The 112,133-nt window shown below is 41.0% G+C and overlaps 3 protein-coding genes across 4 annotated transcripts; 1 reads left to right on the forward strand and 2 right to left on the reverse strand.

Moving 5' to 3' along the window:
* Nucleotides 1-5,193: 5,193 nt before the first annotated feature.
* On the forward strand, nt 5,194-43,082 carry SLC44A3 (solute carrier family 44 member 3; the record flags this gene model as incomplete). Its single annotated transcript, XM_079535829.1, has 16 exons — nt 5,194-5,220; nt 5,409-5,516; nt 7,760-7,902; nt 8,502-8,638; nt 9,979-10,072; nt 11,576-11,745; nt 12,154-12,243; nt 12,877-13,001; nt 14,510-14,696; nt 21,738-21,903; nt 27,828-27,984; nt 30,250-30,333; nt 39,692-39,829; nt 40,303-40,539; nt 42,084-42,198; nt 43,051-43,082. The coding sequence occupies 16 exons, from the start codon at nt 5,194-5,196 to the stop codon at nt 43,080-43,082; spliced, it is 2,010 nt and encodes a 669-aa protein (XP_079391955.1).
* A 3,816-nt stretch (nt 43,083-46,898) lies between these two features.
* On the reverse strand, nt 46,899-67,341 carry CNN3 (calponin 3; the record flags this gene model as incomplete). Of its 2 annotated transcripts, XM_079535773.1 has the most annotated exons (7): nt 46,899-47,246; nt 47,742-47,888; nt 48,556-48,672; nt 49,114-49,251; nt 50,557-50,623; nt 51,078-51,199; nt 67,285-67,341. In XM_079535773.1, the coding sequence occupies 7 exons, from the start codon at nt 67,339-67,341 to the stop codon at nt 46,899-46,901; spliced, it is 996 nt and encodes a 331-aa protein (XP_079391899.1). The 2 variants fall into 2 exon arrangements, with proteins under 2 accessions (XP_079391899.1, XP_079391900.1); XM_079535774.1 differs by lacking the exon at nt 49,114-49,251.
* Nucleotides 67,342-80,598: 13,257 nt separating this feature from the next.
* ALG14 (ALG14 UDP-N-acetylglucosaminyltransferase subunit) lies at nt 80,599-101,259 on the reverse strand (the record flags this gene model as incomplete). Its single annotated transcript, XM_079535775.1, has 4 exons — nt 80,599-80,829; nt 95,354-95,476; nt 99,600-99,751; nt 101,112-101,259. The coding sequence occupies 4 exons, from the start codon at nt 101,257-101,259 to the stop codon at nt 80,599-80,601; spliced, it is 654 nt and encodes a 217-aa protein (XP_079391901.1).
* Between the last annotated feature and the right edge of the window lie 10,874 nt (nt 101,260-112,133).

Raw genomic sequence — 112,133 nt, forward strand, 5'->3', positions numbered from 1 at the left:
TCCACAGAGCTGCAGCTCTAGTGCCTTTTCTTGTCTGGGCTTGTATATGAAGTACCACCTAGTCCCGAAACAGTTCTCTTGCCCTTGAAATGACTTGGCTCTGAGGTTTATCAGCTCCAGCTCAGCAAACACGCTCAAAACTTTACTAGGGTCAGACTGTACCCTAGCTTGTGTATTGACAATACTGAAAGGGCTCTTTGTGCAGATCTCTGCTTGCTTATGCGGAAACTGGAATGACTTAACTTTGTGGTGTTATGTTCCTTTCTTGAATGATTCATGTGGTTAGTCAATCACAGGAGGGGTGATCATTAATGGCAGCAAGCTAAAGCTATGTAGCTGGGCTATAAGAGAGCCACAATCTGTTCCTCTGAATCCCTGAGTAATCTACTTAATAATCAACATCCTGAACTAGAAATAGAGCACTTGAGATATCCATGAGAAGCTGCAATGGATGTTCATTGGAAACTGGAAATAATAGAGCATATGCCTTATTGATTAATTATTAGCTTGTTAAATTCATGTGATTATTAAGACTGAGATATGAAACATCTCCAGAGACAGACATTAAATGACAGGAGAAAAAAAAAAAAGTTTGACATTATTTATTTTATCTTTTGTGCATTTTCATTCATGATTATCTGGGTAACATAGAGTAGCTTATTTTCCATCTGTAAACATATTCTTTTATAGATTTGCCACGGGAGATTTCACTGATGAGGAAACAAAAGCTGACATGGAGCACCATAACAGCACTACAGGAAATCCTCATAAAGGGTTGGATTCTCAAATACATACACAGTGCTCTGCCATCCAGTGGAGAAACTAACAGCACTAGCAAGTTGACCTGGTAGGATGATTGGAGTTGTTAGCTGGGCCGAAGTGCAACAGGACACTTTCATGTGAGCACTGTGGAAGTTTGCTGAGAGCAGTGGAAAGGTGATACTCTGGCTGTGAAAGGCAGTGGTATTAGCAGACCCAGATTCTTTTACTCTTTTCTCACAATCTTAATCTTTATGCACATTCAGGACTTCTGTTATTGCTTGCTTAATCCCCACATAGTTTTCACACATCTCAGATCTACTCTCATCTTTCCTGGCCAGCTGTACACTTCCCTAACCTACAGCTGACCTCTCTTAGCTTTCAGGGTCTCTTTTTGTCCTAACCTCACCTCTCTTTTCCAGCTATCTCCTCCTGGCTTTCACATTTCTGCCTTTTATCCTGCATGCTGTCCTCTCTCTGGCTGTCATTTCCCTGCCATCACTGTCTCCTATTTTGCTATAAGCCTTCTAGAGTCTTTGCTGAGCCAGTCCTGGCTTTCAGGCAGTCACAGCCACTGGCTGTGGCTCGACAGAGGCATAATGATCCACTGTGTAGTTAGATGGTTTAATGAGCTTTCCTGATGCTGGCCTTTATGAATCTTATGATCCTTCTCAGAGAACCCCCAGGCCCTGATTTCCTTACTCACCAAGGTATTCCTTATCTACTGCAAGAGACCATTTACCACCACCAACTCCTCCTTTTGTTTTCTTTGCATTCATCTCAGAATCTTTCTTGTCTGCTGTGACTGAATGCCATCAAGTCTCTGAGACAAAAAAACAGTGAAAGCATGTGGCAGATCAGAAGCAGGTTTCAGGGTAGTCCAATTGTATCAAGCAGAGTAAGGTATATGCAGTCCAGACAGTCTTCAGACTGCTTAGCTTCTTTATGGAATTCAGCAAGTTGACTGAGGCTGCAGTGTGATATTTCAGTCATTTGGGCAAATGTGGATGAAGTTTCTCAGACGTGAGAAGAAGCAGAAAGCACTTCTTGTCCATTTGAAATCTCTGGTCCAAATAATTTATAAGAATTTGTTTACATTACTCAGAAAGGACACTGCATTTATTTAATACAGATACAAATAAAATGTCTGCCTTTCTGCTTTCATTCTTAGAGATGACTGAATAGTTTGGGATGAAACTGGCCAAAAATCTTTAGCATTCACCATGAGAAATTTCAGACAGAATGATTGAAGTGAAGAATGGTCGTAAATAACATGTTTTAGAGTAGAAATTATCAGAAAACCTCACAAACAGCTTAAACGCAGTAGGTAGCATTACATTCAGTCTTTGGGTGTTTTAGTTCTGGAATTCCATAGCTGTGCAAGAAGAACAGTGTCTGCTTGTTAAACTACTGTACATAAGCACCTTCTCTAATTAGACAGAAGATGTTTGCTTTTTGGGTTTGCTTTCTCAGTTGCTGTGTCCTGATGCATTAGAGAGATGGGTCTCTGTGTCCTGTCTGACCCAGAAGGGGATACTGACAGGGGGAGTCATCTCACTTAACCAGTTTAGCCAGGCACTGTCATGCTCTCATTTAAAACCTTCCTCTCCCAGTCCACATTCCTGCCTCAGTTTTAACCAGGTAGGTTTCTTGGTAAGGAAGAGGAGCTTTAAATGCAGACGTCATCAGGACTCATTCTCTGTGAATAAACATTGCCCTCATAAGGAATAACAACAAGAACCTTGTGATTAAAGCAGAGGCTTGGAGTTAGGAAGCTGGAGTTTGTCTGTTTTTCTTCTATATATATACTAAGTGACTTTGTGACAAACCCTTGAATTAAAATCAGATAGAGTTTTCAGTATTTCTCTTGCTGATGTTGATGAAATTGTCTGAAGCTCTTAAAAACTGAGTAATTTTGAAAATGTAAATGTTAATCTCCTTTCCCATCACAGCATACCAAGCAGTTTGAGTATTTATTGTCGTAATTCACAAGTAGATCACTGTGAGTTCCTGGATACATTACCATGTGTGAATTAAGATCCTAAGTATTTTATGTCTTTACAGGAGGCATTGTATACACCAGAGAGCCGTGAAGGCAAACACACATCATACAAATCTCCCAGCAAAGTGTCTGAGGTAGGATACAGGACTTAAATGTAGTGTGTTACAAAGGTCAGTGTCATGTGTGTGTAGACCAGGAGAAGAAGACCAAAGGCTCCAACTTACGCTTCTCACCAGAGGACAAGCCAGTCTAGCCAAGTCGTTAGTGCTCTCATAAAGGGAACAATTCTGCTCTCATGAAGGGAGTGTTTTCCCCAAACTCTATTATCTTATCTTCTTTCTATTTAGGTTAAACTGTGAATGTCTCACACAATGTCAGTTCTAAAACTCCTTACTCCCAAATGAGTGCTCAAACTACTGAGCTGCAGAACCAGCCTCTGCCTGGGCCATTTGGCCTTCTGCAGGATTGGATAAATAGCAGTTTTCAGTATTAGACTTTGTACGTGGACTTTTAAACCTCCCTTCATATCTGAGCCCTGCTTCCCGGGATTCTCCTGGACTGTAACGTAAAAACCTTCCTTTGCCAGGATTTGCTGCTGGCAGCGCCAGGGCCTGGGCAGCGCCGCGCAGACTGCGGAGCGGGGGCACAGCGCCACCTAGCGGCACGCGCTGACATTACCCGCCTGCACTCCGCCAAGGAATGGTTCCTTTGAACGCCATCGAAATTCAGACACAAAAACAAACAAACAAAAACAGTTAAAATATTTTATTTGTGTATTTATTTTTAATCTTGTTCCAATCCAGATGTATTTTTTATCATGTATAAGTTTTCCTTGACTGGTTGAAAGAAAACACAAATCTTGGATCTGCTCGGTAAAAGCAGGCCTTGCTCCCCATTCTGGTGCTCTCCCATGAACTTCAGCTGCTTGGCATCTGCGTGTCATTAAAATCTTTGTTCCTCTTGCTGTTTTCCTTTATGCACACTAAGAATGTAACGCACAGCTCAAGGAGAATCGTTCAGAAAGGCACAGGCCAACAGTGGCAGCCAGTAGCAGCAGCTGGTGACAGTGGGCCATCAACTCCAGCATCAGCCTTAGCATGGCGTTCTTTCAGAGGGATCTTTCTTAATCGTAGGAGGGGGTTATTCCTTGTGTCTGAGCTACAAGTTAGTAACACTTCTGCTGTTTTTCTGTTTGTCCCTTCCAGAAAAAATAAGAGCTTCACATAACTTTCACATTTGCATTTTGAGGGAAAATGCCTTCTTTTTTTCATTTCTTTTTAAAGTGCAACAGTGCAAAGCGAAGGAAAAGTTATTTGTCCACTGAGAATCTACAGCCAGAAAATTACTTTTGCAATGCAGTATCATTACATGTTAATATTTTATTCAAAGTTTCACACAAATTATGAAAACTGTACAAAGTGATGAACAATGAACATTAAAAGGTACAATGCAGATAAAGACAAGGGCCATGAGCTGGCTGGAAATTGAGAGGTTTGGAAATCCTTTGCAGAACAGGGTTTTAAGAAACCTTTACATGATGTTTTAAAATATAAATCTGGATTGTACTGAGCTCTGTTAAATCAGTAAAAGTGAATTTAAGAGACACTGCACAGGTTAACTTATTTTATGGAATTGTATTTATTTCCAGTTAGCTTAGAAGGAGCCTGCAATGCTCTGCGGCACAGGTCTATTCTTTAAACAATCAATCGCTACCTGTTCCTGGTATCGGCACTTCCATCAGCGCCACTTTGCCACCACCATTTCATTCTGCATTTTCACCCAAGCAGTGCAGTTAAGTCTTCTTTTTTTCTGGGCAAAGCCAGCCCTGCGTTCTGCCTTCTGTACCAGACACATCGCTTCTTCGACAGCTCTTCAGGACTGCTCCAATTTAATTCCATTTTCTTGCAATTGCTGATTTTCTGTTCGTGGGAGAACACGTTTTTCAGCTGACCAACGCGGTGGGGAAGCAACGACGTACCTTCACCGTCTTCTCAACGTGCAATATCGGCTTTGTCTATTTTACACCGATCGCAAACTTTCATCTCTTTCAGGGTGCGGACGCAGCTCACGCGCACACGCAGCGGACGGCTCCCCGAGCCCCGCTCAGCACGGCCGCTCCCGCCGCCCGCAGCAGCTCAGCCCCATCCCGCAGCTCCGAGCTCCGCCCGCGCTTCCGCCGCGCGCCCTTCGGACCGAGCCGCACTCGTGCCGCGGCGAGAGAAGATGCCGCCCGCGCGGCTGCGGCGGGACGGGGCGGCGGCGCCCATCCGCGGCGGCGGGAGGAGCTACCCGAGGTGCCGCTGCCCGGCCGGGGCGCTCCTCCCGGCGGGCCCGGCCCCGCGGCCCGTCGAGCCGTCCCCTAGCGAGCGCCCGTCGCCACCGCGCCGGCTGCCCACCGGGACCCGGCGCCACGCAGCCGGGCGGTAGGGAACATGGCGCTGCGAGCGGAGCGGCGGCAGGTGAGTCGCGGCTGGTGAGGGGGAGTGGGCCTCGGGGTCGGGGGCAAAGAGCTGCCGAGCGGCCCCGCTCCTGGGGCCGGGGAGCTAGCGGGCGTCTGGCAGTGACTGCAGGACTGCGCTTGCAGAAAATCTGTGATGTTCGAAACTTCGCTTTCACAGGTGTTTCGTTTGTTTTTCTTTCATTTTAGGAATCTGGAGATCGTGTTTCTGAACTGAGGGAATGGAGGCCGGTCATTTCTAGAAAGTGCACAGACCCTCTCTGGCTGCTCCTCTTCTTCCTTTTCTGGGCCGGTTTGGTAAGCGTGCGTTTCCCTGGGAGACGCAGTTCGCGGACGGCGCGGGGCGCGGTGTGGGGCCGGGCTGCGCCGTAACGAGCCGCTCAGGTGCGGGCAGGGCTGATGAGTGGGAGCTTCCTTGTGAGAACGAGTTCGGGCTCTGTTTGGATTCTGATTACTTCTTATCTAACTCTGTGCAGTCTTTCTCTTGCGCCGTGTCTCTCTTCTGGTGAATCAGTTCGCTATCTGTCCTGTGCTTAGGACAGCGTGCAGGTTTTTAGGAGCAGGTTTTGTGTTTGTATGCATGAAAGATTTTCATGACATCTCTGAGCCTGCTGAGGAATGAATATGCTATTGATCAGTTTTGGATTGAATTCCTAAGAGCTCTTTTGATGGAAGCTAATGCAGAAGGATATATGTGCATCCTGAGCTCTGTGTAAGCTGAATTTTGCAACTGGGGCAAGGATTCTGGATTTGTGTTTTCTTTGAATGTTCTTATTGCTCAGTTTCTGTGAAATAGATTTAGTGCATAGATAGCTTTGTTTTCTTTTGTTTGTTGGGAGTTTTTAAAGATTACATGAAAAAGGTGACACTGATTTCTTCCCACAGTGGAAAAGAAATGAAACCATGTGAGTGGTTCTGTGTAAGTGTATATTGCTGGTGCATGGAGATGGACACGCCTCCCAGCAGTCACTCAGCCATCTCTTGCTTGGAATATTTATGGTTGCTATCCAGCTTTCTGCACTTAAAAATAATACATGCACACAGTGTTTGCCATACTAATGGCAGTAGACATGCAACTTCCCTCTTTAGAAGGTTTGTCAGATTTTTTTTTTTTTGAAAGTCCATTTAAGTGGAGTTACAGTGTCAGCTCTTTTTTTCCTTTGAAAACTATTTGATTTTCAACATTTTTTCTATGTATATAAATAGGATCTGGAAATAATTTATTATAACTAGCATCACATACACAAGTAGTACGTCAGCTTTAACGATGGCATCTCTGTAAAAATCATCGTGTTAAGATAGTGTCAATGTGCAAACATAATTATAAATAGCATTATTTAAATAATTACACTGTAAACACAGGCACAGATGAGAATACGTTGAGGACCAGGAAGTACATACTTACTCATGTATGAGACTCAGTTTTTGCCTAGATACTATCTTTAGACACAAGTTAAAAGTAGAATAACAAAGTTACAGACCTTAATTAGTAAAGCTATTGTGCTGGATCTGATACGTAAAACCTCTCTCCAGAACAGCTAGTATTCAACTGCTCTGTGCAGGGTGGTGGTGGTTAATGTGGGCTGAGAAGACTTGCAGCTGCCAGCAATTTGCATGTAGCCACTGAGCCAAGAGCTTTGTCCTTGGTATACGTGAAATGTGGTTTGCTCTCCGTGGGACAGGGGGATGATTAAATCACCAAGTTCTCCAATGGGTGGAGTGCTATAAATAAGCTGTGGGGAAAAGTGCTCAAGACTTTACTGGCTTCACAGAAGAATTACTGCTTCTTGGCTTTAAAAGGGTGTTTTGGCCCTGATTACTTGGGCAGATTTTATGCTGCGTTCCTAGGCAGAGTGTCTTGTGCTGACCAAGTAAGTGTTGCTGCAGCTCAGCCAGCAGGGATGCTGCCTCTTAGGTTTACTTGGAGCTCACCTTTGGTGCTGGGGCTTTGGTAGAACAGAGTATCTAAAAGCTCAGTGCAGTAACAGCCAGGTCCACAATGTGGCTCTCTTGAGGTTTTTCAAATGCAGTCAAGAATACATATTCCTGAAATTTCAGCTAATCTGCATTTTAACTATACTTGTTTTTTAAGTATACCTTTGGTTAAATTCAGTATTTCAGCAGATGTGTTGTGCAGGTGTGGTTTGAGGGGCACCCTGAAAATTGAGAAGCAGTGGCTGCATAGGAGAAGTTGCTTCCTGAGTGACCTTGCCCAATAACACACAGAAGCTTTGGCAGAAGTGGGGTTTAGTACTTTACAGCTGCTTTCTAAATATATGAATCTGATCCTGTCTTTTTTCTTCTGTGATATACTGCTAAATTATTTAGGGTGCTTTGTGGAAGACAAGAAGGAAGTCTAAGGAGACAATAGGGCTGAACTTGTGCTTGTGACTTGCTCTGGCCTTGTGCAGAGGGGTGAATTTTAGATTTAATGATTTGTGTTCACAAGACAAAAATAGTCAAGTTGAAAGGAATATTTATTCATTGGGAGAGAAAAGCTGTCATAGCATGATTTCACATGGAAAAACCTGTTTTTATAGATGTTTGTAACTGGCTACGCTGTGATGGCTGGTGCTGCAGAAAGACTTGTGCTTGGATATGACAGCTTTGGGAACGTATGTGGTAGGAAGAATGTTCCTGTAAAAGGGGTGCCTCTTTCTGGAAAGGACATGACTAATAAAAAGTAAGTACCTCAGATAATGTCTAATTAAAGGTACCGTTCTTTAACTGCACCTACCTTCAGGAATATACATCATCTAGCTGTCAATCACATGCATATGTATGTGCATACTTCAACTAAAAGGCAAATAAAATGGTGTGGGAATGGTGCAAAACAGTGAGCAAAGTGAAAATTTAAGGCGGAATTTGAAAATGCGTGCATGACATTGTTCTGCTTTGTGATGATTTCTTCTTAAGTAGGATGTTAGGACTTCTGCCAAACCAGCAATTGTTGGACAGTGTGGACAAATCTTTGTATTTATGGAAGTTAAATGTTGAGGCTATCTGTCATTCTGGAAAATTCCATGCAAGAGAACTAATGCTTGTAGAGGGGCACCCACCTTGGTAGCTTCTGATCCTATTAAAGAAATGAAGTTCAAAAATAGAGCATGTTCTCAAAATGCTTCTTAACTTTTGGCTTCAAAATCCATTTGTTTCATTGTAAGTGGAAAAAGTTTCATTTGCTTTATAGCACTTTAAAAAGATGGAGAGAAGGCTCACAATTTAAACCTATGAAAACCAGGAGGCTTGTTTTTTGAAACGAGGATCTTTCTGTCTTTCCAGGTATGTGTTCTTTCTGAATTCATGCAGCCCGGAAATGCAAAGCCTCAAAATCAGTTCAGTTTCCTTGTGCGTGTCTAGTTGTCCACAAGAGCAGCTCAACTCTTTGGAAGACCTCCAGAGTTTTGCAAGGAACAATGGTGTGCAACAGGGAATATGAGTATCTAATGTATCTGTAGAACAGTTGAGAAACTTTCACTTTATTATTCTTATGTTTGCTACACTAGGGAGTCATTTCTGACCGTCAGTTTCCTGAACAGTCCATAGCAACCAAAAATAAACCCCCATCTCTGCTTTATTTCAAAGCCATTACAATTTACAATCGTTTCTAGAAATGGCACAGCTCTCTTATGCAGATTCAAAAATTGTTGATTCATTCCTGGACAAGTCTGAGGTTATCCAGCAGAAAGCTGGCTGCTCACGGTGGCAGTGGATGAACAGAGCTCACGTGCTATTTGAGAAACTTGTCTAACTGGTTCTTTTCAATTTGATTAAAGCTGTAGTAGAATTACTAATTCCGGAGATGTACTGGCAGTGTTATCCTTTTTGACATCAGAGTCCAAAGTTTAGTATTCTGCTTAGGAGTTTTTTTTATTCTGCCATTGAAGATAAATACAATGTTAGGAGTAGCTGTTGTGCGAAGGAGACAGCTCCAGTTTGTTCATTTACAGCAGATAAATGAAGTAACCTATGGCCTAGCCCTTATTCCATAGCATACCTGTAAACTGCAGTCCATGCAGATAGCTGTGGCTCTTTTTACTGGATGTCCATTATTTTTCATTTTGTTGAATGTTTTGACAAGAGTTTCTATTTAAACTGGCAACATTTGTTTTAATTTCATTTTAGGATACTTTGTCATTATTTAGTTATGTACAGAAAGCCCTAAACCCCTGTGATATATAAGTAGTTTCAGTGCAACTGAATAAAATTGCATGAAGTTCCATCCATGTGCTAAAACTGCTTGCATGTTTATGTCAAGGGAGAGGGCAGTATTGCATTTTGAATGGCTTGAACGCATACAGCATTTCTTTCCTAGCAGCATGACGTAATGGAGCAGAGTACTGTTAGCACAGTACCTGGCACTGTTCAGTCCAGAGAGTAGGAAGTGTTAAGCTTCTGGATAGATACATACTCTGCTCTAAATTATGAGGGCCTTATTCCACTGTGCCATGTGTCAGTTTAGGTTTTTGTGTTGTCTTAAGGAATAAAGGTTCAGAGAAGTGTTGTACCATGGAACAAACAATGTGCTCATCCTTCATGAAGGTCAGTGAATGGTAGTTACAGTTAAGTCTAGAAGACAGAAGATCCCATAGATGTTGCTATAGATTTACCTGGTAGCTAATTTATTTTATGTTCCTACTGGAATATCAGTGATGAATGTGGCCTGCTAAGGGATCAAAGCATAAGTGTAAACAAAACTTAGAGTGTTTTTCTCCAGAACTGTAACTAATATTAATTTCCCATTTCTTTTATTTCTTAGGTTCTTGTCTTTGTATTTACAACCTGAGCATTTCCAGTTACACGTTACATCCAAAGGCAGCTGAGCTATGTCCCACGCTGCCCGTTCCACCAAGGTAAGAAGAGCTGGATGCTTTACAACACCCTGATGTCTGCATAGCTTATTAAGGATTCATAGTTCCTCACATTTTGTAGATGACGCCATGTAAAATCAGAATGGTTGTGCATTGTTTTTTTTTGTACCTGTATCGTTATGGGTTTCTGTGTGTGCCTGAGAACACGCCTGTGTCCTGTCCTGAAATGAGCAAAGACTGCATTCTCTCTGTTCCTCTACCCTTTAGAGATGTTTTCTCTCCAAATCAGGGGCAGAGCACTCCACATCAGAAGTGACTTATTTTCTGCACAAAATTTTTGCTCTCTCCCTTAGTGCTAAGAAAAGGAGCTGTGCTCTCAGACCTCTGTTATTATCCTGATCCCAGAAATTACTTGTAAGAGTTATTTCATGGCCAGCTGGCTTGAAGCACAGAGGTCTGTGGACAGCAAGGTCTAATATTTTCCAGCATGTTAAGTGTGGGCATATTGACTTAGTTGTATATTTTTATTTATTATGAGTTAGTGAGTCAAAATCCTTAAAACCACTATTTAAAATTCCACTTTATGAAAATACAAGAATTGGAATCTCCATGTTTGCAGAGCTAAGTCATCTACTGCTCCAATGAGAAAATAGAAGGTGAAACACCAGGAGGGAGCAGGGGACACATGAAGCTGTTACCATCACAGTGGGTCAAAGGAAGACATGCAAACTGATGAAAAAATGTGGCATATTTGACTTTTTAGGCCTTTTCTTATTCGGCAAGGAACTCAGCACATTCATGTTGCACAGTAGTATTTAATCGTAGAAGCAAAGCTAGTCAGAGAAGTTCTAATGTGTTGATGAACAAACCTCTCCACTTAGGTATGAATGTGTCTTTGATGCAGTGCAGCCTTGCCGGAGTGGAACAATGAATATATTCAATAAGCTAGCTGGAAGAAGCAAACAGTTTTATATGTAGATATCTGGTGGTGTTACATGTACCTTACAAGCACTGTTTTGGAGCAGGTTTTAGAATATTTAAATATCCTCAAAATGATATGAAATGTTCAGTTTAGAATTACAACGAAGTTTACAGCCATGCTCTCATGAGTTAAGATTTTATGTAAAGATATGGGATCAGAATGAGTGAAGCCAAGCTAGAATAGAATAGGAACTATGTGCTGATGGTGAGTGAGATAGTAATCCACTTTTTTCCCCTTGTTGGTCTTGAATTGATGTTCTCACCCAGCATTGCAGGCATGGTGCCACCAAGAGTTTATTTTGCAGATGAAAAATGACACCACTGCCTGAGCATTTGTAAGAGACTGCTCCTGTGCCCAGAGCCCTGTCCTGCTGGGTCAGACTCCCTGTGTATGTTGGAGGCAGGGAGGGGGACTGGTGGGCTGCAGATGGTGGCTATCAGCTGCTGCAGCACTGTGCTATGGGTGCTGCTGGGGTGCTGCAGAGGTCTCAAGTCTCTGTGGGTTTGAAAATGTTTGTCCAGTAATGAAATCATTTTTCTCTATCTTTGTTTTTAACCTTCCAGTAAATCTTTTCCATTATTTAATCGGTGTGTTCCACAACATGTTGAATGCTATTCCAAATATGCATCTGTCTTAATAAATATGGTTAATGAAATGGATGTTTTTCACCGAATTCTGAGTGGAATATTGGCAGGAAGAGATACTGTGATAGGACTGAGTGTTCTTGCACTAGGTAAGGTTGCAAATAAAAAATGAGGTTGTAAATAGAAAGTGAATAGTAATATTCAGTTAAAATGTGAAGTTCAAAATGCTTTTGTTAGTTTTTTATTATTTAATTTAATATATTGATCTTCAGATTTTTCTGGACAGATTCATTCTCAAGAAAGAATTGGGTTTTTTGTTATGATTAATGTAATAGACTAAAATACACATGTGGTATGTCTTTTCAAGGGACTGAGAAGCCATTGATAAAAAGAATAATGCCATTAACATTAATGTTTTGATTTTTAACTTTCATATCCCTCTTAAAAGTAAAAGCTTGAAATTCTAATAGAACGTTAAGCTTACCTGTAAAGTAAGTAAAGAGTTAAGTTAAATGGGTGGTGACACTCATAATAAACTTACTTTGTGTATTTTTCAGCTTTCTCTTTTATAGTGGTTTTGACCTTCAGATTCATTCGGATGCTTCTGGTCCATACTTTGATTGCACTGGTTGTGTTTGGGTTGTTATGTAAGTACACCTTTTATGTAAGCTATACCTTACATAAGTTTACCTTTTAGCATCCACTAAATGGGGCCATCTCACTGAACTGATGGAGAGGCAGCTGAACAAACAGCTGTCCCTTTCTTGGAGGCCATGCTTCGTAACCACAGCCATTTCCAAGCAGAGTGCTGCCTGCTTTGGGGTGCCAGCATCTGGCATACTGTTCTAGCTGCTGAGTGTTGGGATGGTTATCAGTTTTAATCATTTATAGATGTCTGGAAATGACATTTCTTTTGGCTGTTGCATGCAGCTGTGGAAATACTGCTGTTTCACAAGAAAGTGTAGTGAAGTTTTACATTGTCTGCTTTGGAAAGGGAGAACTGTGGGAGTGTGTCCAGTTAAAGCTTGCCGTTCTGTAGCAGCTTCTTATTTCCTCAACAAAATTACATGGCTGAGTTTTAGAATAGCTGCAAGTAAACCGAATCTCTGTTGGGCTTGTACTACAGTCTAAGAGACCATGATGTGAATTTTCTCTGTGATCACTGACATTGTGCCTTTCCTACATGATAGCTCCTGATCAGAGCTGGGGGTGGGCAGAGGGGCTGTGGGGAGGCAGCCTGGGGAGGTGCTGCCTGCCTTCATGCTGCTTGTTTGTTGCAGTTGTCTCGGGTGTCCTCTGGTGGCTCTACTACGACTACAGGAATGATCCCAGCACTGAACTGGAAACAGAAAAGGAGAATGTAAAATTTCTGTTTGGATATGCCATCTTCTCTACAGCAGTTACAGTAAGTAGTATTTTACAGCAAGCAGTGATTGGGCTGTGGATTGAAAACTTGAACTGCCATGGTTTTGCGACAATAAGAATAATCCCGTATTTCTTTTAGATTTGAAAAGCAGAATCAATGTTTGCTTATAGTCTTTTATGTAGTTTTGTATCTTCATTATGAAGCTCATTAATCAGCTCTGGGCTCTGCACACTTCAGCTCTATATAAACGGTATTGTCATCAGTTTTGTAGAAATGCGGTTGTGCTCCATCCCTGTTGCCCTGTGCATCAGCTAGCTAGGAGAATCATGGGTGAGCAGAGAGGCACTGGCTCCTCGTGAGCACAACCTGTACATTCAGCCCACCCTGACAGTTGAAGAGAGGAGTGGCTTTGTTACACAATGGGAGGGGCAGGCAGAGCACAGGCAGCAGTGCCTCTGCCTCACACCACAGGGTGAAATTCTGCTTTTCTGTCATTTCCCTTGTTTTTCAGCAGAAAACCTGAATCTGTCTTGCAACTTTTGAAGAGAGTTTCTCATTGTGATGCAGTGTAAAAGGAGTCATTGCTCAGTCTGAGTGTACAATCTGTAGTTTGTGACATGTTTGTCAAAAAGATGGCATCTCTGTTTTCTTAAAGCAGATTAGGATCCGTAGGTTGGGATTCACTGGATGTGAACAGTCTGACGCTTTATGGGTGAAAATAAAAATGTTATAGATCAGATTTTTTCATATTCTCTGTAAGTTATCAACAATGACCTTCTAACTGTTGTTAATAAAAGAGTAGGAAGGGTTTCATTTGGGTTGTAGGACTTGAGGAACATCTACTGCTGAGGCTGCTCTTTGCAGAGCAGGCGAGAAAACTGGTGGTAAACCAACCAGCTGTCACTGGTTGCATTTGTTATTTTATAAATTCCAGCCTTTTTTTTTTTTTTTTTTTTTAAATGCTGTTCATAGCTGTCAAATACAAAAAAAAATCGTGAGGTTGTGAATTTTTTGCATCTTGGTGGTGGTGGTTGGGTGGTTTTTGCTTTGGGAAGAAAGATTTTTTTAAAAGAGGTTTCATTTTACATCTGCTTTGCCTCCATGTATACCCAGCCAATTTGGTTTGGCTACTCCTACCACTGTGAGCAGCAGTAAGCTGACTGGAGTAGAAGGAAGTTTACATGTTCATGACGTACAGGATATATGAAAGCAGTATGCTGTGCCTAACATAGCTCTGTGTTTGTTGCTGTAAAGAAAAATAGATTGTTTCCACTGCGTGAGTTACAGATTTATGAGTTCCATTTTATTTTAAGTAGTAATGCTTTTATAAAGTTAATTTTGTGAAATCAAAGATTTTAATTCACAGGCTCCTTGAGAATATAGGCAGTGTCTTAGGAAGCATTTCCAGCACACAGTGTTTGTGAAAAATGCTTTGCTGTCATGTCTTTGTGGAAGCCGTATCCCCTGGACCTGCACTTGACAACTTTTCATTATGTTTTTGAGGGGGAAAAAAAAAACAACTAATAATTATTTATTTTCTCTAACAGGTTGTTCTGCTTTGCATTATACTTGTGCTAAGAAAAAGGCTTCAGTGCACCGTACAGCTCTTTCAGATTGTTGGTAAAATAATCGGCAGAATCCCTTTCCTTCTGTTCCAGCCGCTTTGGACCTTTCTGATTTTGATCATCTTCTGGGTATTTTGGGTTGCTGTGCTGCTTAGCTTAGGAACTGCAGGTAAGTGTATGCTTTGCTTTTTTCTTATGAATGCTGTTTCCTGAGTTCAATTCTTAAGTATGGGACCCTCTGGTCTTATGTGGGCTAGCCTTGTTATACAGCTGTTACCCTTCCCTTCCCTCTTTCTCTTGCTGAAGTCATTGCTAAAGTTCTGTGAGTCACAGCACTACAGAAGAGAGGATTTTTGCTCTTAGACGTGGGCTTTAGTTGTTTTCTTTCTCAGTTATTTAGCTTCTGATCAAATCATGATGGATATGTGTATATGTTTGACGTATTTAATGAAGAAAGCCATATTCTCATTTTGTAACTGCACTGAATGTTGTGTCCTCCTTCCTGTTCATCCCCTCTGACTATAAACAATGTTCAGTTGTCATGGAGGCAGTGCTCTGTGAGCAGTACTTTATTGACAACTGCTGTAATTATTTAGACTGGTACAATAGTATCTGGATCGATCTAGACACTCTTGAGATTGTAGAGGAGGTGCTCTATAGAGAAAGTCAATTCTTTATGAAGGATCTGTAAGAAGAGCAGATTATGAGCATAATATAACTAACAGACGAACTGCTATCAGATCTGTCACTGATTGGACAATGGGCAACTTGTTTGCTGTCCCTTGGCCAAGCATCACTGTGAGGGAGGGGAAGGTTGTCCTTTTGAACGTCATCTGAAGGAAGAAAGCTAGGCTGGTTGTGTGCAACCCTGGGGATAATTCTTCATGCAGATGTCAGCTTTTGTCCATAGGAAGCATTGTGATTTGGGTGTTAGTTTTGTTTTCATTTTGAATTTCTGTACCTACTGCTAAGAGTCAGTTGTCCTCTGGATTAGAATTTGTGGAGAACTGATGCAGGTAGAGACAGCTGTTTGTCTAGAGGCTTTACTTATTCATGAGTTTGTTTTCCTCTGAATCTTCGTGGCAATTCTTGCGTGGAGAAACAAATGCAGCCAAACATTCTGATGCTGAAGTCTGATTATTTTGTCTTGTGATTCTACCACTCCTTGAGCCTGTGGTCCTGGCCAGAAAAGCCTCCAGCTTTTCTGTAGTTGAAGACCTTTTGCAAAACTGGTAATATTCCTGTCACTATGGGGCAGAGACCTCACTCCTGTCCCATGGCACTTTCCCTCACACCCACTTCACATGCAGCCAGAGACATCATCTCTCTGCACTGTGTGTCAGTCACCTGCTGCTTAGGCTAGAGCAGAATTCATTTTCCTTCAGTTTTCTGGTGAGCTATGCAGGTAAAAACAAAATGAATTCTAACAAGCGGATTTGCTAAATATATAATTAACAAGTACTATTAGAGAACATACTACATGTTAGACTTCAAGCTGAACTGACACCTTTCCTATAAGAATATTCACACTTATTCTAAATAAGCGCATATAAGGATGTGAAGCTTGCCTCTGTTGAACATAAATTTAGACTGTACCAACTGAATCTGTCATATTGAGATGTGGCAATCATGAAAAGAATAGAAATGTTTTAGCTCGTGGTGATAAGTGCTGAATGGGGAACAAGTCAGATGCTTCCTTAGATGCTTTTACAGATTTGCAGGAAAGCAGTGAGTTGCAGATTCCATGTCTTTGCAGGGAAATAAATCCCAGTGAAAATTACCTTTTGGAGGCTTTTTACGATTTTTCCGTGTTGTGCCATTTTCCCTTATTGAGTGTATACTTTGTGCTAGACAGTTCTACTCAACTCTTTTTTTCTGCTGGCTTGGGGAGTAGGATCCAAAGTTTGAGACTGGCTGTATTATGCAGAGTGCAGCAGAGCTCTCCAGGCTCAGAGGCGTTTCACTTTTTTTTCTTTCCCAATCACAGCAGGGATGCTGAGGTTTCCAAAGAGTGATACACATAAGGTAGTACAGAAGGCTGCATCATAATGTTGTTGCACTGTAGAGCGGTGGTGAATTGCTAGCATGCTCTGAGTTTTCGGAGAATCTATTTGTTGCAGGTTCAGCATGAAAGAGAAGGTTGTTTCCAGGCTTAATTATCTTAATTATCAGTATGTATTTCTCACATGGGGAATCTTGTAAAACGTGTGTTTTGACTGAGGTTTTCCCTCAGGAAGTTCTTAGTGGGGGTGTTGATTCTTTAAGAATTTTCTATTAACAAATAGGGTGTTGATATTTAGAAGGAAATGTGCATTTGATAAATAACCCACATCAGTTCAAAGTTACAACCTAAGGATGAATGTGGGTAGAAAAATGCAACTTCACATGTTCAACTGATATTTCTGATTAAAGCTTGATGCCATTCGTTTTATCATTCCTGTTTGTAATTGAGCTTTTTATTTTGCTTTCTGTGTGAAATGGTGGCTGTTGTTACCCAACAGGTGTAAGCTGAGTTCTTGGCGAAGTCGGAGTGCTGAGATCTCTGTATAAATGGCGTGTAAATGCCCTGCAGCAGCCCTGGTGCCCGCTAGGTGCCGATAAAGTTGTGTGAGAAAGGTTTGTTCTCAATCTCTTCGGTTGTTTACAGCAGCTCTGATTACAGAGTAACTCTTGAAGGGAGCTTGAAGACAACGAAGGCAATTTTAGCCTTTTAATGATCTGGGGGGGATGATGAAAGATTGTTTTATCTGTCCCACAGATTTGAGGGGTTTTGAAGAAAGTAGGTGACAGAAATATGACAGTTGTTCTGTCCCACGCTCTATCCAATAAACCACAGCTTAGATTTTGTTTGTAGCTCAAGATGAGGATAAGTGAACATATATAGTGCTGTTTGATTAATAACATGGTGATGGCTGAGCTTTGTATTTTATACTGGTTTTCTCTAATCACCCTGGAGGTGGAAGATATTTCCTTTATTGTTTGGGTTTGGGGTTTTTTTTTTTTTTTTTTTTTTTTTTTTTTTTTTTTGAGTTTTGTGGGCTTCTTACATCAGCTGAGAATACTTCTCTGAAGTTCTCCCAAGATCTGCTCTCTTGTAACAATTGTTTTCTGTTGACAGATAGCTGCTTAGCAAGCATTACTTTGTAAAATATAGCTGTTTTTGTCTCGTTTCTGACACTTCAGCTTTTCATTAATGTGTTTTCTGAGGCTCTGTTTGAAATGCAGATATATTAAGAAAGCTGAGAAACTGAAATGTTTATGAAGACATTTAGTCTAATAGTCTTTAGTCTAATACAATGAAATGGGCAAATGAATTCGGCTTGCTGCTGTGCTGCACCTGTTCTTAACACTTTCCTTGAACCTTTGCTAGTTATGTAATATGTAAAGCATCTCTGCATCTTACAGCTCTGGAGCACCTGCTCTTTGCTTCAGCTGTGATGCACCTGATCTTTATACCACCACACAGGCCCTTATTTATATCTTCTCCAACAGTTAGTGTAACTGTGAGCAGAAACAGCCTTCTTGGGAACTATAATAGACGTTTCTTAGAAAGGTACTTGTGCACATGACTTACTTGAAACACATGGATAAGCCTATTAAAATCAGTGGGACTACTTATGCATTTTAAAGTAGGCACTTGTTTAAGTACCTCAGTAATTCAGAATCTGTAAGAGCAGCAGAGAGCAAGTGAATTCCAGACCTGGAAATCTAGGAGAAATGCCAGACTCCATGAGACTGGAGACAGTGCAAACAGTGGCACCAGTTGGAACCATTAGCAGGGTAGGAATGGAATTCATCTGTGCTTTAGAAAAGCTGATAGATCTTAGGGTTATTAAGGCTTATTGTTTGTGAGTTTGTGGTGTATTTCACTGCAGATCTGACTGTCTGGCACAGCAATACATGTCTTTCAGCTTCCTGGTGTGCAGGAGCTGTGGAGTCCACAAGGCATAAATGCTGTGCACATAATGTAGGATGAGAAGGCAGCATAAGGTTTTCCTGTTGTGAAGGTGCATGCTATATGCAATGGAGCAAAGAACTGTTGTATCAAGTTTTTCAGTAGCTAAACCAACAATGAGGACCTGTTTCCTGCAGGATCCTTGACTTTCCAATTACAGTTGACTAGCTTAGCTATAAATAACACTACATGGGAAAAAACTAAATAGAAGAACACAATAAACTTTGTTGGAGGACATATGAAGATGTGGTGTATGCTGCCAGAATCTTTCCTCGCTTAGCAGTGGGAAGTTCATGTTGTATTTTCATGTTAACAGGAACTGATAAACAAGCTCTCAGTATCTTCTGGGCAGTGGTTCTTTATTTCTGATAAGGAAACTGGACTTCCCAGGAATTTTCATCCCTGGAAGCAGCTTGCTGCTCCAGGCATCAGCAAAAACTTGCAGCAGCTGTTGCCAAATAAGAGCATCTAACATAAGTCTTAAAGGACCAGAGTGCAGCTGGTGGTGCTGTGCATGCGCTGACTTTATTGTGGCATTGCTGTGCTGACTGACATGGTGGCACAGCACTGGGCTGCTGAGTCAGGGGGGGAAACTGTTCTGAATGCTGCTGCAAATACTTACAGCTGTTTGCGTTGTTAACAGCACTGCTTTGAAGTATTTGCAGCAGATCAACACTTGTACTGATCAGAGGTTTCAGATTTGGTGTTTCATCTGGAAGGTCCTCAGTTCTTTACATTCTTTACTGACTTAGCATCACCACTAAGAGTGCGTGGTACATCAGAAAGATTGTTTTTTGGCACACTTTGCTATGATTATTTTCCTCTTATTGGAGGATTATTTTCCTCTTATTGGAGGAAAAATATTCTGCTGACAAATGAAAACTGTCTTTCATGGCTTTGTTGGGAAGGTTTAGCTTGCACAAACAGATCACAGTGAAGTGATGAGAAAGATGCTTTTGTCAGCAGGGTATCTATTCTATCTTTTGAAGTTTATCCATGCTACTAGGAGTGACATATGACAAATAACATTGTGTTTTACAATATGTTACAATAGCGTTGTAATTCTCTTGCCAGCACTGTTATGTATTGGGCCACATCAGAACAGTACATCAGAAGGGGTATCAAACAGATGTTTACACTGATAAATTTTGTGAGGTTACAAAACTAGTTCACCTTAGCTAAACAGCAGTGGTAATGTTGAATTCACAGGTGGATGTGCCTGATTTCTGTGCAGTGCAGTACAGTGCTGTATGTGCTCTCGTCTCAGGCTGGTCATAAAGGGCAAAACCATTGCTGCTCGTACTTCAGTTGCTTATTTTAGAAAGCTGTTAAAAAACAAAAGGAAGTAGTTTACAATACAGATTATTGTCAATCCTCATGACAAAGCTAGAGATGCAAAACCTGAAATGTGCCTCCTTGGTGAAAGAAATACTCAGGTGAATTGCATGGTGGAAAGCATGGTTAATTCTGTTACCAAATGGCATAATGTCTCTGCTCAGAAACAGAAAGGTGGGAGATCTTCTTGTGCAGTGCCGACCTAGCATTTGCCCAAGTTCCTAAGGAAGGACTATAGGCTGTGGTTAATGAGCATGTTGAGGGCAGGCTCTGGCTGCAGGAAAACAGCAGTCTAGAATCCCCGGAGGAAGAAGTGGAGATGAAAGCCCCCTTGAATTCAGAACAAGAAATGATATAACACATAGCTATTTTATTGTACTGAAGTAGATGAATCTGTCCTCAAAAATTCGTGTGTAAAAAGGAAAAACAACTTTTGGATCCAAACTTAAAAACGAGGTGGCAAGGGATGTGGAGGAGTGGCTGGAAGTGTGTGATAGGAGATCTTACTAAGAGAATTAGCTTCTTCACAGCAAGTATCTTGCATTTCAGAGTCTTAAAATACATTTGAGTATAATAGAAGCAGTGCTATATCTGTGAGTGACCAACTTTACATCACTGTGAAGGATTTACTAAGCAAGTTAAAACTGGTAACTTTTCAGAAAATAAAAAATGTCTGTTTGCCCTTCAGCAAAGATTGCCTTGATGACCAAGTCTGGTATAGTACCTACAAGCTCCTCCTGGAGGCCCACTATAGCATGTTGATGGATGCAAGTCTTGATTTCCAGAGTGCTGAGAATAAGATTGGCTTAGCTCTGGGAAGAATGCTTAGCTTCTAGGCTATAAATCCATTCATAGATTTATTCTTTTTTTTTTTAATTATTTTTGTCCTTCAATAGCAAATATTTCTTCTCAGAAAATCTAGGATAGATGGGTTTATTTTGCTAATGTTGTTGAAGCTAAGTAATATAAGGTTTTTTTTTTAAGCAGACCATATAATAACAATTATATAGCCAGGTAGCGTTTTTTGATCCTTTTGAAGCACTTGAAGATAATTTTGCAAAGCAACTATGGGGTGGATTCATATTTTTGTAATTTACAGGCAAATGGACTTAGATTCTGAAGGCTTGTAAAGCTTGTCTGAACCTGATGATGAAAACCAAACCCTTATTGTTTCTACTTCTAGATATTATTGAGTATGCACTCTTTTATTGTACAAAAAGGTGGAATTAACCACTTTTTAGATAGTTTGATGTCTGTGGTATTCTTGAAGATGGTGCACTTCAATACTGATGTTAGAATGCTGTTGCAGCAGTAAAAGACAATTCTGTGTCTCCCTTTCTTTATGTTGTACAGTTAGAATAGGAAACTCCTCACCTCCAGAGCTCATTTTATTCTGTGATCTTGAAGGGTAATGAATTAAAGGCCTGGTAAACTTAACAAACAAGCAGACAAACCCAAAAACGGAGTGGTGGGACTAGTGACCTTTCACTAGGAATGAATGTTCCAATGCCATTATCCCCTGACTGGACTTCAAAGTGAAGCGGCATAAATTGGATTGCATGGGGAAAGGTCTGATTGCTCAGTTGTCTGAGTTATGCCTACCTTTTGTGAAAAGCTGTCTTTTCAGCGTGGAATGAATTCTATGTTATTAATAGAGGTAGAAACAATTTTATTTAGCTTGAATGAATGCATTTGTCAGTGTTCCTCAATACTGTAGTAACATTGGACAATGTTAAATGGTAAAATTTTATTTTTCAAAATTCTATTTCAATTAAAATTTTGGCTCTCTGGTTTTGTCCGAGAAAATAGATAAGAAGCACGTATAATTTCGTTAAAGAAAGCTTAAGAAAAAGGGTGAAGTTCATTTTTTGTTTGTATCTGGTGATTTATATTAATATGATGGCATAATCTCAATCCCAGGTACTGCACAGACTACTTCCGAAGGACAAGTGGAATATAGAGCTTTTCCTGGAATTTGCTACATGGCATGGTATCATTTTGTTGGCCTCATTTGGACTAGTGAATTCATTCTTGCCTGTCAGCAAATGACAATTGCTGGAGCAGTGGTTACTTGTTACTTCAACAGGTAAGTGCTGCATTGCCCCCTTGGAGTTTTGGGAATTTACCAGGATTTGCTTTCAGCCTCTTTCCAGGCAAGTTAGTCTGAAATAGGTTGCAATTTATATCAGTATCTTGGGTATAAATATTGTAATATAAAATAGTATCGATTGTTGCAAGATTTTAAGTACGATTTTATAGGGTTTGCTATTAATATGGTATGCTATTAATATGACTCATCTCTACCTCTAAAGTTATTGGGCCAAACTGAGCCTTGATACAAGCCATGAGAAAACATCTGTCTGAGGAAACTGCCATTCATAGGGCACAAGGCTGAATTTGACATCTTTTCAGGAGACTGCATCATCTGCAAATGGAGAAGCAATATATAGCTCTGCAGCCATCTATTGTGTTCTTAGACTGCTTGACTTCTTCCTTAGTGTTTGTCCCTGTTCTGGGCTTTCATTTGTTCTTACTGCATAAATGCCTGGTCTGCTGTGCTTTTTTTCATTCAGTACAGATATTTCCAGATAACTGTAGATGCTTTTACAGCACAGTTAGGAATTCAGAGATGTGTAAACAAACTTCCTGAAATTTTATACTGCCCTGGAACATAAAGGTAGCGGCAATAAGGGGAAATCCCCACTTACTGGAATTTATACCTGTTTTTACACATACAGTATTCCAAAATGAAATTAGCATAGTTTCATGCACTGGCACAGTGCAACCCAGTGCTACCCTGCCATTCTGGGAAGAGTCTTAAATCTCACAATGCTCTGTTGGACCTTTTTCGCAATCCAGAAAACATTTTTCTCTGTAATTAATCTCTGAGCTTTCTTATCCTCATTGCACTGTTCCTCTACTCCCGGCAATGAGATTTTCTGGTCTGTGAAAAGCTCTGGCATTACAAGGGGTTTCTTTGTTTTGTGTTAGAGGAAAATGGTGATCTCGGTTTGTTGGAAAACTGCCTCAAGGAAGGCAACCTGAGGGTGGAAGGAGAGAACGCAGGGAGCCTGGAGCTCCTGCTGCTGCCACCTGGCTGTCAGGGAGGCTGGGAAGGAAGCTATTGGCTCTTCCAGACCCCAGGTGACATGTTTCTGTCAGTGCTCTTTAGAATGTATTCCTGGTCATTTCAGTTTCTGAGAAAAACCTCGTGTGATCTCTTATCCTCCACCCAGCAGAGACGGCAGTGCAGGTTCTTGCTTGCAGAAGTGCTCCAGCCACACCAGCCAAGGTGGAAGATGTGGTAACAGCCAGTGGCCCTGTTTTAAATGATATTTCGTCATCCCATTCAGTGATACAAGGGAAAGCAGTGTTTAATACGTGGATCAGGAGTGCTTCTGTGCAAGGATTCTCTGCACAGCCAACAGCAAAGCCACTGAAATGGGGCTAGTAAGAGTGCAGGCCAAAATCTAATATGCTCTTTTTCAAAAGGCTGGGGTCTGCTGAGTGACACTATTATTTTACACGCTATGAAAGGACCAGAAAAGGGAGGAGCTCAATTTCATTTATCATCTCCTTTTTCCTGTTGAAGCTCTGAACACCAGTAACCAGTATGTCTGTGGTTCTGTGGGTAGCTGGCTGCTCTTCTAAGCAAATTTATGATTCTTAGGCAGTTGATTCAGCTTTGGCAGCTGAATGCTGAGGCAGTAAGCATTCACTTAAATTGCTTGAGAAATCAGGGGAGAAAAGTATTGCTGCCTCTTCTTGGTGATTGTGTACTGCAGTGCATATTTGTACGATACACTGTCTAAATCCCCAGGGTAAAGGCACTGTCCATATCTTCATCATGCAGAGCAGGGAAGCAGCTGTAGGAGTTGTTGTGATGACTTCTGCTGCTTTGCCAGGATCTTCTGCTTTCCAGCCGTTTCCTACTGTTGCAGGAACTGACTGTGGAGTACACCCAATTGTATTGAAAACATTTTAGTACAGCTACTTCGGAGCCCTCCTCTTGTTTGCCAGGTAACACGTACTGAGTTGAGAGACTTGTGCTTGGAACAGGAAATGCAGCTTTTCTGTGGTGCCGATTCCTCTTCCCAGTCTGTAGGCCCAGATCTGCAGAGGCACAGAGCAGGGGGAGAATGGTGAGAGGATGGTGAGCAAAGAGAGCGATCGCAGCATCGAGGGCAGGGGTTATCTCAAGCTGTTCCAGCAATTCTGAGCTTGTCCGCTATGTGTTTTCAATGTATTCCCTGGGGAAGCATCATAAAGGCATGTCACAAGAGTTTGTTGATGATACCTCACAGTGAGGCTTTCTTCTTGGGCTATAAGTGCTCTGAGGAAATGGCATGGCCTTTCCCTGCGGAAATCTCCTTCTACAGCACACGCAGCAATGTGCCGTGCAGCCCGCAGTTGCAGCAGAGCTGCAAGCAGGGAGGGCAGGGTTGTTGCTTTAGTTTTACGAGTCATGTTTGTTTGATCCGCAGTACCGCTGCCAAAAATGGATTTTGCCTTCTTTTGTTTTAGTTGAAGCATGAATATGTGAAAGAATTTATTGATTTGATAAAATAAAGAAGATTTATTTACTTAATGGTTATTTTTTATGACTTATGAAAAAGGCTCAATCTAAAAAAAAAAATTTCTGTTAGTATTGCTGTCTTATATGAGGGTTTATTTTCACCTTGGTGTGCTTAGAGGTTATGCATGTGTTTGCCTTTTTGATGAGGTTTTTCCTCAGGATTAAAGTAAGGTGGTACAAGTAACTTGACTCATATCACTGTGATCACTGTCCTGTCCATGTTTGAACTTATTTGATAACTAATGCATGGATGTCACTGCACAGCGTTGGCACTAAGAGAGTGAGTAAGTCTTTGCAGGACTGGGGTTTTAAAACTGACTCTTAGATGGTCAGTACTACAGACTTCCAGTAGATTCAGTAAAGAGGTGAAATACATCTCCCAGTAAGTCAACAATCTAGCTTTATGGAGTTGCACCAAAGTCACTGAGATATTGAGAACTAGGATTGAATTTTTAGAAGATTCCTCTCTCCTTTTCAAATATATCTGTAGTGTTTATGAGTATCCTTTGCCCTGCTGACATACTTGACCCAGCTCATGTGAAAGGGCTCTTGGCATGCGTGTGGTTGGAACTATTCCTGGTTTTAAGTACAGGTAAAAGGGCAATGCAGATACAGACTGTGAGTTCAGTGTTAGCTTAATGGTGTCTCTTCTATTATAGATCTTGTAAATTATTGTATTTGTTTAAAGCTGAAATTCATGTTTACTTGAAGAACATGTGAGTCATTCCTAAAAAGCTTTTGAAGTATTTTACACTAAATCTCTTTTTAAGCAGCCTTTGGAAAAAGATGAGACAGGATTGAAGAAAACCATAAGCATAGCTTTGAAAATGATGGGCTTAAAAAAAAAAAAAAAAAAAAAAAAAAAAAAAAGTCATGGTTCTTTCAAATATTGAAGTCTTCTGAGTGTATCTAGGTTGCCTTTTTTCTTCACACACACAAACAGTGGATTTAAAATGAAATCCGAGATGTATGTGTGAACCAAGGATCGAAGGAAGTTAGTGTTAAAAGATACCAAATATCACAGAGCTCATAAGAAAACAAAGACAATTGGCAGCACTGAGGAAATAAAATAATTAAAAGATGGTGTAGTGTGGAGTACAGACTCACAGGATTTTGGAACAGTAGTGTTCTGTGTAAATCCTTTGGGATTTACATAAAATAGGAATACCAAAGAGGAAGATTAAGGTAATCAGTCTTGCAACTAGTTCTATCAGGCAGATTCCTGTTTTCTTCCAATACTTCACATGCATTTGAAGGCACCATGTCTGTGCTATGAAGTCTACTTGTGCAGAATTCACTGAGCAGTATAAACAGTGCACAAAAACTAATGTATGTTAGATTGCATGTTTGTGCTAAAGTCATTTCAGATTGCAGCCATATAATGTAAAAAGCTGGATGAAACTTCATCCTTTGAGGTTCTTGGTGTAGGTGGAAGACTGAGGCAGACTTGAGCTTGATTAGAGTCACAGACAACACCTGTTGTTGCATTTAGCTACCACTTCCTTATGCTTCCTTCCCTGAGCAGAGAAAATATTCTTTCTCTATTCTATTCTATTTGGAAGCAAGCAAGAAGCTTTGTCAGATGCTGTTCTTGTGAGAATTCTTTTGCTAGGAAAAGAAGGTGTGAAAGAGCTTCCAAGTGTGTAGAAATTTATCTAAACTTCAAATTCTGAGATTCTGCTCATTAATCAGACCTGCTAAAATACCAAAGCCTTTTTTCTCCTTCTTCTTAGTAGCAAGTAAATTATTAACATGTGAGTAAACTTTGTCCTTTTTGTATTTCTCAATCTTGGTTAGCTTTTAACTTGCAGAAATTTAATCTTTTATATTTTGAGATCTGACTGAGGCTGTTATAGTAAGGCAGTGTAAAAGGGAAAAGGAAACACTGTTACTATATGGATAGAATAAGGCCTGTGTTTTGGTATGTGTGTGACTCCAACATGGAAACCTGATCACTTTTTTTAATGAAGAAATATATATATGTGAAGTAGAGAATTCCAGTATCCCTCAAGCAGTTCCCCTAGTGGTGAGACAAAAAAAACAAAAAAGCAGCAACTGCTTTGCTGGAATTTCCTATTTAAAATAATGTGGTACATTCACATATTCAAATAGAACTTTTCAGCTGTGAAGTTGTCATGTTCTGAATGAGCTGCAATGATACCTTCAGGGTTCTTGCAGAACTGTGATACCTGTCTTCAAGGGGTGTATATGAAGATTTAATAAAGATTTTATTAGTAGATTTTAGCTTCAGCCAGTCACCACCTCTTATCATTAGTTTCTCCTGCAAAGTATTAATTTTTCAAGGTAATAAGCTTCGAAGGAGTTGCTTATGAACACAGGATTTGTGCTGTCTGATTGTAACTGCTGATTCTGCTGCCTGAGGAAATGTTTCGGGGTAGGGATTGCTGCATACATTTGCCTTTCAGTAAGGTAGTTTATCACTGTTAATCAGTGCTTTTCTTGAACCTTCTGACGTATATTTTTAGCTGTTTAGCCAGTGTTAATTGAATTGTGAATTTTCTTTTTTCTTACAGCATTTGAAGAGTGAGAATGGTTTTAAGTTCATTTCCTGTTCTTCCTTTAAATTCTTGAGAGCTTTTCCACACTGTTCTCTGTAAATGATTGAAGAAAGCTGAACCTTATAAAGGAAGCAGAAAAATAAAGCTTGTATTTGGGATTCATAAGCTAATTGCATGAGGTTATTATTTTGTCTTTCCATTTCAAATATGAGAGACACATCATTTCCCAAAAATGATAGAGGTTAGATTGCAGTGGAATTACAAGGTTTTACTGCCAAATCATAATTTTAAACATACAACGTGAAATTTCTTTTTTGCGTGTTCCAGTTTAAAACAAAACCTGTTCAGTGGGGGGGGGGAAGCATTAGTTATCTGAACAAACTTTAAAACTGAATTTGGTCAAATTGCAGCAGTGGAAGTAAACAGCAGATCTCAGTTTTGCACGTGAGACTGTGTCATATTTATTTTTCTGCTTTCAATTTTACCACTAACGCAGAAATAGCGGATTCATTCCTTCAGACTGAAATCTTGCAGAAACAAAAGTCTGACAGAAGACTTTGGAGGATAACAGAAGTAACAGAAACTGCAGAGAGGTGTTGGAGGACACGTTCTCAGATGTTCTCTTCTGATATTTTCCATAGTAGGTTTTTCTAGATATTTTTCCATTACTGAGTATGTCAAGATATTAATTGCTGAAGAGTTAAAGCAATCCAATAAAAGTTTTAAACTTGGCTGCTTTCCTTTGGACTAGGGTTAAAGTTCACATGAAGTCAGAAGGAAAACTGGAGTTGTTTTAAGCGTGAAAGGGTGTACCAGCTTAGGTCTTTACTTTTCCAAATACTGGAATGATACCATGTGTATCTTCTTAAATAACAGTTTCCAAAACAATTTTGAATTGTTTATTTTTCTTTCCAGAAACAAAAATAGCCCACCACGTCATCCAGTCCTCTCCTCCATTTCAGTTCTTCTTTGCTATCATCTAGGAACTGTTGTAAAAGGCTCGTTTTTAATCACCATACTAAGAATACCAAGGATTGTTCTCTTGTACCTTTATAATATCCTAAAGCCAAAGGTAAGTATATTTCTGTAACACATAGAAATAGTACTTAAAAGGTGACGTGCAGGAAAAGAAATGTGAAGAATATACTTAAACTTTATATTTTACCCATTTCCTTCATGAAGAGAGCCTTTTTATATGCTTCCTTTTTTCTTCTCTCAACTCAGATATTTTTAAGAGAAGAAAATACCCGGTTTAGTTTTTATATGTAGATGTTTTTATCATGGATAAGTGAAAAATCCAGATTTGATAGAATATTTAAAATTTTTTGCATCATAATTTTTTAAAAAAGTAAAGGTAAGTAAGAATTGCACTGTTTAGTATAAAATACTTCTTATAGAAAAGATTTCATCTGCCTTGTGATGTATTTGTAGAAGAAAACACGTGAAGCAAGAACTATTATGAGGATTTATATAGGTTCCAAATTGCATCTTTTACAGCATATAAAAATATATCTTGGTTGTTGTGATTGTTGCTTTAATTCCTGTCTTTCTTCCATCTCTGCATCTCTTACCTTCTGCTGAAAACACACCAGCACGGTTGGTTTTGGCACTGTGGCAAATAGAACAGGCTCTTAGGACTGCACAGCTCTGACATCAAAGGAAGATTTAGGCAAAGATTTTAAATGCAGGTGCTAGGATTCATTGGTTTTCCTCTAGAATGCATATATTGGCCCTGAAGTATATTATGTAGAGCTTTGACAGGATATTTACATTGAATTTTGGGTACAGATGGTAGGTGGGTTAAGTTGTGCTAGAAAGAAAACAGAATTGTTTACATCTAGAGGAGGCAGAAGAAGCAGACTTACTGGGTACGAGTTCTTATAATCTGAATATGTGTTGAAGAAATACTTTGCAAGGATTATTTTTATCAGTAGCTGTGTGCTCTGCGGTCCTTTAGACCAACTGCTGTGAATCCGGCTAGGATATGACATGACCGATAACTGTTCCTGAAGAGGCCAGCTCACGTCCCTGTTCCACAGAGGAATCCACCACAAACTAACATTGCTCCTTCTCATGGCAGGAAGGATAGTCTGTGGCCACTTTCCTTAGCAGCTCTCTGTGCAGAGGATGGGAGAATTAGTAGTAAAGGGTGGAGAACAGATGCTGCGTTCTTCTAGAGTTCCAGACTTTGTCACCTTTGCAAAAAAAGCTCCTGTTTTCTGAGAAATCAGGGGTCTGCAAGGTCTGCAGGTAAATTTACTGGTGTTTCCTACACAGCAGTCTTCAAGCCAAATAGCAAAATAGTCCTCTGCTCTATTTCTAATAAACAGTGTTTAGCAAGACAAATATAGCTGTAGTAAAATCATCTCTCTGGCAAAGCATAGCAAGATTAAAGTATGTGCAGTTTAAAGGAATTATCCTATGAATATTTTCAAGAGGTCTGTGGGGAAAAAGGTTGGGTGGTTTATGGTTTTATCATGGCAGCTGTGGGACGTGAGGATTTCATACGGTAACTGGAAGATCTCTGCTTTCCAAAACAGAAGAACATTCTGGTCTCTGAAAAAATAAGGTTAAAAAGACTCAAATATCGCTGAACTGAATTTTCTTTTGGTGAGAAAAACAGCCATTTAAAACTGGAATACTACCAGGGCTACCAAGATATCTCTGTTGTCTCACTTCTGAGCTCTCGATGGAGATGTGGGAGGTAGAGCAGACAGACACTGAGCTTTTCTCCTCTGCTCTTGGCATGATATTAATGTAGATCAATGGCCTGTTCTAGGAAATAGAAGTCTTTTCCTCCTGTCCTGAACCATAATGCATGCTTAGTTCAACATACACACTAGAACTCTGCCTGTTTTTTTTACATTTGTCCATTAGCGTGCCAGTCATTTCAGAACTGTGAAGGGTTTCTTTTTGATAATTGGCAAAAAAAAGTTTGAAACAACCAAACAAAAGGAAAACAAACTGTCTCACTAATCACTGCCAAGTACTCTAAGGGTTACTGACTTGCCTGCCTGTTTTTTTTTTTTTTTCTCTGTGCAGCTGTTAGCTCACCAAGCTGCTTACAGCACTTATTTTCTTTCCTGGAGAGGAATCTTCCATGCACAGGAAGGGAAAAAAAAAAAAAGCTCCCCAAAACCCCTAGACTCAGCTCATCAGTCATTAATAGTGTAGGGTCTGAATTAAAAACAATTCCAGTAATCCAAAAGGAAGTGTCTGCTGTGTAAGTGAATGCTCTGTTGGAAGTCAATCACCTGCAGAGCACGCCTTTCTGAAATGGCAATTTTATTTCAGTCTAATTCTGTGGCCAGTAACCAGACGTTTCATTTTATTGCAGGAAAGTACATGTGCGAAGTGCCTGTTGAAGTGCTGTTTCTGCTGGTTGTGGTGCCAGGAAAGTTGCTTAAGATACGTTAATCAGGTACACTCTGTCATCTCTCTGTCACTCAGCCATCTGCACACCTGTTCTATGAACTGTGTGCTTGCTGGCTTCATTCAGCATGACAAAAGCAACGTGGTGCATTCAAGCCAAAGCTACCTGCTGGCCACCTAAACAAACCAACAGAGTCCTCAAGTGTTGGTAAAGGTTGTTTGTCAGCTCTGTGATGCTTTGTGGCATGCGATGTTGCTGAGTGTGGTGTTCAGAAAAGTTGTTAGCGCAGCTTGAGATGACCCCTCACAGGGCCACCTGCTATTTCTGAAGGTAAGAAGATTAATATCTTGTTGAGTTGTGCCAGGGAGACTATGTCCAGGTGGAAGGAAGCAGTGAAGTAAGAAACCCACCTGGAGGTGTTCTAGTTTAAATGTCCTTAAACTAGACACAAAATTTTTCACCTGAAAGTGCCTATTGAGAAAAATGGAACTCTTGGCTGATTTGTTGTTGAGATACCTGGGAATACAATCTAAGATGAAAAAAAAAACAGATTATATAATATTCTCTGTATTTGAAAGACGTCTTTGTTTTGTTAGCAGTTTTGTTTCAGTAGGGTTTTTGTTGGAAATAGATGATTTCTGAAGTGCAGCAGTTTTTCAGACACTTGATTCCTACTCTTTCCTTCCTGATCCTTTTCTGCAAGTGTATATATACTTTTCCAACCTCTGTATACATCATTGTAAATAGCCAGTTTTTATCAGTCCCCTTTTGTTGTCTCTGGTGGCTGTGGTATTATTAATGTGACAAGGAATCAGATGTTCATGCTGATTCGTAACTCCGTATCTGCTGCTTTCTTTGTTCTCATTGCTGAGAACAGTAGTGCAGTAAACAAGACGATGCCGATAAAGGGTCTGACTTCTCATTCTGAAGTAGGCGCATAAATAAAGCCTACTCTTGGACAACCATGAAAAGAACATTTTTCATTTAGTTCAACCTAGATTAAGTAAGCATTTGTGCAGTAAAATCTCTGCTTCCAGCTGATGAATTTTCCAGACTCACATTTTTTAGGTAGATCTTATGGTCACCAAGTTGGTGAGGAATCTCAGAGTTCGTTTTGACTCCAGGCTTTCCATTTATAGTCACCCTTTCCCCTTGGCTTCCTGCCTTCCAAAGAGATAGCCAGCATCATAGCATTTACTTTCTCCAGCTGTTGTGTGCAGTGTGTTTGTTACAAGGAGAATTAATTACTGTAACGTACTTTCTTTTGTTTCGGAAAGCTGTATTGTAGCTCTTGTTCCCTTAAAAGATTTCCTGTTTCCTAATCTATTGCAGGCAAATTTCTGTTTTTGTACAGGTCATGATTTTTAGTGTAATAATCATAATACTGTGTTTGCTGTTAGATAACTGTTTCAACATCTTTTTGGCGAAGATGATCATGTGCTGTGTGCTGAAAATTGGGTAATTTGAGAGACTAAAAGTGAGAGCAATTTTTTTTTTTTAAGATTCTAAGAGAAATTATATCAGTATGAAGGAGTAATATTATTCTCATGTTATTGTGTTTTGTAGAGTAATTGGTGGTTTTGTTTCTTCTATAAAGAATTTATTCAAGCCTGTTTAAATATATATATGTATTGACTAAGAGTGAAGGTTTTCGTTTCCAAAGGGGGAAAAAGCCCAACAACCATGGCTTTAAGAAGCTTAACATACAGCGTGATTAACAGAAAGGGTGAACTTCAGAGCTCTCACTGAGATCAATGACAGCTTGAAGTTTCACATAGCTGTTGAATGGGGACTTGAGGGCAGGACTTTTGGGGCTTTTAAAAATTGCTTGTACACATTTCTAACATCTTGAACATACTTTTAAGTTTGGATTTTGATTTTGAGTTGAAATTCAGAAATTCAGAACAGCTGTTACAAAAGCTCATCCAAAGCTCACTGTGTGTATTAGCATTCCTTACTGTGCTTTTGCCTTTTATCCTTTTATTCTCCATTGTAATAAGCATATAGTTACCTTGAAAGGTTTTTGGTGGTGGTTTTTTTCACTGTTGTTGTTTTGCTTTAAGGAAAAGAGGAGCCTTCCTCTTCACTTCTGCAGTATTTTCTTCAACCTGTTGTTAGATTGCTTAGATGATTTAAATTCTTTCTGCTCCTTCATTCACGACTTTAATCAAGATTAAACAGAGCCCCTTGTTTCCCCTCTGGGAAACTTGCAGATGAGAAACAGGTGCTGGGGGAAGTAGCACTGGTAACTGTGTGTGAGCTTCTTTCTTCCCGTGTGGTATCAACCAAGTACTGCATTATGATGATGTCAGAGGGACAATGTGCCATTTTTCAGGTGAGATGTAACACAGACTTTAATTGCTGAGTCTGAGGCAACTCCTGTCCAGGCTCAGATAGGTTGTGTTCAGCTCCATTGCAGTTTAACTTGAGCAGGGCTGAAGAGGTCCTCGTTGTGATCTTTGTGTTGTGACATTCGTTGCACTGGATGCTGACCGTTACCATGTTTCCAATGGCAGTGGTTGCAGGAAGGGTAATGTAAACCCAGCGTCCTATTCTGATTGCAGCGTGGGTAATTACATTCTGCCTTCCTAATTTTCTTTTGGATTTGCAACTGGATCCTGTGCTAAACTGTGGTGTCAAGTTGCTATGTGCTGTTAAACAGTTCACTCCTTAAGCTGTTCCATTTCAGTCATGGGCAAAGTGATTCATGTGTGTGTATAATCCATTAGTAACAATTGTAAAGCACTCTGGGTTCTATCTGGATGAAAAGTGCTTTGTGAATATAAAGTCATTATCCTTACTTGACAGTTCTGTTTGCCAACACTTGTCAGAATTACCACAGATTTTTCATCTTCTGGCTCTGATGGTTTCAGTATGTTCCAGATAAATATATCCAATCATCTCGAGTAAAATCTGGGAGACTGAAACTTCTCTTCCACAAAAAGAATATACTGTTTTCTTTATGTGGTTTGGGAGCTACAAGGTCTGTCTGTCTCCTGCTCCCTTAAATGGTGGCGAAGTCTTAACTTTCGATATATCAAAGTGGTCACTTTTTTTCTTTACAGCCTTGTTGCAATGAATATATATGTATATATTTAACAATATATTTCAGGATAATTCTGCTCTTCTCTGTCTGCTTTGGGTCCATCTGCAGCCAGTTGGCAGGCAGCAGTTCCAAAGCACAGCGCGTGGATTTCTGAAGGAGTTGCTGAGCTGTATGTGGTTTCTCTGTTTTCTTCAGTACAGTTGCTTGCTCTGCAGCCTTCGGGCCCTGCGGTAACTGTTAGTGATGAACAGTAGTGACAGCCTGCATTTGCTGGAACTGGGACTTGTCACTGATACTGAAAGCCAGCAAAAGTCTAGTTTAAAAAAAAAAAAAAAAAAAAAAAAAAAAAAAAAAAAGCAACTCCAAAATAAAATCAGAAGTACATCTGTCTAATGGCCATATAACTGTGGTAGCTAATTCCCTTAAACATTGGATGTAAGCCTATCAAGAGGTTGTGTTTAAGTGCCTTCTGGAGAAATGACCTAGATAAAACCAAAATTCAGCATGCTAATGTGAGTACAATTCTTCTGTGCACTGCCAAACACATTGTGCCTCGCCCCATCAAATACTTTTTTCCTCCCAAAAACAATACCTTATTTTAATATTACTGGCAAAATTTCTTGTAGATATTAAGTTAAATTTTCAGTCATCTTGAAAATATTGACTAAAATTGGCTAAAACATTCATCTTCATGAAATCTTGTTTTAAATTTGTCTGTTCTCCCACTAGAAACTTCATGTATGCGGTGACAGGAGATAAATACCGTAGGTCTTTACTTTCTCCGTAGAGTGGCCCATGTGGGGGAAGTAGCTGGATGAGAATTACCTGTTCTTGCTTTGATGTCTTGTGTTGAAGTGGAACCCAGGTGCAGCAGTGGGAACACCCTCCCAGGAGAAAGTTGTTTTGGTTGTACCCCCTGAAAGACAGCTATGGGGAGTACATGACAGAGTAGAAAACAAAGAAAATTGAAAGGTGAGATGTCTTTCAGCAAATGTAACTGCAAATGTAACATAGAATGTAAATAATGGAAAGTTGGGCTTTCTTGACTTGGGGGAAATTTGGGAGGCTACTGTGTGGTTTCTTATTGATGGTGATTAGCCTAAGAATCAGTAGCAACCTTTTCTGTGTTAGCTTCATGTTAACTGGGGAAGTGATGGAATAGAATATTCAGTGTGCTGGTCAAGTACAGGGCAACAGCCTTTAGTTAACGTGGCTGCAGAGGTGTGTTAGATTCAGTCCTAGGGAAGGTATGGGATTAAGTACTGGCACCAGAAAGAGGGATGAATGCCACTGTACAAGTTGCTGGTTATGTAGCCAGGCTCATCTCACAAGATGGGACTAGAATAATATATAAAGGGTAAGAGCAAGCACATTTGCTGTCTCTCATTGCATCAGGAAGAGAAACTGCAAGTTAGGGTAAAAGCCAAGATGAGATTGGCAGAAGAATAAATAGTTGTAAACTGTTCATCAGTAAATATTGTCTGGAAATTGGAAGAAGGATCCTGAGGACTAGAGGGACAAAGGTCTAGAATAGCTCCGAGTATAAGGGCTGGGAGAGGAACCAGCCCTATGTAGTTTAAAGAGGGAGTTTTCCACTTAATATAAGAAATCATGTAGCATAATAACCTGAAATAACCAGGGACTGGAGTGGCTGAATGCCTGCTACAGGTTTTCATGTCTTCATTCTTTCAGTGGGGTCTCACAGGCCCACATTGCTCTATCTTCCTTCCTCCATCTGAAAGCCATGATACAGCTGTCTCACCGGCTCACCAATGGCTTGTACAGCAGCCACAGAAATGTCATTGCCACTTGCTAGCAATAGATTTTGTTTTCTGAGGGGATTCCTATGGCAGCTGTGACATTTGCAGGCTAGGACACGTAAAAGCTCACCTTGAGCTGCATGGCATTGTACTGGCTGTAGGTAGCCAGGGCGGCCCCCAAGAGTTGGCAGCAACAAGAAGATTGGATCAGCCTGAAAATATCAGTAGAGCAGAAAAAGCTGAAATGGGATGTGAGACCAGCATGTCTCCTGCCTCTTTTTTAAGAGGATTCTGTTGCTATGGCAATGCTGTCTTTCCCCAAGCTCATTTTATTGAAGAAAGCCCTGGAGTGGAAGACTGAATTCAGCTGTTTCACAAAGTAGCAATTATTCGGAACAATCAAGGAACTTACGGCCTGTGTCTAAGCCACAGGGCCTTTCTCATGAAATTGGTGGGTCGGTTTTTCCAAGACCCTTGACATTCTGTGTTATGAAGCACAGAAGGATATATTCTTTAAATAGTTTTTTTTTACATGGTGTGGTATTTGGAAATATGTAAACATTCTCATTCCTTATTTATTCATCCCGACACTGAGAAAGCAGTGTCTAGTTCCCAGGCTGCAGGCCAGAAGGGGCTTCTGTTCTTCACAAAGTTGATGATACAGTACCAACTTCCTGGTGCAAGGATGAGGGCTATTATTAACCCATAGTCTCCCACGCTGTCAGTCCCATTACCACTTGCTTGTCTCTGCAGGAGAGGCTGCCACTGTGAAAAATCAGTCCATTAAGCAGGATTTAGATATATGACAGTTGCATTGGGCCGCACTGAACCTGTGCCTAGCTTGGTGTCCTGTCTCCAACAGCGAGTGGAGTGCAGAGATGAGAGTGTTGTTCCCAGTGCAGTTTCTGGATTTGTTTCTGGCCTAGAAACTTTCTGAGCTGAGTGTAGTTTCTCCTCTCGGAGATTCCTTTTCTCTGAACTTTCCACCTCTCCCTTGAACTCATGGGAATTACCAGCAGTTAGAGCATCCTTTGGCCAGAAGCTCGCATCTTACAGACTGCAGTGAGAAGAGCTATCATCTTTTTCCAGATTTGGTTCCTGCTGCTTTATATGCACTCTGCTTAGTCTGTATATTAGAAGAAACAATGAGCATCTAATCCCACCTGCCCTCTCCATGTTTCTCATGCTTTTGTAGTCCTCTTACCACATCCTTCTTCAGTCATTTCTTTTCCAGACAACAGAGTCTGGTGTACTCAGTACTTCCCCAGACAGAAGACATTCCATACCTTTTGGATCATTCCTGCTGCCCTTCTCTCAAACATTTCCAATTCCATTAAAGCTCTTGTGCTTGGGGAAAGAGAATACAACAGCAGGGGAAAAAAAAACAGCACATTTTAATGGTCTATTTCTAAATGATAGCAGACTCGTAGCTAATGGTGCTCTGCCGCTTTAGCCTTCTCAGCTGTCATATTTTTGCAAAGGAATGGGTTGCTGCACATGGCCTACGATACAAAGGCTGCTCTGAAAGTAATGCCTGCTGTGTTGTTACATTGGCTTACAATGTCAGAGGCGAATATTGGTGGTATGGCAGTGTAGGCTGAACCTTCCCACCAATATTCCATTATATTTTGTTGCCATGTGATGAATGGGAGCGGAGGGGCAGTCTGGCAAAATGGGATCTGATACGGAAGTGGGTATGAAGCAAAGGTGTGTCATTGAATTCCTCCATGAGGAAAAAATGGCAGCCCTTGACATTCATTGACTCTTGCTGAACATTTATGGAGATCACACAGTGGGTGTGAGCACAGTGAGGCAGTGGGTGGTGCGTTTCAGTTGCGGTGGCAGTGACAGTGGGTCACCTCCACTGGTGCAGATTGTTATGAGCATGGCATGCAGGTTCTTGTTCATCAGTGGTGAAAATACCTAGCTAGTGATGGTGACTGTGGAAAAATAGTGTTTTGTAGCTGAGAATTTGCTCTGTCAGGTAGTGTTATTGTGTTCTATGTATCTATTGTAATTTTCTTGGAAATAAATATGATGCATTACTTTTGGAGCAGCCTACATTGAAAACAAATGGGGTATATAAACTTCTTAGTCCAAAGTCCAAAATGATTTGCAAATATTGGGACTAGCTTATGCATGTTAGTTATTTCTTGGTGGGTTATCATGAGAAATCATTTCTGCTGCTTGCTGTGCAACTTAGAGTTTTAATGGAAATGTATTTTTCCCTTAAAGGCAGAGGTCGCTTGACTGAATCTTCAGCTTTTACTATTAACATTCTTATTTCACCCATGCCAGTGTCTAGTTTTGCAGCCTTCAGGTACTTCCTTCATTTCTGTGTGTCTTCTGTAATGCAGGCTTACTACCTGCTCGGATGTTAGGAGTGATTGAGACGCGTATGATTTGTTGAGGTGGTAATTGTCTTCAATGCCATTTCTTGTTGCCTGGTTTGTAAATCACAAATGCCAATGCAGGCAGTATTTGCTCTCCAGAATTGTTTTCCAGTTTTTCCAAGATAACTGTTCTAGTTAATAAATATCAGAAATTCTTTTCATTGCACATTCCTCAGATACCGAAGTGGCTAATTCCAGAATGAAAACAAGCAGTTATTTATTTAAAGCTTGGAAGCAGTGTTTGTACAAGTGCACATGCATTTTTAGCATACTTTTTTAATTTTTTAAACATAATTTATTTAATTTATAATGAATACAGAATCTCTGATTAATTAATTGGCAATATGCACACTGAACTCACTGGATCAGGATCTGCTTTGTGAATTCAGCTCTTATGGGACAGAAACAAACCTACAAACCCATTTTTCCACTTTGTGTCTTGATTTCCTGTCTGCTAATGGAGGTGCTGCAAGAGACTTAATTCACAAGGTGTTATAGGTCTGACCATGCTTGAAAGATGCAGGGACAGCTGCAGACAGACAGTGGAGGGCAGCAGCATCAGTGTTAGATGTTGGTGTAGAAAGCAGTTTTTTGTGTTTAGGAAAGAAGTGAACTTGCTTGTTTAAACAGATTTTTATGCAAATATTTGTTTCTGTAGAGCTCAGAGGAATCTTTGTGTTTCTTTTTTTATTTTTATTTTTATTTTTTCTAGGAGTAGATAAAAAAATCTATGGTTCTTATTTACACTATTTCCATCTATTGGGGCACTAGCTGCCATCCCAGTACAATGTTTACAGAATATCACTGCTTAATATACTCTTTGTTTGGCTTACTAATCAGAAGGAAAAATCCTTTGTTAAGTATAAAATAAATAATGTTCAAAATGAAGATACTATAGTATAGTATAGTATACAAAGCATCTGTGTTTAATTTCTTTGTTTCTCTGTAATATTTTAAGGTACAGTAATGTTAGTATAGCTTTGCTACATTACAGAGTATTACAGAAACCGGGCAAAAGTGGACCCTGCAGAATTAATTTTCTCTGCCTTGAAATATCTGAAGGTATTTTATATTTTGATTTATAAGTAAGAAGAAAGATTTATATAAATTTTTTTAACAGAAAGAGTTCTATAGTAGGCCAATGCTCTTTCATCAAACCATTTTTTTTTCCACTGCCATTTGAAGCAAAAAATAATCTTAAGACTTCAGTACATGTCAGGGTATATAAATTCCTTCAGAACCATAATCCCATGCACACTGCAGTTCTTAATGACTGTACACTGTGGTTCTTACTGACTGTAACTATTCTTTTGAGACATAATCCACCTCCTAATACTTAGAGAAAAGGACAACTATTCCTAAAACATGCTGGCAAAGTCCAGCTAACCTTTCGGGTGTCTCAAGTGCTGTTTTTCCTAGCTTGTATTTTGGATGCTATTTCAGGACCTCATTGAGGAGTTCTGTAGATGGAACAGATACGTCCCGTTATACAGAGCAGTTGCTAAAATAATCCAAGATGGTCACCCCTCATCTTGGCAGTTTTCCTTACAAAATTGCCCATACTAAAAAACCATGAGTGCTCCCCTGTCTGCTGTGTTTGTTATTTTTTGTGATGTAAGACTCACCCAGCTAGTCCAGAGTCCTTTAACTGCTCTTCTACAGTCACTGTCACAGTTCTTGTTGTTCATGGAATTACTGTATTTTATGGCTGTGGCCATAAGCTTGAATTTCAGTAGCGTGTGGATAGTCTAAAAGGGTCGTGGCTTTAATCAACTTCTAAATGACTTAGTAACTACTTAGCTAGACTGTTCCACTTACATAGGCTGCCAGCAGTGTTGGGAATAGATTCACAGGGAAAAAGTTGAGATAGCATCGCTTCTGAGAAGTGTTTTGTAACTGTCATTTTTATTAACAAAAGTTAGGGTAGAGAACTTGGGTGTTTCAAAATAAATTGGTTAAAGGTAGGTTTAGAAACCAATCATGTTCTAGCACTTGCTAACAGTGGAAATGATGTAGAAAAAAAGTTTAAAGTTAGTACTTAATTACTGTACTTACTTGAAATAAAATGGTCATATTATTCAAAATAACTCTTTGTATTCATAAAGAAAGTATTTCCAAATCATGTTTCAGACTTTCAATTGTGTTGAAGTAAAGCCTAGATTAAAAGAATCTTTCCTCTCTCATTGCGTTATCTTCTCTCACTTTAGCATGTGTACACAACTACTGCCATAAATGGGACAAATTTCTGTACTTCAGCAAAGGATGCTGTCTTCATTCTGGCAAAGAGTTCTGCTGAACTTGCATCCGTTAGCTGTTTTGGAGATTTTATCATATTTCTAGGAAAGGTAAGTGTAAAAGAAGTAAAAGAAATAAAAAAAGAAGTAAAAGAGTAAAGAAAGTGCTCTTTTGTAAGAATGAAGTGAAAAATCAGGGTCTCGTTCCATTTTTGTGTATCGGAAGTAAATGTCTGTTTTCGTTGAACTCACTGTTAATGCTCAAAGCTGAGTTTGGGAGAGAAAGTAATGTTTGAGGAACTTAATCCTTTTTATAGCCCTTACTGCTATTTGTGTGTGCTGTAGTAGTGTCCTTGGCACCACTCTTGTAGTTTCTATTGCAGAGAGCTTTTGGTAAATGTACAGTAAAAAGTTGCCTCTGCTCTACAAAATAGGCACACTGAATTGAACGCAAAGTGTGGTAACTACATGATGCCAGAACCTGCATAGCCATCTCTCATGGCTGTTGGGATGTACTGTTAAAATATCAGCTGTAATTACTATGTGATTAGCAAGGCTGAATTTCTTTCTCGATGCCCTTACAGGTTTTTGTTGTATGTTTTACTGTTTTTGGAGGATTGATGGCATTTAACTACCACCGGGAGCTGCAAGCTTGGGTAGTTCCTCTGTTGCTGGTTGGATTTTTTGCCTACTTGATGTCCCACAGCTTTCTGTCTGTGTTTGAAGTGACACTGGATACCATGTTCCTCTGCTTTGCTATTGATATGGAAACAAATGATGGATCTGCGGAGAAGCCGTACTTTGTGGACCAGGAACTGCTGGTAAACTTCAGTGATCACAGCAAAGATGCTTGCTTCTAAGCTTTTGGGGAGTTTGTCTTTCCATGGCACCAAGTAATCTGACCCTCATGCCATACTATTTCCTTAGATCAGGGTGGACTCAGGGATGCAAATTATGTATGAATGTATAAACATAAGTAAACGAACTCCCAGTGGTCCCTCCGTGCTATGGTCTGCTGCCTTCTGATGGATCCTGTAGTTTTGAACAAACTTAATTCAAATTTGAGTTGCTCTGCTTCATCCAGGCACAGATTCTTATGCCAAATACCATACTGGGTCTCTTGATTACATCCTTCTGTTGCAGCCTGGTTGTTCTGCCTCTTACTGCGATAATTACTGTGTTGTATTAAAAGCTTTCCACAGAGAATTATTACGTAGCTCATAGTGATGAAGAGCTTTAGTTAACAACTGTATCTGAAGCATTTGAATATACAAATGCCATTATTTTCATATGATGAAAATATTAGAAGAGACAGAAGGTTTTTTTCCCTTTCATACTGTTTTGGCAGTTGTCTTTTTCTTCATGAACCATGTGACAAAATCTTGGTGATTCATGATAAATTCCACAGCCAGAACAGCTCATATGATGTGAATCTTCTGGATGGATTTCTACAGAAAAGCATTAAAAGAACCGGGTGCTTTTTTTTTGTTGTTGTTTGTTTTTGTTTTTAATGCTGCTCTTAGATTCCCGTAAGGTTCCTAGATTTTCATGTAAAAACAAACAAAAAGGAACCAAAAGGCAGCCTCAAGATAGGCTTAACCCTTTTTACAGAGAAAAGCAGATAGATCTTTGGCCTTGATTCAGAACAGTACTTAAGCAAATGTTCTGAATAGGAATATCTTACCTAATGGAAAACTCTGAAGCCTTGACCTTTGTTTTTCTTCCCTTTCTTTTGCCAAATGCTAGAATTCTTCTTAAGCCAGTTCTACATGAAACAAACAGAGGCTTTCCTTTCTCCAGTTTTAGACTTTTTGGTAGCTTTTCTTTAACCCTGGTCTTAATTCCCTATAGTTAGCCGTGCCCTGGAGCCTGGGGTGAGGAGAAGACTTCCCGCAGGGGTGAGCAGCCTTCCCAGCTTTGTATGGAAAAACTGGGGGCAGCACGTCCAAACTCCTCCTCATTGCATAATTAAGAGCACATTGTTCACACAGCCCAGAACTTGGAGTTTCCCAACACATGAAGGCACTGACATGTGACATCTGTGTTTCAGTTGGGTGATAAACATCTGGGGGTGGAAGGGAGGCTCTGGTGGTGGGCGGAGAGCTGGGAGTGATTCAGATGGACAAGGAGTCCCCGTTGCTGCGGCAGGAGAAGTAGTGGGGATTCTTGATTCATTCTCCTCAGCTGCTTTCGCCACCCTTGCTGCCCCTGCTGTCCCTCCCAGTATTACTGTGTCATCCAGCTAGTTGCGTAGTCCCAGGTTAATTATCTTCCTTTACAAGGTGATTGTTTTTTCTTAAGTAATTATTATTTTTTAAATAACGATTGAATTCCCAAATGATCTCACCCTGCTTTCTCTCTGTAGATGTTTGTGAATCAAAATAACAAGTTAACAGACAGGCAAAAACACAGAAGCATGAGACGGGACAGTGAAGATGGGACAGAGCTCCAACCCATGGTGAGGCAGGAGTGCAGGCTGGGTAACTGCCTGCCAGCTGATGTGCTTGTCTTTGTGTCCTGAGAACAGCTGTAGACCGTTACACATGTTTTCTGATGCCTCACAGCAGCCATCATGCTGCATCCCTCTCCCACTTTTCCTTCTATTGCTTTCCCCCCTCAGGAAACCCTCTGCTGGTACATAATGGATGGATCAAATGTTTGTACTCATCTGTCTTCCATTCCCACTCAGTGTGCCCAGCAAAGGATGAGAAAAATGAGACAACAGCAAGGGGGTGGGAGAGTAATGCTGTGTGGGTAGTCCTTCATGTGTCTGCTGTAAGACAAGCCAAAACAGCAGCAGGCCACTTGATAGAAATGTTAAAGTTCTAGAACTCTAATATTAGATCTTAAATGGCTTTCTTCTCCAGGACAAGACATGCCACTCCACCCCCCACCGCCTTCTTTTTCTAGTAGTGCCTATATTTGTTTCTTCTCTTTTATGCTGGGGTAAAAATAACGAGATGCTAGAAGGGAGCACTGCCCTTCCCCCAGGCTTGGGAAGGTCCTGGGAGTAAAGTTCACTGACATCTGAGATGCTGCAAATTGCCCAAGCTGAGGAACTGCCCCAACTAGTTCAGAATTTGGGGTGACTTCAGCCTCTCATTGTTGTAGAAAGGGATGGCTGTACTTGTTCTTTTCATTGTTTGGGTCTGTTTTTGCGTTCTTCAGTAATACTTTGCCAAGCACAGAAACTGGGGAGCTTCTGATCCCTAAGAGAGGATTGAAGATGTCAGACACAAAAGAACCATAATTATTTTCCCAGTTTACTTTTACAGACATATAAATGCAGTTACAGGACTACACATTACTTGCCTACTTTTTTCTCTTTGTAGACTTGAATGGGAAATGCATTGGGAAGTACTAAAGCAGATCAGCAAGAGCAGAAACAGTTGCAGAAAAAAAGTAAAGGTTACCAACAACCCTGGACAAAGTAACAGTTCTGTAAATCTCTGCTGTACCCTCTGCACTGCTAAAATAATCTGTTTGCATGAATAATGTGTTTTGTGTCAGCACACCTGATTTTTATTAATAGTATTGTTACAACGGTGTATCAAAGTTGTTAATAAACAAATTTCTTGTAAGTTTCTATGCCATCTAACTTAAATACAGAATTGACAGGTCTCGAGCTGCCCTTTTTATCTTCGTGGTGTGTCATTTAACGTGGATTTGTTTTTGAAGTTTGTAGTTGGACTGTGTCTATAAAACAATTTTTTATGGAGTCCACCTTGTTCTGGGCAGGGGGGTAGTTCTAGATTTTACTCAGTTGAGCATGATTGTATTCTTCCTTTTAAAACTCCTTTAACTGTTTGTTTGAAGTGAGGTTTCAGGTAGGAAAATTACTTGAACCAGGGATTTCAGTGTAGTACACATCAGTGTAGGAAGTAAGACACTGCTGCAGGTAAGTGACTCAAATGGTCCATAATGGTCTCGTAACAGAATAGCTTGCTAAACCTTTGATTAGTCACAGCTTGGAAGTGACATACAGAAAATCAAAGCTCATTGGTGCTCTGAATGCCAGATCTGTTTTCATCTGGATACTTCGTCTGATCTGCTGCTGAAAAGAGTTGCCTGCCAGGAGATGCTCAGAAATACTTGCTTCTGATTCCTCTAATATGAGCTGCTTCAACAAGTCAAAGGATAAGTGATAGATGATGAGAAGGGAAAAGGAAGATTAATTAATTTCTAGCTGGTAGGTGAAGTTGGATGGGGCCCTGGACAATCTGAACTAGTACTTGATCTAGGGGCTGGCAGCCCTGCTGGCTGGTGCAAGGGGGTTGGAACATGGTGATCCTTGAGGTCAGGCCATTCTACGATTCTGTGATTTTTGAAGTTTCAATTACTACAGAATGGAGTTTTCTTCTGTTTGTATTCATGCTTATGCTGCATGTCTTAGCCCCTGACTTGGGAACTTGCTGAATGGTGGAAGGAGGGGACATTTTTAGAAGTGTATCTCCATTTATAGATAATCTGTATGTTGGACAATCTCTAAATGATTTCCAGTCTCAGAGGTTCTTTGGTTCTGTTCATTGCAATTATTGATTCAGTATCGCTGCCTCCAGTGCAGCTGCTGTGTGGGGAAAGGACTTCTAGATGATTACTAAGTTCGTTTTGCTTTTTAAAGAAGGAAGTTAATGAATTTCCCAGTTAAATTATATTTGAGTGTATTTCATGTAAGCAGTGTTGTAGCCAAAGAGTTACAGCTGTGACAATCTCTTGGTTTCAGAGGATAGTTCAGAGTGCATACCTTTTAACTAAGTTAGTCCTTTTAACTTAAATAGCTTTCAGGTGTGACATGAGACTTCCTAATCATACACATGCTGCTAGTCATTATGTCAACAGCCTCCAAATGAAGCATTCCTGCCTGCCACAAATCCTCACCTGAGCTAGAAGAATAAATTACCCTTACAGAAACTGGTTGCTGTTCTGCTTCCCTATAGGATACCATGGTCAGGCAACTAAAGCAGGCTGAAAGTAGAGCTCTTGTGAATGCCATCAGATAATTGTCCAAGCCGCTTTAGGCATTTGCAGTGCCTACCTGGAGAGCAGCCCAATAGTGTGTGGAGCCTTGGAGTGATCGATGCAGTTTCTTGCAGCTACAGGTGACTGGATTCGAAGGAATTGAAGGTATGATTGTAATTTCTTCCCTTAAAGAAACAGGAGCCGGGGCTATTTGAATATCAAGAGAAAACTACATACTGCAGTAAGTTTTGAGCAAGGCAGTTTGTATTTGTTTGGTGTCTTCTTCAAACTCTTAGGTACCCCTGGTGAGTGACAGAAATGGGCACGCAGAACTGTTTGTGTGCCTTGTGCCTCCTTTCAGGTACATACACGATAAATGCGGGCAAGTAGTTCAAAGTATGTTCTGGCTTCAGGAAGAGCAGGAAGGCTTTCAGAAGAGATCCTGCCTTTACCCAAACTACTGAAGTGTTTTGTTGTTAATCACAGTACTGCTTTTCAGCATCTAATACCCTAGGTGTAAGTTGCTGAATACCAGTATCTTGAAGGGGACAACAGCATAGCTCAGGAAGAGCAGGTCTAAACAGACGTCTTGGTCACTCCTTCGCCTAAGGCGCAGGGCTTGGACTGACGATCACCAGAGCTCCTTTCCAACTTAAAATTCTATGAAATAAATAAGCTTAAGTCTTATTCAACAAGTCATGTGAAAGTCAAATCACTACACCCTAAGATAATATGAAGAAATGGACTAATATTTCTAGTCTTGAGGGAAGAATCCTTTTCAAGTCCACTGCTTGCAGGTACAAAACATATCAATATAAATAACTTTAAAATACACAGCAAGTAACTTTAAGATATCTTCTATTCAGTGACAGTACTCCCCACCCTCCAGCAGAACCTTGTTTTTTTTTTTTACTCCTCCTGTTGCAAGAGCCCAGGTGAATTAGTACAGCCTAGCTGCACTCTGGCAAGAAAGAGTTTCCCATTTAAGAATAAAGTTCTGCTATTAGTATCTAATGAACACAGACCAGCAGACATGCGGATCTGGGTATCTCATTACATACTCTGTCTTGTGAATTCTGCAAGTGATGGTATGGAGGTTATAGGCCAAAGGAGAGGCAGAGTTAAATATCTGTAGTTCCTCATTTGCCTTGAGAAAGGGGCAGGGATTTTGTGAACTTTGAAGGATCTCTAGTCATAATCTCACAGTCACGTAGAGGGGAAGTGAACTCTGCTATGAAGGAGCTACATTCCTTTCTTGTTAAGTCACTGTCACTCACTCCCAGGACATTTTTACTAGGCTGTTAGATTAAATCCTGCAGAAAAGAAAGAACTTGGATTGCAACAGACAGCAGTCCTACATTACCCTTAACACAGGCAATGATGGTGATGATTTGGGAGTAATTTCTATGCTATCTCTTCTTTAATGATGGTAGCATAACAAATGAGACGGGGTCTTCAACATACCTTTAAGAAAAAATATTTATTTATAAAAATACACTGGGATCAGTTTGAGAAGTGTGGCAATAAATACAGTTCAAGGAAGAAAAAGCACTTCTACATGGATATATTATGGCACAATATAAGGTAAATGCACCATCAGACATGGGACTTCCATTGGCTCAAGACTTTGTACAAGCTCCCTTTTTAGTAAGACAACTATTTCTAAGAGTTTGGTCAGTGTGAGTAATGGAATGAATTTGAAATCACAAATGCACACATCTAATGCGGGACTTACCATTAGCAAACAATACTTTAAAAACATAGTAATGAGATTTAAATCACTCACGTGATGCCTTAGGCTTAATTGGCCAAGACCACATTTAACTTTGAGCATTAAATTCTTTGATTTCTTTGAAAACAGAAAAGCTGTAAATATGTAAAATGAAGGCTTAATGTGGTATGTAAAAACCTACTTAAGTAGATTGTAAAAATGCATAGCTCCTTATTAGAAGACCTGGCTGTACAAGAGCACTCCCCCTTTCACAGTATTCCTTTTTACTTCATATGCAGTTATTGGTTATGCTGTAGACTACAACTGTTACAGCACTAAAGGCAACTAGACAGGGAAAGGGCAGAGAAAGAAAAGAGGAATGTATGTAAGGCAGTATTTCTTTAGGTACATTAAGTATAGTCTGTAGGAAAGACAGGTAACAATTCCACAAGGCTAGTTTCGTTCTTACTGAATAAAATAATGGACTAATACTGAGCTTCAGATGCAAATCTAGTAATCAATGCCTTGGTCACTGTACTGACCATGGTAATCTCTTTGATAGTCATCTTGGTACTCTCCGTGATAGTCATCTGGGTATTCTGCCTGATAATCGCTATCGCTGATTTCTGACCCGTTAGTTCCTGTTCCTTGGCTGCCGTTATGAATGACAGGTTCTGTAGGTGCAGCACAGTACTTGGGGTCGTACACTTGCCGTCCAAGCCCATACACACTCATTCCCTTCTGTGAAGCTACTTTGTTGGTGCCCATTTGTAATGAAATAGTTGAGTTATCCACAGGTTGCAATATGTGCTTCTGATCATAGATGTCTCTTCTGGTACCTGGTGCCAGCATACCAGCCTAGTAAAACAGGATTGTAGAGGTTCAGTAAGGTCAAGAGCTGTGATTATGAGGCCTGTTATTACAAGTTGTACAACTCACTGGAAGCGCTAGAAACTACAAGCACAGCTGAACAGCAGCAAGCGTTCACTAGTAAAAAAGACCCTGCTGAAAGATCAATTTAATCTCTCTTTAAAAAGAAAATGCTTTGAGGTGCTGCCCAAGATGTGATTCTTGTGCTTAGTTAGTGCTGGAAACACAGCTGTGGTTTTCTTCTGATGCAACACAGTCAGGTGAAAATTCTGAAAGTACAGCGTCATTTTTATGCCTGAAGATTTCCAGCACAGAACATACCAGTTAATGATGAGAAATTTAAGTTGTTCAATTACTGCATAGAAGTACGTTTGAATTGTACTTTCTTGCTGTTGTCAGCAAGACACTTCTGCTGCACTCTCCTCACTTGCCCAGGCTGAGTGCTCAATCTTTTCTGGAAATGTCACACATAGTCCTCCTTACCTGACTGGCTCCTTTATTAGTGCCCATCTGTAGGCTGATTGTTGTCTGGTCAAATGGCTTATCAGTTTGCATTTTTGGATCGTAGAGATGTCTTCTAGTTCCATAAGCAGTCATGCCTGCCTGACTGGCACACTTATTGGTGCCCATCTTTATTGGGAGAAGGAAGAGGTGGACAGAAAAAGTGATTTATCTGTACAACAAGACAGTGTAAGGAAACAAGTACAGTTGCTAGCTGTGATAGCTGACAGAAAGAAGTAATTCCCACGTGTGTTTTTCTCATCTAGCTTGATCACTACTTGTAATAAGTTACCACTTCTCCATAATGAGCTTAGAAAGAGAAAGTAAAATTAACAGTCATCCCAAGGCATTTCATGACTGGCATTTGTCCAACTGCATATATAGTAAGAAATAGATGTGTGTATCAAAATACAACCATCAGCTTCTACCCTGGACAGTACAGACTCAGTGTCACTGCCAGAACTTGTCTACCCCAGGAATTGTACAATTTTGTTCAGCCTCCTTTTAAAGCCACTGTCAGGGACCAAGATGATACAGCTAATATTAGCTAATCTTTTCCTCCTTATTACTTTTAATACAGATTTAAAACAAACACAAAAACCTAGGTGGTCACATGAGCATATAAACTCAATCAGCTACGTACAGGAATTAAAACACCACACCTCCTTCCATGACAAGAATATACTGTAACAGTGCTGTTTTTGGTTTTTTGGGTTTTTTTTGCATTAAAAATATCCATGTTAATCAAAACAAAGTTGTTGTGAAATATAACTGCAAACAAGAATTTCACACTTACCTGTAGGCCGATTACACTTTGACCAGCTTTTAGTTTTCCTGCATCAAAACTTCGTGCTTGTTTCTCAGCATATTTGACACCAATATCAATTGTAGTATGAAAGCCTTTGGTTTTTGCCTATTTAGGGAGAAGGAAAATAGAGTCTTCAGTATTAAGCAGAGTTTCTGTGACTGGAACACTTTATAGCCTGTATGGAGACCTAGGCTGACACATAAGCTGCCTTTGTACCTGTCCTGGGCTTTCAAGCGATGTCATAAGCAGAATTATCTCATGAGAAAATGTGTCAGGGGTGGGAGGAGAGAACCATTTCTGTCACCATTTGAACATGCACTCTGAAGCTAAGATAAGGATCTTTGTCAGAGTGAGAAGGATAATCTGTAGGGATTAATGTTCTCTTGTGAGCCTCCCTAGTTCAGGTCAAAAATCCTAACTCTTAATTCCAAGCTTTTGCTCAAGGAATGACTCAGGAGCAACTTCTGCAGTTTCTCAGACTCACAATACTATTATCCCCTCTTGATAGGTTGGCCTTCTGCCAGCGCCAGAGGTACAAATACTTACCAGACCTGCTAGTGCCACGAGAGTAGTCTGTACTTGAGTCATATTTCCATTTTCAAAAAGATCATTGGCTTCAAAAATATCATGTGGCTTCATGCCATAGACTTGGATCGCTTTGATAAAATTCCCAATGTTCTCCAGCTAAACAGAAACAAAAAAGCCCTTTTTTTTATTCAATGTTTTGATTTGAAAACTAAGTAACTAGTTTAAAATGGAACTTCTTGGTATTGGCTTCGTTTTGCTTTTTTACATACATTCCTTGCCTTGTGGGAATGGAACACCTCAGTTGGCATGGTTAAGAGTAACTACTCAAGAGTTTGAGATTACTTTTGTTAGTTTTAATGTGGACTTCAGAAATCAGACTGAGTTTGTCTATCCAGCATCTCTCCATCAGTATCTGTTATTTTGATGACAAAACTCAACTGTGTCCATTTCAAGAGAAATCCTAATTCAGAACTTCAAGAATTGATTGTAAGATAATTAAAACATGGTTATGCGAGTAGTAAGAACATTTACTCTAGTCTGAAGGTGCTGTCCTGCTCACCTACTTGGACAAATTCAGAGAAGCTTTTGGGTTTTACTAGCAGTGTATGCTGTAGAAACTGGGAAGTAACATGGAGTATGTGAGTAAGGACAATCTCGCCTTTCCTTCAGGAGTCATGAGAGAGATTAAAATCCTCCACTGCATTTCTTAGCGTTCAAGACAATAAAAACAAGAGACTGATACAGCAGCAGTAAGTTAGACTCAATGATAGTAAAGGCAAAAACCCTTCAAGTACATGTTCTAAAGGCACGCTGGTTTTGATAGTCACAAAGGGGATTAAAAAAAAAAAAAGTGCAAGATAGATTAGCCACAAAGACCAAACCTGGATGTACTTAAGTCCAATAGCTTGTGTATTTATTTGTTTTTTCTGAGTTCTGTTGCAAAACATGTCCTCAAAGACTGTTCCCCATGACCCCTAGGGGTTTCTCAGGAGGATGCTGCACACAGTGACCTCGTATATCTAGGTAGAGGCAAGCTGCTGACCTGCAGAACTGCCCAGATGGAATATGCTAGCTGTCTGGCGTTAGTTAGGGGTTCTTGTTTGGTTGTTTGTTTTGATTTCGTTGTATTTTCTTTAAACTTGGAAAAGACCTTGCTATATGGCTCTGTGTTCTTCCTCCACCTGAATCTTCATTTGTTAGCTAAAGCATTATTATGAAATACGTATAGTCAGCTGCCATTTACGAGCCATCTTAGCTGTTAGAATTGCTTTCTATGAAATGATGTTCACATATGCAGTAACCTCACTCAACTGTTGTGCATGTATCTTGTTACACACATACAAAACTTGATGCTATCAGGATTTAAAGCATAGACATTCACAGAAAATTTGTTAATGGAAAAGAACCATTTGGGGGTTGGAAGGGTTAGAGGTATAGTTTTGGGTTGTTTTTTTGTTTTACCTGGTGCCAATTTAGTTTTGATTGATTAATTTTCTTCACTGATCCTGGCTGCAGCTTATTTATAAGCCTAGGGAGTGAAAAAAAGGGAAATTCTTAAACAATATATCTCATCCATATACCATCTTTGCAGGCATTATATAATATTTTCAGTGACCCTCTGTTAGTTGCATTAGTTTAATCAGAATGCTTAGGCTTTTTATTTATACAGCATGCCTCGCTTAGACCTCGGTCTGATACACCGAACAGACAAGTCACAAGAATTGTTAGAATTGTTGTGTGCCATTTCATTATTATAAAAAAGAGCTTCATCATTACATTCAGATATATTTAGAAATCTTTGCAGAAGTATAAAGGAGGTTTGAGTTAAATTCTGATTCTTCTCCACAGTTTTAAAAAAGCTGTCTCCCACCCTCTACTGCCAGCTATCTTTGACTCCCATTGTTGATGTGTTTGAAGGAAATCCATCTGCATTCTGCACATGTAGAAAACTGCTGAAATAAGGTTGCTTGATAAATGCTTACTCGCATAAAATGATGCCATCTTTCAGTCCCAGCTGAAAGTTTGCACCAATGCTCAGGCCTGTAACCTCTTCTATCCAGTTACGCAGGTCTTCTTCTATCTGGGGATCATACTTCAGGGCAATCTGTAACACAAGCAGTCACAAAGTTACTTCACAAGAAAAAACTGCAAGTCCTTCCCTAAGTGTTTCAGAGAGTACCTTCTAGCATCTATTCAGTACTGTATTTCAGTATCAGGGTACAGTTTTTGTTCCTTTTACTGTAATGGTTACGGCTTTACTAAATGTTTATTTGTAAGTACTCCTTTGAAGCACTTGACCAGTTCTCCCTACTGTAACATTTGCTAGAACTTAAGCATAGTCTTTAGACAGCTGCAGAGGGATAATGACATTGTTGAAGAAGTATTTTACACATAAGTTGCACTTCAGCAGCAAGTAAAAACTGAAACAGTAGTTTATAAAAATAAAAATTCTAGATTTCCATACCATCAGTACTACTGCTCCAATACAGATTTCCAGACGGGAACTTACACATAATAGGTTTGATGTTATTTATGAGAAGATTATAGTGGATTTTCTGCTTTAGCTAGATTATGACTAATGGAGATGGATTGTTAGGTTTTCTCGATCACCACAACACCAGCAGTTACCTTTTTGGGGACTTGGGTGGTTGTGTGTGGTGACAGGGTCTTTTGTTGGTTTGTTGTTGTTTTTCTTCAATTGAAGAGTCAGAATCCCTAATGTATCTCTTTTGTTTGGGTTTGCTGGGAGACTCAGATGGAACAAGCAGAGATCTGGTGTCTTAATTGCAAGGTTGTTGCAAAGCACTGTTATGTTACAGAGAAAACCTGCAACAGTCCTTGGAATTCAAGGCATCAAACGGAGGCCAAGAGTTGTCAGCAAGGTGACTCTTAAAAACTCCTTTCCCAGACACTCAGTCTTCACCACTCAGTGTCAGTTGGTGCTGCACGTGCTGCAAGTCAGTGGGAAGCAGCACGCTCGAATCAGGCCAGCAGGGGCCAAGTTCAGCTCTGCCCTTTGTTCCCTGCTCCACTCAAAGGATGCTGAAAAGCAGCTCAAACTTCCTTTGGCTAAATCTGTTACTTCTTGCAATGCTCCCAACGTGGGCAATTTGGAGAAAAGGGTTCACATCACTGAAAGCAATCTTAGTCCTACATAACTTGCTCCTTTTTGTGCAAACAGAACAAGTTATCCAAGCACGTGATTTTATGTCACCACTAACCTCCACTGGTGCACAGGTTGGCAACGCTTCTCTGTGTGCAATACAGGCTGTCCCACCTGGCACAGCAAGCAAGGCTGGGGATGAGCGAGCTGCCCCACCAAGGCTGAGCAGCACCTGCACTGCTGCTTGCTGACAGCCCTGCTGGCCACCGCTTAGCTCCTTGTGGGAAACTTGGCCAAACCAGTCACATGCAGACCTGAAGTTTCACACTTGATGTAGACTGTCTTAGACTTGGGCTCAGAAAAGCTAGGTATCAGCAACCATTTTATACTGCAGGAGATTGCAGTTCCAACCTACGTGAATTACTTGGATTGAGGCAAGTACTACATCTTGGCTAGCATTGCTCTCCCCAACTCCAAACCGACCACACTAGAAATCACACAGTATGCCATTCTCTTCTTTCTTCTAAGGGAATGGAAAATTCCTATATCTCTGGCTTTACTTCAGAAATTTATGTGAGGAATATCTATTTTCCTTTTCCTTGAACTGTTTGTAGCAGTGCTGCTGTGGTGCCTAAGTTACAGGTCAGGAGAATTCCCTCACTGATCACTGTGTAGAACTCTGGGCAGCGTTCTGCAAAAGCTCTGAGTAGCTCGGTGCTCAGGACAGTGGTGGTCTGACATCCTCGAGCTCTCTTTTCTCATAGCGGAGAAGAAAGCTCGAGTAATAAATACTGCCCAGGGTAAGGAAAGTGATTTTTTTTTTTTTTTTTTAAATATCTTTCTGAAGTTAGAAGGTGAGAAATGGACTAGAAAAGTTAATTGTTAGTAAGTTCGCAGCTCCACAGGGAAAGCCTCCACACCTTTGTGTCTTTCTTTTTTAATTAATTTTAAAGAAGACAGTCGTCTTGCCCTTTAGTTTAATGCCAGAAGCAGCACTGCTGTGTTTTTAGTGATTGTAGTAACAGTACAGAGCAGGCAGCCCCTTTTGCAAGGGGCCCCAGCCAGAAAGATTCATTGCCTCGAAAATGGCGATGAGGAAGCTGGTTATTGTCCTTCTCCTTCCTAACCTGGCAGTCAGCTCACAAACTAGTTTCATGGTTATTTTTGTTTCCTATGGAAACACGGCGCGTGTGATCACACCCTGAATCTGTCTTCCTGGTAACATCAGAACAAGCTACTCAAGTTCTGCCAGACTCACAGAAGAGCTGCAGTCGTGGACGTAACTGAGGACGTAACTGAGATTTTGTTTCTTTGTTTTTTGAAGTATTTTGGGCAATGGAAAAAGATCCCCAAAGTCTAAAACATAGCATCACATCATTATTCCACACTGAAGAATACACAGAGACCTTATTAAAGTGCCCAGACAAAATCTGAAGTTACAGGCACAAACACAGGCAAGTTTAGAAAAAGAAAGAACCTGTATGAAGGTCAGAGCATGGTATGCTCTGATATTCCACTTAGCAGAGAGCAGGCAGTTGGGGCTGGCTGTGTGGATGGAGACATTTTGTGCCACATTAAGATCACAGTTCTAACATGCACACCGGTCAGAGAGGGGCCAGAGCAAGTCTCTTCCTCTGTTCTTCAGTAATAGAAATACAATGAATGTTATGCTAGCTGAACATTCAGGTGATTTGTTTCGCATTGGCTTAAAGACAATGCTAAGTGATAGTTTAGCCATCCTGCTGCTGAACTTATTGTCTCTTCCTCTTTATAAGTAAGGAAATAACCAGTGCACAAAACTGATGTTGCAGAAAAGTGGTGATTCCACCAAGGGACATGCTTTAAAGATCACTCGTCTCCTCCTTCCCCCAGTTTACAGTCAATGAAAATGGCAGTCACTAGAGTGAGTCCCACCAGCACTTGTGTGTTTGTGGCTGTCTTTGCAAGTATATAAAGGGAAACAATGGCAAAAATTTTCTCATTTAATATCCATTCCATATTTGAGATCACAAATGAGATGAACACTAAATAACTACCCCCATTGCTTAAGGTACTTGAAAGGGATCGGATGGAATTTCATTCTGTCTCTTGAAAGATATTTACTTTGTTGGAATACTTTACATCGTTTAAGTCCTCAGTTTCTCAAGAGGTTTTAAAGTATGTTGGGGTATCGCTACTGCGCTTATCTACAGATGGGGAAAAAAATCACATCAGGATACTTGCATTTTTGGCACCCAAAGCATTACTATTAAGTCTGCTCATTTTCTGAATTGTCTTCAGTAAGATACTGAAACTTGTTTGACTTAAACATGGCAAAGGGTTTGATGTCTTTAACAGGCGGGCAACTAGGTTAGTGAATGTCAGGTGGCGGTGGTAGGTTTTGTGAATTATACTTGATCTATCTGAAAAGATAAAAGATGTGGAAATTTAGAATTCAGGCTAAGCAAGAGGGGTAAGTTAAGCTGGGCGGGTGCTGGGTCAGTGCTACTGGAGGGGAGGTGTTCTGCTTGCTTTGGGTTGAGCTCTGTTTTACTCCTGGTGTCACAGTTAGAAGTTACATAACACTAAACAAGGGAATACTTCATATTTTCCATGTATCTATCAGTTGTTCCAGCCTTTCTTTGATTGCTATCTGTGAGGGGAAAGTTGGAAGCTTTGTTATAAATGAAATATTATGGCTTTTTCCATTACTACAATTCTACATGCCATCATTTGATCCTTTTTAATGCTGAACTTTCATGGCCAATACTTAAATCTTGTATGTCCACAGAAGAAAACACCTTCTAGTAAAATGAAAGTGGTAGCTAAGCAGCTCATTTCAAAGAATTCATCATCAGTGCCATTAGAAAAAGCTGCTGTTTCAGAACCCTGTAGAAAAGATGAAATTGAAGCAATGGATATAAACACTAAAATGTGATTTAAAACCAGATAACAGGATGCCAACTGTAAATTTCTTTGTTTTGTTCTGATAAATCTTGAAGGATTCATAAAGCTATAAATGCTGCCGCTTTTGTAGACACTACTGAGGTACAGATGTAGTTGTTAGAAATCTCTCTGAGACGGAAGTCTATGCAAGTGGTCAAAGCCAGAAATGCTGTGTGGTTGTGGGAAGAAGCAAGCAGGTGTCACTTGCCTGATAACAAGCTCCTGACTGCTAGGCCAGTTTGTAGTGTGAAGAGTTGGCTTCTGTTTCAGTACAGAAAAAGCTATGTAAAATTTGGAAATTAACAAAATACAAGGTTTTTTTTTCATTAATTTTAAATAGAAATGGGATAGCTTCATAATAGGTAGCCTTCAGAAGACTGACATTATATATTACCTTGCTACTGGAAGTCACAAGAAGAGGCTGCACAAAAATTAGGCTCAAAGCTGTCCTTTTGGACTGTGTTCACTTAATATACAAAATAAATTAAAGTCACCCACTCATTTTTAACTCAAGCTGTACAAAATACTTCAGTTACATCTCTGCAAAACACTCCCACTGTGTCTGAATTGTTGGGAAGGGAGGTTGAAATTAAACTAAAATCTCTCCTGCCATCTTTTCTTACAGATCAATTAAAGAAAGCACTTTACTAACCAAAAGTGATGTGCTTCAGTCTTACAGGTGGAAGTCTTTTGGCTTTTGTTTCCTAGATTTGTTTTTTCCTTTGTGGAGTGGAAGGAGGGGAGGGGCAGAACTGGCTTTAGAACTTAGGACACCAGTAAGTCGGTCCTTCCTGCCTTTTACTAGGCAATTCCTGTTTCCAATGCCAAGTTTCATCTTGGAATGTCACACAGAGATAACGCTAAGCAATCTGATACATGTACATTTATGCCAATATCCACATTAGGCTTGAGTCCTTGAGTAAAACCTGATTCCTCTACAGCCTTCACAATTCCTTAGATGTGGGATGAAATATTTCCTGGTGATAGTTTACACTGACTCTTCCTTCTTGCAGCATTTGATACTATCCATGCCTTCTTGTAATATGTTTATTTTGGCAAATGGAGAATTCGGGATTCTTGGAACTCTGATCTTCCTGTCTTGTGCTGTGCAGGTAGGACTGATCTTAAAGCATACAAACCCTCCCGCCAAGTTTAATACAAGACTAGTAATCATCACCTTATTTGTCAAGCGTATGGATTCCTTGTGAAGGTAACTTTGCCTTTGTTTCAAAGTTCAACGGCCACAGGCAGATCATTAGAATTGCTCAGTGTGCCATAGCGTGCTGAGTTGGAGAGATGTTAGCCAGTATTTCGCACCATAAATGATCTCATATGGACTTTCAGTTGTCCTTTCATACTAATCTTTTCCAAATTACACAGTACACACTGTACATTAAAAGCTACACCTGTGCCAAATCTCCAGTTTAAGAGTTCAGCTATCTTGCTGCTACTCTGGAAAAACACTGTAACACTTTTTCAAGATTAAGTTTAAACACGCTCCGCAGCTTTTACAAGTCACTGAGGCTAACAAACACACAACTCAGTAATTAGAAAGCAGTTATAAAAGATAAAGTCACCCATTGCCTTACAACAGCCGGCAACTGGTAGTGCTCCTGAAGCTTTCCCTTATGCCGCAGGCTGCGTGCCCGCGCTGCAGGGCTCACACGGCCAGCATGTGGCACATATGGCACATATGGCATGAGGCACGCTGCGTTCCAGGACCAGGCAGCACCTGAAGAAACTGATTTTTGTTAAAGTTGGAACAAAAGAAATGGGTGCCTGCCCAAGTGGGAGTGAGGCACGCTACAGCGCTGATCCCAAATGATTCTCCAGCATTCCAGCTCTTTGCATCTGAGCTCCCTGTTCTGTTCTTTGTTTATAGTTCCATAACGCGTTGCCAAATCTCTCTTTTTTTAAAGATTGTCTAAATTTACTTTTTTTTTTTTTAATTATACACCTGAGTTGCAGTTGAAATTCTGAAATGTAAATAGGTCATGTCTATATGCTTAGACTTCAGATTCAAAGGTAAAGGAGTGTAATACTTCTTGTTGGAGCCAGTAAGTTTGCCAACAGAGCTTTAGTCATGGAATACAAAAGAGCATGATCTTTAAACTGAGACACAGAACCAACGGCACTGGGAAAATACAGAGTTATGATTTTATGGAAAGTGGGGCAGAGGAGGCAGTGAAAGGAAACTCACCATTAAGTGCAACTTTTTGCCATCGGAGCTACCAGCAACTCAGTGAACATTCACCATAAGCACAAATTAAAATTCCCTATTAATTGCATGTACATTGATCAGAACTACATGTGAAAATAGATACCATAGGATTGTGCATAAGAAACCCAAAGGTGAAAAGAAATGCAGGAATCCAGATGAAAACTGAAGAGAAACTTGAAAAAATGAAAGCTGCCGTTAAGTATGCCTGGCTAGTTGAGCATTTTTCTGTCATTATGGATTGTTTACAGAAAAGCAAGACATCCACCCTGTTAACACTAATGCCACTGTATCCCACCACTACCCTACCTAGTACAATTTTTTTTACAACTGGATCCATTTTGCTTCATGGTAATCTTGTTATTTGTAGCATAGTTGATAACTCAGCAACATTTCCTCTGTAAATCAGAACAATCTTTAAAAGAGAGATGGATGAGAATTAATCCAAATTCCCTGGTATTACTTCCACGTGCACCAGCTTAAGCTCTGCAAAGTAGAAGCAAGCCATGCCACACAGTTTCCACTCCTCTCCTGCCCAAGGCACCTGAGGGCATGCAGGGCTTCTGTTGCCAGAGCAGCAGGTGGGAAGAACGCGGTGTTCTGTTCCATGGCTGTGCAGGAGGACTTTGGGACTGCTCACAAACCAGTCAAGGTGTTCCCACGTCTTCCCTCTATTGCTCTAACAACTCAGATTTGTGCCTGCCCTCAGACTGAGCTGGTTCCCAGTTGTGCTGTGCTGTTGGATTACTGCAGCTCTCTCTCGCATTCCCATTTGTTTTCAGTTTTTCCTCACATTCACATTATCTTTTCTTGTCACAGCCACAGGCCTCTGTGCCTCCTTAGCCATCAGCTCTGCTTCCAACTGCAGCAACATCTGCTCCTGTCATCACACATTCTTCTTGATACTGAGGCCCTTTGTGTTGCATTATTTGCTCTGTATATCGCTGAATACTTAAACTGTGTTCTGCAAAGAAACTCTGAGTAATATTCACAACCCATTATTTGAAATAATTTGAAATAATGGGTAGATTCAGGATGGATGTTAGGAAAAATTTCAAGTATTGAAGAAACGTTCAGATGTTCTACTAAGGGATATGGTGTAGTGAGGAAATGGTGGTGGGAAGTGGAGGGTTGGAGTAGATGATTTTGGAGGTCTGTCCACCTTTGGTGATGCTATGATTTTATGAAATCACTGCACAATCATTACACAAAAAGCCTAAGAATATAAAGTTTCTTCTCCACCAGGGCAGCACTGATTCCACACGATGCATAAAGCCTGTTACTTCTTGAGAAAAGGTTCTCCTTGCTTTTGAGCCCTGCCCAGTATTACTGAACTGATACAACACAGATCAGAGCACAGCATGCTATCAGTAACAGGAACAACTGTGTGGTTGCTGTTAGGCTGCTGAAATTTAGGTCCAGGCAGTCCCAGCGTGCTTCTAAGTGGGCTCACTGAGGCACCCACAACAAATATTCATCAGGAAAATATGTGTTTCTCTACAGTCTGGGACAAAGATCCCAGCAGGTGACAGCCTGTCACCTGTTATACCTTAGGCATCTAACCGAATTTGCATCTCTATCTAAATCCATCTCTACTCACATCATACATACAGAGCACAGCATAAAAAGGTTGGAATCGGCTAAGAATCCAAAAGAAGATTAAGCTAGACACATGCTTAATTAATCACACAAAATGCATGACTACTGTACAAAGAAGCGTTACAAAGTTCAAGACTGCACTTTTACAGCAGCTGAAGTCCTTACGAAAATACCTACAGATTTGTTTGTATAAGCAAAACACATCCCAGAGAGATTTTGCACCAAAACCAGTTACTGGTCCTTCCCTGCCACGTAACAGATTGCATTTTACAGTTACTGTCAGCTTCCTGCTAAGTCCTTTTGCCCAGCGTGACTGGCACAGATCATACAATCTCGTTACTGCCACTGGATATCAGTAGTTAGTGCTGCTGGGGGTGTGCACAGCATCCAGAACTCTGGGTTACCACTACATAAGCTGTGGTTTCACTGCAGTGAATTCAGGAACACAAGAAGCAGTAAGCGCAGGGCAATGCCGTATTAAAATGATGTGTAAGAGAGGTCCCAACCCTAAAATATCTGAAGTTCCATCCTTCTTCTGTAGAACAAAACACTCAGGTGCCACGACTGATCTCTCCTTTTGTTGGTCATATTTGGTGCTAATTCTTTCCTATCCATCAGAAAAACAGCTCTTTGTCTCTGATTTTTAATCTTACTGGTTTTTTTTATTATTACTGAAACCTGCTATGTTTTTTCAACATTATTGAAACCATTTCCATGCCATCATTTATTAACAATAAAAGGCTGCTCTCAGGACAGGCCATAGAAAAGGGACAACAATCTTCTATTTTCTGAGAAAGTTAAGCGTACTCTTTACTTTTGTTTGGAAGTGATCTCTATGGTAATTCTGCAAGGTGAAGAGACAGTTTCTTGCAAAAACAAGCAAGCGTTTGGTGACATAGATCTGAATTACACATGCTTCATTGGTTCAACACGCGTGTTATGACCCAACTTCAGGCAGCAGCAGTGTGGCATTACAGGAGCTGTGGCAGCTCCCGGCTCTCCAGGCAGCAGGAACCACAGTGTGCTGCCGCCTGCCCTGTGTGCTGCAGGGAGGGCTCTGTGGGGCTCCCCACTCACTGCCAGGGCAGAGCTGCCTCTGTCTGAGCACCTGGGAGCAAGCAAATGCTGCCTGCATCTGTTCGCCTTCTGCGCCTTGTTTCTTGCTTGCAAGACTCGTTGTGTTCAGTCAACTGATTGGAGACAACAGGAAAGTACTTTTCAAGGAAGTTAGTCTCATTCAGGCATAACCAGGAATAAATTCAAACTATCTGCCTGCAAACAGGAGGCTGTAGCAGTGGAAATATTGACAGGAAAACAGAGAGAGATCTTTCTTATCAGGGAAGCTGTGTGAAGCGTTCGTAGGAGCGGTGTCCAAGCTGGGTTAGCTGGGGAGGTTTGTCTGGAATCACACTGTGCTCCTCCAGCCCTCAGCACAGCAGCTCACATCCCACCCTCATAAAAGCCTTTCAGAACAGCAAGAAAACTAAGACAACGAGATGCCAGAACAGTGTCTGCCTCGGGGGAGAGAAGGCTTTATAAAGGCAGCAGGGAGCTGTCGTTAGGTCTGCTCATAGCTACTCAACTCAGCACCTCTCTAAGAAAAAATAAGAGGTTGGCAGAGTTTGGCATTTATCTGTTTGTTCATTTTAAGAAAACAAGAACCCAGAACTGCCTACCTGAATGAAGTCACAACCACTGAGGAAGAACACTGAGTGATTCAAGCTAAATGGAGACAACATACATTACTGAGGCAATGCTGCAAAACCAAAAATATTTACCAGAAGAGAACGCCGCTGCTGGATATGGCCATACAAGTTAACAGTTGTTTAGAATCAAAGAGTTACGAAAGGCATTTTTAAGCAAAAGAGTCCCTCTTACAGAGAAAAGAAGGATTTTCACATGATCTCACTTAGAAAAAATCTGTTTCAAATTGCCCTACGTGTCCTGGCCTTGGGCCCACTTTTACTGAAGGCTTTTCCTGTACCATTCCGTAGGGGATGGGAATCTCTAAAAAGTTTTCCTTAAAAGGATGTGTCAGATGCACAGTGTATATGGTGTTACCGAGCTACAGAAGCCAGCAGCTCTGAATACAGAGAAGTTTCTATCCTTTACTCTCCAAGGCAAATCACAGCCCTCTACATTCCCTCTGAATTAATATTCTTACAGAAGGAGGCGAGGTGAAAAACCCACTGATGTGCCATTGTCCTGAAACAATGCATGCACGCATCCATCTGCCTCCTACCGGTACTGACTGAGCATGGGGAATATAACAGGGTCACTTTCTCCAAATTTCAAACTAGCCCTGAAACCACACAAAAAGAAACCAAAATCATTTGTACAATTTAAACAAGGATGTGTCATTGAAATGCAACTTAAATTTTCTATTTTCTGAGACTGCTAATCGTATTTAATCATCATGACTTCAGGCAGATTTGATTTGCTGTCCTCAGAGGTTTTCTGGCTGTAGAAGGATGCAGAATTTAAACATTAACCACAGCAAGTGATGTATTTTTCTACCGCTAATGAAAGTTATACTAAGAAGTTGATGAATCCAGCAGAAATAAGGTTGCTGTAATTCATTCTGTAAATGTACAGAGCTTTGACACTGAAAGCACAGCCAAAGTGCTGCCTCAGCTTCAGCAGGACGCGATCTCCCAGTGAGAATCCCCGCTGCTGCTTCCTGCAGCCTGCCCGGCTCCACCTCAGCCCTGCTGCTCAGGAGTTGAACCCCAGCTGTGTGCTGCCAGTCATTGCCTTCCTCCCTGAAATGATGCGGTAAGCCAAGACGTGCTTGTGAAATCACAGCCGTGGCTTGGGGCTTTACTTGCAAAATCACAGCCATGGCGTGGGGCTTTACACCCAACAGCGATACCAGCCTTGTGGCTCAAGAGCTCCTGCTTGAGACCATTCCAGGCAAGCTGTAAAACGTGCCAGGGCTCCAACTGTCAACGTGACGACGACATGCCAAGGATCACTGGGGACTTACACCACTAAGAAGAAAATGAACCTCATGTCATCATTTACAGCAATCACTGCTGGCCATCACCAGGCAGCCGCCTGCTGGCCTGTCTGCACAGCCGGCAGCAATGCCACACGCAGGGCGGCTTGGGGGCAGAGACCAGATGCTGGGTGGCAGGTGCTCACATCCTGGTCAGTGGGCAAGGAAAATGCTTCAGTGCCAAAGCATGTGCTTCTGCTATCAGAAAGAGATGTAAGTACAGACTGACTGTCAGCTACACAGGTGTCACTGCTATCAGTTTGTGCCTGTTAGCAGACTTGCTTATTGCTGTGTCAGTATTAAAGCTGCTGTGAGAAACCTTCACTTGATACGTGCTCAGAGAGCAGCACTGAGCAAGGGAACAGCCAGTGGGTCAGACACATGGAGACAGAGCCACGGACAGACAGCAAAGGGTGCAAATAAATACTGAGAGCGCAGTGAAGACTCCCAACTGCCAGAAGGCCTTCCTACTTTAAAACATCTAAACCAAGCACGTACCTATTGATGGGCACTGATGCCGCCGTAACTGGTGTGAGAACTGTGCACAGCCAGGATGCTCAGATACGTGAGGGTTTCTGTCCAGAAAGGGGCAAACGTGTGACTTGGAAGCAAAGAGAAGAATGCCATCATGTATTTTGTGGTACATAGAGCTGTTGTGCCAAACGTGGACTGAAGGCAAGTTTGGCTACCCAACAGCCAACACAGAATAGCTATGGCTTGTAAACAGTTTTGTGTTGACTTTGTTATCAAAACCATACCGTTAAGTGCCATTTCCTTCTTACTTTGAGTACTTTCAACGTATCTGGTTTACAGATTTCTTCTCTAAATCTGTCGTGGAAATGTTCAGTGTTCCTTTTATCTTTGTACATCATAATTGTAAAGGAAGCTTGGGAACAGATATTAAAAAAAAAAAAAACAAAACCAGAGATGTTTGAAGATTAGCACTCTGAGATTTCTGGAAGAAAACCAATAAAAAAGAAAGTTATGAGTAGAGAATTTGAATGGGAGATCTGTTACTAAAGCTTGAAGGCAGCTGGAAAAATTTCACAGTTCTTTGGAAAAGCTAGCAGAGATCGGGCACAAAGAGAAACTCTGCAGTCCTACGCTTGGTGAGCCTGATAGCTAGCCAGTAAATATTCACCTCAATGTCTAGAAGCAACTATCAGAAAGCATGAATTAATTGGAAAAAAAATGGAGTTTGGTGCTTGATCCGTTAAAGCCCTTTTGCTGCTTCCTCATTCTCAGCATATCTATTTCTACTGAAGTATTTCTGAGATCATCAAAATACTGGACTTTTCATTTACTCTCCAGGCAACAAATTGTGAAAATATATATAAAGGTGATAGAGTCTGATTTTATTTTAAACTAAACACCTATATTTAATTCAGAACTTGCACATTAAAGCTATTATTTAAAAAGGATTTAAGAATAGAAGTCAGACTGTCCCATACAAGAGGATGGGAATGCAGAAACCTTATGCCCTGTTATCACCACCTGTGCTCTGACAGCTAAGTGCTCATTGCCCTGATACTCATTACTGCCTTATCCTTCATTTTTATTACGTCATTCTAGATAATGTGAGTAGAAAAACACTTCAGCAGAAGCAAATATACTTACAGAAGGTTTCTAAAAGAAACTCAGTGAGCAAAACTAGAGGTTTCCTAAAGGAAAATACCAAATACAAAGCGTGGAAGGGGAAAACTAAGTGTGCAGTTGAAACAGTTTATTCTAATGGTTACTTTTTAAGAAGAAAAGTGGTATTATTTCTATGTTGAAAGGAAGGAAGAAAGTGAAGAGGAAGGAGAGGACCTTGCAGACAAACTACACTCAGCACTTCACCTAGCTATCACTGAATCCCAAGGAGGTTGTGGATGCCCCATCCCTGGAGGCATTCAAGGCCAGGCTGGATGTGGCTCTAAGCAGCCTGCTCTAGAGGTTGGTGACCCTGGCCATGGCAGGGGGGTTAAAACTATATGATCTTTGAGGTCTTTTTCAACCCATGCCATTCTATGACTCCATGATTCTATGAATCACTGAGGTAAAGAACCTGAAAGGCATAGTCACCTGAACCTGGTTCCCAGTCAAATGTCTGTTAAAATGTAACTCCTGGACTAAGAAATTAAATGTGATTTTGTCCTATAGCAAGCAAAACACCATAAAAGAATTTTCTCCTCAGCAGTTTCAGGAAGAACACAGTCATGCACCTAGGCCTGGCTGGTCTCATGGAGCACAGACATTGCTCTATACCAGGGCAGCTCTCAGGTTTGCCCTGAGAAGGAGAGCAGGATGGCATTTTGTTCCCAGGGTTCCCCTGCCTGCTGGCCTCCAGTTACAAGGCTGCCCCCTTCCTCTCCTGCACTGCCAGCAGGTCACTGCTGCAGTGACTCCCTCCAGCTACTCTGGTCATCAAACACGCTGGAAGCGGTCCTGACCTGGGCTGGTTTCCTGACTGCAACAGTGCAGAAGGAATGATGGAGACCAGAGACAGCCAGTTGCCAGGACAAGTTTAACTCTGCACACACTTTACTGTGCCCATCCTCCCTCACACACGAACAGTGATGGAGCTGGCAGAGTACCAGAGGTGACAGGAGGGCGCAGATAAGCAGTGCCCTGCTGTGTACTCACAGGAAGGGCAGAGCGGGAGGAAGCAGCTGAGCAACTCCGCACCTGCCCCCGTTGCTGTTTGCTCCCAGCAAGACAGTGCCATGAAACCTTCCGCCACCCCCTCCCCATTCCCTCTGTTAGCCATAAGCAGCTAACACCAGCCTACAGCTCTACTTCATGCTGTTATCATCTCAAGCTATGCTAACTGTGGAGTACTGCAGACACTGCCCTGTTTCTTAGTAAGAAAACTATTTATTGCTACTACTATCCATTTAAATCAGCTTAAAAGGCTCCTTGCTGATTATTTGTTTGGGATCAAGTATCCTCTGTGATCTCACGTAAATAGGGAGTCAACTTCAAAGGGCTCGCCCTGCTCTGCCCGCTCCTGCAGACAGCTTCCTCCTGGCGGGCTCCCAGTGCAGATCCCATCTGCATGAGTGGAGGGGAAGGAAAGCGGAGCAGGCAACTGGAAGTAAGGAGCCCAGGTAAGGAGCAAAACAACAAAGGGGTGGAGCCTCCAGAGGGAAAAAGAAAATGCAAAGAAGACCTGAACGCCAAACTGAGCGAGGGTTTGAAGCTTGGAGATGGAATCTGGGGTATAAATTTAAAAAATGTCTTACACAGCATCAGGACGTGTTATATTCATCTATTCAAATACCACACCAAACAAAGGTCGCTCTCAACACCAACACAATGCCAAATGGGAAAATGAAAAACAGAAACTAAAACCAAGACAGCTTTTTGCTCAGCCCAGCTATCAAGCATGTCTGCCTTCTGCAGGGGAAACTGCCAGGGCTGACACCAAATGCTTCTGACATGGGCATCTGATACGGGCAGCGTTCAGCAAGGAGCACTGCAGCCCTGTGCACTGCACCAACACCACCGATAGCAGCACGGTGGTCTCCACCAAGGTCAATGTTTCAGAAATCCCAGTAAGACCAGTGCCAAAAAGGGTCCACTAGGAGCTGGAAAATGGATGTCCTTCTTCCAGTGTTTGATTTATGACACTGCAGGAGGTGAAAAATGGAACTTCTGGTCTTCACAGAGCTATTCTTGCCTGGTCCTCTGGATTGGGGGAAACAACAGAGTCAGGCACAGAGCTATGCAACTCCAGCTAGGAGGGATGCAGTGTATCTGTTCATATCATAATGCTTTGAAATGTGATTTGTTATGGTAAGAACAACATTCTCAAAGTTCCAAGCTATTTTTTTCTAGATTGTTTTTTAAGGGATGAATTCATGTCTTTGGAGTGCATGAACAACTTTTGAGGCTGTTCCGCACTGATATTTCCAGGACTGAAGAAGCCTACACAGAAACGGGAGCTGCCCACAGAGCCTGCCTCCCTACACCTGCACTGAGGGGAGTGATGAAAGCCTGCAGCTGACACCCTGCAGGGTGAAGCATGAGGCTCTTCCACCAGTGGCAAGGCGGCTTTGAGTCCTCCATCAGCATCACGCTCTGGGAGCCCCTCTTGGGAGGCCCTACGGAAGCTACTGACAATAAGAAATTGTAAGGAAAGACAAAGAACTTCCCACCCTGTCTTCCTACAGGCATCGCTGTTAGGCCAATGTGATTCTGTCAGTGTGTTTTCAAAGCAGAACAACATTTCCATTCTTCCCAACTCAGGGGCAGAAGCGCACACCTTGCTGTCTCTTTGTGCCACACAAGCGTGGTGGGGCAGCACCACAGGGCCCTCTGGCAGACATTCCCCACACAGCAGCAACCCGCTGTGCAGGTACAGCCCCGCAGTGCGTTGGGAATGGCCTCAGCACAGCCACCTGGGCACTCTGCACACATTTTAATGCTGCAGGTGGTATTTTCTGCTGTCCTCCCGCTTCTACTCAGCCACCAGCAGAGCAGGGTCAGGGAGCCGCCGAGGCCTGAGCCAGCCGTGTGGGAGATAAGTGGTTACTGAGCATCACGCTGAGGGCTGCTGCCTGGAGCAGACACACAGCACAGCTCATCCCGGGATGGCCACCGGTGTTTTTCTTACTGCTTCCCAACGGGCGGCTGTTCAGCGCAAGGCAGCGGTCTGCACAGCCGGGTACCGACATTAGCACCTTCTGATCCGTAGGACGTGACAGAAACAAATCAAAGCGACTCCGTGCAGCAACGCACAAAGGTGCGCACATCTACGCGCAGAACCGCGGCCAAAGGGAGCAGGGCAGGGCGGGCTTTCTGTTACGTTTTTTAAACCACAGCGCTGCCCACGACGCGCCGGGGCCCGGCCCGGCGGACCCTCACACGGCACAGACCCATCGCCGCCGCCGCCGCCACCCCCGCGCCTTTGTGCCCCGCGGGCGGGGCGGGGCGGCGCGGGCAGACAATGCGCGATCTGTGCGGCGCCCCGCCGATTGGCCCGCGCCGCCCGTGCCCATGATGTCATGCGGGTGGAATGCGCGGCGCGGGGGGCGGCACGGCACGGCTGCGCCCACCGTCCGCCGCCTTCGGCCCGGGTTTGTTCCGAGGGCCGGGGCGCGGCGCTCCGCGTCAGGGAGCTGGGAGCCGGAGCGCTCGCCCCGTACTCTGTGGCGGCCCGGCCCCGACGACGACCCGCCGCGCTCCGAGCGACGCGCCGAGGGCGGCGCCGATCCGGTGGCGGCGGGAGCGGCCCTCGTGCCGCGCCGCGGGGTGCCGGGCCCGTCCCGCTGCCCGCGATCTCCCCGCGCGCAGCCGCGCGTCGCGCCCCGTCCCGCCGCGGACAAAGGCGGGCTCGCCCCGCGCCGCCGGCGCCGCCCGTACCTTGTTCTTGACCTCGGCGGAGAGCCCATAAGAGGGCCCCTTGTTGAAGTGGGTCATGTCCGCGGTCTCCCCGCTGCCTGGGGGCGCTGGCGGCGGGCGCTCGCTGCGGCGGGCTGAGGCGAGAGTCCGCCCGCGGCCGCGGAAAGTTCTAGTCCCTCCCTCGCGGCCCGGCCCCGCGGCCGTTGGGGCCGCCCGCGCGCCAATCGCGGCGCGAGGTGAAGGAGCCCCTCCCGGGACGGCCGAGGAGGGGGCGCCGGGCCCGCCCCGCCACCGACACGCCGCGGGCGGGCGCCGTTCGGGGGGAGCGGGCCGCGAGCGGAGGGGTCGGGAGACGTCAACGGGAAGGAATCCGCCGCCGCCGCCGCCGAGGGCAGCGGCGCGGCCGGTAATGCCTACCACGTGTGGGTCGGGGGCCGCGGTGCGGCCGGGCCGCCGAAGCGGGGCCGCTCCCGGTCAGGGGAAGCGGAGCTCCCCGTGGGGAAAGGAAGAGGACGGGCTGAGGAAAAGGGGGGCTCGCGGACGCGCCGTGAAAGCCGATCGGCGCTTCGGCGCTGCCGGGACGGCGCCGTCCTCGCGGCCCCGAGCGGCGCGTGAGCGAGAGCCCCGAGCCTGCGGCCGGCGGGCACGGCGCCGCGGGCTGCAGCTGGAGCCGGGCTGCGGCTCGCGAGCTCCCAGGCATTCGCCGACGGCGTGCCGCTCCCCAGAAATTACACGTCTCATCCGTTCCGAAATAAAACGTTCCCGATTAGCGCGGGGTAGTATTTTCTCGTTGGACGATCGGGTTTAAATTACGCGCACGTGAATCACGTTCAGTTTTTACTTTTACCTCATCTGATCGCGGCACGACTGCCGTTTGATGCGGTTCTTCTGACAGCCACGGGCCGCCAGAAGAGCTCCCAGCCTTTGGGCGGCCGCTGCCGTACCAGCAGTGAGCTCAAACCCCGCGGGAGGATCGAAAAGGGAAACCTTTGAGCGCGATTAGAAGCGCATTCTGCGTGGCTTCCCTCTGACCGCACAAAGCCAACGTCAGCGCTCGGACAAAGCAGCTGGGGCGTGCGGGGCAATCCGGCTCATTATGTGGAAATCTCTTATCTTTGCCCTATTTTTCCACATTCTTTATTACCGGGGCTGTTTGTATGGAAAGAGGATTTGTACAAGAATTATTCCCCACCTGAAATGGTAATCCTCTTTGTGACATTGTAATAACTTCTTCAGCAACCACATGTAATATCATAAACGTGTGCTGATGACTTCAGCTGGAAACCGGCAGAAACGAGCCACAAGGAGACACAATCTGTTTTCTTGGAAACATGGACTATAATCTTGCAAACATTCTTGCACATGAATTATTGTAAGCATATGTGCAGTCCTATTAAACTTCCCAAGCCTAAATTATCCCTTGTGTAATTCCACCACAATCTATGGAATTAATGTGGCTCAATGGAAAACTATCAAATACACATTTCTATTTGCACTCGGATCAGTGGCAGAGGCCATGTAATGGGGCGACTCTGCAACCGGGCCTGGCCTGGGAGGGATCTTCTCTTTCCTACCCATCTGATCCTGATGAAGTGCCTGGGTTTAATTATCAGGCTCAGCTGGGAAGGGGCTGGATGGTTTCTCTGAAGGTTGCTGGGTAGAGCCGCACAGCATGTAAGAAGTTCATTTGGCAGTATGGCTTTTCTGGTGGGTTTCATCCTGGGGAGAGTAGAGCCCTTTGATGGGAGAGGGTGCTGCTAGTCACAGGGCTGGGAGAGAAGGTCCTTGGGGAGCGTGCACAGTTCTACCTGGAAAACTGGTATCTTCCTGTATGGGAGCGACCCTGCTTGGGAGCTGCATGGCTTGGGAGTGCTGCAGCAGGATCTGTGCCCCTCGGTGAAGGCAATGGAGAGCTGTGCTGCTGTATGATTGATGGAGCTTGCTGGTCTGCAGGTAACAGACTGTGAGCTGGTGAAAGAACGTGTTTTCCAGTAACTCAGTGCTTTAAGAAAGGGAAGAAACTCTTTAAGTTTTCTGAGTCACAATTGTCCATGTTTGAGCATTGGAGGCAAAAAAATACTGAATTCTGAGCTGGTGAGGCAAAGGACAAGGCTGTGCTCCTGCTTCCCTCTGATGTGCTTAACTGAAAGGAAAGGTGCTAAGACCAAGTGCAGTCCCCCTAAACTTGGTGGTGACTCTCCTGGGCTGCCCTGTCCCCTCTCAGTGCTGGTATTGTCAAATGGCCTGTCCTGTCCCATGGTGCTGGAGGTGCAGCTGCTTGCTGAAATTTTAGCCTGATTAACTGAGGTGGGGGATTGAAGCTATTAAAAGTGCTGCAGATAGATACAGCTGGTGGCTGCAGCAAGGCTCACATCTTCCTGCTGGTTGATTCCTGTTCACAACAGCATGCAGTAGCAAACGTTAAAAACTGCCTAATAAGAACTCTACAGAACAGGTAGTGGTGAACTCTATCAATAACCAGAACTGTCCTTCACCTTTCATTTACGAGGATTCCTTTTGAAAACAATCAGTTGTAAGTTATATAACATCTGCTGACCTCAAAGATCTATTTAAAACAGTGCTGTATTCATACAGCTAATTGTAACTATTCTGGAGGCTCTCAAGGGGCATGAAGTCCTGACCTCTGTGCTGTAATGAAGCACGGCACACTGTATGTATGCCTGTGTGTCTGTTTTAACACACTGTTCTCATCCCACCTGGGACTCATTTGCCTTGTAGAACAATTACAGATGCTATGAGGTGTTTGTAGCCCACTACCTCTTTCCTCTAGAGCAACTGTGGAAGACAACATTTTCTTGGTAGTCTTTACCTAAGAGGCTGGCATTTACAAGTGTTCCAAAATCAACAGCAAGAAAATTAAATTTGCTCCCTTCTTGCACATACTACAAACTGAAACAAGGGGTCAGATCTAGCCTTGACAGAGTTCTCATCTGACATCTATGTTCTGTGTTTTGCCTATATTGTTTTTGTAAATTCCCTTATATGGAGATGTCTTCAGTGATGCATGCAATGCCAAAATGTTCTGAGAATTGTAAAGGACCAAACCTAAAATACCACAGTAGAAAAAAGAAACCAAGACTCCCTTGAGAGGGAGTGGTGGTGAAAATCTCTGTTTTGGGAAGGGATTTAAACCATGGCTTTTGGAAGTTGTAAGAAAGACTGGAACCCTAAATCTTCTCATTGGGAAAGATTCTCCTCTGTATGTAACTTTTTACAACGTAAATGTTATCCATGTTTATGAGAAAGTAACTTTCTGAAGTGAAAGACTTACACACATTTGTACCTGTAGAGAATCGGCTTTTTTTAAGGTATTCAGTTTTAACATCTAAATGTTTGGTTCTTAATTCTTCGCTGTTTTTTTTTTTTTCATTGAGACTAATGCTGAAATCCTTTTCTGTCCTCTTATGAAAATACTGTTTTATTTTGCTTTGCATCATGTGTGGAGAGCTGTTGACCACTAAGCTTAAGGTGGATGTTTGTGCTTTTATTTTTGAGATTCACAACCTTCTCTTAAAATGTAACAGTTGCATTCTTATCAGTGGGAGGATAGCTTGACATTAGTGTAATGCCATATTACATTCCTGGATAGAGTTAATATTAAGAAAAATATATAAAAACAACAACAAAACCAAAGCTTATCTGCAACCCATTTGGTGTTACAGATTTCCTCCCCTCCACCCCACTCCTACATGTGAATGACAGGTTTGCTTCTTGTGTTGTTTTTTAATTCAATAAAACTAATACACAATTAGAAGGTAAAGGAGGACTTCAGACTGCTTGCTAAGCAAAATCACTGAAATCTCAGTTTCTTTCTCTACGGATCATAACAGCAAGTAGGTTTGCTAGCTTACAGCAGATGGGAGGGATAAGTGAGTATCTGACCTATTTGGCAGCCTTCGTTTCTTGATCAGCAAGACCTAAAGCACTCCCAGACAACCTGTGACATCAGTGTATGTGTACTCGACTGTTTTATTCCATTTGTCAACAAACTGAAGGATAACAAACATCTTTATTTCAGGGATATTTACCTACAAGAACACGGTAGCAAAGCACGCAAAGCAAATGCATGCATGAGTGGATAATATGTTACCATTATTTACCTTTGTGACTTTGTAACAGAGATGACAAACGTATCTTCCTTTTTCCTTTATGCTTGTGAAGGAGAGGAGTGCACTTCGACATGTCTCCATAAAGCAGGCTTTGGTAGGCAAAGTCTTGGCGCTGTCTTCAGGCTCTTGTTATAGAGCACACTAGACCCATTAAGAAACAGTGCCCATTTTCTCTTAATTATTTTGTTTCTGATGACTCTTCTGACAACTTTCCATGTGGAATGTACTCTCAGTTGCCCTCTTGCTCCCGAAACTCAGCAGGCAGCTCCTGGCAGCCATCAGAAGGCTGAGCTCTGCGCCTGCTGAGCAGCACACACAAGGACCCTTCCTCGCTGCGACAGGGAGCAGAGAACTTGTGCATACCCAGCAGAGGGAAACATCAGGTAGCTTTGAGATAAATTAATTGATATAATGCTAGTACAGAATCCCTTTGAAAAGTGCTCCTGTGGCTGTGATGCATGTGAAGTGTACAGTGAACGTGTGTGTCTTAACTTGCTGTAGCCTGGAACTTTCCTTATTTTTTTCTATTAACAAACTCCTGACTATTTCCTGACTATTGATTTTCATGAGTGAGTTTTCAGTCCAGTTTCCACGGGGATCATCCTTCTAGGGAGTTAGGGGATATTTTGTGCCTCCATAGTTTTTGGCACTTAGCTACCACTTAAACTTTCCATACATGTAACAAGAGGCAATTGCTGGCTCTTCAAGATGTGGACAGACGTTTCACATTTACTACTTGGCTCCTGCCTGCTCAACATGACCTAAGCTTGATCCGAACACTTGATCTCCCTCTTCCAAACCCAATACTTGGTTTCCCTGCCACTTGAGCATATTGTCCTTACTTTTGTTTGTGTACAGCTCTTATTAGGGTCTGGACGAAGTGGTCAACCAGCTCTTAACTTAATTAAACTATACTGACCTATGAATAGGGTGGTATTTTAATAGTTGAAATCTTCACATTCGCTCACTGAAAACAAGGCTACACCTGAGCAGTGTTGATATTTTAAGATGTTAAACTACACAGCAGTGCTGTTGTTTTCCTTGTCGAAATCTGAATGAGGAAAACAGAAATGGAAAACCTTTTCCCTGTTGTCTAGTTCTGTGACTTCTTTCAATTTTAATTATCTAGGCTGTATTTTCTAGGTGAGACTAATTTCAAATGAGAAGAACTTCCCACCCCTGGCACAGTGCACCTAAAAACTTGAGGAAATCTGCTTTCTTTTAACCTTACTTCATAATGCTTCTTCAAACTTCCGTGGGAAGGCTTTACTTAGCGGAAGTTAGTATAAACAGCACACAAATAACATTCAGAGTCCTTACACAGACTGACATGGTGCAAAGGAGAAAAGGCTGACGAGTGCTGCACATGATGAGTGAATGGCTGAGACAGAGTGGCATTTAGCCAGGGGCTTACTGCTACAGAGAGGAGACTCAGTTAGCACAATGGTAAGGATCCCAAATCTGTTTGGATAGGAGAGATTTCAAATAATCGATGTCACTGTTAATGTACTTCAGTAGATGTCAGAGGATGTGATTCAGACTTTGGGGGGAAAAAAGGGAATTTGCAATAGCTGATGTTCAGATAACTGAGACTGTACCGGAATACAGGATCATGAGGTTTTTAGCTGCTTCATCCCAGATCATCAATCTTGTCCATTCTATGCTTGCACTGCATCCCACAAAACTTCAGAATTTCCAGGAGATGTTGATTGTGGGTGGTTTTGGGATTTTTTTTTTTTTTTTTTTTTTTTTTTGGTGTGTCTGTGTATGTGTGGTGAGGAGAACTCTTTTCCTTCCCAAGCTGTTAAGAGAAGCTTAGTATATGAGTATGAAGTAGTTATCCAACCAACAGTAGTGAACTTTTAATGAAAGAGGTACTGAGTTTTAAACAATAGGTGATATTAATACCATGTACTTTGTGCTAGGTGTGCTCGCTCAGTAGGAAATGCAGAACTGGAGCCACTTCTGTTCTGTACATGCAGTTCTCCTGTGTGTTTTGCCTGTTGACCTGCCTCCAAAAGGGGGTGGGAGGGAAGAGCTGAATGCAAGCAGACAATATGGGTAGTGTTTATGTGCAAATACAAAGGAAGCTTCTAGTTACGAAGATTAAAAATGTTAAGTAAATAGCTTTATTTTGTATCTTCATTCTGGTAATATACTTCCTTTAGAGAAAAAAGCTTGGAAAACAAGCATGGTATTCTAGAAGTATGACATCATAGCCAGCACAGCTCAGTGTTACAGACTGGTCATAAATTCAGCCTGCAAGGTATGAAAATCTTAATTGCTTTGTGTTACACATCCTGAATTTTTGAAAAACAAAACTAAAAGAAGAGGGGGAGGAAGGTGGCAAGGTGGCAGTAATAATTTATTTCTCTCCAGAATTATCTGTTAAATCTCCCCTTAAGTAGTTCTTTACCTAGAAACTGCTCTCTGTATTTCCTCAAGATTGATATTCCACCCCTATTCTTATTAAACCAAGGTAAAAGCTAGATGGAGTTTGTCAGGAATTCTCTTCTAGTCTGGAGATAAAAATATGCTCAGCATTGTGATCTTGTTCTTAGATAATTATCTTAGCAAAGTAATGGAAAACTTCTAAATCTGTGACAGAAAAGCAGAGTAGTTTATCACAGAATCTGTTATATACCTAACTACACTGAGAAATCTGACTCGTATCCTTTCACAGACGTTGCTTAATGAATTCTTACAAATGTTAATGTAGAGCTGTTAAGATACCACTTAAAGAGCTGCATTATAATATTGCAGCATTATTTCTAGCATCTTGCTTTTCAACATAATTTTAAAAAAAAAAAAAAAATGATTCCCAGCTTTGTCTTTTTTTTTTTTTTTTTTTTTTTTTTTTTTTTATGGTTGCCTGCAAAAACAGACCCTGTTTGCTTCCACTGAACAGTAATCTCTGGACTCCATCTTGGCAATGAATATTAGGGAGGTATCTTTTAAGCCACTGGATTTGAGGTTAGGACATTCATTTCTGTGTCAGCTAACATCCAAGCTGGATCATAAATGAAAAGCAGTGGAGTTCAATTGGGCTGTATAACAATAAAGCAGGAAACAGTAATTGCCAAACTACTGGCAACACAAACTAGAATTTACAGTAATGCTAACTGAGCAGATCACACTGATGTAACACTGCAAATAGCCATGCTTTCTGAAATGAAAGAGAGGGGTTTTGTTTTTAAGAATACTGTGCACCAAAGCATGGAAGAGGCAGAATACTGCACAACAGTACAACCAGTTCTAGCTATCTACTCTCTAATTCTGAAATTATTTATGACTATTCTGATACCTGCAACTTCATGGCTTGGATTAAAATACTTCCAAAGTCTTTATCTTGATTAAAAAAACAGTAACAATAAAGGAGTAATGCAATGATCTGATGGATAGTGCAAGAACAAATTCATCTATGACTATCACCTCTTTCTCTCTATAAGTCCATACAAAATCTGCTACAGTACAATTAAATCTAAACTAAGTACTTGAACCCTGTTCCAGAGGACCCCTGTGTTGCGGTCATCAGTATCTGATCTCTGTGGTTTGAGAGAAATTCAAATGAAATACTCTGGGTGGAACAGTGACAAGAATAAGGCCGTTCTGGATGGAGAGAACTGGAATGGTTCAGTCTTGAGAAGAGGAGGCTCAGGGGAGACCTTATCACTCTTTCCAGCTCCTGAAAGGAGGCTGTAGCAAGGTGGGGGCTGGCCTTTTCTCCCAAGTAACAGAGACAAGATGAGAGATGATGGCCTTAAGTTGTGCCAGGGGAGGTTCATGTTGGATATTAGGAGAAACTTATTATTGGAAAGACTGGTGAGATATTGGAGCAGGCTGCCTAGGGAGGTGATGCAGTCACAGAAAAGGGCAGATGTGAGGTTTAGTGGGCCTTAATGATTCTGTGATTAGTGTTCGTGCTACTGTTATTAAAGCACTCACTTGCAATAGACTTGTTGAATATGTATATTGTTTAAACTGATGAAGAAGTGGTGCAACTTGTTTGAAACAGGAAACGTAACTTGCAGAGATCCCCTCACTTTCCCCATTTTTGTATGTTTAGTATTATTCTTGCTTCAAGTCTCTTTCTGTTTAGACAATAAATGCCAAACATCTCCTTTAGCTTTGCTCCTTGGGTATGGGCAAAGATAGCAAAAGCATGTACAAAACCAATGCTATCTTGGTTATAAATCTTCTTAGATACGTGCAAAGTTAAAGCCTATTACTTGACTAAATGTGGAATTGCTTATTTTTGTTACATGCGTATTTTGGTCTGGTCCACTAACTGGACTGCAGAATGTGCTAAACATTCTTTTATTGAGTATGGAGAGGTAGGGAAAAGAAGGCAAGACATTAATTGTGAAATTTTGCACTGTGAAACATAGAATTTAAATAACCATGTCAGCAAAGGCCCGTTTTTCTGTATCACATGACACTTTCTCTTTGTTCTCCATTACCCTGCAGTGCAAGGTGGAAATGCAGATGAAAAATGCTGTCCAAAGCCATTCCAGTGAAAGCTACTGGTGTGCCTGTCCCTTATTAAGCTGTTTTCTGCAAGGTGACTTACCTTCTATTGACTTCAACAGTACTGGTCATGAGACTATCATTATGCTATAGGGAAGTCTGGTGATAAAAAGGAAGTTGCATCCAAGTTCCAGAAAGGCCTAGGTTCAAATTGCCTTGCAGATAACCAGAATGTTTTGCTGCTTTCTTTCCTGGATCTCCACCTGTCTTCTGGAACAATCATTTATTGGTTTTGTGTCCAGCCTCAGCATGGGCCAGCAACAAGAGAGGAGTAGCAAAGTGCAGAATGAGCCAGTGTTTCTTCAAACACTTTACATGGTGCTTTCTTGTGCTCTGGCTGACCGTGGCCAAGTACTAGCAGTCTTCTAAATTGTGATCACCAGATGTAGAGTAAGGATATAGCTTAGTTTTGTTTAAATGTGAAAGGCCTTGCTTTCTGTTGTAAAATTTCAAGTTTTTTTTTCCTGTCCCAAAATATAGACACTCCCCAGTGCCATACTCTGCTGACAAATAAGCTTCATTTAAGTTGTCTTTGTGTTCATCACATGTAAGCCATCCTTTGTTCACACAGCATTATTAAATGAATGAAAGCTGGAATGATAACTAAAAACGAATGTCCTAGGGAACAGCTATCTTAAATTCTACATTCAACAGCCAGTTCATAATTACTTTCAGATTCATTTCAGGAAATCAGGTGTAGATTAAGTGTTGTACAGTTATTCCTAGAGCTGAGAAGTCTCTAATACATACCTCAGTGATCAAAACTCTTGCTTCGTGGCTGGTGGTGTCCCTTGTTTGACTGAAAGGGAAGACTGCCTGTGTCCAGAATAACAGCAAATACAATACAGGGATGGCATTAACTCATTCTGCTCTGATCTTCACAACTCAGAAAGCAGTTCTACGACCAACTGTAGGAAATGCACACGAAAAGAATTGCATTGTTTATCCCTGATATACCGCATTAGGTTTTTATCTAACATTGGCTATTTTACATTTCAAATCTGCAAAATAAGTTGTAAAGCAAAGACATAATCTTTTAAGCTTCTTTTCTAATCTAGAATCAACTCTTCTCCCATATAATTATTTTATTGCAGTCCAACTGGTTCTCCTCTTTTATTTTCCTCCCTTTCTTTCTAAAATAAAATTAACCTGCTTTTAATGCATATACAATATATGTTCTCCCTTAGAAGACAACCAGGTAAAAAGTGAAACAACTCTGAGTATTTAATGCTTATCAACTAATGCATATCTAGATAAAACTATCTGATAGCTGAAACTCATTTTAAATTTGGCTTCTAGGCTAGGACTCAGAGAAGGAATTTTTGGATGCCTTCTGTTCTCTTCTGAATTTTTGCCAGTTTTGATGATGATATTTCCATAAGTCATATTTGTTTTCTTTGAAGAATGTATTTGTTCCCTATTTTGCTTTAGATCCACAAGATACTGCTTTCCTCTTTCAGAAATAGGGAAAGAAGAGATAATAGATTTTACTTCAAACTCTGTCATGTATGTAACATGAACATATTTGCCTCGAAGTTAGTATTTAAGGGAAAAAATGATACACAGCAAAACCTCAGAAGTTAAGCATTAGGAATTCAGTCAGGAACTTCTAAGTTTTTGGAGCAGGCCATCAGATGTGGTTTTTTTTTTTTATTGTGTTTCATTGCTAGGAGCAGGAAGAATGCAGTTTTCCTTCAGAACAATGACAGTTCGACTGTACCCACCTACTACAAACAAAAGATAAGAGCTATTCAATAACAAAACCATGGCTTGCTTGCTCTCTGCTGTGCTTTTGCAGAGAACTAGAGGTTACATGAGATGATCTTTTCAAGGAAAAGTTAATCTGGTTGATAACAGACTTTTCCTTACTGGAATTAAAGCCAGGAACTCTTTTCTACATTCTGTCCTCTATAGTTAGAAATGCAGTCTCTTGTTGCAGGCTTTCATCAAAGTTAGGCTGTGATGCATTCAAGCTGTCCTAAGTAGTTCTAGCTGCCTTAACTTTACAAAGTGCTGCACCATTCCTAACACAAGTTCTTACTCTGACTGATTATAACCTGCAGAAGTTTCCCTAACTCAAGTTGGCAACTGATTCTATAAGGAAAATAGTGACAAATACAAGGAAGTACTATCCCCCGCTCTCATACCCTCATATGTGAGCTGATTATTCAGGTTAAAAACTAGTTTAAATTCTCTATTTTGACTAGAATTTCCAGATTGACCGAACTGAGCAAACGACATGATTTTGGGCGAACGCAGGCAGAGATCCTTCTGGCTTTGCTCTCCTAAAGGCTGTCAGTGAAGTTAGGGGAACAATGTCTTCCCAAGGCTGAAGATGAGACAGCTCCACATCACAAGGCACGGAGCAGTTCAGTTTTTCAGAAGGCACTCTTGTGAAGAGATCAACTCCTACTTTCTGAGCTTTTACAAGGGAGGTAACAAGTCCAAGCAGGCAAGTAATCCTCAAAGTAGCTGCTGTACAGGTGACAGGTGAAAGAAAATCTTTGGAACTCTCTGGTGTTCAACGCCATGAAGTTTATAAACCCATGGTTTGAAAGCACACCAAATCCCCAAATCCTGCACCAAGCAGGGCTGCTGTAAGGGGCAGTAGAGCAGCTGGAGATGTTCCCACCCAGAGCTAAATCCAGAGCAGAGTGAAGGATGGGATTTGTTCTGCCCTACTCTAACAGAAGCAGCCTGTGAATGCGGAGCTGCCTGAGCTGGGCCTGTGTTTGTGTGCTTGGCCCGGGAGCCTGCCTTACTGCCAGGCCAGCGGGCGGCTTGGGGCGGATGTAGAACATGAATGGGAGCATTCATTGCCTTTCTCTTCTCATGCTTCTCTAAGCCTTGGGGCGTGATGCTGCACCGCTGCCCCAACCAGGGATAGAGGAGGGGGCTGCCTCTATCCTCCTTCCCCTCTACTCCAGTTCCCTTGCAAAACTAAAAGCAAGGTTCAGCCCAGAGAGCGCTAATCAAAAATAAAGTACCATTAGTCATAATAAATTCCAGCATATCTCAAATTTACTGAACTATCTGCAACTAGGCAGAAAGTCCTGATAAGGCTTCCAGTTTGGGAGAGGAAAAAAAGACATTAAGCAGGTCAAAATCACTTTAGTCGGGTCATTTTCAAGGACCCGAGTATGTACTGCACATAGATTCCTTCACACATGTTCTTAAGCTATTAACTGCTCCTTAATGTCAGACACAATCTGGGGTAAAACCCACATAAAGTGTCTGTTCTGAGCTCACATGTGCCCACATCAATGGACTCTCATCGTGCCTCTCCCACTGCTAAGGAGCTTGTTGGACAGGTTGTAAGGGCTGGTTTCCCCGCAGGGCCTCGCAATAGCAATTTTCAGCATAACGTCTTCCAAAAAGCAAAACATTCCTATAACTCCTGTTTCCTGACATCGGACATACATTTTCTCTTCAGCTAAATGCCATTCCCTGCCCAAGTAATGGCTGCAGCTTTTCTGACATGCAACTGAGATGGGGTTCCTTCCATCTGTGGTGGTGTGAGGGCCTTGCTACAATGGCTCTGTGAGGCAGCATTGTTTTTCCCTGAGGTTTTCGCTTTGTGTATGTTTCTGTAGCCAGACACATAGCTCTGTGTGTGCACAGATGACAGATGTGTTTATATTGCTTCAGAGGTAGAACAGTGTGTAGAGCTACATTTTGTTGGACTAATGTGAAATACTGAAGTAGGTTTTCACACACTTAGCTCCGACAAAACGTGTTTTAAAAATAGTTCCTATGTATAGTACCATTTTCCGTAACAAAATGTTAGGAGCATTTCATACTGATGAAAGTAAGGTGCTTAAAACATGAAAACAGAATATTCTGAAAGACAAATTCACTGTGTGAGGTAAAGGGAAGAGAATCTCTGTTCCTCTCCCTACAACAGACAGTAATACATTTTTCCTCTATATATTAGAGCCCAAACCAGTTAAATTCTCCCAAGTGACGGTCTGTTCTCTGTGATATAAACCTGACAGGGACTTTGTTGTGTAGGCTTTGAAGAAAGCGCTTCTTACATCCATAAGTGCTGTGCCTGCAGCATGACACTTGTCACCTTTTTATTTAAGGGCCGGGCAAAAAATTTTCAGAAGGTGTGCTACAGATTATAAAGGACAGTTTTGACAGGCCCAGAGGAAAAATGATACTGGCTGAATGCTTTGGGGGGGGAGAGCTTGGAAGACTGTAGAGCACAAACTGTCAAGAAGCCAACTTAATATAACTGTTTCCTTTATACTCTAAGGATTCACAAGGGACTTCACTGCTAGCATACAGGAAATCAAGTCTGTTGTGCTAGAACAAGACTTTGTTTCTTACAATTTAGAAAACTACACAAAGTTTCCTTACAGGAAATGTTACAATTCATACAAATTCCCATATTTATTTGTAGACAAAAATTGCTATTCACATAGCAGGAAAACTAGATGAAAGCAGAAACAGCATAGACTTACTGCCATTACGGGTATTGATGCACAGACCTTCATGATGGCAATAAATACAACTACACAAAAGTGTACTATAACATAGAGATATCTTTATTACCGTCTGTTTTTCCAGTACTGGCCTAATTTTTAACAGGAATCCTTGAAAACAAATTATGTTACACTAATGAATTTTTTCAGTGAGGAAATTTAAGAGTTTATTTTAGGTAAAGCCTGTCCTGTTATACTATTCGACCAAGATAAACTGACTTAGGATATTTTTCCTTCAGAGCAGGCCATTGAACAATGAAGTAATCCGAAAAATAGTAAAGAATTTTTCCAGACAGGGATAAAGTTTCCACACGGCAGATGCTTTCTACGTACACAATGATTGCTCTTTTCATTCCTAGAAGCCCAAGAAGAAGAGCAGATATACAGACAGGAACACATGTTCCTGGTCCGTTGCACAATATCTAAAAGAGATGAAACATTTTACAAAAGTGAAACATTATTTTATTCATACAGTTAAGAACTGAAACTGTACGCATTCTTGTAATACTACGTTTACACCCCCATCCCCTGTAAAATAAATAAATAAATGAATAAATCCCAAAGATATTTAAAATAAACAGAAGAGGCAATTGAATACATTAAAAAAAAAAGGGGGGGGGGGCGTGGAGGGGGGATCTGGGGGGAAGTGCAATCCAAAGGCATTATTTCTAAGTAGCTGCCAAAAAAGATCTTCTTTCATTACATGTCAAGGAAGAGGAGAAGAGTTCTGACATGGTACAGCCTATTTCTAGGAAGGAAGCAAAAAGAACTGCTGGACTTGGATATATACTTACAGCTTTGTGCTGTATCACTCACAAGATTTGTTCCAGATTAAGGCATAATAAGGCCAACCAAATTTGAGTAATATTATTAAACCTCGCATTCAGTTATGAACTTCTTGAACTTTGGCTTAAGTCAGCAAAACACTTAAAAGAGTTCAGAAAAAAATGTGCTAATAAATTAGGATCTTCATCAAAACCTGCTAGCTCGTAGGCACAACCAGATTATTTATTTATTTATTTATTTATTTTATTTTATTTATGTTAGTATTCACCTATTGGCCTTTCTTATGTATACCTATTTCTAGGTATATGTTGCATATTTGTAGCAGAGGATCTCAAATTCACTTATAAATATTAACAACAAAAAAAAAGTGGTTTTTCAAACTTAGACGTTAGTAAATTGACAAAAATCTTGCTTAAAACAAAAAGCTTTAAACCAGGGTATGCATTATGTGCACTACTTGAAAACCAAAATTGATTTCAGGCAAGGAATTTCTTACTAAATTTAACAGCTACCATGTAATCAACACTTTTCTGCACAGCTGGGGGTTATGTGGAAATAAAGAGCTCTTTTACAAATCATGGCCCTATATCCTATGCACTTACATTTTTGTTCCGAGTTCACCAGCTTGTGAAAAATATTATATTAGTAGGGAGGGAAAAGAAAAACATCAGAATTTCTGTATCAGGGCTGTAGCGAATATTTCAGAACGCTTCCTTTCCTGCTTTGTGGCAAGATCCCAGTGACAGGCTGGCTGACAGCACCTTGCCTCAGTGAAATGCAGGCACTTCTGATACTGCCGAGTTCCAGACCTGACAGCAAATACTGTCCTTTGCCTGGGAGATGGCCCCAGAAATTTAGCCTGGGGATGTGATGACCATGATGTAATGTTTTCTTATCCGAATCAACAAAACTGAATATTGTATGTGAAGTTATTCTGATTTTATTGTTGCTTTTAATTGAACTACTTATTCACCCAAGACTTGCTGAGTTGCCCGGCAGTCCCTTTGAAATAACACACTGTCTACTATTTTAATCTTGAAATACTTGTATAAGAAAATCACAAATACTTGCATAAGAAAATTCCAACAGTGTAACTTTTATGTCAACAATTATATAGCTAAGAAGTGAATAAGCTGAACACATCCAATTTGCATACAACATTTCTGAAATGAGAATAATAAACTGGTTTCAAACCTCCCCTGCTGAGCGTGCTTTCAAGTAAATCCATGCTGGAGTTTAAAAGCATACTCTACCATCTGCTGAGAATGAAAATCTGGGTCTTATATATTTGGCATGGCAAATAAGGACATGAACCAACCACACTCTGCCTTTTAGCATTTCAAAGAAACTGTTCCATACCTGTGAACTAAACCATGCATTTTGCCCTATTTCTTGCCAAGTTTGATTAATTTGCTCTGATGTTGATCCTGTTACTGGTATACAGCTACTGATATCTAAATTTAAGCATGTTTGGGTAATAGCATTTGTTAATAATTGCATTCTTTAGTAATAGTATTTATTACTGTAGACATTGGCACATGAATCAACCTGGAGTGTTTTTGGGAGTTCACAGAGCAAGAAAAAACATCAGGGTTTTTGCTGCAGAGCCACGCTGTTTCAGGCAAATATATGAGAAACACGGAAACAGTTTTTTTTTTTAAAAAAAGTGTTTACTGCTTTTTCTTGTAAGTTAAATATTCTGTCTGACTATTGTTTTCACATTCAAGATTCCACTTTAAATAGACAGATAAAAATGCATACCACTGCTAAACAGAAAATCCCTTATCCTTTCCTTCAGTAGAGCTACGTGCAGTACCATCACTGGCTTGTTCTTGCTGCTGCCCCACACCTTTCCCTGCTGCATTACGCTCCCATCCCCTCCCTTGCCCTTCCCTCACTGCCTGCCATTTCAGCAACTCTGCACTCTGCTCAGCCCACGGAGATGCCTCCACCCATTCTTTCTTCCCTCATCTTTTTGCTTTCCATGCTCTTCTCCCTCTGCAGCGCTGCTCTCAGGCAGACTATCTCCTGGGCTTGCACTGGCTCAGCCTGGTTGTCTAAAGCAACAATAGTTTCCCATTGCTCCCTTACTTTCCATTGTCTGACACAAAAAGTAACATTAGGATTCAGGTCTGGTAGAAATTCTAACATTCTCCTTGTCTCAGAAGCTGAGGGTGGGTAAAGCAGGTTTTATAAAAGCCAAATTATTATAGTAATGGTCTTTATCAACATTCTGTGCTGTACACTTCGCTCTTCTCTAGGCTTTTTGACATTTAGTATTCTTGTCTCAGGGTAAACACACACAAAACTAAATACTGGAATGAATTCAAACTAAGCATACTCACAAAAAACAGTGTAACAAAATAATATTTAAATAGGTCTGTCTGCTAAGATCTATGTAGATCTGTAGACCACACTGAGATGGTGTTTTTGCTTTGCTGAGGTAAGAGCCAGAAAAGAAAAGATCAAAATGAAAATCACAATGAAACCTCTTTTCTGCATATGTTTTTTGATATGACAATTTACATCTCCTACTAGCTGTTAAGAAGTTATAATCTGCTTCTCAGATGCCCTTTGATTCACAGAAAACTATTTTCACAAGGAAAAGGATCAGGAAAATTATGGAGTTTCTAAAATAATCTGTAATAAAACATTATCTGACCACAGCTCTTTAGTTCTCTGCTCCTTCCCCTTCCACTCATACCCCTTCAAACAAGACGGAGCTCTTGTGACAGGATCTCTGCATGCACAATGTCCATAAGGTGCCCCGGCTACGATGTTCACATTCTAAAATTCTGTTTTAGGAATCCTCCCCTGAAAGGGACTGGTATTAACCTGCTGAAGTCTATGGACAAATAGATCCCTATCTTACTTAAGGGTCGTGATCTTTAAGTCAGAACTATGAATCAACCTTTCTCATCACTAAAAATTAACCTTCAGTCAACCCTAAGTGCATGTCTAGAGACGTGTCATACTGGAACAATCAGAGTTGCAAACACATAGGAGTGGCAATTCTCTTCCAAAAATCTTGTCTGGCCAGTTCTGCTTACGCCCTCTCGCAGCCACCAGGAAGAGCCAACAGCGTTCCCACTGCTTGGAATTCAGCATCAGATGCTCATCAGTAGATACAGGGGGAACTTCTGAGAAAATAGCATGTATGTTCTAATAAAGAAGAACCACTGCAGATCTGTAAACTAGAAATGCTGCTGTTCAGCTCATTCCAATGTACAAACTTGCAAAGGTGAAAGGAACTGGATCATCTACAGCCTTCCCAAAGCTCATAACAGAAGATGAGCTGTCCTGATAGTGCATTTCGAAACACTGTTCAGAAGTAAATTTTGGAGAATGATTGATGCCTTCCATCTTGAAAAAATCAGGGCTTCTGTTTTCCCTGCCCAGTAGAATCTGCTGGGGAATCTGGTAGGAAATATTAGTGTTCTCTGGAGCAGAAGCAGGCATCTATTGGGCAAGAAAGGAGAAGGGCCTCTCTAAGGTCGATCTGGCTAGTCAGGGCAAGTGTTTCCCAATATCTATTTACTTTAGCTACAAGGCTGCATGTAGAATATTTGCATTGCATGAGATGTCTCTAAAGACATCTCATTTACTTGGTTCAGCCTCCCTCAAAGAGGCGCAGAAAAAGAAGAGAAAAGGGTCAGACAATTTTTGTGTGGCTTTTGTGACCTTGAGCTGCAAGAGCCCAAGGACCTCCTTGGTCACTGGACTACCTCACCTTGCAGCCAACAAGCTGCATGGAATCACTGCAGATACCAGCAAGGCAGGTCTCTTTACACCTTTTGCATTCACCTTTAATATAAAGAACTTTCCAGATAACTCTTAAATAGGCTGCCTGGCATCACAGCAGAGCCTGTAAGCTAATGTCTACATACCACAATCCTCATGCAGTTCAACATAAGCAGTCTTCTGAATGGTAAACAAATCAATCTGTTTATTAATGGCGGCTTGACAGTAAAGGGTCAGTACATAACATTTATACTTACTGACTCGATACAACTGACTTCATATTCATCACTTTCACATGAAAATGGAATCATTCTTGCCTTTGTATTTTAGATATTTTCTACAGCTGCTGAAAGAAAAGAAGCTAAGCCGGCAGGCTGGCACGTGGGGAACTCTGGCACATGGCACCAGTGCAGATAAAAACTTCTTTAGAGCTGGTGAATGCAGCACTGTAGCAGAGTGACATTTACCAGCTAAAACACTGTAACACAGCTTCACTGGGACGAAATGTCAGGCCACTGGTTAAAAACAAAACCAAGAAAAGCAGAAAACTTGCAGTTTTTCCTGTAAAGATTTGCTGTATATCCTTAATGGACAAGCATTTGAGTACTGCTTGTATTCCCAAATTAAAATAATCAATTAGACCTCCCTGCTGCCCTGGTAATGCCCTTTCCTAACTGCACTAAGAAGCCTGAGAAAAGGATGTGGTTGGTAAAGACAGAGAGCTACTCAAAGAGGCAAAGGAGAGAAGAATGATACAGGATTGACCCAAATCGGGTTATTGTATGATCTTTGTTTATCTATGCAATAGAAGAGACCTACTTTTTTAACGAAGTAAGAAAAAAAATTACAACATAAGAAAAATTAGGCATTTTATGCTCCCTAGAAAGAAATGTGGGACTAAAAATGGTTACTTATAAATTCTGTTTTCTTCATATTTTTGCTAGACTGCTAAAACTCATCTTTTGTTGTAAACACTTCATTTAAACAGCTTATTAGCATTTGGGAACAGAAAGTAATGGTTCAGGCTGTGAAAGGCCAGAAGGTATCTCTGAGGTTTGTCAGAAAGGTCAAGGAAACCTAAACAACCGTTCCCGATATTTTAAGGAAGGAAAGGGAAAAGGAAAGGGATTTAAAAAAAAAAAAAAGAAAAGGAAAACAGGGGAGAAAGAGAGGAAGTGGGAAACTGGTTTGAACAACAATTGAAAAGCAGTCGGCACAGAAGACAAAGGAGTTTTCAAATATGACCATACTGCAATGTACTCACAGAACAGATTTGTGAAATAAGCTTTCCTATTTGCAAATAAGACTTTATTTAAAAACAAAAAAATAATTAAATTTCTCTTTCAAGAGGAAGGAGCATAAATCATTCTTGCTCAGCTCTGAGAAACAGCTTGAACCATCTACAGATGTGACAAAGCTCTTTGGCCAAGGCTCTTTTTGCCAGCAGACCCTTGATTCAGACACTGATTTTTACAAGTTTCCCACTTCACCTTGGAACGCAAATTCTGGCTTTGGAATGGGATTTCAAACATCAGCAAGATGTAACGACTAGAGAAAGCTGCTAAAAGGCAAGTCAAGTCATCTGTGCATTTTCATTTTAACTGCATGTTCTTAGCTGATGACAGACACCGAAATGTTGTGTTGTTGATAGTCTGTCTTGCATAACAAAAATAAATAATAAAGCGCGTTAGCAAGTTATAATGTATAAAACCTTGAGAAAATCAGCTTTAGAAAACTCTTGAGACAAGGACAGACAAAAAAGCAAGCCTTTCACAAACTCAGTAGAAATAACAATAAACACAATTCAATGAGACACAAATACAGAACTCTAACAGGGGCAGAATGCACTGTCTCGATACAAAGAAATCTCCTTCAGGAAACTGCAAATCTGACCATAGAATAACTTGAAGGATCTCTCAGAAACAAAGGAAATGGAGCAGAAAGAATGGTTACAATGACAGAGAAACCAAGCAGTCAGACTAAGTGAAAGCTATGCAAAGATCCTTGGTCTCTGAAGGGAAAACTACAAGAAAAACCATAATAACAAACTTGTTTTTATGGATGGGCCAGTGTTGGATATTTAAGGAGTTTATTCCCTGTTATGAATTCAGAGCGTAATAAATGTCTTTGTGGGTGTTTTGCTTGGGGGAGGGATGGGGGACAAGAGGGGAGGAGTGAGTTAATGTTTTCTGTGGCACATGAAGTAGAATCTACAACGAACTTATTTGTACTCTGCCACGCAAATTGTAGAATCTTACAAGCTTACCACCATTTGCTTGTTTTTAGTATCATCTTACTGTATTAAAAAAATCCACATTTATGTACTGTAAAGTACTCAGCTGAACAATTTCTTACTTCACCTACAGAAGTACCAAGCAGCTACATAGGTAGGTGTAATGCAGCTGCTTGGTCTCAGCTGTGTTACCTTGTCCTGCCTGAAGATCCTCAGGGACCTGATTCAACTCACCTGGAGCCTGTGAGAAACACAACTGTGTGCAGTAGCTGTGCTGCAGCTCTCTCAATATTTGAGACTCCTCTAACGAAAAAGTTAATGAAAAGTATTGGTGAACAAATATTTCAGCTTTTAATAGTAAATATATTTACTTTATGAGCTTATGATTGAGCTGCAAGCCTGATAAGCCAAGAAACTTGGGTTGTGCTCGTGGCTCTGCTGTGGATTCAGCATGAGATTTAGTATATGATGCTTTCTCTTACATTGGTATTTTCTATCTTAACACCAGGAAAACAATCATTTATTTCTTAGAGAGGATGCATCAAAATTCCTGTATACCCCTTTCACCAAAGTTCTCCAGGTATGGTAAGAATTGCTTTTATGAGCATGCGTTTGTATGGATGGCTAACACAGAAAAAACTGACTTTTTCATAGCAAGTAACTCTAAAAGGTTTCAAAAATAAATTGTTGGTGCATGTGGAGGTATTGAAGTTATGACAGTGATCAGATATTCTAGAAAATGTATGTCTGTTTAGTAATCAGAGAGGGGAAAAAAAAGAAAGAAATGTTAGAATTTATGAGAGAAAGGGATTTCTACTAAGCTTAATGTAAGTACGGGAGAAGGAGCATCCTTGTTCAGTCTTCTCCTATTTTAGCTGTTTAACATGTCTGAAAATTGAAGATTTGAACCTCAAGGAATACTACCTTAGTATTTTAAATCTTTTTCAAGTTCTTTTTTAAAATAAATAAATAAATAAATAAATAAAGCAGGATCCTTTTCTAATAATTCTGTGCTATTACTGTTATTGATGGGGGGAGGAAGAAAGTCACTTTCCATTTGAATAATATAAAGGTCAATGAAAAACCTACTAGTTTATTCCTTCTGAAGAATGAAAATACTACCCTGTTCACCTTCCCCTGCAAACTGTAAAAAAAAACAGCTGAGATTTCACGCTATTTCCTGTTTAACTGTACTTACAGAACACAGACTAGGACAAAAAATCTACATGTGTAGTCTGGTGTAAAACAGGTAATTAAAGTAGAATGAATTATACCTGGATACACTTTTGTCTTCTACTCTCTCAATCATGTGAATAATCATGAGTACAAAAGATAGTTATAGTTCTCTATAGCAACAGCTTGCGTTTGAGCTAATCAGTGGTTACAGCCTGTAGAACTACTAGGAAAATATTTATTGTCCACTTCTGGGCATTTTATTGCTAAGTTTCATTGTTATTATCACATAATATCCACAGTAGGTGAGGTGCTCTTCAGAACAAGCAGAGACTTGTGTCATTCTGCAAGCAGATTACCCAACTAGGGCAAATCAGACCAGTGAATACCAGAATGGGAGAGAGATGTGGAAGAGTAATTACTTAAATTAGAATGTGCAGTTGGTTTCCTAATGTGCAGTACCTTTTCTCTGCTTTGATGGGAGTATCATTTTCATCGAAGACTAAAAAAGGTTGGAGAAAGCGAGACAGAAATCCTAGCTGGGATTTTCTCTAGGGGAGAAAAGCAGTAGTTTCATGAAATACTATGGACAAATCCACAACAGGATTTAATTATGACAGCACTAGGTATCATCATTTCTGCCTTCTAGGCGTTCAGTTGCCTGGCTCCAAATTCTCATCCACTGTACTCAGAAGCAGGGAGCCAGATGATGCGTTTCATGTCAATGTTGGTGCATAAAGCAGTAAAAGAAGCTCCCAGTTTCTGGATCTTAGCAGAGCTCAGGAATGTGGCTACTTGAGACTGTCAAGATGTAAACAGCTCAAGTCTGTTTCTGGGTGTGCCTAAGGGCTTAACTGTTGGAAAGAAAGATAACCTGGGTCAAGAAAAGCCTCTGGAGTTAGGCACAACAGCCTTGGGGAAGAAAGAGTTAGAATCAAGACTTAGGTACATGTAGAGATGTGCAAGTTTGACTTTTTTTTTTTTTTTTTAAATGAAGCTAACCTTAAGTTTAACCATCCTGTATTTCAGACCAAAAGTGGTAGGTCCACAAGTGGGAAAAAAAAAAAGGTTTCTGGAGAAGTAATTTCCATCCATATATGATGCTTTTGTAGATACATGGAAGCAGAACGGGACATGTGAGCTCAGTGTATTACTCAGCATAGTTGTCATGTATAAAATAAGAATAACAGAAACAATCAATTGAAAACAATAATGAAGGACAGGTAAGAAAATTGTACTAATACCCATCTGTTGGAATGTTTGTGCTGGTTATTACAGCTTTAATTCAACACCAAGACTGTCAATGAGACCAGACAACATCATTACCTCTGTCAGGAGTTTGTGCGAAGAAACAGTGGCAGGAGTGACTTCCAAAAGAAACAGAGAGAAGGATAGAAGGTTGCTTAAAAAAGAACAAGATCACAACAGCAGATGCAGACCACAGAATGAACTCCCTACCTACATTACCATGGAGTGGGCCCATGGTTTATTGCCACTACTGCTAAATTAATGGGAAGTAAAATTTTGACTTTGTGTAGACGTTGCTCATAATGCAACTCAGCAAAGGGTTTTTGCCAAGTAAGTGAAATAGCAGTTACCAAGCCACACACACCTTCAGCTACAGTGAGTACTGTCTTTCAGCAAGCTGCCGTTAGTGCTCTAAGCATCGCATGAGTGTCAGCACTTGACAAAGCACTCGGTCAGAGGGCCATGAGAGATATTTCTAACCTTTAGAATCTATTTAAAAGTAAGGGCACAGCTCATCTCCTCATGTATAAAAAAAAAACTGCTTATTATAGTAGATTGCTTCTACTTGGAAACAGTCCAGAGATTAGATTCAACCATATGTATTGCTAACTGACCTAACATAAGCCTTTAATTGTAAATATCAGTGTGTCTTTCATTAGCCAAGTATTCATTTAATTAGACCTTGAAGTATGTGTTTTAGGTTAGCTAAAACTATTTTCTATGCACATTAGTATCTTTGAAGCTACTGCAGTACTAACTGCACTTGTTATAGCAAAAATGCACATGAAATACCTGCCTGAAATCTCAATTTTTACTGCTATTGCATCACCCCTCTGAAATGTAGTGTGTATAAGCATGTCCAATAGGCAGTCACAGGAGACAGAGCTACAAGCTGGCTTAAAGTTGGTAACTTGAATGGCTTTAGATGTCTCTGGGTGTTCAGCAGAGGGTAATTTATATTGTGGCTGCAGGGTAGCTGTACACAGTGTACACGGTACGAGGTGGAGGGGAAAACTAAATTCATATTCATTAACACTGAGAAGTTAAACAGATTTGGATTGCTCAACTTTGTTTTCTTTTTATAATATACAGCTTATATCACTGACAGTGTTAATCTGATATTCTTGCTCTTGCCTGCTTCGATTGTTTTGATCTTAGAAGAACAATAGTAGATCAGACAGTGTAAAATCTGAAGAGAGAAAGATTCAGTATACAAAAGAAAGTACCAGATAGTCTTAATACTGCATTATACAAAGTTCACTTGTTATGAAGTGAATAGAGAAAAAAATGCCACCACCCAGATTTTGTAGTTTTCCACCAAGTTCTAATAAGAACCGTGATACATGGGACAATAACTTATTATTCGCCATAGTAATTTGTTGAAGTGCTATGAACTTAAGACATTCTGGGCAGAGCACAAAGAACGGAAAATCTTAGCTAAATGAAATAATGATCTCCTTTCACATAGCATACTGTGAACACTTCTGTAACAACTTGAGAAACTCGCTGCAGTGAATTTAACTGGTCTGGGGACCAGGCGTGTGTAATGGGATGTGCAGGCCTCACATGAGTCATACAAGAATTGGTAGGCTGCTGGAAGCATAATCAGCTGTGCAGATTTCAGGCTTCTATAAAAGTTTAAAAGGGAGAGTCCCATTCAGCTGACAGCTGGTGGGAGGGAGACAGCACAGCTTGCAGTACTTGCTGTGCAAATGTAAACTTCTTACTAGAGACTTCCCACGGGAAGGAGGCTCTAAAGTGGAAGGACCGCCTTCTTTGCCTGGATTAACCCCAGCTTTTCCAAATAGCGGTGGGCTGAAAACATCTGCTTATCTCAGGCCCTGCAGAGTACTAAAGCAGCAAATGTAGGATCTGCAGTGCAGTAAGGAATGGACCTATGGAGCTTCACATAGCACTTCTACACAACTTCATTACACTGAAGGAGCCAAGGTCTGACCCAATAAGTAGACACCCCACCTGTGGCTGAAAATGAGGACTGGATGCAATCACTGGACAGTGTTCTATCATGTGGTGCACTTGTAGCCTTTGTTTTCAGCTTAATTTTCAAGTATGCCAGAATAACTGGAATGACTGTGAGCCAGCCAAAGGGCTAGATCACATGAAGGTTTGTTTTCAGGGCTGGCAAATCTCAGACACAACAAGGACAATGGTTCTGTGAGCAACAAGAAAACTGAAGACTAGGACCTTCTGAACTACTGACTGTAAGCATATCATAGTAAGGCTGTAGCACTATCCCCTTTTGGACATCAAATAATCTACACAAGATCCAATAATTTTCTCTGTCTTTGGGGAAATCTCAGTGTGGCTTGTCTACTTTCCTGTAACTGCTTGAGAAGGATTTGCATCTCTCCCTAGATAGCAGATCTTCCAACCCTTTACTTTGGTTTTAAGTTTCTTCTCATCCTTTCTCTCAGTGAAGGCAATAAAAATCGCTCTTCTCTGACCAGCTGCCTGTTTTCATGGTAGGAGTTTGCAGTCTTTGAGGCTATGATTGCACATTAAATCTGGCTGTGGATGACGGTGTTACGAGTTGTTTGTGGGGGAATGAAGGTGTAGACAGAGTGTGCTGGCACAAGCCTTGCTTTCCTGGAATTTCAGGTCTCTGCACAGGAAGTCTATGTAAGGTTGACATGTTGTAAAAACTGCCCAGCAGAGATGTGCCTGCAAAACATTTTGACACCTATATTTCTGGAGTTCTGTATTTAGCTTTAAGAATATAAGACAATCATCACTTCTGACGTCTTAATTTTGTTACTTGGTTTAATACCTCTTAAGGGATTTAACTCTGCAGAGTGCAGATGCTCATAACTCAGAAATGGGCCTCTTGAAGATGATCTCAAACTGCACAACTAAACTAACTTTTACATTTCTTAAACTCTCTGAAGGCCCATTTTAAGTGTGGGTCAAGTCCTGCAAGACAGTAAAGGTCTCCTGGAAGTTGTTTAATTCTTTCTGAACTCACTGTCTTGAAGGAGAGTTAGGTGAAACTGCTTTCTCATGCAAAGTTAACTAAGAACCTTTGCCAGAAGATTTTGAGAGATACAAAGGGGACGTAATGCTCAAGTGAATAAGTACATATGAAGTAACTCCTGTGCAGCTAGGTCTGCTGTTTCCCCCTATACAGCTCTTTTGGCTTGATAGATAAGCTTGGGTTGGCATGATTAACCTATCTGCTCCAAATCTTGCCTTTGTGCACTTAAAAGGTTTCAGCTCCTTTTGCAGTACTTCTCTTATCCTGCATTCCTTACACTGAAACTGCAACGCTTATTCTTTTCTCTAGATTTTGGGTGTCTGGAGAAGACTTCATTCAAAGGATTGAGCCTGTACTCTTCAAACTTGCAAATGTTCCTGACAAGCCTAAAAACAAGTGTAAGGATTTGGGGACCACATATACATACAAATGAATTAGAAGCAATTCAAATGCATCATTTCCTCCTGCAGTTCAAGAAAAAAGTCTCCTTGACTGAAAATATACAGTACCTGTAAGTTCTGCTGTTTAAAATGATGAAGCTCTCAGCATGATGTAATCATGTGCTTGTTTCTTAACTCAGCATTGATTTCCAGGCCTAAAGTTTTTGATGGATCCTGTAAACTCCACCCTTTCTAGGTCTTTACTAATCATTTACATTCTGCCATGAGTGGGGGGAGAACATTTTCCTCTAAAGGCAATTAAATATGAACAGTTGTTTTACATATTATACAGAATCTTTTCACTGGCAATGGTGAAGCGTTTCAATTCCTGTATCACTTTACTTTGATAAGTGTTTTAAAATCTTTATAGCTTTCTGACTTAATATGTTTTAAAGAATTCCTAAACTATGAGATACATACACAAGCATCTTGTAGTAGAGTATACACATAGTATACAAGCTACTCTGAAGCGGAATAAGATTTGGCATAAAGCTAAAGATGTTTCTGATAGTGGCAGTACCAGCTGCTGTCAATGGGCAATGATGGTACCTGGCAAAAAAAATCCTCCCCTTTAGCCCACTTTTAATCGTGGATACAGCAGAATCTTAGGACAGAAGTTTGAACTAGTGGTTTCCTTAAAGACTGCAGAGGTCTTAGGTCTTACAGGCCTTGATAAAATGTATTCTTAATTCTATGAGGACAAGTGTTTTATAGAAGTGTTCTATGGAAGCATTTGGCTTTCACTTTAAATTCCTCCCATAAACAAAAGAACCACAGAATTACATTTGTAACTTCCTGCTCTTCTCCTACAATGTATCCTGTTGACACTTTTAATAATACAATAAAGCTAGAGTGGGATTTTCCAGTCAGTTTCTTTTGCGTTATTTCGTTTCAGAAACATATATATATTAAATGAAACCAGTGGCATAGCAAAGCAATTCCTAAACATTTTATGCCTTTTAATTATAAACTGTCTGCTTCATGTAAACATTCCCCTACTATTTACCCCTGAAAATGAAAATCACTGTAAAAGGAAAAGTAACCCATTCCCTCCTCCCTCCCAACTTTATCTCCAATTTCCAAAACAGCCTTGGAAAACAAGAATTGGAAAGAAGACACTTCTGTTGTTCTGCACATTAAACTGCTCTAAAATCCAGGAAGCAAGGAGTTTTTGATCTTATAGGAGCTGACCAATATTACTACAACTGATGAGATCAAATTATTCACAGCAGCTTCTCTAAATTTTCAAAACAGTTCAAATACATTTGAGCCTCTTTGTAAATCACCATATAGTTCACAGTTGGAGCTAAAAAATTCAGTGTACAAACATCCTTTGTGTGTGTGTATGTAAGTTGGTACTAAATTATGCAAAATAACTTGTAACTGCACAAGTTCATACAGGTTTCACTGAAATATTATATTTGAAAACACATTAAAACATTCATTTGAAATTCTGTTAAAATGCCTTTTTAACAATGAGTTTGAATATCTGAGTCCTTAATATGACAAACTCAGCAGAAAGTCAGCTTTCACTGAATTTTTACTTAAAGAATTGTAAGACTTCAACCTGGGAGTCCAACGTGCAACCTTTTGAGAGCTGCATTAATACGAAACTTTATTGATCAGATATGTCATATTACTTTATTTCTGTAATCTGACAAACCTGAATTCTGATTCGATTAAGTGTCTGGAATATTTAAATATATATTTTGTAATTAGCAGCTCTGGGGGGACTGCAGCTTTGTGAGCAGCTTGAAAAGATTACTGAAAGTGAGAGAAATCTGGTTGCCACTGCGGCAATGATGTTTTTGTCATCAGATGAGATAATTAATTGTCAGACAGCCAAAGACTAAGTAAATATGCATGTAGTTGAAAAGTCTATGCAAATAGAAGAATTAAATCTGTACATATTCCTACTGCTCTGAACCTGTCTGTTCCAGACTGGTCATACCATTTCAGGAGTGAAACCAGCTGATAGTATAACCAGGTTTTCAGGCAGAGTTTGTGCTGTTGCAATCCTGAAGAGATATGATCGAGAACCTGCAACCTTGTCTGTGCTAGCTTTGCCAGCATTAACAAGGGGGTGACAAGCTCTCTGGTGTTACCTGAAAACTCTGAGAAGGAAGACTGGTATTTGCTAATGTAATTCACGAACACTGCAACCCATTCTGTTTCTTGGTATATTGCAACTATTCTTTCAGCTTGTAAAGTTAAAAAACTTATGTCCTGTAAAATGCACATCTAAGCAGATATATGAGATCTGCAATGTCTTGGTATTCCAAACGCTTCTGTGATTAGATTATTAAGTTCTTAGTAAATTAAAATGTACCTACCAAATCTGGTTTCAGTCTGTACGTCAAAGGAAGGGAATAAAGAATGGAGCATGCGGTTGTTACCACGGAGGAGGTCCAAGATTGTCTAACCTCACGGCTTCTGGGAATGCGATCAAGGGTGAACTGGAAGAGAGCACGATAAAGCTGAATTGTTATTTTTCTTAGACTGTTGTTCCTTCTATAGAGTTATTAGACCTGCCTGTGCCAACATTTTTTTAATTTTTAAGTCGAGTATGGAAATGCTTGGGTAGATGCCTTATTCAGTATTGTGCTTAGCACCCCTGGTGATGAGGTTAAACGAAATACTAGAACTATATATCAATTTTTTGAATCGTTTCTAATGTTACTTTAAAACATTCCTAACTTTAAAAACAATTCTGGAGCAATTCGTCTGCTGTACGTTAACTTTGTGCCCCTCCTAGTGGCCACCGAGACACACTCACAGGTTTCAGAAGCCAGGGCCCAAACTAGGTGGCTCTCTTCTATTACTTGCTTCGATTCTATGTGGATTTACATTGTAGAAAATATAACAACATTTCTCAACTAATGTCTGGTGCATACTGTTAAAATCTAACAGCAGATATCTGTGTCCTTTAAATGAGTGCTCAGTAAGTATTCAGAAGAATATGAAGATGCATACTCAAAATGCAAAACATTTGCCTAAAGAAACAAAAATAACATTTCATAGAAAAAATTAGTTTAAGAAATATTTTTTCTTTGTTCTTTTCCTAGAAAAAGGTAAAGATCTTTCCCTGTGTGTAACGGGTATCAAATTAACAAAATACAGATGTTTTCTGTTTGTCTGAGAACGCTGTGCACAAGCTAACTGTAGTCAGGCTAGTCAGGCTTCCTGTGCTCTTCTCAAGTGACACAGAAATCCCACTTAAAAATTACTGCTGCAGCAGAGGTCAGTCCTGATGCCAATTAATTTTTTCATTGTTTAGATGAAAAATAAATACATTAAGTACAGTGCACTCTCCAGTGATACTGATATTGTTTAGGTCTGGACATGGTCACTAACTCCCTTCACATGGGACACCAGATCACTACTGCTCTGGCAGAACTCATACAGAGAGTGAGAGACTCTAAATATTATTAATATTTTAATATTTAATATTAAAATAATATTTTAAGCACTAAAAACTCCCCATTTACTGCAAATGCAACATTTCTAAGTAACAGAGCTTAGTCCTGGTGATTTGTGACCAAGAGCGTTAGCAATAGCTGTGCATGAAATGCAAACTACATATCAGTCTTGAATAGCAGTAGCTGAGGGCTTTATCACACACAGTGGAAAGAATTAAACACAAAACCTTACAAAGGCAGAATATTAAATTAACTTTCTTGACTGAAATCTTGTTTCATTGCAATAAAGTTTTTTAATTGTCATAATAGAAAGCATTAACAGATGTTACGAACTGGTTGTTTTGCTCTATTTGCAGGTGTTGAAACTGACTGCATTAGTCTGATGACAAAACAGAAAAACAAACAAGGCCCCCGCTCTCCATTCAACAGGATTCTCTCTCTTTTTCAAAGGTTTGGAACAGATCAGATGATAAAAAGAAATGTTTGTAAGTGGAGTTTAGACTTTTGTGTGGTATTACATCCTGCAATAAATATGTATGACAAGGTAGTTTTAGACAGATCAAGCCTGAGTGGAACTATTCAGATGCTCCCCTTCACAGTAAGAATGGTGTTAAATAATATTTGCCAAAGACCTGTACATAATTTTCTTCTTGATAAGCAACTGATTTCAGCAAAACTTGGAAGGGACCCCAAATAGTATCAAAGTAGCAATTTACATGTAGCATTCAAGTAAACATCAAACTGATTTCATCTGTATTCTTCAAAACACACTTCTGAAACTTTTCATTCTGTGGTCTATATTACATGTTGGAACTTCAGCCCATGTGTCAGTCAATTATTGAGTATTAAGCTGGGGAAAAAAATTAGAATTTTGTTTAAAAGGTACTGCCAGGTGTTTCTCATCTAATGGAAACACTGTTAGTATTCTGAACAAAGAGCACTTCTGCATCTTTTGTTGGAAAACTGCACAGTGTGTACGCAGTATCAGACATAGACAAGCTGTGCTCCTATCTTCTGTGGTCTCATACTACTGCATTTCTTTTTCAGCACTTCTGTAATGGAGTCAGAGACCTTGCTGTTTGAGGACAAACGTTTCAGACTGGCAATTCAATAATGGTTGATGGAGTACTGTAATTTTAAAACCAGTAATGTAGTCTTTGCCTAATTAATAGTACTGTTTTGCAAGCATGCAGACAAAAGTTGATGAAAAATCACCCCTGCTAAAATTACTGCAGTATTCTCAACTGAACATTCCACAGACCTTCCAAATAACCTGGCTTTATGCAGTCCTTTTACATGCTGAGGAACAAGATTTCCTATCATGATTACTTTCATGAAACATGGGAACACAGAGTAGCATATGTGATCAAATTACATGAAGGCTAGTGAATCAGGCTCCTCTTCTCAGACATGATGAATGGGAATATAAGATCCTGTGAAGAATGTGCGTTCTTCAGTCAATACATCTAAGTTGTCTTTCTACTGCTAGACTAGGTCATTGAGAGCCTAAGTATGTTCTCTATGCTGAGTGCAGGAGGTAACCTGGGTATCAGCTGAGGGGGCAACCAAGCACAACAGCTGTGATTATGGGCTAGAGAGAAGCGAAAGGTAAGTGACAGTGGGACCAGAGATGTCATAAAGAGGCTTTTCTGATTTTCTTTTCCAAAAGATTTAGTGGGTAGAGATGCAGCATTTTCTTTCTTGTAAGGAAGATGTTGCTTCTGGCTTCCTTTCCCTCTCTCTGAATTCTGTAGCTTTTAGAATTGGGATGAGCCATACATCAAAAAGAGAAATTTGTCATATCTGTAGGTCTTTTACACTGTAATTCGCTAAATGAATACACTGATTTTCTCTTCAATCACCATTATAACCTGTCTTCTGCTCAGTTCTTAGTTCTGGAAAATATACTTCCTTGACAAGAAGAGGAAGAGAATGACTATAGATTGAAGCTGTCAGTTTTCCCCTTTGTTGACTCAAAACTACAAGAAGCCACTAACACATTAGCTTTAAATGCATATGATGCGTACATATTCCAGCACTCAATGCCAAAACATGTCTTGGCTGAGAGCATAATCTGAAGGTTAGCAAATATATGTGATAGGCACGTGACCTTTGCTTTACAAATTCATCTTCTATTTTTGCTCCGAATGTTTTTCCTCAGTGGAAAAAGAATGGCCAAAATAAAGAGCATCTGCTGTGCAGACAGCAAACTCAGATGCGGCCAACTATGTTCCTCTGGCTTTCAGTGCTCAAGGAAAATATAACTACATGATGTGTTAGCAGTTGGAGGGAGTCAGAACGTGAAGTTGCTTAGCAAAACTAAGTATACAAATGGAAAAAATGCCTAACCTTTTCAAACTCAAAATATTTTTAAGAAATGTAATGACCTAGGTTTGGACATTTTTCAGGTAAGTGAACTGGGAGTTCAGCATTCACTGAGGTGATCAGTCAGAAAGCTACTGGCAGTGAGATGTATTACCTCCTTTTTAAACACCTCTCTAACTAATGCTCAGTTTTAAAACCATATCAAATCACAGCTCAGAAACACACAAGAGGGATACAATTCCAAGTAAGTTTTTTTTAGATAAAACATTTTAGATAAAACATTTAAAACACTTATCTCAAAAATAATTTCACCAAGGGAAAAGGCCAAACTGAAAAACACAAAAAATAGCAAACCACCGTATTTCTGTCTCCATACTTTTATAGCTACAATCAACACGTCTAAGTCATTTACAAAACCAAAAGAAACTTATTCTTAGTGTGCTTTTCTTAAGCAACAGATTCCCTTCTTTCTATAATTACTTTCATTACAATTACACTTTCCCATTGTTTTTTATCAATTATAACGTTCACCAGAGGTAAAGATCATTTCAAAACTAAGATGGCAGTAAATGACATTTATTTTCAGGTATTTTGCATTTTCAGGGTCTATCTAGTTCAGCATTAATCAACTGTGTTTTTTTAGCAACACAAGAAACAGTATATACAGAGTGGCACTTCAGCTGAGCTTCAGTGGCAGTGATTATCAATCACTAGAAAATCAAAAGCACATGCTGATCTTAAAAGTAACCTTTTAAAGAACTGCTTCCAAATTGCCTTGAATTAGAATGTCGCATTAAGATCAAATTATCTTACAAGAATATACTTAACAATTTACCTGGGAATTGGAGAACCTTTCAGCCCTTTTTTGTTCGAAAGAACGTATTTTAGCTTCACTCATCTTATCAGAGTCTGCAAGAACATAGCATCTAGGAGAGTATGAGTCTGACAAACAACTGAGCAACCTCAGGATTTCTGTTGTGTGACCTCCTGCAAAACCGAAATATGTTGCTGTTAGTATATGAAATATTTTGTAATTTTCAATTTTTTCAGTTGAATTAGTCACTTTTACTTTTAAAGCTTATTAGTACTAATAATATTGGTAACACTCTTCTAAAATGAGAAGATTCAATTAAAGGATGATTGAGTAACACGAAGGCAATTCAGCTCCCAGTGCAGCTAAACTGATGGAAGTGTTTCAGTTAAATGAGATCACAAAGAAATGAGACGTTTAATGTCCTGTACGTGATGCAAAATTAATTTGGCAGTTGCACTGTAGTCCATATTAAAAAACCACACCCTAGTGCGACTGTCCAAATAAAACTACATGAGAGCCCACTCGTGGCTGCGCCGTGGAGCAGAGACTCTCAGTGAGCACATTGAGTGCAGGCAGAATTCAGGGACTGTGCTGTCCCAGCTCATAATGTTGAAAACACACTGGCAATGATTTCTGAAGCTAAGCCAGGGTAAAAGCTGAGTGCCGGGACACAAACAGTCTGGCCCCAGCCAAAGGCTTCACCTACTGCCCTTGAATGGGTGTTGACAACCTTCTAACTGCAAGGTCACTTTGTTCAGGGAGCTGAGCTGGCAGTAAACCAAAGAGAAGGAGAGACCGTACTCTTGCTATGGCATAGGGCTGATCTTTTTGTCAGTTTGGTTTCCAGAACTGAAGCCACGTGAATAACTGTAACAATGAAGTGGGGAGGGGGTCACCTGGGGATCAGTTTGGCTGGATCAGAATACCAAGCCCTGAAATATGTGCGTGGCCATTTACTGGGTCTATTACCTCTAATTCTGCTGGAAGCTGCAGACCAAAATCATGAACTGAATGTATTCCTGCTATCTCAGGTTGTGTTTCATCAGCCTCCTAAGAGACCTTTGCTGTCAGAGACAGGTGTTCTGAGCTGGCAAACATCCGACCAGCACGGAGCCACGCTGCTGGGCTGGCACAGGAATTTGGCACCTTCCTGCATGATCTATGCAGTGTTTTACAAACACTGGAGGGCTTTTTTCTTGAGCAACGGCTTATTGAAGCCTTCAGTAATTTCAGTGCAACCACCCAAGTATTTCCACGAGCAGGAGATTCTGAATTCAAAAAGTCTCGAACAATTGAAGATGACATAATGTTGGTCAGTATTCTGGCAGCAGCACGACGGCAGAGCTCACGGGGCGAGGAGGCGGGCCGGGCTGGGGTCTGTCTGCCGCTCCTCACGGCGGCGCACCGCGACTACAGCTCCCGGCGTGCACCGCGGCACAACGCCAGCCCCGCGTTCGGTCTCGCGCCGCGCTGCGTGCCGGGAGCCGTAGTTCCCGTGCCCGCCGCGAGCTCCTTGAGCAGCGCCTCACTCACCGGAGCCGGCCACCACTAGCAGCCTGAGCGGGGCCGTCCGCCGTCCGCGGCGTCTCCTCGCCAGGAGCGCCCAGGGGACAAGCAGCAAGGGCAGCAGCAGGAGGAGGGAGGCCGCGGTGCCGCCCGGCGGCGGGAACGAAGGCTGCATGGCGCGACCCGAGCGCCCGCCGCCCCGCGCGGAAGCGCCTCCCGGCAGACGGCGGCCGGCGCGGCCCAAACCTCCCCGCGCCTGCACGAGAGCCGGGGGCCGGCGGGGCGCCGAGGCGGAGCGGGGCCGGGCCGGGTGCCGGTGGGGGCGGTGCGTGCGGGCGGCGGGGGCTGACCCGGCGCTGCCGGACGGCGGGACGGACAGCGATGCGCGCGGCCCCGCGCCCGTCCTCGGCGTGCGCCGCGCTCTCGCCTGCGTGCATCGGGAGGCGCGCACCGCTGCCCGTCCTCTGGCGCTGCACGGAGCGCAGGCCGGCACGCAGGAGCGAGCTTAGCCCAGGTATGTGTGCGCAGAGCGCCTAACGATGCGTGAAGTAGGAATAGCAAGGCTTTACTGCCGCTCACGGTTCTCGGTTTGATTCGTTGTAATGCTTCAGCCCCGTATTTCTGCACGAAGCCTGCGGCACCAGATCCGCGTTCTTTCCATCGCTGCAGCGTCCAGCTTCGTGCGGACGGCTGAGCGCAGGACTGACCTCGGGCGAGGGGTGCTGACAAAGCGAGGGTTGCGTTTGGTGATTAGGGGAGAGGGACCTCCGTCAGAGCCGCCTTCAGCCTAGCAGGTAGGATCGGCGCGCTCCAGAACTTCTTGGAGCGGTCCGACGCCGCGGCTTTGTGGATGGCGTGTCAGCCACGTGCCGGTAACCGTTGTGCGCGCCTGCCTCGTGTGCACGGGCACGGGAGCTCCAACGCTGCAGTTTTAGCCTTGGAAGCTGGACGGTTCTCTGTCACTTGTCACAAAAACGTGTGCCAGCCATGGGCTCGAGTAACTGCTGCGTCATTTACAAATAAGGTGCGTGCTTCCCAGCTACCATCCGCCGGCTTAGGAGCTGAGTGAATCCTGATTCATGGCCAGCATTTCTTCGCGTTGTGTGTTGTCCTTTGTTACATCGCTGCAACGTGTAATTAGGCAGTTGTCTGAAGCAGACTATTAAAAGTATTGCCATAGCACGGTCTTCCACTCAGATGAGTAACTGTCCTGTAGACAGCCTCACAAAAGCAATTGCTACTTAATCATCACTGACATTTGGAAACAACAAGGCTTTAATTAATAGTTCTGTTGAGGATGTATAAATCTCAAAAATTATTTTTGCTTTCCACTTAATTAGCTTCATAAAACTAATAATTAGGAACAATAGAGATGTGTGACCTTAAATTACAGAAGAAAGGAGGAAAGCAATGGGGTCCTCTTTTGGAAAGTAACTACTATGTTAAAACGAGTTAACAAGTTGTATAGGCAATTTAATCCTATTTTTATCTGTTTTGGTATCTTTCTCCTCTTATGCTTTTTCAGTGAAAAGAATGTCCTTAATGTAAAATATATCCCAGATTACTACAGGGAGCATAGATAGCAAAAACTGTTTTTACTTAATAATTCCTTTTTTTCAGGGCTTTTCTTACAGCTTCTCTTTGCTCTGTTTTTTTTGGGCTTTGTATTCAGAAAAACAGTCTTGAAACCTTGGCAGCAGAGAATAATATGAAAAACTTGAATTTATTTTCATCTTTTTGTGTTATTTCCGCTGTATATGTATACTTCTCCTTTCTATGCTGAATATCTCTGTGAGGATGTTTTGGTGAAATTCATTAAAAACTGTTCTAAGCCTGGTAAAATTGGAAGATTTATTTATTTGGTTGGTTGGTTGGTCGAGCAAGTTGTTTAGAAACAAGAGGAAAAGGTTAGAGTGATACACGCCTGTTCCTTGGACTAGGAAACTGAGAATCTGATGATTGCTTGGATACAAAGCAAAGATGCTGAGGTTTCAGGGTGTCTAGAAAGGTAACAATAGACTCCTAGGACAAGTGCTGGAAGTTTTAGTCATTGGGAATTCTGCTTGAATACCAGATATAGCTTTCAAGAAGCCTATGCAACTGATTGCAAAGCTTGAGGGAAGAGTCAGAGTTTGGTGAGGCCAGTTAAAATAACTGTTTAAAGACTGAATAGGCAATCTGCAAGCTGCAAACCTAAAGCTTTCAGACATTTTATTTCTTTTATTCTTTTGGAAAACTGAGTAGAGTGAGCCTGTAAAGGTATCATCTGCAGTGTAACACTGCTAATTATGTCTTTTGTTTTTCAGTAGGACATTTTATTTTTTTTTTTTTTCCCCAGTGTGTTTGCATTCTTTCATATGGCAGCAACTCCCTGCTTACAGTCAGTGTCCTGGAGCAGGGAAATAGCAGGCTTAGTCCTGTAGGAGTTAAGTAGCTCAATAGATGGGGCGGGCAGGTTGCTCTCCATTTGGCTGTGTTGCACACGCAGTCATCAGTTCCTTGTCCAAGTGCCTTGAGAATGCTTTGTCTCAGCATCGGATATGCATGTGAAAGTTAATAACAGAAAGCAGCAACTCTCCTGAAGTTTAGCACATTGTGGTCACATTGACTAAATGATGTGAAGCAGGTGAGGTATGGGACTTTTACATGGAAGACCACAGTTAGTAACAGACAACAGTTTTTTTCAAGATTGTAAAATGAAAATGCTGCCACTGAATGCAGAACCTATTTGTGTGAGAGAAGCAATACAGTCGCCCTGAAATAATGTGTCAGAAAGTGATGTCAGTACAGTAATTGCAAAGGCTCTTTCCAGTACTTCTGCTGCATATGCAGAAAGTACCTTTGAACTTTGTTACTGAAGGAGAAATTATCCACTTTCATTCTATGTAACTGATTGCTGTTATCCAAAAGAAAACTTTGAAACTCACAGGTAGGAAAAAATAGATTTAAAAAAAATGGTATTGCATTTTTTTTCCTATTTACTACTGTATAAAGAAAAACACGCTGCTGTCCTTTTTGTGTGCGAATATTCTCTGTGGAATATTCTTACTGGTACATTTGGTGCATGTCTCCAAGAAACTCTTTTCCAGCAACTAAAGTACACCTTGTGTTCATGCTTTCTTAAGTGGCACTTTGATTGCTTCATTTCTCCTTCTAATGATAAGTTCTAGAAGTAGGCATAAGAAGTATTATGAATATAAAATTAATTAAATAGGAAAACGAAGTACTTGTGTTGTTCAGATGGTATTTTGCTTTTGGTGCCTTCTTAGATAAGTATCTTCTAAATTCCTTGTCCATTTGATGAGGTTTTTTAGGTTGTTCAGTCTGTGATTTTTTTACTCCAAAGTAACTTACAGGTAGGGTAAGTAGATGAAGTGACTGTGGACAGAATCTTCGTACAGCATTCCTAGAGTTTAATGATATGACATTACAACAAAAATTTTCAGACTAGAAGGCTTGCTCAGGAGATTCCTGCCAGCCCCAGGGAACATGCCCTACACATACTTCTTGCACTTGTTTTCTTAAGTGCAGTCATTTTGCTGTGTTTTGAGCGAGAATGCAGCTCTACGAACATCTCCAGCAGCACAACTGGAGGTAAACTACCAAAACAGTTCGAGGTTGGGTGAGGAAAAGGGCAGGAACCTGTCAGCCAGGCTTTGCCACTGGAAAGATCGCCCTATGGAACACTTTATCATGTTAAACCTCAGTCATGTTATGTATCTAAATATTCTCAGTTTCTGCAGGATAATTGTGTATGTGAAGGGACTTGGAAAACAAAATGTTATATAAGTGTACAATTTCTGCAGAAAACTTTTTTTTTTTTTTACGTGCTTTCAATGTTACTTAGAAACTTAAAGAGAAGTGATACTATGTTGTCTATTAGAGAAAGAACTTCTGACTGGGTTCCTAATCCATCTTTTCTCATGCTAGAACTGTAGAGCTGTGTCTGGAAGACTTTAGATCAATACCACCATCATGGATGTTGTGACAAATTCTGCTGTTGGGAAGAGCAGGGATTGTTAAGGTTGTAGACTAGAGTGCTGTGCAGGAGCTAGGGACAAGGTGGAGCAGGCAGCTGGTCAGTGTCCAAGTGAGAGATGTGCTCATGTAATGGCAGCATCAGGGTGTATCAGAGTCAGTCTGGCAAAATGCATCCCTTTTAGCTGCAGTTACTTTCAGCTACTTTGTTTGGACTGAGTTTACTTTTACTTTTTTGTGAGTCAGAAACTTAAAAAGCTGCTATCATTGCAATTATAGTAACGCAATCTTAGAAGCCCTGATTAGTATTTGGGATCAATAACATCTGTATGTTCACTTTACAGTTGGTACTGTGCTTCCTGGCATGACAGTATTTTTCATATATATTTAAGATGGTTCCCATTTATTTAAACACAAAGAAAAAACATTTGCAAACAGTTGAACAGTGCTTGATACCACTGGCTGAAAAGCTGGAACAAAATCTCTCAAATAATGAGATTAATTCTCTGAATTAAATTGCCTTCTTTCTCCCATTCACATTTGCCATTCTTTCCATTTTGATTTCCAGTAGCGTGCTCTGGTGTCTGATGCTGCCATCGGTGTCAGACAACAAAGTGGTTGTTAGCTTACAGCTAAATAAGGAAGGTATCCTTCCCTGCAGCTGCCTGCAGATTTTACATTTCTTGAGAAATACCCAGATTTCCCTTTCTGGCTGTGACAAGTCTCTGTATGTGGGCTGTGGGAATGGGTGAGGAGGGAGGAGGCTGCTTATGGATGTCTCTTTGGGCCAAAGTACCACCTATGAGTTTGCAATCAAAGTAGCAATTTGTAGGGAAAATGTTTTTCTGTGCTAGGCACGAGGTGCGCTGCTACCAGATGTCCCATCAGCCCGGTCTGACAGCACACCAGCGAGCCAGAGTTGCTCCAATGACCCCACATTTGGTAGCAGCGTGAACGTGTTCTGAGTGTGGTTTTAGGAAGCATGAGCATTAGTGGTATACAGCACCAAAAGTGCATACTGCAGCTTGCCCTGATTACTGGGTAGTACACTTAGGGGTAGTACACTTAGGGAGCGGTCCTGCAACATAATGTAAACTCGTGTTCTTTGATCTATTCAAAGTGTTGGGAGAAAGAGGCTATTGTTTCACAGCTCAGAAGTACTGAGCAGCCTGGAGTTCACTGGGTGCCTCTGGCTGCTCAGCCTGGACAAATAAGTCCCTCCCTAGTCCTCCTTGCTTCTTTGTGTATATTTATATTCCTAAAAATAAGTATGGAGTCTGATACTACCTTCCTGAAAATAAATCTTCAAGTCTGCTCATAATGTAAAAAGGAATTTGCAGCATACTCGGTGGTGAGGTTGTAGGATTCTCTGCACGTTTCCTGCTTCACTAAAACTGGTGAGTTCCAGTGATGGATCTGTGAGCAGAATGTGGGGGCACACATTTGCTTTGCTTTCTTTGGATCCTTGCTGCCAGGAGAAATTTGGCCGTTGCTAATGCTGCTGGTAGAGGGAGACAGCCTTATCCATGACCTCATCCATCAGCTTGCATCAGCATATTCTTCCTCCTCTCAGAGGTACTTGGAAATTGGTACTTGGATGACACTGCTGGCATCTCAGGTCTGTTTGTAGGTTCCAGTACTTTGCCCTCAGCATGTTCAGGCTTTAGAAAAATGTTTCTCACCCTTTTATGCTCTCTTCTTCCCCTGCTTATGCAGATATGAAGCGTGATGCTCTCCACAGTAAGGATGAGTTCCTGAGATGAAAGAGGGAACATTTCTGAGCTGTTAAAATTTCTGAAGATCTGGCATTGAATTAGTAAAAATACTGGAGCTGAAAAAAAAAAAAAAAAAAAAAAAAAGGTCATATAAAGAGGGAAGAGACGATGTGCTCTGGTTTTGTTCTATGCTGTATTTGGTTCTCATTTCTCTCCCTCCCCTTTTTCTTGTGTCTTCACAGTTATATTTTAAAATGTCATTTATTGACTGTTGTTTGCGGATGCTGCCAGGTATGGCTGGAGGTCTGGGGATTGGTCCAGACCCTGTTAAAGGCCATTTAGTGTAATGACTTCATGAGCTCTCCATGGAAATTGAATTCTTTGTAGGTTTATAAATACTGGTCAAGTTACCTCAGTATTTTAGTTTGTACAAGCCTATGTATTGATGTTGTAAGACAATATATTAAAAATTTGGAATCTGCCATTCCCTCTTTTGCTATTTTCTGTTTTGTTACAAACATATAAGATGTGAAGTCCAGACAAACTATTAATGAAAAGCTCTCACAGTTAACAATCCAAATAAAACAAGATAACTTGCCTTCTGCACTACATTTTAAGTCTTCAATTATGTAATCAATACACAATTTAAAAACAGGTAATTTTTTTTTTTCCCATCAACTTCAGATGCATAATGTTGTTCTCTCAACGAATAAATGAATTGGGAAATTGTACACAATTTGCATCAACTATTGTGAATTTAATGCACGTGCCATGAGGGTTGGTCCATTCCCATTGTTGTGAATTAAACAATGTTAATGAGACACTTGCTTAGAGCTAAGGAGTTATGTTAAGTATTTTGCTGACTGACTATTAGTGTATGACTGAAAAGAAGTAAAACTTATGCTTGTGAAAGCACTCAGGAGATGTCATGGTAGCTCCTGATTTATTAAGGCTGGATTAAAGGCAAGTTAAAAAAGTAGAATTTCAAAATAGAGATCTTGCACGTGATTTCATATTATTTTAAAAACACTTTGAAGACAAATTATGTTTTCTTTTCTTCTGGACCTTTGTGTCTGAGGACTGGTATGATTGGAGATGCCAGCAGTTTTTACACAGGAGTTAGCCATGCCAAGAGTGTGTTCATGCACTGAAATATTTTTGTTTGTTTTGCATCTAATTGAGAAACCATCAAGTAAATGGCAATCGCCTTTCAGAAGTCCCGTCCATGGGAAGAACAATTTGTTCAAAATGACATGGAGAAATTCCTGGCTCTGGAATTCCCTTCCCCATGTGTTTGTTTTGGTAGTCAAGATCAGCATCAGCAGAAGCCGTGATCCTTGCAACTTCCACAGCATGGATGGGGAATGTGTTCTCTTCCAGATTATTTTTTATTGTAGCAGTATGCAGGAATTACTGGGACAGGTGCTGTACAAATGTAAGATGTCCCTGTTTTAAGGAGATGTAATTTTTGTGTTTTTTTTTAAAACAAAGATTAATTATGCGAAGAGCAGTGTATTGCCTGGCTTCTTGTATTTTCTTTAGGATAATTTGATAAATAAGTGTTTTGTTTAGTGCCCGGATGGCCTACATTTGTGATGACCAGATGTTCTGAGTTCTGAACGTGGTGCACATGTAGTGCTGTGTGCACGTGGAGTGCAGGGCGACAACAACGTCCCTGAGCTGTGTGTGGCACAATGCGCGTGTGGGCCTTGGGGCTGGAACATCGAGGTCCTCCTGCATGTGGCCTGCTGCCCAGGATAGCTGGGATGTGAAGGCTCTTTCTGTCAGTGGGATGCTCTTGTTTCTGCTGGGCATAGTTTCCGCATAGTTTTTATGTGGAAAGAAGAAAGAAGACATTGCCAGAGGAACTCCAGATGTGTAACACCTGTAACTCCACGAATCAAGTGAACAAGTGCCGAAATGTAGCCGAAATTTATGAAATCCAGTAGTACCGTTGTAGCAAAGTGTGTATATGAGCAGTAAAACAAGAATAAATGTACAACGCTGGACAGAAAGAGTGGTGTTGTAATTGGTGAATTTTAAATTTCCAGAAAAATGGCATTGTATACAATTACATGGTGTATTTGTTGCAATTCACAGAGACTTTTTGAACTCACTATGTATACATAGTATGTTTTATGTCGACACTTCCACCTTAGATTTACTTACACATATTACATAGACAATTAGATTATTTTTCCTGTTTTCTTAACTCATTATTTATTATCTATGTATTTTATATTCAATTTCTTTCCTAATATTTGTAGGTATCTGAGTAAGTCGACTAGAGTGAGTGCTGCTTATCTGTAAAGATGTTTATGGTGTTTGAATAGCATCAGTGGAAACGGAGGCCTAAAAACTTTCCCCTCTGGGTCTGAAAGGAAAACTTTAGTTCTGTGTTTCAGCATGAAATGATGTAAATCCAATGTTTCTTCTCTTTTTATATCTTTCTTACCAGGGCTGCTGTTCAGATGAGAGATTTGTGAGTTACAGAGCACGAGCTCCTTCACGTGACCAGAACTGCACAGGGACTTGTTTGAAATAATGTGCAGATCCGGACAGAAGGAAAATATATAAACCTGCTGGTAGCAATGGATACTAAGAATTAAACTCTAGGTAAGAAGCTCATAATTGGTAAGAGTGCCAATACAAATTTGTTTTAAATAAATGATCATTGTGGTCCTTTTCAACCCAGGCCATTCTGTGATTCTATGATTCTATAAAATTACAGCATTAACAATTCCACAAGCAGGATTTTTGCAAAAAAATATTATCAGCAAAAAATAAAGAATAGTACATTCTGGAGCTTTGAAACAGGTACATTTAGGTCATAAAGTATACTTCCTTTAGAAGCAATGTATTATCCCCATTAATATTTACCCCTCAAAAAGAAATTTAAAAGTTTTAATGTGTAAGAGATCAATTTAAATATCATGTTGTTTTCTGAAAAGTTTACAGTAATTGTAAATATTTTTCAATATTGTATTAGCAAACCATGTAGAAAATGTTTTTGTTTCTTTTTTAATTTATTCAGGATTTTTAAAATGAATTTCAATAGAATTTAGACATAAGTAATATGTGTACAGGAGGTTTTGTTATTTCTTTGTGCTGCTGAGTAATTTTCCTTCATTTCCTCAAGACTCACAGATTAGCAAAGGATGGAAAACTCAGGGAAGATGGTAGATATGCTTTTGTAAAATCTTAAAAATTAACCAAAATATTTGGGAGGAGCTGTATTGTCTGAAGAAGCTACATAGCATTTTCAGATTAAAGATATTTTAATGTCAGATACATTATAAACCAATCTTTTTGCACCATGGTACATTCTGAAAAAGGCCTCATTGGATGCAGGGCAGCTGCTATGGCATGTGCCAAAGCTGAGGCTGATCTACCAGAGGCTTAGAAGCTGCCTTTAGCATGCAGATGAGTGATACTCTCCCAACTGTGCATTCTCCCTCATTACCTGATGTGCTGCGTCTGAACATCTGATGCTGTCATGTACAGTATAATACCTAAGGTGAAAACGTGGTTTTATTCTCTACTTAAATTATGCTAATTTTAATTAACAGCCTGCCTATTAAAGAGGCATTGCTTTCTGACCCTTTGCATGTTGAATGGCTGGGAAATAATTTGCTTGGTTGTAGTGCTGCTTGGCTCCAATTTCATGCTTTTCAATCGCATGCCATTACAAAATACATCTCCCATTTTGTGCTGTTCTGACATCACCAAATTCCAGTCACTACCCCATTCCACAGTGCTCTTGTTGCTAAGAGCCTCAGTTATCACAATGCAGAAGGAAATATATGCATGCAAAGAAAATAGTCTTGAATGATCTCAGGCTTCCTCCTGCTGCTTTCAGTGTGCTTCATCTCGTGGATTAGGGAACCAACAACTAGCATTAATTTCAGAGCTCTCTAGGTTAAGCCTTTGGGAATTGAATGCTTTCTGCACCCTTAGTTTGCTGATCCTAAGGATGCATCCAGGTGCAGCATTGTTTATTAAAGGGCATAAGTGACAAAGCTGCAGTGCTGCCTTTATTACTTCATTGCTCAGATGTGTCTTTTGGGCACATCGGGGGAAGAAAACGCATAGAGGAGTGTGAGGCCAATAGCGATACAAGAAAATACAGTGACAGAGAAGGAAAAGGGGAGAGAAAACAAAGGATAAAGCAGGAAAGAAAAGAGGAGGAAAAAAAAGAGTTGGTGTAATGCAGTTTGATGTTTTTTCATAATGCTGACATGATGTGTCAGTGTAGCGGTTTGTACTGCAGGGTGATAAACTCGCCATACGCCATTTTACAGGTCCTCAGTAGCTTCTGGATGGTTATACTTGGGACAATAACTCCAGTAGAGAGGGTAATGCTGCAGGTGAGGTTAACTAAATGAAGGAGGCAGTGTTGAGAGATAAATGGAGAAGACAGAAAAACTGGAAGAAAAACTGAAGAAGGGTGGCTGAGATACAGGAAGAGGTTAGCAACCAGACAGCTTTCCAGAACAAGCCTTTGTTTGAGCACTGAGAGTAAGTACTGCTGTCAGAAATGCTGTTTCAAATGGAGAGGTGACTGGAGCTAGGAGAGCTGAATTAACTGATCTGAGATGGAAAAGGCAGAGTGTCTTTAGAGGAAATAAACTAGTGCAGGGGAAAACTAAGATATTGTTTAATATACTGTTACTCAAATACGTGTCGAGAAATGATATAGTGACCTGTGCTGGAAAGGTAAGATTTACATTCCATGGTACTCAAATCTGAGTGTGTATAACACAGCATGCATCGATGTACAAAACATGTGCTGTTTGGAAAGAGTAGATATTGTACTTTTTTTCAGGCAATGCAGCTCGGTAACTATTAACTGGGAACATGCAGAGCATATGTGGGGGAAGTATACAGAAACAGTGTGTTTTCTCTATGCGTTTTTTGTTTTTGGGGTGTGGGGTAGGAGGAGTTGTGTTGTTTTTTAAATGGCATCTTGTTTTCTGATTTGCAATCACCATTTCCCTGCCATTTTTCAGCTATTTTAGCTAACACCAAATTTAGGTCCTTTCTTTTCAGTGTCTTTTCAGCCATGGGTTGTCTATATTAAATGCTGTAACATTAGCTGCCTACAGTTACTGTGATTACGCTCCAGGGGTGGCCTGAACAATTTTCGTACAATGGAGTTGGCTCTTTTCTCACTCACACCAGTCTAACTGTTGGCTTTAGTGCAGTTGCTCTTGATTCACAACATTGTGAAAGGAGAATTGTGCTTGCTCTTTCATACATTCCTTCATCTCCACAATGTTTTTGCTTACATGTATAATTGATTCTCTGGGAATATCTCCTGCTGCTGACAGGTAGATTTCCTAAGATGAAAATAAAT

This window comes from Tetrao urogallus (genome assembly GCF_951394365.1).
Source record: "Tetrao urogallus genome assembly, chromosome: 5".
NCBI lineage: Eukaryota > Metazoa > Chordata > Aves > Galliformes > Phasianidae > Tetrao > Tetrao urogallus.